The following is a 134841-nucleotide window of genomic DNA, read 5'->3' as shown; positions in this document are numbered from 1 at the left end:
ACACGCATTTATACCCCTGTGTAGTCTACTCCCACAAGGCATCAGAGGATAACCAATGCGTATGGCAGAGGGAATGCCATATGGCTTCTAAGGCAAGTTCATAAAAGGCCCTGGGGCTTCTGCCTTAGACTGTCAGGTTGTTCACTGGGGACTTGATGGGCAAAGCCAGCTGCATGGCACAGGAACGTTGGACAGTCCTATAGAAAGGTCCGCATAGTGAAGAGCCGAGGTCTTGAAAGTGGAGTCTCCATCTTGGGAATTCCTTCACGTGACTGCAGTCCTCACTGCCATAGGAGCAAAGTCTTAGGAGAGATCCCACCCCAGATTGGCCCATCCAAGCCTCTTCCTAATTCTTGACCCAAAGAAGCCATGAAAGACAGCAATGGTTATACTTGTTCTAAGCCTCTAAATTTCAGGATAATTTCTTATACCGCAATAGAAAACTAATGCAGCAAATAAGAAATTAAATAGTAACAATGAATATGCATTAAGTTCTTTCTGTCTGACACTCTGCTAAACACTATTTTAATTTAAACCAAGCATGATAATTCCAGTGCTCAGGAGGCAGAAAGATCTCAAGTTCAAGGCTAGCCTGGGCTACATAGCAAGACCGTATCTCAAAAACGAAAAACATGAAATCTGATTTAATCCTTACAAAATCGTATAAGTAATACTGTCCCCACTTACCAGAAGAGAAAACTGAAGTTTAAAAAGATGAAATGAATTGTCCAAAGTCACACAACTACACAGGCAGGGGATTGACCTATGATTCAAACCCAGACTGGCATCTGATGTCCCAAACACTTTCTTGTCCTCATGAATTTGCAAAATGCTTGGAGAGATAAGGTAAATGGAGAACCTAAGGCAAGGTGGAAGGCAAGGGTAGGAATCAAGTGTACCGAGACCTGTGGAATCTCTTTCAGGCTGGGGTAGAAGTTGCTCTTTTGAAGGGCCTCACTGAAAGACTGGAAATGATTTGTATCCAGAGAAGAGTTCTCCAGGCAAAGGGAATGATGTTAGCTGGGTCACTGGGCCTAGGTGCTGAGGAGAAGAGAATGCACAGTTTCTCCCCCTTTCTTCCCCCTAGAGCTCTTGCTCTAATGCAGGGGACAACTATGAACATGCAGACAGACTGGCAGGTTACTGTGGGTGGGTGTGTAGGAAAAAGGCCAGAACTCAGAGAAGAAACAGAGTAGGTGGTGGAAGGTAGAGACAGAAAGACAGAAAAAGAAAGGAAAGAGAGAAAATAGCCAGTACTGCTTCGGAGAACATATGGGAGGATCTTTTTATAACCCCAGGGGGAATTGCTGGAGTTGGCTGTCCTTCTGAGATAAGGAGAGGAAATTCAGGAAAATCTAGAAAAACCAACATCCAGTCCACATGGGATGGAAAACAGGGAACAGGCTAGGTTAAAATACCATAAGATATCTGCTTGGGTAAGGCCATAGTTGATGGAATGAAGAGACAACCTGTAGAAGGGGACAACAAAGGGCTAATGTCCAGCACATAAAATTCAAGAAGAAAAAAATTTGATAACAAAAAAAGCAGTTATACATGAGCAATAGACCTAGATGGACATTTCTTAAAAGATACAAGTGGCCAACAGGTATATGAAAAAATGCTCACCATCACTAACCATCAGAGAAACAGAAATAAAAAACACAGTGAGATACCCATCACCCCAGTAAGAAGGGCTATTATAAAAAAGCACTAAAGATAATAAGCCTTGGAGAAGATCGTGGAGAAAAGAGAGCCTTGTACACTGTTGCTGGGAATGCAAGTTACTGCAGTCATCATGGAAAATAGTATAGAGGCTCCTCAAAACATTAAAGCTATCATATGATCTACCAATCCTACTAAGGAGTATGTAGCCAAAGGAAAGTAGACTGTGGAGGAGACACCTGCACCCCCATGTTTATTGCAGAACTGTTCACAATAGCTAAGAAATAGAAACAACCTAAGACTCCATCAAATAATTCAAGAATAAAGAAGATATGGTTCATATACACAGTGGAATACTATTCAGCCATAAAAAGAATGAATTTCCACTATTTGTGACAACATAGGTGGAACTGGGATCAGTTCATAGGTTAAGTGAAATAAGCCAGGCACAGAAAGACAAGTGCTATGTGATCTTGCTCATATGAGGAATTTTTAAAAAGCTGACCTCATAGATGTTAAGAGTAGATTAGTGTTACCAAAGACTGGGGAACATAGGAGGAAGGAACAAGTAGGAATGGTTGAACAACAGGTAGTAATTTATAGTTAGACAGGAGCAAGAAGTTCTGTGTAGAACTGCACCACAGGTTGACTAGAGAAAATAATATACTATATAATTCAGAAAGCTATAGTAAAGGAATGTGCATGTTTTTGCCACAAAGAAATGATAAATATCTGAGGAGATAGATATTTAACTGATTTAAACATTGTACAATGTTTACATGTACCGAAACATCACACGGCATCCCGTAAACATATATGATTTTTTATGTGTCAGTTAAAAAACATTTAAAAATATCACCATATAAAGGTGAGGAGTTTCTTTGATTCTCGTGGTCTTCACCCATCCCTTTAAGTCTTTATTTGTGTACTGTAATGAGTGCCAGCATGAAGCTGAGATAAGAAATTTAAAAGAATAAAAGTTTCTGCACAAGTATGAGGGTAGCTTCACAAGCCATGAGTGATCACTTTTCCCCTGAACGTTTCCAAAGTTGACAGTTTGGGGGTTTTTTTTTTAGTGGAAATCAGGTAACAAATGGTCTATACAAGAAGACCCTGGGTGGTTTTCTCTGGTGCAGGTGACTTCTGTGATGCTGCTGGCAGCCATATTGGGCTTGAGAGCAGAGGTAGAGGAGTGAACTGGCAAAGGTGGGACTGCCCAGGTGTCTTCATTATGTCTGACATCTGGCCATAGTCCTGGAAGTGGTTTTTAAGCTGTGTGAATAAAAACAGGAATTTCTTAGAAGTGTAGGTATTCCATAGGATCCAGGATTCTCACTGGACCCAAAAGAAGCTTTCTCTCTCTCTCTCTCTCTCTCTCTCTCTCTCTCTCTCTCTCTCTCTCACACACACACACACACACACACACACACACACAATTGATTCTGTTTTTCTAGAGACCCTAATACATATACAAACATATAGACACAAATATACACACATAATATTCAATAATCAAATATGATAAACTCAAATGTACCAGTTAAGAGAAAGTCAGATAGAAAGTGGGAGATCTCCCATGCTCATGGATTGATAGAATCAAAATAGTAAAAATGGCTATATTCCCAAAAGCAATCTACACGTTTAATGCAATTCCCATCAAAATCCCAATGACATTCATCAAAGAGATTGAAAAAATCTACCATTAAATTCATTTGGAAATGCAAGAAACCACGAATAGCCAAGGCAATACTCAGCAAAAAGAGCAATGCTGGAGGTATCATGATACCCGACTTCAAACTACATTACAAAGCAATAACAATAAAAACAGCATGGTACTGGCACAAAAACAGACATGAAGACCAGTGGAACAGAATAGAGGATCCAGATATGAAGCCACACAACTATAACCAACTTGTCTTTGACAAAGGCCCTAAAAATATACGATGGAGAAAAGACAGCCTCTTCAACAAAATCTGCTGGGAAAACTGGTTAGTAGTCTGCAAAAAACTGAAACTAGACCCATGTTTATCACCCTACACCAGTATTAACTCAAAATGGATCAGGGACCTTAATATCAGACCCCAAACTCTAAAGTTGGTACAGGAAATTGTAGGAAATACCTTGGAACTAATAGGTATAGGCAAGGACTTTCTCAATGAAACCCCAGCAGCACAGCAACTAAGAGATAGCATAGATAAATGGGACCTCATAAGACTAAAAAGCTTCTGCTCAACAAAAGAAATGGTCTCTAAACTGAAGAGAACACCCACAGAGTGGGAGAAAATATTTGCCAGCTACACATCAGACAAAGGACTGATAACCAGAATATATAGGGAACTCAAAAAACTAAATTCTCCCAAAATTAATGAACCAATAAACAAATGGGCAACTGAACTAAACAGCACTGTCTCAAAAGAAGAAATTCACATGGCCAAAAAACACACACACAAAAAAATGCTCACCATCTCTAGCAATAAAGGAAATGCAAATTAAAACCACACTAAAATTCCACCTCACCCCTGTTAGAATAGCCATCATTAGAAACTAACAACAACAGGTGTTGGCAAGGATGTGGAGATAAGGAACCCTCTTACACTGTTGGTGGGAATGTAAACTAGTACAACCACTCTGGAAAAAAACTTGGAGGCTTCTTAAAAATCTAAACATAGATCTGCCATATGATCCAGCAATACCACTCCTGGGGATATACCCAAAGGAATGTGACACAGGTTACTCCAAAGGCACCTGCACACCCATGTTTATTTTAGCACTATTCCTAACAGCCAAGTTATGGAAACAGCCAAGATGCCCCACTACTGATGAATAGATTAAGAAAACGTGGTATTTATACACAACGGAATACTACTCAGCCATGAAGAAGAATGAAATCTTATCATTTGCAGGTAAATGGATGGAACTGGAGAACATCATCCTGAAAGAGGTCAGCCAGGCTCAGAAGACCAAAAATCTTATGTTCTCCCTCATATGTGGACATTAGATCAAGGGCAAACACTACAAGGGGATTAAACTTTGAGCACATGATGAGGCGAGAGCACATGAGGGAGGTATGAGGATAGGCAAGAAACCCCCCAAAAAACCAAGATAGCATTTGATGTCCTCAATGCAAAGGAACTAATGCAGATACTTTAAAGCGACAGAGGCCAATAGGAGAAGGGGACCAGGAACTAGAGAAAAGGTTAGTTCAAGAAGAATTAACCTAGAAGGTAATACACATGCAGAGGAAATCAATGTGAGTCAACTCCCTGTATAGCTATCCTTATCTCAACCAGCAAAAACCCTTGTTCCTTCCTATTATTGCTTATACTCTCTCTTCAACAAAATTAGAGATAAAGGCAAAATAGTTTCTGCCGGTGCAAGGGATAAGGGAGGGTAAGGGGGGGGAAGGGGGAGAAATGACCCAAACATTGTATGCACATATGAATAAAAGAAGTTAAAAAAAAAAAAAAAGAGAAAGTCAGGCACACCTGGGTCTAATTCCCAGCTTATCACCTCTCAACTGTGTGACCTCAGGTAAACGATGAATGTCAAAATACCTCAGTTTTCTTATCTGTAACTGAAGCTAATAGGGGTGGCTCACTCCCTGATTTGCTGGGAGAATTAAACCAATTAATGAATGTTCACCATTGTTCTTGCTTAGGTTAACACTGGCAAAAACCATCTTTGTGGTTTTGTTTCCTTTGTCTTTTGAAATAACATCATACACTAATGAGAGGCCCATTCAGTACAAAGAGCATTTTCTCCTGAGCTATTTGAAAGGAAGTTGCTGAACAGATACCTACCATAAGCTCCTGAAAATTTTAGTATGTAATTCTTAAGACAGAGACATGTTCCTGCATAACCAGGATGTTATCAGTAAGACCAAGAAAGTAGCATTCACACATTCCCTCCATCTGCTCTCAGACCTCATTTAAGTTGCACCAGTTGACTCAAAAGTGCCCTTTATAAGAAAAAGATCCAGACTAGCATCATGTGTGTTATCTAGTCACTGACTGAATTCTGCAGAGTCTCCTTGAATTTTGCTGCCTTGATTCTATTGAAGATGAGAATTACAGACTGTCCCTCACTTCGGGTTTCTGTAATTTCCTCGTAGTTAAGACTCCCGTCATGCATCTCTGGCATAAATGTCATAAATGGATGTTCTAGTCCTCTCATTCCAGCCCACTGGATGGCACACCATTTCAAATTGTCCTCTCCCCTCCACTTTTTTTTTTTTTTTTTTTTTTGCAGTACTGGGGCTTGAACTCAGAGTCTTCACCTTGAGCCACTTTGACAGCCCTTTTTGTTTCTTTGAGATAAGGTCTTATGGACTGTTTGCTGGCTGGCTTCGAACCACAATCCTCCTGATCTCTTCCTCCTGAGTAGCTGGGATTGTAGGCATGAGCCACTGGCGCCCAGTACAATTTGTCCCATTATTAATAACGCTTAGATCACTTGACCAAGGAAGTAGCTGCCAGATTTCTCCTCTGTAAGATTGCTTTCCCCCCGTAATAGTTTCCTGTAAACTGCTGTAACAATTTACCAGAAGCTGAGTCGCTTAGCGCAATGGAAATTTACTCCTGCAAAGTTCTGGAGACCGAGGTGTCCCTAGGGCTGCCCTTATCTAACACCTCTGGTGGCTATCAGGACTCAATGACTTGTGGCCACACCACTACAGCATTTGCCTCTAAGGTCACATTGCCTCTTCCTCTTCTGCCTCTCAAATATCTGTCAACCTCCCTCTTAAAAGAACACTTGGTATTGAATTTGGGGACCACTCACATAACCCAGAACAACCTCACCTAAGGATCCTTAACTAAATGACATTGCAAAGACCCTTTTTCCAAATAAGGTAAAATTCACAGGCCCCATGGATTAAGGCATAACATATTTTGGGGTTCACCATTCAGTCCCCTTAGTAATTAGAAGTGTTTGTCAGGTCTCTGCTCATACCTCCTGAACTTGGTCTTTGTTTGACTCAGAGTGAAAACTACAGCCCCTACAATAGTCCTTGTGGCCCTCCAGGCAGGCTCTGTCTCTTCTGTCTTCTAATGCCATCACCTCCCATCCTACTGCCCCTTTTCTGGAGCTGCTACAGGCTCACTGGCCCACTGGGTGGACCTTGACCTGATGGGCACACTCCTGCTCCTCCTCCTGTCTGAGTCACTCTTTCTGGACAGCTACATCCCCTCCCCGCTTCAGTATCATCTTCTCAGGGAGGCCTGCCCTGACCATCCTCCCTGTGCTCCTTAACCTGCTTACTCTACTCTGGTTCTTCTGCCCGAAGCCTTTTTCAATCTCCAAACATATTCGGTCATTAACTTTTTATTTTTTTATTTTTTTTTTATTTTGAGACAGGGTCTCACTGTCCCTCAGCCTCCAAAGTGCTGGGATTGCAGGTATGTAACACCATGCCTAGCCTCCAATTTGATTATTTTTAACGCAGATGCTCCTTAACTTATATACAGTATGGTTACATCCTAAATTGAAAATATCATCCATCAAAACTTCATGTAAGTTTAGCATGGTAGTGCACACCTGGAAATCCAGCCCTCAGAAGGCTGAGACAGGATGATGGCAAGTTTGAGGCTAGCCTGGATACCCAGCGAGACTCTGTAGCAAAAAAAAAAAAAAGCATTTAATCACCTAACCCACTGTAATCACACCTAGCACAACAGTGCACTGCAAGCACCCATTGCTCCCCTCACAGTCACGTGCATCTTCTACTCCCCAGCACTATGGGGGAGTATTGCACCTGGGGGAAGATGAAAAAATGCAAACTTCCAGGGACAGTTTCAACTGAAGTCACTTCTGCTTGCTTCACCATGAAATTTAAAACTCATTACGTGGACCCACCATCAAGTCGGGACCATCAGTATGTCCTGGGATCTTTCCACTTTATTTTACAGATACGAACGAAAACCTTATTTTGCTTACTAGTTTAGAATAGAGATGGCATAATATTTAACTTGTCCTCTGTGAATAGCATCTGGCACTACCCAGTTTTTCTCTACTGTGAATGAAGTTGTTGGATAATTCAAACTTCAGTTACCTCTTCTATAAAATACAGACAGAGTGGGGGAGGGTGAATTTGATCAAAGTACATTACATGCATTTCTGGAAATACTTCTGTAATTAATACAAGCTAATTTAAAAAGACAGAAGACTGTAGATTAAAAAAGACCGGCAAGATTAAAAGTGTTGGCAAGTCTTTTGGATGTTAAGCAAGTCTTTTGGCATATTTTGGTGTTACTGTCATTGTCTGTGCTGTCCCTGCTACTCCCTGTCTCTCATTTCTTATGTACCACTGTTTCTCTAGGACACCAATTGCTGGACAGGTACATTTTCCATCAGTATTGCCAAATGATTTTTTTGACAACAAGTCTATCACCTTCCTAAAGTGTAGCAGTGGATACGTATTTGTGGAGTTGGTGATTTTTTTTTGTCATTTTGATGGATAAAAAAAAAATCAATATCTGTGTTGTTTTAATTTTTCATTTCCAACAATTTTTCCATTTTTTCCTCCATGTGTTTAGTTTCATCTTTGTTTACATTCCACGCCTTCAACACTATTGGGACAAAGAGAAGTCATGATGATTGAGTGTGGCTGTCTTTTGGGCTTTTGCAATTGCCTAATCACACATGGGATTGTTAGCATTCTCACCCCAGAAGAATGGAGCTGGTGGGGAAGGGTTGACCCTATTTCAGCAAATCCACAGGCTTGGGACAGAAAGTTCACTCAAGGGAATTCTCAGGCCTGACCAATTCCTGAGAGCCCATGCTTAGCCCTCTCTACCCATCGTCCTCATCAACTGGAGAGCAAACATCATATCTGTGCTAAACATGCATATACTTTTTTCCCTGTCATAGTTCCCTAGACAATACAGTGTGACAACAATATACAAAGCATTTACATTGTATTAAGTATAAGAAACCTAGAGACAGTATATAGGAAGGTACGAGGAGAAAGGCCAATACCATTCCATTTTATATAAGGGACTTACTTGAGTGTTCCTGGATTTTAGTATTCTTTGGAGAGCCTAAAAACAGTCTGTCCTAGACCCCAAAAGGTTACTAAATGCTCAGGAAATATTTGTTGACTTTAGTGACATTTTTTTCTTTCTTTTTTTTTTTTTTAAATGGTACTAAGGATTGAACCCATAGCTGCCTACGGTAGGCAAGTGCTCTACCACTGAGCTCTAACCCCCAGTCCTTGTATTATTTTTTTACTCTGCAACAGAATCTTGCTAGGTTGCCCAGGCTGGCTTTGAACTTGTGATCCTCCTGACTCAGCCTCCTGAGTATCTGGGCTTACATGTGTGCCTGACTTTCAGTGACATTTTAATGCAGTGAAGGAATTTAAGCAAATTTAATGTGACATCAGTAATTAGCCTAATCTAAGTGATGAACAGTCCATATTTACTGGATTTTGTGCCAGGAACTGGTCTGTAGCAGCAGGAGCAAACACAGCAGACAGGTTTCTTGTCCTGACAGCTCTTAGTCTGGTGGGACAGACAAACACAGAGGAAGCAGGTGATTAAGTACAAGCCAAGGAATCACAAATACGGTGTGTATATTGATAGACATAAACAGGATATGGCATGAAAGCAATGAGAGGAAGCTGCTCTGGATGGGAGATCATGGAAGGCCTCTGTGAAGAGGTGATATTGAGGTTGAGACCTGAAAATGAGCCATGTTGGAGAAGAAGTGGGGCGACAAAAGATGCAAAGGCTTCCAGTCAGAAAAGAGACTGGTGCGTTCATAGAAGCTGAAAGAGGGTTGGAGAGTGATGGGGAGGGGAGGGAGAGCAAGCAAAGGCAGGGTGTGTGAGGTCTTCTAAGCCATGCTGAGGAGTGTGACTTCCTCCCTTAAGAGAGGTGACAGCCAAAATAACATGTATCAATTGATGTTCATCACAACCACTGGGGTTTCTCGTCCAATCTTCCTTTCTGGACACTCCTCTTTTACTGATGCCTCAGACCTGGCATTTTCTCTAGTGTCCTAAAATTCACAATCAACAACACACCATTTCTAAAATTTACAGAGAGTTAGAATTACGTGGGGATCATGATAAAAGCGAGAGCACACAAGGGAGGGGTGAGGATAGGTAAGACACCTATAAATTAGCTAGCATTTGTTGCCCTTAACACAAAGAAACTAAAGCAGATACCTTAAAAGCAACTGAGGCCAATAGGAAAAGGGGACCAGGAACTAGAGAAAAGGTTAGATCAAAAAGAATTAACCCAGAAGGTAACACCCACGCACAGGAAATCAATGTGAGTCAACGCCCTGTATAGCTATCCTTATCTCAACCAGCAAAAACCCTTGTTCCTTCCTATTACTGCTTATACTCTCTCTACAACAAAATTAGAAATAAGGGCAAAATAGTTTCTGCTGGGTATTGAGGGGGTGGGGGGGAGAGAGAGGGGGTGGAGTGGGTGGTAAGGGAGGGGGTGGGGGCAGGGGGGAGAAATGACCCAAGCCTTGTATGCACATATGAATAATAAAACAATAAAAAAAAATTACGTGGGGAAGTTTGATACAATGGCACTCTGGCTCCTTCCACCAGATATCCGGAGGTATCAGGCCTGGGGTGGGAGTCAGACAGCTCCAGTGGCTCTCAAATGTGAACATGCATTAGAATTACCTGAAGAGCTGGTTAAACACACGTTATGGATTTGGGGGCTGTAGCTCAGTGGTGCTTGCATAGCATTTGCAAGGCTGTGGGTTCTAACACTAGCACTGTCAAAAGATTGATGAAGAAGGGGGAAGGAGGGAAGAGGAGGAGGAAGGAGAAGGGAGAAGAAGAAAGAGAAGGAAAAGGAGAAGGAAGAGAAGAAGAAAAACAAAACAAAACAAAAGAACAAACAGGTTATGGGGCTCCACACCCAAAGTTTCAGATTCAGTAAAGTTTACAGCAGGCCCAAGAATTTTCATTTCTACCACATTCCCAGTGATACTGATGCTGTCAATCCAGGAGCCACGCTTTAAGAACCATGATGCAGGATGGGTCTAATGAAGGTGACCCCTGGACTGCTTGGAGAAACCAAAGCTAATCTTAGCAGCATGTCACAAAAGGCTCTCCTCAGGATCTCCCCAGCCTTTCTTTCTGGCCTCGTCTTGTTCCACCCACTCTGCCCTGGCCACACTATGGCATTCTTTGCTCTTGGCACAGAAAACTTATCATTCCTGGAATTTGCCATGGCTGTGTATACTTCAGGGACTTGGCACTTGCTGTTCCTTTTCCTTGCAATGTGCTACTCACAGCACTGCTGCATGACTCTCTTCAGATGTGATATCCCTGCTGTGTCGATGTCCCCAACTCCCTGACAGTTGACTGTTGTACTTTTCATAGGACTGCCTATCATTTGGAATATATCTTTAACATAGAGGATTGAGAAAAAATTTCTTGACCAAAATCTATAGGAAAAACTTATTTTATATTGCAACCCAATAAATGTAACTTACACATTGAAATTAGCATATGATTTTATAAGATAATGTGCATATTGTTATGCCCTTCTGATTGTTATGCCCTACTTCAGTTTTTAAATGTTGGCTGCTACTTTTTAAATAGACTATGGTATGAAAAATAGTTCTAATATACTTTTCTTGAATTACATTATAATTATTTTTGCATTTATCTCCACAGTTTTTAGTACCTTCACAATTAAAATGTAATCTATTTGAAGATAGGATTGTATCTTATTCATCATGTCTGCCCAGAGTCTGCTAGGGACTTTAAGACTAATAGGTAGATACTCAGCAAATATTTATTGAATGAATGGGTATAATGACCTATTGCCTTTGATTTTCCTTATCCAGTATTAATCCAAACATTAATATCTAACAGTTAATCCCAAGTCAGCTATTTTTTTTTCCTGTTGTTGAATTAACAGGATACCTGTATGGAAATCACTGAACATAAAGCCCTACTTCTCAACATATGTAAACATCAATTCCCCCCTGTACAATGAATATATCCTAATAAAAAAATTTAAAACACAAACATTAATTCAAAATTGATGATGTAACGGTGTCAGTCAGCTGTCACTATAACAAATACCTGAGACAAAAGAGAAAAAGATTATTTTGACTCACAGTTTTGGAAATTTCAGTCCATGGTCAGTTGGCCCTGCAACTTTTAGGCCTGTGGCAGCACAGTACACCATGGCAGGAGTGCATGGTGAAGGAAAACTGAGAGAGAGAAGAGAGAGAGAGAGACAGACAGAAAGGGACGGGGTTTCAAGGGCACACCCCTATGACCTAAAGACCTCCCACTAGGCTACCCCTCCCCTCTATTAAAGTTTCCATCACCTCCCAATATCTTTACCACATGGGCCTTTGGGTGGAGGGGGGTGCATTACAGATCCAACAAACTGTACCAATGCCTAAATGTATATCCTAGTCAATGTGAGCAGCTACAACACAGTACGGTAAACTGGGTGTCTGAAATAACATCTGTTTCTCACAGTGCTGGAGGCTAGAAAGCCCAAGGTTAGGGCACCCAAGATCCAGTGTCTGGCGAGGGTCCCTCTCCCTAGTGTGCAGACCTTCTTTTTTTCATTAGATCCTCATGTGCCCAAGAGAGAAATCACCTCTCTTGGGTTTCTTCTATAAAGACACTAATCCCATTTTATGAATTTAGAGTGTGTGTGTGGGGGGGGTAAGACACAAACATTCAGTCCAGACCAGTAGAAAATCTAAAACTGAAATTTCTGGAAAAATACATGAGAAAATCTTTGCAACTTGAGATAGACAACCATTTCTTAGAACACAAAATATAAAATCAAAAGAAAATATTGATAAATCAGACTTTATCAACATTAAACCTTTTGCCCTTAAAAATATACCACCAAGCAAATGAGCAAATTACAGACTAAAAGAAAATATTGGTGAGCTGGGTGTGGCAGTTCACACCTATAATCCAGCATTTGGGCAGTGGAGGCAGGACGATGGTGAGGTGGAGGCCAGCCTGGGCTATATGATGAGTTCAAAGCCAGCCTTGAAATACTGTCTCAAAAAATTTGCAATGCATATATCCAGAAGATGCAAAGAGTCCCAGAACTCAGTAATAGGAGACAAACAACCTATTTTTTTAAAAATAGGCAAAAGATTTGAAGAGACCCATCACCAGTGAAACCATATCAGTATTAAATAAGCAAATGAAAGCATCCTCAAGATGACGAGGCACTAGGAAAAAACTTAAAACCCCATCTCATGAGATTGGCTGAAATGAAAAGGCTGCTGAGGAGGTGCAGTTACTGGACCTGCTAGATAAATGTAAATGGTCCCATAATTTTGAAAACAGTGTGGCAAGTTCTTGAAAAGGTAAATGTGCACTTCCTATACCATGACCCATTCCACTACTAATTCTTACCCAAGGGAAATGGAAATCCAGGTTCAGACAGACCCTTGCTCACAACTGTTCATAATGGTTTTATTTGTAATAGACCCAAATTGAAAATAAGCAAATGTCTATGAACAGGAGAATGAATAGATGAATTATAATTAAACCATGGAAACAAATATTATTCAATAAGAAAAAGAAATGAACTTTTAACACAAGCAACAGCATCGGTAAGTCTCAACATAAGTGTGTAGTGTGAAGGTCATAAAATACAAATAAAATGCTACAACATGCAGACTCAAGTGTAGAGGTAGAAAGCCAACCATGAGTTAGTTGGGGACCAGAAAGGAGGAAGGAATGAACAGAAAAGGGCAGGAAGAGCCTTTTGTGGGTGTCGGAAGTATTTATCTTGAATGTGGAGATGGTTTCAAAGGAGCATATGTAAGTCAAACCTGGTCAAATCAGACCTCTGAAATGTATTTTACTGTATTTCAATTATATCTTAATAAAGTTGTACAAAAATTAATGACTGCCAAATATGAGTCAGAAATTCAAAAATAGAAGAAAACAATCTAGATTAGAAGACAATGCATTTAAAATACATATCAAAAAAAGGAAGTAAGGAATAAGAAAACTCAAAGCATTCCAAGCTCTTTGGAGTTAAAAATAAATTACCCAACTATATTATTATTCAAGATATTATTTAAGTAGCAGCTGTGCTACAAACTGGAGGGTAAATATTATGAATCTTGAGCATTTAAAAATAACAATAGCTAATGAAATCTAGGGGTCAGAGAGAAAAGAATATGTAAGAATGGTACAAGATGAACATGGTTGACATACTTTCTATACAAGAATGAATATATAGAATTTTTAAACCTGTTGAAATCACAGTAAGAAGGACACTAAGGTAGAAAGAAAAATGGAGGGGATGAACAAATTTGGAATGTAATACATATATGCATGGAAATGTTATAATGAAACTCCCTGAATAGCTATCTTAAACAAAAATGTCATTTTTCAAAAATGGAGAACATGAAGGTAAAACAGGTCCTGTCTGGGGGTTGTTACCAGTGTAAGGGAGGATGTAAGGAAAGGATGTGGGAAGGTGAATATGGTGGAATATTATGCATTCATGTATGAAAATGGAAAAATGAGATCTGTTGAAACTGTTCTAAAATGGGGGGAGGGAGATAAAAGAGAAAGGTGGAGGGGGTGAATTCCATTATGATATATTGTAAGTACTTTTGTAAATGTCACAATGTACTCCAATACAACAATAATGTAATAAATACTAAAAGAGAATGCTAGATGCCAAATATTTTGTGCAGGGATTTAATTCAAACTCTCCAAATGAAAACAGAAATTCTAAAAAGTAAGGAGAACGAGTCCAAAGAAAGGAGAAGTTGAAGGAGGAGGAAAAAGAGTAGCAGGAGAATTGTTCTTGTAAACAGTAAAAACAAAATGTAGGTATTATTTAAATTCAATATTTTATTCACAAGAAAAGTTGCTGGTGATGAGAACGAGATTCAAACACAAGTGTTTTCCTTAGGGGGCAAATCCAAGGAAATGTCGGTAGAACAGTGGGGAGGTGAGATGGGGAAGGCAAGGAAACCAGTAAAGAATGGATTATTAAGGAAGTTACAGGGCCTGGTGGAGTGGCTCAAGTGGTAGAGCGCCTACCTGACAAATGAGAGGTCCTGAGTTCAAACCCCAGTACTGCCAAAAAAATAAATAAATAAATGTGGGATTCTGGGACAGAATTCTGTAGCACACAGCTCAGCTCTCTTACCTAACATGAGAGCAAGCCTGGGGTATTGACTCACCAACTCCTGTTCCAAGGGTGAAAATTTCCCAACGTTTTCAGCCTGCACACAGATAAGCAGAGAAGGCTGGAGTGGCAAAACAGTGCCTTCAGGCGTCACAGGGGCTGGGAATTATTAGCACTTGAACTGGCACATGTGCAAATAATATGTATTAAAGGAACAAGGCAGGACGTGCATCCTGGTCATTCATTATGTGCCAGAAGCTGTGGGGTCTAAACAGACAGATGGCAACCTTAAGAAGCTTAAATTCCAACATATAATAAGCCAACTATTTTTTAATTTATTTTTAACTTTGTATCAATTTCTTCTCATTTAAACCTATCTTCTTAGTTTTGCTAACAATCTCCTATATTACCACATATGCAAACAGCAGCAGAATATCAGGGGAACTTTATAAAATACTATCAACTTTAAACATTTAATACACCAAAGCTAGCATCAGGCTTTTCATTTTTTTCCTTTAACTCTGTATGCTTTGCAGTAATATCTCATAACAGTAATTTAAATGAGGAATCTAATGTCCTAATGACATTGACACTTGCTTTATCACTTGACCCAAAATAGCAATCCTGGAAAAAGAAATGGTATTGTTTTGATAAACCCTAAATGCTCAGTAAGGACACAGGCACGGGAATTCCCAGGAATTTCTTTATACATAATTCACACCCTTTATGAGTGCAGAAGATGCATTTACACTTGTGAATTTGACCCATTTTGTGGGGGTCTGTGACAACTGTGGAGTAAGAGATTGGTAGATCTACTTTTCCAAGAGATAAGAATTTATGACAATGTCCCCCCAATCATCCATTTATATTAGATTACTGAATTGTTTTCTGGTGATGGTTTTATTTGGCTGATGGTAGTTTTCTGCTAGAGGGAAAAGATGTAGTTGTTTTAAAACAAACACGAGGAGCATGATTTTCTTGATGTTTTGACCCAGGTTGGCCATGGCATTTTTCATCTGGATATGGACACAATGTATTCCTCCAGAGATAGAAGGATGCTACTGAAATAACATGAAAATTTTATGGCTGGCACCCTAGAAGGATGTGTTGCTTTCAATAAAATATTCATGAAAAAAGCATTGTTAAAATCATGGTGCTCTTTGGCACCACTGGAGCTTTTAATCCAGAGTTATTTTTGGACTTTTCACTTACTGGAGCCAACCATTGTCTCTTTCCTCCTTTTACTAATTGAGCTGTGTTTTCTGTCACTTACAATTTAAGGAGTTTAAACTACTACAGAAATTGGTACGAGAAGTAGGGTGCTTTCTAGGTGGTCCAAATGCCACAAGTACAGCCACAAAGCCATAACGAACAGATTGTGGAGACAGAGCATTTCAACCGGAAGGAACTTTTACAGGGCATGATCCAGTCTTGTCATGTTAGGGGTAAATAAATAAATCTTCAAGAAGTTAAGTGCTTCAATATATTTTCAATGAATGAGAATTCATAGGATCAGTTATTATAGCTCTATACCAACATTTACAGGAAAAGCAGTGTTTGAGGATAAAATCAGTATAATGTGTTGTGCAGCTTAACTTATAGGAACTGGTCCCAGTTCAGAATGGAGTTGATCCTTTTACTCATTTATTTAACGTTTTTTGAGCATGAGAAATGTGTTAGTCACAGAAGCCTAGAGAATAGGATTGGCAAGGACTGGACCCTTATAGAACTGTGGGTGTGCTGGGGAAGGTAGTCAATGAACTAAGACTTGTACACAAATAAGTGCTGTTACTGTTTCAACAGACAGTGCAAAGAGAAAGTACAGGGAATATACACAAGTGAACACAGGAGGGGGACCTTCCTTACATGGAGGGTGGCAGAAAGCTTCCACCGGATATGACATTTTACTGAGACCTGTAAGAAGTGGACACCAGCCAGGTGAAAGAGGGAGACAAGGTGCAGGTTTGCAGAGAAGCACGAAGCCTCTACAGTAGAGTGTGGCTTCTTAAAGGAGCAGAAGACAAACCAGAATAAATTCAACTACGACATATTGTAAGATCTTTTGTAAATGTCCCAATGTATCCCCAGAACAACAATAATAATAAAAGCTAGAAGTTAGTGAAGTGGGGAAGAGAAACTCAAGATGAAGCTGGGGGATGGAGAAGAGGCTGACCACACAGAGAATTTCTGAGCCATTTGGAAAGGAACCTGAATGTTATTTTAAGAGGAAATGGGAACCATGGAAGGGTTCTATACTGGCTGGAGATGGGTGGAGTTTGGGGGAATCTGAGTAAATGCTGAGAGATACGAAGAGCAACAATATGGACAGAGGTGACAAGAACTCAGGGAGCAATGCTTTGGGCAGAGGGATCAGGAAAGACAAAGGAAGATGGCTCAGGTACTATTCAGGAGGTAGACAGATCCATTCTCTTTCATTCTACACTAGTTTGAGTTGTATTTGTGGTCACCTGCAATTCAGAGATCTAACTACTCCACAAATTGATACCAGGAGTGGGGTGGTTTAGTGGTAAAGTAACAATTTAGTGACGTAGATGTAAAACCAGGAAGAGGGAAGAGACAAGGGTAATGCCCAGGTGTCTGGAATAAGGCAGAATGTACCCGTAGGTGACATTTCCTGAGTTGGCACAATGCAGGAGAAGGGAGAGGAATATAATAGGGTTATGATGGGGGCACTACAGGAAGCTGAGTGCAAGCTGAAGGACTTGATAAGGAAGCTCACAGAAATAGAATTGCTATAGGAATGTTGAAACTATGAAAGCTAGAGTTTCTCACTTTTCTATCCAAGTTCCTCTAAAAATAAAATTCAGAACTGCATGTAGACTCCCTGGTAAGCAAATGTGACACCAGAGTAGACTAGTAGACTGCCATTTCTTCAATCTTTTCTTTTTTGGCAGTACCGGGGTTTGAACTCAGGGCCCCGAGCTTGCTAGGCAGATGCTCTACCACTTGAGCCACTCTGCCAGCCCCAGTCTGGTATTAGTCATTTATTCAGTGGAAGCACGGGATATGCATAAGGAAGTTTTAGACATTTCGATATTCATGTTTTACTTAAAACCATCTAGAGCCTATTTCTATAATAATAGAAGCAATGGGGTGGGGGTGTATCTCAGCCAGTGGTATTTGCCTAGCGTGAGTGAGGCCCTGGACTTGATCCCCAGCTACATACAATAGTAAAATCAGCTATTGCTTTAAATCAGCATTATACTAAGAGCTCTATTGATCTCTTTCACAATAATCTTTGTACGGCAGAGATTTTTAATTTCTGTTAAGCCATACAGCGCTTAAGCTAATTCCACAGTCACACAATTAATAAACAGTAAAGCTGGGATGGAAACTCAAGTTTACCTGAATATCTTTTAACCATTATTGTTTATTCCCTTCCATCACTTAACACTGTATTTAATGTAAAAAAAAAAAATCTCCAAAATGAATAGCAGGAAGACATGCTAGGTTTATCTACGGTCCAGGCTCCCATCCCACCACCTTCAGAACTCTATAAAGTCATCAGGACCACTTCCCTTTTCTTGAAACACACAGACTTAAGAAAGCATCCATCCATGCAGTGGATATTAAGAACCACGTACATGTTACATCGACCTACCTGTTTGTAATCAAACTCCTTTACTTTTAACCTCTTAAGTCTCACTGGAGTGTTTGTAAATCTCTTAAACACTTGAGAGTGTGTAGAGAACTGAAACGGTTTTAGAAACTAATCAAATCTTGAAAAGATGAAAAAAGTGTGCACAGGCTGTCATTGGTTTTGGGCTTGAATTGCTCTAAATCAACAGGTGTTATTATATCACAACTTCCTGTTGTCGCACATGGGTCCCTGCTCCCAGTACTCGCTGACACACATTGAGCGTTTGCCATGAGCCAAGTACTTTCTGGCATTACACCATTTGATCCCCACAACAGTATCTGAAGAGGGTCATCCTCAGCCTTATTCTAGTGCTGCAAAGAGGACTGGTAAGTGTCTGGGTCACACATTGTTAGAGAATGGTGGAACTAGGATTTAAATTCAGTTTTATCTAAAGGTATGTACTGCCTCGATACATTTCAAATAATAATTTGATATGGTCTTATTCCATAAGACCATTTCTAGGATATTTAATTCAATACCCTAGAATTAAAAAAATTTGAGTATATAAGGAGAAAACGCACTGATGAATCAGTACTTTGTATTTATCTAATAGACTAGGGATTGTAAAGGAAAATACTCCTGTCAACTTGAACCCTTGGCAGTTCAGTTTGTTTTTGTTGTTGTTTTGGCAGTACTGGGGGGTTGAACTCAGGGCCTCGTGCTTCCTAGACAGGTAACGCCACCACTTGAGTCACTCTGTCAGCAACCCAGGTGGGTTTTTTATTTGTTTTGTTTTAGACACAGGATCTTGCTGTGTAGCCCAGGTTGGCCTTGAACTCACAATCCCCCTGCCTCAGTTTCTCAGGTGCTGGGATTATTATTTAACATTCTAAATTTTTAAGCTTGAAATATTATAAGGGAAAAGATACGCAATTCCAAAATAATAACAAAAGACATGCATTTAAAGCTTTTAATTTAAAAAAACAAGGCAAAACAGATGACATTTTAAAAAACAGGACAGAAATTAAATCACAATACTTGTGTCCTTTTTAACCATTGTAATAATTCATTTTCTTTGGGGGGGTCTTCTTTTCTGTACTCATTTTCCTGCAAACAAAAAAGGTATAAAAGAAGTTTTCAACATAAAAAAATGCATTCTGGGTCTCCTTGGGAGCTATGAACAGTGGGTACACCTTTTTCAGTGACAACACGAGCATGTAAACCTGAGGAAGCAGAAATTGCACCTGATTCTTACACAGTCGTGCATATGGTGGACACATACAGTGCTTTATCTTGAACACGCAAGGCAATAATTCCAGTTTTCACCTGTGAAAAACAAAAACTAGGACAAAGCTCTCTGTCACTTTGCCAAAGAAAATCAGCTTTAAATATCAGCAATACAATTGTGAAATGATTAGACCTAAGGTTTGACTATCTTATAATTCTTTAATTCACAGGTATGACAAATGTTGGTTCCTTTTAAAAGCCTGTGTGCATGCGTGTGTGTATGTGTGTGTGCATGCTGGGCTATTTTTTTAATAAACACTTCAAATAAGTGTTTTCTGAAATACTTATCATGAAAAGATTTGATCTAAGGATTAGAACTTGGCTGTGCCTGCACAGGGATCCCCATGTTCTGTCACTCAGTTACTGAAGGCCCAGCTTTCTGTACTGTTCAGGAGCTTACATCATAGACAGAAAGGGAAAGGCAGCAATGAAAAAGGAGAAAATACAGGAGAAAAAAAGGAGAGAAATAAAACATTGCCTAGCATTCTAGGAAGTAAGACCGGTATGTGTCATAGTGGAACTCAACGTATTTCTGGATTTGGTCATGAAATCATGATCTCTTTGGCTTATCAAACACACACCATTTATCTTTCATGATAAATACCAACCAACATTGACACATACGTCTAAATTTGTATGAATGTTCTCTTTGCTGGGTGGGGTGGAGAGATGAGTCAGTTCCTGGATCACTATTTTTTTTGATCAATCACTGTGAATTATAATATGAATCATTGTGCATGGTTTGGTTTGCTTGTTTATTTTTGCCTGTGAGCAATCAAACAAATATTCTTGAACCTCTGTAAGTCCGTATCACATCAAATTTATATCAAATTCAGTAAAAGTCGCACCTTACAATGGGATGCACTCAATATGGAATCGAGATTTTTCTGTAGAAAATCAAGCTTAGAGTACTATGCCAAAATGCTAAATTGTCATTTTTGAAGTTGAAGAAAAACTCAGATTGATTTTTTAAGCCAGTTATTTTTTAGATACTGGAATTTTCAAAGTAAGCCACAATTTTTCAGATTTATCTTGGGGGGAAAAAAAAACCTCAGGAAGAAAACTGTCATCAGCATTTCTAGTGGCCCTACTGTTGAAAGCTTTGATTTCAAAGCATACAAAAATATGGTCACATTTTACTATTAAAAATAGTGTTTGTTCTTCATTCTCTGATGGAGCTTCATAGTTACGTGCATGAAACAATGGGAAAGAGAGAAGAGGAGAGTAGAAAAGGGGAAAAGAGCAGGGAGAGCAAAGGAGAGAAGAAGGGAGGAGAGGGGAGTGGGAAGGGAGGAAAAGAGAGAGGGAGGGTGGGGAGAAAGAGAAGTCAGGGGGACAAAAGAGAACCAGCCATGTTCTTCCCAATATGGATTCAGTGTGGCATATGGGTTTCAACCCAACCTTTGTCAAGCTTCAGACCACAGATAACATGTTTTAGAAGACCACTGAATTAAAATTTGTGGCTCCCAGATTTTGAAGGTGTACTTGCTATGACTTACCAAAGGCAGAGAAAATACTGCCTTGTGGTAGCATCCTAGTATAGAGAGGACTTAGCACTTTAAAAAAGGTAGAAGGAATTAGGAGAGCAAAATTTCCCTACATTTTCCACCAGACTCACCTACAATCTAAGGCTATAGCACAGGAATTCAATGGTAGAAAGTCACACCAGGTTTCAAGGTGTCACATGCTAGTAAGTCATCATTCTAGAATGTTCTAGAATTCTACCATTGACCTTTACTGGCAACTGGGTCTGTGTGTTCAGTCAGGCACCAATAGCCAAGAATTGTGAGTAAACCTGCCTTTCATAAAAGAAAAGGCTTTGTTGTGTTTGCAGTCATCACAGCGGGTTCCAGAACTCTGGACTCCCTCCCAAAGGAGGGCAGGAAGTTCTTTAGGTCTGGGAACCACTAACAAGTCTTTATGGTATTTGTGGGTTCACTGGCCGTTCTGAACAGGTAGGAAGAAAACTGGAATGGAAACAGGTTGATATTACATCCGGGCTCTTTCACTAAAACCCTAATTATGGGTATACAGGATAACATTTTCCTCTAACAAAAAGACAATTAAAAGTTGCTGCATATCCTGTATTCCCATGGCGTGGGTGGAAGGCTTAACATAAGAGAGGCAAAATAATGACATCACCTCTGTGGTAAACAAAATTTAACAGCAAAAATAAAGAGTTTCACATCACAAAAATAACCAAATGCAGGCCACCCAACTGATAAAAAGCGGGACCTGTTACCTTAACACTTTAGGTTTACATCTGTGACTACCATGATGGTGCCATATACCGATTGACACCTGTATATTTCTTTGTAGTCTGAGATTTTCACGTGTATTTTCAGGGCAAGACATTTTCTGCTGATAAAGCACCTATGATATCCCACTGAACTCTGATACGTACGATACCATATTTGCATTAACAAAATAGTATTTTCCACTTTATACTTTCAGAGTGCTTTCCATATATGATGAAAGGTATTTAATATTTTTATTTCCTGTAAAATAGGATGTACCTTACACAGACTCATGCTTTCAAAAAAGCAATTATATTGGGTATGCCTGTTTCTTTGTGTTTCAGTTTCCTTCTTTACCTCATGGAGATGATACAGGCCCCTTCTCAGTTCACTAGGCTGTTGGAAACATCAAAGAGGTCATTTGTGCAAAAGTCATTTGGGATAAATAAAATAGTATGCAAAATGCCCCAACCATATGAGCAATTAAGGATTAAGTCAGAACCCTTTGGGGAACAGGATATAGAACTTCCTCTACTGTAGCTAGGTGATAAGGGCCTGCCAGGTTTCTAGGCTAACGGCTGGGTGACCCTAGAGAAAAAATTTTAAAAATTAAAGAGAACTTTCTAAGGCTGGTAGGAAGTTGAATCTTCTTGTCAATGGAATTATCTGAGCTATTTTAAACAAATTAAATCTGAAGTTGTTCTTTGATTTCCACCCACTGTGCAACAGTTCACAGAAAAGAGATGACCACACCTGGTGAGGACTTAAGAAATCCAGTGTTCTTGTCTGTGGAGAAACAAATCACGTTTCTTTGCTAAAGAAATTCCTTGGGCTCAACCCAATTACTGATTTTTGTTTCACAAGCTACTGTTGCATAGGAATTTCTTAGGAGTGAGTCCTCCACAAATCTAAGCAATATTTTTTTTAAAAGAAATACCTTCAGATATATCTTCTTCCTTTTACTCTGCCCAATTAGCTGATATCTGAATGCTTCTCCCAGATATTTTGTAAGTAAAGTGCTATAAACATAATTATCTTGTCTAACTTTTTTTGTAGTCTTCCACACAAAAATCTCAGCATATGGGCTGGCTTGTTCTGAGGTTACCTGTTTTAAGTAGGGGGGAAATGCTAAAAAGGAAAAGGGGGTACAGTCTGGAAAGAAACTGATTAAAATAATAACAATCCTTTGGTTGGTAGGATTATGTCTGATGTAATCTTGATTTTGGCCCACTGACCTTTTTTTCTCTACAAGTTCGTTTGTCTCACAATGAGTATTTATTACTTTGTGTGTGAAATTTGAACTCAGGGCTTCGTGCTTGCTGGGAAGGCGCTCTACTGCTCGAGCCACACCTCCAGCCCAGCTTTAGTAACAAGGGTGAGAGGGAGCCAACGGCATAGAAAGCGCTTATGAGAAATGCTAGATGAATGTAACAGCTGGACACCCCGACATGGTGTCAAACGCTTAACAGGGTTTGGAAGGCCAGAAAAACTTCCTTTTCTCAGCCCACTCCACCTGCTGGAGCAATGGTAAGTGCATAATAAGGAAGTGGATTTTTGTGTGTGAGGGGTGGTACTGGGGCTCTAACTCAGAGCTTACCGCTTGCTAGGCAAGCGCTCTACCACTTGAGCCGCTCTCCCAGTCCCTTTGCTTTTGGTTTTTCAGGTAGGGTCTTGTGCTTGTGCCTGGGTGGGCCTTAGACTGTAATCCTCCTACCGCCACCTCTCTAGTATCTAGGATTATAGGTGTGAACCCTGTTTTTCCTTTTATTATAGAGATAAATAAGATTTTAGAAAAAATAAAGAATGGCATGTTCCCTTTTAGTGGTAACTAATTTAGCAAAATTTAACAAGACTTTTTAAACTCAACAGTGGTAGAATACCATTGAAGGTGGACACAGAGAAGGATCCAGGCAGCATGGGGATCAGTATGTCCACCTAATTGACTTGCAACCTCATGAGCTACTCAGTGCACATGGTTGGGGCCAACATGGATGACCACGTGCTTCTCATAAGCCCTTCTCATGGTTTTCTCAATTTGTTTCAGAAACACTTGCGGGATTCGTCCACATAACGTGTGCACCGTCTCCAGAAACTTCAGCTGAAGTGGGTAGTACATGGATTGAAAGAGATTGTCTTGAAAGGGAAACTGAGAGGTGACAGGGAAAATAAAAGAAAGAGAGAAAAAGTTTATTTTAGTTGCTGAAATGCCATTTAAAACACAAATCACTTTGTCAACAAATGACACAGACACAGGTTTGTGTGTTCTTAAGACTTTGCAAAAGAATTCCCAAAGTCAAATTTTGGCTTGGCTGTGCAACTCCAATCATTTAACCTTTTGGGGCCTCAGTTTCTCAAACTTTTAGGAAAAATAAGATGATTACTTTGGGTCCTTCAGGGTCTTTAAATCTGAGAACGATGGGAATGTCTCAGGTGAGAACAGTTTGTAAAGAAGTCTCCACAGGTACTTGAACTCTATTACAACCAAACACTTCCTTTTTCTTTTTTTTTAACCTTGAAGAAACTTTAGGGTGTGTCTATGGTAATCTTACTACTGCTGTTTATTGGCAATGGACTTTAATATTTGTGGCACGAGGCTGAGAATGTGGCCTCATGGAAGAGCACTTGCCTAGTGTGCTCAAGACCTCAGTCTGAATCCCTGCACTACAAAAAAAGAAAAAAAAAAGAAAAGAAAAAATTAAGGTACTAAATATTAGTGGTTGATCCTTCCCCTAGACTTTAATATTCAACATTTGATGATTTTTTTTTCTTTTTTGGACAGTGCTGGGGGTTGAACTTAGGGCCTCCCACTTGCCAGGCAGGCGCTCTACCCCGTGAACCACACCACCAGCTCTCAGTGTCAGGTGACCTGGAACCTTGCCTCGCACCCTCTTCTCTCCCTTATCTATTCTGCTCATGTCCTTTGGGCCTGCCAAATTCATCCCCAGGGACTTCCCCCTGGTTATTGCTTCCACTCAGTAGGATCCTCCCTGGGTTTTCCCATGTTGCCTCTGTCTTAGCAAGTTCTAGGCTCCCAAGAGGCCTTCCTGATGACCTGGGCTAGGGGGGTGCTCCTCTATACCCAGGACTTCAGACTCACACCTTATAGACACCTTCCACCCTCGGATGGGATTTTTTGTTTGTTATTGTTTGTTTGTTGTTTTTATTAGACGGTATCACTATGTAGCTCAGGATGGCCTTGAACTCATGATCCTCCTACCTCGGCCTCTTGAGTGCTGGGATTATAGGTGTGAACCACCATACTGGGCTCTAATAGGGTTTTTATTTATTTATGAATGTCATCTGACTTCTTCCACCAGAATCTGTGCTTCATGAAGACCTGGGCTTTTCTGTCTTACTAACTCCCAAATTCCCAGCAGCTGGAGTTATTCCTGCATACACTAGGTGCTTTGCGAATGACTGTTAAAAGAATGTCATGTGGTATCTGACTTTGCTTGGGTCATGGTGGGAGTGGATTTTACTGGCCCTTCACACAGACACATACACTCCGGGTTAGGCTGTGAGTACACAGGAGAGAGAAACAAAATACTTCTAACAGGAAGAGAGGGAGAGAGAGAGACACACACACACACACAGAGACACACAGAGAGAATGAGTGTGAATAAGCTAGTAGAAGAGGTAAGTGTCAAATCCTGATCATCAAAACAACTTCTGCTACTTACTGAATATAATGGTTAAGTCAAGTGCTATACTAAAAGTTTAAAATTATTATTTTTTTGATGGGACTGGGGTTCACACTTACAAAGCAGGCACTCCACTGCTTGAGCCACACCTCCAGTCCTTTCTGTTCTGGTTATACTGAAGATGGGGTGGGGGGGATGTCTCTTGAACTCTTTGTCTGAGCCTCGATCTTCCTAATCTCAGCTTCCCGAGTTGCTAGGATTATAGGCGTGACTCACTGGTGCCCGGCTAAAAATCTTTTGTTTGTAACTTCTCACCTCTTTTGAGGTAGATGTTATCTACCTCATTTTAGATGAGGAAACTGAGGCCTAGTAAGGTAACGTGGTTAATGATCAATTATCAGAAAAGGACAGAACTGGGGTTTGAACCCAGGTCTGTCTAGGCCCAAAGCCCGGCTTTGAGCCTCTACACTATGATGCACAACCTGCAGAAGTTGGAAAACTCATCTTTTCTGATGGAGTCTGCAAAGACAGACTCACAAATCCATTGGGGGATTGGTGGTTTTGCTGATTGAAATGCCTGGATCAAAACTGTCTTTTCATGCCCCAGTGAGAAAAAGTGCTGAGAGAATGGGCAGGGATCACTTAAGAAACAGAGTTATTTGGCTCCTTTTCTGATCCCACAGAAAATCAGATGAGTTATAGCTCAAGAAACAACCAATTGAAGTTTCTCAATTCCAACCCAGGGCTGCCACCTCACAGAACAGTCAGAGCAGCCCAGCTGCACACGTGTTTAGTGTCCACTAGTGTTTCTGAACCACTTTTTCCCTCCAGCCAGAGTTTAAATAACCACATTGTGAGGCTACCACTGAGAACAGAATGGATTTTCTATGTCATTTAATCACCTGGCCTTTGAAAAACCAAACATTAAAAAAAGAAAGAGGTGTTAGCTTAGATACATGCTAAACTTGTCCCCTGCACTGAAGACAGCACCGGGATTTCCAGAGTTGGAATTCTTTAGCAAAGTGCATGTTTTCATAGACCCAAAAATGTGCTGCTATGTCACAGGATTCTCCCCTACCCACTCCCACCAAAGCCTCGTTGTGAAAACTGTGTGGTTCCTAATCATTAAGAAATAAATTCTCTAGGGCCAGACATGGTAACACATGCCTGTAATCACAGCTACTTGGAAGATGGAGATGGGTGGATTGTGGTTCAAGACCAGCTGGAACAAAAGTTAGTGAGAACGTGTCTCAACCAACAAGTCAAGCATGGTGGTGCACACCTGTAATCCCAGTTACGAGGGAGGCAGAGGTAGGAGGATCAGCTTGGGTAAAAAGTGTAAGAATCTATCTGAAAAATAACTAAAACAAATAGGACTGGGGGCATGGCTCAAGTGGTAGAGTGCCTTCCTAGCAAGTACAAGACCCTGAGTTAAAACTCCAGAATTGCCACCCCTCCCCCTGCAAAAAAAAGTATCTAATGAAATCTACATTTTAAAATGTCAGTCTCCTGACTTTATGTCAGGGGCTGGAAAACTTTTCCTGTAACAGGGATCAGCTAGCAAACATTTTTGACTTTGTGGACACCAACCACAGTCTCTGTTCGAAGCTAATCACCGCTGCTGTCCTAACAACAAAGCAGCCAGAGAACGGGTGTCACTGTGTCCTAATGGGACTTTATTTATAAATGCTGAAATCTGCATTTCAAATGCTTTTTCATGTTGCAAGATACTATTTTAATTTTCCCATGTATTTAGATTGGTTTTTGTTTTGTTTTGTTTTGTTTTTTGCAGTACTGGGATCGAACCCAGGGCCTTGTACATGCTAGGCAAACACTCAACCACTGAGCTACATCCCAGTCCATCCCATGTATTTAGATATATAGAAATCATTCTACCCTGAATGTCTTACAAACACAGACAACAGGGTAGATTTGGCCCCAGTGTGTTAACTTAACCCTGCTCCATGTCTTGGACTTACAGTTTCAACAGGGTAGCCTCGGAAAGTGCCTGCTTTTCCCTTAGCAATCTCAAGGTAAAAGATAATGGGGGAAATACAGCATTTCCCAAAATGTGGAAGACCAAGGGCTAGCAGGCAGCTCTTGACAAGACTTTAGGTAGTGAGCCACAGAGTAAGATTCTTTTTTTTTTTTTTTTGGGTGGGACTGGGGCTTGAACTCAGGGCTTCACACTTGCAAGGCAGGCCCTCCATGAGTAAGACTCTTTTAACCTTCCCATTTACTGCAAGAAGATAGTTCACATATGTCTTTAATTCCTTCTGAACACTTGCCAATCCATTTCTTCAAGGAAGTAAGAGCAGGTCTCAGGTGGTAAGGGGCACCACTCACTCAGTGCCCCAAACTTTATACAATATTCCCTGTTTTATCCTCCGAGTCCTAGTGGATGCCTGAAGCTGTGGATAGTATCCATCCCTATAGAACCGATACCGTTTGGCTACTAAATGACCAATGGGAGCGTAATGTATACAGAGGAGATACACCAGCAAAGTGATGATTCATACCCTGGGCAGGATAGAGTGGGAAAGAACGAAATTTCATCATGCTATTCAGAACACGTGGTTTTCAAAACTTCTGAACGGTTTATTTCTGGAATTTCCCACATATTATTTTTTTGGACCATGGGCAGGACCTGGTAAATGAAACCATAGAAAGCAAAACCACGGAGAAATGTGATCCCTCTGACCAATAACGGGCAATTATAGGCTTGCCTGACTGGCTTTTCGGGGAAGCTATTCTCCCCACGTCACATCTGGTGACCAGCTACTGCGCTTCAGTTTTCCTGAGGGCACCACAGGCAAGGACTTTGTCCTTCTGCCCTGGGCCAGGCATGCTCATCTACAAGTCTACATTCCTAGCCCAGGCGCCCAGCTTTGGAAGCCTCCTTGCTGGGGGCGCCTTGACCCAGGCACTTCACCCCCCTTGACTTAGTTCCTTTCCACTCCTACCCAGTCCTCCTCTTCCCCTTCCCCCATCTCTGGTCCATGGACCAGAGAGATGAGAAGCCTTTTGTCTGGGGTTCCCTGGCCATAAGAATTCTCACCATCTGTGCTGTATCCACATGCCCTGACCCCACACTTTTTGGTGTGGACAGTGGCGCACTGGGGAGAAAGTACCTTCTTTTACCTCTTGCTTGTCCTGTTTCAGTTAAGTCAGTAAGTGACTTCTTCTAATTGACCAACTTAAACCTGACTGCTCAAGGAGTTGGGGCTGGCAACCAGGCAACATATGGAACTTGAACTAAATAATGTCCCTTATTTTATCGTGTTTTCCTGGGGCAGTTTTTGGCCTTCGATGGGCCTGGTGACCACAATGCCCGCAGTGCTGTGTCTGCCGCTGGTGGTTTCCAGAGCACACTTACATCCCGTATTGCTTCGTACAGCGCTCTGAATGTTGGCTGCTTGCTGTCGTGGTACACGCCTCGGTTCCCATGCAGGACAGACACGCCTTCGCGCTCAGCCTCTCTGCAGTTACTCCCGTACATGCAGTGATCCGGGCGGTAGTTCCACTGGCAGGGGAACACGTAGAGACACTCTGGTGGACACAAGAGAAGGACATACGCCCACAGTCAGTGCCAGCTGTCATCTGCACGTCTGCGACTCAACCTGGTGTTTCATAAACTACATGCTGTGTGTAATTTCACTGCACGGGAGTGTGACAGACCAGATTTCACCACCAGTGTCAAGAGTCTGAAGTCAAGGATTGAAGGAGCACCTGTTGGTGACAGTGTAGGTAGCATCCTAAAAGAGGAAGATGTCTAAGGCAGGAAGATGAATGAGAATCTGATAGCCTGGGTCTGAATCCCAACTCACCCAAAAACCAAGTCTAAGTCCTTGTACTTCAGATTCCTCATTTGTGAAATGGGACTAACAGGACCTCCCTCTTACTCTGATGATGAAAATTTTAAAACACATGGAAAGTACTTAGAGTATCAAGCACACTGTAGTGCTAATAGTGTTAGCTATGACAGTCACCTCTTCGGAAAATGTATTTTTGGGGGGTAGGTTTGTACTAGGGGTTCAATGCAGGGTCTCGCATTTGCAAAGCGACACTCTACAGTTGAGCCATACCCCCAGCCTTTTGTGTGTTCATTATTTTTGAGATAGGGTCTTGCTTTATGCCTGGGCTGGCCTTGAACTGCAATCCTCCTGATCTCCAACTCCCAAGTAACTAGAATTACAGGCTTGAGCCACCATGCCCAGCCATGGAAAGGTTTTATGAAACACACAGACCCACAAAACAGGAGTCAAGATTGAAGGAAAGTTTCCTCTTCAGATTAAAATCAAACAAACAAAAAACCACCTATAAACTGAAGCAAAAGTTCCTCCCCTCAGCACCCCCCGAAAAAAATCCCTGTGCCAAAGTAACCTATAGACCAGGCTATGTGTGTGCACACATGCCCATCTGAGCATCCGTATTTCTTAACAGGTGGTTCTTAATCATGGGTAATTCTGCCTTCTCCCTCACACCCCTGTCACCCTGGGACCATCTGGAATATTTGGAGGGAGATATTATTGTTTGTGATACATGGGGAAACCTGCTGTTGCATCCAGTGGGTGTTCTAAACATCTGACAGTGAACAGGATGGGCCCCCAACAGTCTAGCTCTCATGCTGAGAAACAGCTCTAATCTTACTGGTCCCAGAAGGTCTCCTCTAGGACTGGGGATGTAGCTCAGTGGTGGAGTGTTTTCTAGCATGCACCAGGCTCTGGGTTCAATCCCCAGTACTGCCAAAAAAAAAAAAGTCCCCCCACTTGGGTGACTGGATTACACACTGAGCAGGAAATTCATTCCCTCCAGTTTCCTTGCTCTTCAGTTTGATGCCTTTCAGGGCTGGGGCTAAAGGAACATAGATCAAAGTTTTCTGCAAATGTCACTGATCACAAGAAGGGCTCCATAAGAGCACACACGAGGATTACAGCCAGTCAATCACCCTTATTGGAAAGGCAGTTTCAAGATCACACCATCTAGATTTGAACCCAATGGTTCTATTAGTTGTGCATTCCTTTTTTTTTTTTTTGAGCAGGGTCTTGCTATGTAGCTCAGGCTGTCTTAGAGCTTGGACTCTCTTCTGAGTGCTGGGATTATAGGCATGTACCACCACAATTGGTTTAGTTGTGCAATCTTTGTACACTTTAGCACAGAGGGTGAATGTGAGGATTAAAGGATTGAAAATATCTGAACGTGCTTTTGAATAGTCCCTGCTCAGTCCCTTTGTTTCCTTCCTGTAACCCAGTGGGTCATGTCGCTCATTCATGACACCCACCTGTCATTTATACGGCACCTGCTACAGTTCACAGCTGAACGAATTGTCCTAGAATCCATCTCTGTTTCTATAAACACACTGAGTGATTGAATTTACAAATACTGGTGCTGTGTCTGCTGTGGACAAAGCAAATAATGGGAGAGTCCAGTCCCCATCTAAATGGAGCTGAAGATTGGTGGGGAAGGTTTTTGCCTCTTCCCAAGTACTTCAGGTCCACTACAGAGGAAGCCTTTCTCTCTCTGCAGCCTCCCTGGAGGACTGAGCTGAGTAAAGGGGACTCAAGGGCAGAGAACAAAATAGGAATGGCCTGAGCTTAGACATCAAACAGATATAGGTTTGAATTCGGCTGCTACCACTACCTAGCTCTATGACCTGTGAGTTACAGAAGTGTTTGACCTCAGTGGAGAATCATTAAAGAGAAGACAAAGAATCCAGGCTTGAGTTCCATCTTAACCATGTGTTAGCTATGACTTAACAAAACAATAGATACTAAAATCAACCCTTTGGGGACTCTGCCACTGGTTGAATCAATTCAAACAAATGACACAACTTTTCTGTGCCTCAGGTTCCATCATCTGTAAAATGGGGGAAAAAATCATAAACACCACCTGCCCACAGGATTGGGAGGGTATTAAGTGAGTTCCTTTATATACATGTTTGTAACAGTACTCAGCACACAGAAATCACACAATGAAAGTTATGACGATCACTAGTCATAACTAGTGATAACTAGTACCTTAGTTACTGGTACAGCAGAACCACTGCAGTAGGCTACTGGAAAGATAAAACCAGAAAAACCGAACATGCCTAGCATAGTTCCCAACACACAGCATACCTGTGATAAATGCTGAATTGCTTCTAGATTTGCACGTGGCTAGTCATTTGGTTTTGTTTGTTTGTTTTATTTTTTTTCTTTTATTATTCTTATGTGCATACAAGGCTTGGGTCATTTCTCCCCCCTGCCCCCACCCCCTCCCTTACCACCCACTCCACCCCCTCCCTCTCCCCCCACCCCCTCAATACCCAGCAGAAACTATTTTGCCCTTATCTCTAATTTTGTTGCAGAGAGAGTATAAGCAATAATAGGAAGGAACAAGGGTTTTTGCTGGTTGAGATAAGGATAGCTATACAGGGAGTTGACTCTCATTAATTTCCTGTGCATGTGTGTTACCTTCTAGATTAATTCCTTTTGATCTAACCTTTTCTCTAGTTCCTGGTCCCCTTTTCCTATTGGCCTCAGTTGCATTTAAGGTATCTGCTTTAGTTTCTCTGCGTTAAGGGCAACAAATGCTAGCTAATTTTTTAGGTGTCTTACCTATCCTCACCCCTCCCTTGTGTGCTCTCGTTTTTATCATGTGCTCAAAGTCCAATCCCATTGTTGTGTTTGCCCTTGATCTAATGTCCACATATGAGGGAGAACATATGATTTTTGGTCTTTTGGGCCAGGCTAACCTCACTCAGAATGATGTTCTCCAATTCCATCCATTTACCAGCGAATGATAACATTTCATTCTTCTTCATGGCTGCATAAAATTCCATTGTGTATAGATACCACATTTTCTTAATCCATTCGTCAGTGGTGGGGCATCTTGGCTGTTTCCATAACTTGGCTATTGTGAATAGTGCCGCAATAAACATGGGCGTGCAGGTGCCTCTGGAGTAACCTGTGTCACAGTCTTTTGGGTATATCCCCAAGAGTGGTATTGCTGGATCAAATGGTAGATCAATGTCTGTGGCTAGTCATTTGTAATCTCTTGTGGGTCACAGATCTTAGCATCTAACGAACACTTTAGATCCTGACTGTGGAGAAGTACAACTGGGAACCTTAAAAATCTACAGAGAACATTTGCTTACAAGTTCAGGGATTTGTAGCTCTCACCGCCAGCTAAGCCCCTCAGCTGCTGAATCTCAAATATGAAATGGAATTCCAGGCGGAATTCAATTCACGTCTTTCTATCCCCCCTTCAGAATGACTTGGAGTAAGAAATGCGAGGTAGATTATGCATACAATCAAAACCACATCACTGCAAGACACTGGTGTCCAGGGTGACATGCTGCTCTTGCCCTTGGGGACCTTATGCTCTTATAAGGGCCTGATCATAGTAAAATGCTTGGAAATCATAATGCTTTTGAAAAGACAAAGGATCTTAGCTTTACTGAGGCAAAGGTGGTCTCTAAAGGGGAGAGAGAAGGGAAAATGTTACCACGTAAATACTTTGTCTTGGCCTAAAACGTTTAAGACATAGAATCTATTTAAGGCTGCAAGTAACTAACTTTGGTCCTACTTTGTGAAGCAAAAAAGAATAAGCTTTTTTCTTTTGAAAGGAGATGGGGTGATACTGAATTGGGGCAGGAAGTGGACTGCTCCAGAGATCTCAGAGTGGGCACTAAGTAACGTCACTTTTCAACATGCTGCCCGTGAACTAGCCTGGGCCACTTTCTTCTGCTCTAGGGCTTCCTAGACTTATTTTCCCAGGAGGTGGCAGGACTGGTTTAACAGGGAACCTCGGGAGGGCAATGCCTAAGCGTATGCCACGGGGAGGAGTAATTCCCCTCAAGAAATCCTGGCACTGTTTGAAAAGAAAGGGAAATGAACAGTGGGCAGCTAAAAATTCCATGTGTCTTTTTATTCAAAGGTCAGCTTTGCCCTGGGTTACACTTTGAAAGCCCCATTCCATGAATGGGGCAAGGAGCAGCAGAGGGGACTGACCCTGCATCCCTGGCACAGGCTGAAGAAGGAAACAGATGCAGACCAGCTACTGATCACCAGAGTGCATGAACGGGAGCTGTTTGACACATGATCAATAACCTGTTCCCAAATGGATCTATTTTAAGCATGACTATCAGGGCTGTCAAAGTCTCATGTTTAAAAAAGATAGCACAGTGAAATGTTCAGGCTGTCTTTCCCACTGCTGAGGAAATAGCATAATGAGCGGGTTTCAAATTCCAAATCCCCCAAACCTCAAACCACTGCAATTTATTTTTTTTAAATGTTTTTTTTTTTCTCCTAGCACCCGGGAGGTGAAGGTAGGATTTGAGTTTGAGGCCAGCCTAGGCTATACAGTGAGACCCTGTCTCAAAACAAAACAAAACAAAACATTCAAGCCAACTATCTTGAAGCCTGTGGTCTTTACTGTTTTGCTCTCAACTCTATACAAAGATCATTAATCGATTATCAAGGAGTCGGAAATCCCTGACCGACACCTTTAGGAGCCCACCAGGGTCTCCAGGGTCTCTTAGTGCCATGTGAATTGATTGCTTCCAACATTTCTGATCATTCCATACTCTTGGGGTCCTCAACATTATGAAATAGCTTATGTCTGACCATTTAAACTTGCTGGTAAAGCACACTTGCCACTCGCTTGCTGTCCTATACTGACATAGTGGCGGTTCTTTGATTGCACTGATAATAGATGTTTGTTTGGTATTTTTTCTTAATGTTCTATCCTGCAACTGAGCCTTCCCAGCGTTGTCTTCTTCTTCCTTCCAGAATACACCATGTTCCAGAATAGGGCAATTCATTCTTCTGGGAAGACCTTTCCAAGGAAACTCTTCATTCTTTTTATTTTGGCAGTACCTGGATTTGAACTCAGGGCCTTGTGCTTGCTAGGCAACACTCTACCACTTGAGCCATGCCCTCAGCCCTAAACTTGTTCTTAACAGTCTTCATAGTCTCTTTCTCAATCCCTCATTCATTCCCGTTGTTACCATTATTATAACTTGTGATTCTGAATGACTACTTATTATTCTTTGGGAGCCTACTTCTTTCAAAAAGGTGGGTTTCATAAAAACGAGAACTTTGTCCATCTTTTCTGATACTATACCCCAAGCATGTAGGCCTGTAGCATGTGGCACATAATAGGATCAGGGGCTCTCAAAAAAAAATATCTGCTCAGCTGGGTGTGGTGGTTCATGCATGTGATCCCAGTACTCAGGAGGCAGCGGCAGGAGGATCGAGAGTTTGAGGCCAATCTGAGCTATGTAGCAAGACCCTGCCTCAAAAGGGAAAACAATAACAAATATATATATATATATATATTTATTTATATTTATAATCTATATGCATCAAATATATAATATGAATATATATTATAAATATATTTATATTTGCTGAATAAATGAATGTTCTTTACCATGTGTATCTTTATTCTTTGTCTTTTATTTTTTCTTTCTGTCTTTTCTCTCATTTCCCTTGCTCTGGTCTCTTTCTCTTCCACTTACTTCACTCCATTTTCTTAATTCTATTCATTCAATCAACCAACACTTCCTTTTTTTTTTTTATTCAGTACTGGGGTTTGAACATGGGGCATTGTGCTTGCTAGGCAGGTGCTCTACCACTTGAGCCATGCCTCCAGCCCATCAACAAACAAGACTGCTGAAAGCCAGCTCCATTTAAGGCACTAAGCCTTGCACTGTGAAAGACATAAAGTAGACACCACCTTTTTACACACTCTTTTTTCTTGTGCTTGTTAGGGCTCATGAACTTCTCAGACACGCTCTACCATGATTTGCTACCAATTTCCCAGAATAGTCTTGATGTAAAGTAACTGGGTCTGCCACCCCACAACATGGTGCCCACAGCTGCTTGGTGCTGGGTGCTGCTGCTGTAGTGAGTGTACCAAGTGGCTGTACACTCAAAGCCAGGGTGCAAGGGATCCTGGGAATGATGAGAATAGGGGCCCCAAAGAAGGCTATTGGAGAGACTGTCCCATGTGACTATGGCACCTGCTGTCTGTGGCCTATTGTGAGCCCCTCCTGACTCCCTGGTATCATACACTCAACTCATAGACAATCTCTGCATGTTCCACAGGCATTTCAGGTCCTCTCTCTCCCATTAGGTAGAACTTGACCACTTCTTCTGTGGCTAGATGTTCTCTGCCTTGTCATCCACTCTTGGCTGGTTTAATGTTTTTCCTGTCCAGAGTCCATTTTTTTAGAAATTGCCCCCAAAGAGAACACAGACCATGACATGACTACATGGTCATGTTTGAGAGAGGAAAATGTCCCTCTGGTACTTTGTTAAGTGGAACAAGGGTGGTCTTCATAGCTCAGCTGGGCAAGAATTTGTCTATCTGCTTCTCTGTGTCAAGTATTTGAATCAGAAAAACATAAAAAAACCATCATTATTGGCTATGGACTCATATGGTCATATTAACTTGGGGTTGACCCAAGGTCCTAGGCCAACAGAACGCTGTCTGAAAGGTAGAATGGACTCTGATAGACATGGACAGAAGCAAGGATGTCAGAGCCCAGGAGGCCTCTGAGAGCTGAAGAAATCACTTTGGTCCTTAGCAGTTTTCCATGGCCAGTTCTCAGGCAGCCTGGTGTGACCCAATCCAAATGCTCACAGCCCTCACTTAGCTGGCCTGAGTGGGGTTTTGATCCCAGACCAAAGTGCATACATCCCAACACAACTTTCTAGAGCATATTCACTCTGAGCTCTTGTCAGATTTATCCCTTCTATACAACTCTGCTCTTGACTAGAACTCACCTGTCAACACAAGCTCAGTCTTGCACCCAGGAAGAAGCTGTCCTGCCTTACCTGTCCTACAGGACAATCTACCTGCCTAGTCCCATGGGCTTTGGCTGTCTCCTTCTAAGTCAGTCTGTCATCCAGCAAGGCAACCATAAAGCCACAGGCATTTACTGTCTAATTATAGCAAGAGCTTTACAACACTTTTTAGCTAATGACTTTTAGACACATTTTACAAAGTGGTGTTACTGGCTGCAGGAGACACCAAACAATCATAACATTCCAGACATGCGCTACGGATTTTATGTGCTTCCCTTCATCCATAGCAACCCAAGGACCATAACAATAAACACATTCTGCCAATGTTGTCTCCCTCTCCTGCCCAGGGGTAAAATCTTTCTTCCAATTTCTAGATTTTGAACCAGATTTCACTTCAAAAGATCCCGTGTTTAATAAAGTACCTGGGTAAAGTGTGAAATATGAAGATCAAACATGGCCACACAATCAGGAATTTAACTAACGTGGATCTCAAACCAGAAACCTTGGTCACTGACTTGACACTACTCAGAGCCAGGATTTCCAATAGATTCACGATCATTTCACAGTATCTTTGACTCCGTGGGTCGAAGACGGGGAGTGCAGAAGCCAAGGCTTGGTGTAACTGAAAAGTTGCTCATGACAGCTTGTCAATGTCATGGGCTCATCAATCACATCTTCAAACCATCTGCAAGAGGCTAAGAGGACTAGGGGAGACAGCTGTGTGACACTCCTAAATTTCTCAGCTTCGGAATAGGGATGGAGAGGCTGAGATCAGATCGTTTCAGTCACACAACTGAGAGGAAAATGCAATAATTAAAAGAAAGAAATAACAGCAGAAAGACGCATTAGGGGATACCTGCCTGCCACTCTAGGATTCCTCACCCCGTCTCTTAAGAAGCTTTCTGCTCCCCCATTTGTACTGGAGTTCAGATGGATAACCTGGATGCACAACGTACCTCCTACACTCATCAGCTGTGCTGTGAATTACTAACTCTCTTTTCCTTGGTTTCTCTGTCTGTAAATTGGTCGGAGTTGTTGCGAGGATGAAATATGATAATTATGAGAATAACACCTGCCACTTAGTAAGTAATAAACGTCAGCCACTGTTCCTCAGCGCCGGGCTCCCAGCTAGCTGATCCCTGCTGGAACCCTGTGATTTCTCCCTGGGAAAATGGAGATGAAGTTAGTCTTTCTGCATGGCTGAATCTGCAGCATGGAATTTTGGTACATTATTTTGAGGCATGAGGAGCAGAAAGAGACAGTCTTCAGAGAGAGGATAAACAGCTTCAGTGGGAGGAGGTGAATCTCAGCTGGGTTCCCTGTCATTTTCTCTCTCCTGTGCAGATGCTGGACTGAACCTGCCTGACTTCCCTGGCTTCTGGGAACACCTGTTGGCTTACTTAAAAGAATCCTTAGTACTTAGACGAAATCCAGGGGCCATTTTTTTGTTTAGCCAAGAAGTCTAACCAATATACCCACACCCAAAAAAAGGACAAAATGTGCTTAAGAAGAATAAGAAGGATGGGCAGACTAAATTTACTGGTACTGTCAGAGCCATGAAGAAGAGTGAAATGTACCATTTGCTGGTAAATGGATGGAATTGGAGAACATCATTCTGAGTGAGGTTAGCCTGGCCCAAAAGACCAAAAATCATATGTTCTCCCTCATATGTGGACATTAGATCAAGGGCAAACACAACAAGGGGATTGGACTTTGAGCACATGATAAAAGCAACAGCCCACAAGAAAGACATGAGGATAGGTAAGACACCTAAAAAATTAGCTAGCAGTTGTTGCCCTTAACGCAGAGAAACTAAAGCAGATACCTTAAAAGCAACTGAGGCCAATAGGAGAAGGGGACCAGGAACTAGAGAAAAGGTTAGATCAAAAAGAATTAACCTAGAAGGTAACACACACGCACAGGAAATCAATGTGAGTCAACTCCCTGTATAGCTATCCTTACCTCAACCAGCAAAAACCCTTGTTCCTTCCTATTATTGCTTATACTCTCTCTTCAACAAAATTAGAAGTAAGGGCAAAATAGTTTCTGCCGGGTATTGAGGGGGTGGGGGAAAAAGGGAGGGGGTGGGGTGGGTGGTAAGGGAGGGGGTGGGGGCAGGGGGGAGAAATGACCCAAGCCTTGTATGCACTTATGAATAATAAAACAATAAATAAAAAAAAAGAATAAGAAGGAGGGGCAGACTAAATTTCCTGGTACTGTCAGAGGCAAATGGGTGAAAATGTGTCACAAATGAACCTCTACGATGTTCTGTTTGTCTACTGAATTCGTATCAGCAGTCCTTCCCAAAAAAACTTCGATTAGTATCAACCTGCTTCTTTTCTTTTCCAGGATTTGATCCTTTTTGATTCAAAGACATATGGAATTAGGCTTTATAGCAGAATATTGTTGTTATTTGTTTTTAAAGGTACATGGTGCTTAAGGGTGACATGTAATCACAGACAGAAATCTTTATTAACATGACTCTCCACTTCAGGACTTTTAGAGACAAAGGAAAGTTCTGAATAGGGTGCAAGTAAGATTTTTTTTTTTTCCTCTAAAGAGTTTTCTCGTCCGGTGCTGGTGGCTCATGCCTGTAATCCTAGTTACTCAGGAGGATGGCGGTTTGAAGTCAGCCCAGGCAAATAGCCTGTGAGACTCTATCTCAAAAAAAAAAAAAAAAAAAAACCCATCACAAAAAGGGCTGATGGAGTGGCTCAAGATGTAGACCCTGAGTTCAAGCCCCAGTACCACAAAAAAAAAAAAAAAGATATTTTTCTCAAGGAGAAATATGATTTTTATTGTAATGACTTTAAGCAAGGTTTTAGCAGAAAAAGAAAATTTTATTAGTTTTCCTAAAGCTAATTCATATTAATAATATGAAAGCATACTGGAAATATTCATCTCTCTCCCTCTTCCTCCCCCACTAAGTCACTGAATTTACAACATCTAAGAGTTTTTCTTGCTCTAGATGAAAAGAAAGAGGGACTTGGGGATCTGAGTTCTTATTCTAGACTCTTTTAGTCCTGAAAAAGTGACTTGCCTCTAAGGACCCCGAGAACAAATTCCCTTCAATTTAGGCCTAGATTATACTATTTTTCATTTAGTTTTGTGCCTCATACACGTTTCGACTACAGTTCTTGGGAGAATGGTGTGGCAAAATCAAAAAGATACTCTCTAAAAATGGAGGGCAGTGTTGGAGGCTTCAACATATGGCCTTTTGTGTCAGTGGCCAAGGACCGGCCTCCGTCAGTCAGATAGCCAGAGGAGGCAGATGAAAAGCAGAGGCAGGGGAACACAGGCCCCTCTGTGCTCCATTCAGGCCCTGTCAATAGCAACCCAGGCCTGGAATGTGTGCCATGGAAAAAGGTGGGCGTGATCCCACCCACAAGGCATTCTCAGAAGAGGACCTACCTGGGTTGAAATAAAAAATGATGTTTAACAAATCCTGGTCACCCCATGTGATGGTATTCTTGTACTTCTGGTACAGAGGGAACAACATGTCCTCCCAAGCCAGGCCTGTGGGGATCAGGCTGTTCTGGAAGAGAGAAACCATCGAGCAGCTGAAGCAAAGCAAATGCACCTTGTCCATGGAGAGACAGAGAGGGGGACTGGTTTCCTTTTCCTCCTAGAAAAGAAGCAGGGGAGTAGTTCTGCAATCCTCAGGACACAGAGCCAAGCAAACTTAGGGATGCAGGGTGTGAAGATTTTCTCAATGGATGCTGGATGGACCAGGAACTAGGAGGTGGCCTATAGTTTCATGCCTGAAATTGAGATTTTCTTAGGCTTACTTCTTATCTGGAAAGAAGCAAATACAGATCACAGAATTAAGGTATCTTAAGGAAAAATACCATCCCCTGTATTTATTTATTTATAAAGGGTCTTGCTGCGCAGCCCAACCTGGCCTTGCCATCCTCCTGCCTCTGCCTCCCGAGTGCTAGGATTACAGGTATGCACCTGGATATAAATAATTATTTTAAAACAAGGAAAGAAGCTGGGCGTAGTGGCTCGTGCTTGTAATCCCAGCACACAGGAGGCAGAGGCAGGAAGATCAAAGGTTTGAGGCCAGCTTGGGCTGTACAAGACCTTATCTCAACTAAAACCAGCCAACAAAATTATTTACCTTTAAAATAAAAGTGACACATTCACAAAGTCAATATTCAGTCAGTCCATAATGACAAAAAATAAAAAAGTAAAACTAATTCTTCCTCCCTCCTCCTCTGAATCTCATCCCCAGTTCCCCTCAATGAATCTACAATGAATGATTAATAGTTTCTTAGGTATTCTGGAATTTCTAAGGCATGAGTGAGCACTGTGAGTACCACGACACTCTGGCTGTAAGTAAATTTTTCTCACTTAATATTTTCTAGAGCTTTAAAAAGATCTTACTTAGAGATGAACCTATTCATTTTGATTTTTAATTTTTGTGTGGCTGGGGATTGAAACCAGGGCCTTATACATCCTAGGTAAGTGCTGCACTACTAAGCTACACCTCAGCCATGATTAACCTATTCCCTTTATCTAATCTATTTTTTAATTTATTCTTACAGTACTGGGGTTTGAACTCAGAGTTCTGCACCTGCTAGACAGCCTCTCTACCACTTGAGCCAGGCCTTGAACCATTTTCACTATGTTATTCTGGAGATAGGATCTTGCTTTTTGCTGAGGACAACGTGGACTGTGATTCTCCTAGTTTAGGCTTTCTGCTGTCACTAGGATGACAGGTGTGTACCACCATTTCCAACTTTTTTCTGTTGAGATAGGGTCTCATAAACTTTTTTTTGCCTGATCTGGCCTGGAATCTTGACCCTCCCAATCTCGGCCTCCTGCATAGCTTGGGGTGACAAGCACGTAGCACTGCACCCAGCTGTGATTTAAAATGGAGTCCCATGACCTTTTGCTGGGCTGACCTTGAACCATGATCTTCCTGATCTTAGCCTCTCAAGTAGCTACGATTATAAGCATGGGCCACTGGTGCCTGCCTTAATCTAGTCTTTCTTTTTTTTAATTTCCTTTATTCACATGTGCATACAATTTCCTCCCACCCTCCCCCTCTCTCCCCCACCCCCTCGCTTCCAAGCAGATACTGTTTTGCCCTTATCTCTAATTTTGTTGAAGAGAGAGTTTAAACATTAATAAGGAGGACCAGGGCTTTTGCTAGTTGAGGTAAGGATAGCTATATAGGGAGATTCCTAGTTTTGCTTCCATGTACATTTGTGTTACTTTCTAAATTGATTCTTCTCGAACTAACCTTTTCTCTAGTTCCTGGTCCCCTTCTCCTATTAGCCTCTGTTGCTTTAAAGTTTCTGCATTAGTTCCTTTGCTTTGAAGACATCAAATGCTATTTTTTTTTTGGGGGGTTACCTACCTATCCTCATACCTCCCTTGTGTGCTCTCGCTTTATCATGTGATCAAAGTCCAATCCCCTTGGTGTGTTTGCCCTTGATCTAAAGTCCGAATATGAGGGAGAACATATGATTTTTGGTCTTTTGGGCCTGGCTAACAACCTATTCTTTCTTAATACGAGGATAATTTTTTTGTGTGAGGAATCTGGGTCTGTATAACGTTCATTTAGGTTCTTTCCAGTTCTTTGCTAGGATAAAAGACAAGACCCAAGAGCATCCTTGCAGAAATGTCACTATGTACTTATTATGTAAATATATCCCTAGAGTAAGTCCAAGAAATTTTTCAGGGTCTTTGAAGCCTTGGATATGCACAGAGTTCGAACAATATGGAATTCAGAAATAACACATGATATCCCTGTACAGTAACTCTGGAAGCCATCTGGGCTTTTCCTGAACAAACAAATATTCCAAGCAACTCTCCAAGTAGTTTTCTTTGGGTTCTTCCATCCTTATGTACAGCTACCTACTATATTCCCCAAATCAGCACAGCCACACACCAGGCATGTCCCTGTTGACAAGACCAACTCCAAGTCTTTAAAGAAGGAATTTTAAAGTGCTTCCTTACCTTGAACTGGGTACTTCTTATTCGAGTTAAATTCATCAACATGACCCCAGAATTCACTCCTGCAGTGCCGTAGAAGGGGTGCCGAGCAAAGCGACTGTACCAGCCAATCTTCGGGATTTCATGCTCAGGGGCCATGGCTGCAAGCTGGGTGGAGTTAAACCGCCTCAGAAGCTTCCAGATGTCGTCAACAGGCCTCAGAAAGAGAACATCAGTGTCCACGTAGAGTAGGGAGTCCACATCCTTTAAAATCACCTTTGTGTGTAGGGAGGGGTAGGGTGGGAGGTATAAAACAAAACCAGGTTAGAAACAAAGCAAGTGGCCTGACAGGAAAATAATGTCACCAATGTTCACTGATTATTGGTGAAGTTTAGAATGGGTATCACTGTCACCTCCCATTCCTCCCTTCTTCTTTGACCTGAGGGTGGTGTGTCAATCAAGGAGCAGACTTCAAAGATAAGCCATCTAGATCGGCCAAACTCCAGGACCTTGGACTATGTTTGATCTGGGACAAAATTTTCCAAGGGATGAAAACGTCAACTAATTTCTGTGGTTCTATTTTGTCGTCCATCCCCCCACCCCAAAAAGCCACCTGTCTTTCTCTCTTGGTTCTTTCTTGGAACAGCCAGGCACTGGTTGGACAACCGCTAAACCAGTTGGTGCCAGTTGTCAGGGGTGAGCACTGTGTGTCTGGATCTGCTTCTCCTAGCATTGATGGATATGGCTCTGCACCTTTCTAAAAGGATATTTTTAGCTAAGATTTGGACTTGGAAATACGCAAAGCAAGTCACTGGCCAGGTATGTATGCACATCAGAGCTTGGCAAACTTTTCCTACAAAGGGTCAGATAGTAAATATTTTAGGTTCTGTGTCAGCTACTCAGCCCTAATATTGCTGGCAGGCAGCAGCACTGACAACACGGAAATGAATGACAGTGACTATGTTCCAGCAAAACTTCATGTAGGGACACTGAAATGTGAATTTTATGTCATTTTCAGATGTCATGGGTTATTGTTCTTTTGATTTTTTTTTAAAAACTATTTGAAATGTAAAAGCCATTCTCTGAGTGCAAGCTTTAGCTTACAGAGCAGGCCTGGTACACATCAATACAAGCAGGCTCCCCTGGAAAAGGAGCTCTCCTGTGCGAACTGCCAGACTTCCAGAGCTCTGCCCAGAGGGGAGAGGTAAAGCCTGAGTAAGCAGCAATGCCGTCGGCTTTGTTTTGCCTTTGTTTGTCAAATTGAGAAACACTTGAACCAGTAGAAGATTTGAATCACAGGTCCCTGGCCTCATGTATCCTAACACCCTAACAACACGTTATGCACTAAACGTGGGTATGTCCTCCAAATTCAAGTTGAAGCTCTGACCCCAAACATAACAGCATTTGGAGCTGGGACCTTCAGAAGACATTTAGGCGTAGGTCACAAGGGTGGGGACATCATGATGGGGTTTGAGTCCTTTATCAGAAGAGGCACCAGTCAACTTCCGCTCCTTCTTGCAACGTAAGGAAACAGCAAGAAGGCAGCCATATGAAAGCCAGGAAGAGAGCCCTTACCCCAACTGAACCCTGCTGGCACCCTGATCTCAGAACTGTAGGAAAATCTATTTCTGTTGTTTAAGCCAGCAAGTCTATTGTGTTGTATTATGGCAAGCTGCTGGGATCTCTGATGTTGAGAATTGGTGAACACAAGTACTGTATGACACAGGTGCCAAAGAACTTCAGGCTGGAGTTCATTCCAGAGCTTACTTGATTAGCCACAGGGTTAATCTTTTCTTTCCTCCTCTACAAGAGGAATGAATTTTACAAATCAATGAAATGAAATAAAAATAACAACCATCCGCTATTTCCTAAAAGATTATCTTGATATCCATCATAACAAATTGAAAAACCTTATTTCAGAATTAGAATAAATTCTGCAAATTGATAACAAACATTGAAAAAAAAATCTATCACATGTCCTTATTTTTTCTTATTTTGTTTTGGAAAGTTAAAAACTTTGCCACAGATGGACATTATTTTGCTGACATTAAAAAAAAATCACAACTGCACAGTACTATGGAGAAAGGGTAAACTCTGTAAAAATATTAATAAATATGTGAGGGTAGAAATTACATATCATATAGAAATACAGTTTTAATGTTTTGCATGGCCAAGGGCCCAATGTCCTGCCCATCTTATTTTGCAATAAAGGAAACCATAATACACCTTCTCAAACCATGAAGTCTGGCTGAGCTAAAGACAACCACAATACAGGGAACTCTCTGCCTTCCCTCTCCATTTGCCCAGGACCAGGACAGGGATTGACAAAAACAAAGGTCTCTCCATTCTTCTCCCCACCTTTTCCCACCTAAACAGAAGAGACAAAATTCCCTTCACAACTGTATCAGTAGCTCCAGGACCAGAGGGATCTGCCATCTAACTTCACTCCACTGGTGTTTTCCCACACGTAGTCCTTCCCACAGTTCCCTGCCTCTGGGATCCAGCATATGCTCTCCACCATTTTGTAGCTTCTCTAGAATGCATTGTTCCTTGTTGGGTGGACCAGATAAGCCAGTGCCTTAAGCTACTGTTCCCCCATGTGGTGTTTTCTGCTTGGTAAAAACCTTGCTTCTTTTTCTTTTTCTTTTGGGAACCTGTCTTTTGTTGCAGGTTTCTGTTCCAACCATGAACTTATGAGGATTGAGGGGAAAATTAAATTTTCTCCTTTGCACTGCCAAGGAAAACTTAGGCACAGAAAAGTGTTCTGTCCGTGTTTGTGTGACAAATAGTGTTAATGATTGCTGGATTTTGGCAAACAAGGTTAGAGCAAAATAAAGTCATTGTCATAATATGTTTAAGGGAATAAGATATTATATAATGCTAAAAAAACCACCCCAATTTAGAATTATAAAATTAGAGAGGAAGCGAGAGCATTTCTTTCTCTCATAAGATTTTCTTTATGGCAGATTCTTTAGTGAGGTCCGAATAAAAAGCATATAATATTAATGTTGTAATTAATTAAGGATCATGAAGACATATACCCACTAACTTTACATTCACCGACTTGATTACTTTGATTTATTTTCTTAAAAGACCTTAAATCATTATTATGGTAATACTTTCTTTAATAAGATAAAAATGATTACTACCCTTCATCGAAACAAAGAGGAAAAAACCCAGAAAGACTTGAAGGAGGTCCAGAAAAGAAAATCACAGAAAATCTGAAAGGTGGAGGGGGTTACAGTGTGAAGCAACACTACGGGAAGATCTTCAATCAGGAGAGAGAAAGCAAACAACTCAATCAGCAAGCCTTTTCTCTTCTTTTTTTTTCTTTTTTTATTTTTTGTGGCACTGGGGTTTGAACTCACGCTTGCTAGGCAGGTGCTCTTACCACTTGAGCCACTCTACCAGCCCCACCTTTTTTGAGACAGGGTCTCATTATATAGCCTAAGCTGGCCTGGCACTCCAGGTCCTCCTGCCTCAGCCTCCTAAATGCTGGGATTACAGAAATGTACCACCACACTCAGCTGCTTTCAAGCTTTTGTTATGACAAACAATATCACAACGGTAAACTTCCCTAATTCATTGCAAATACACCTAATAGCAAAAAAAAAAAAATGTATACTAAAAATATACTGGGCCAGATATAATTACTAAAAATATAATTAGTTAGTCCCAAATATATGTATTTGTAACTTTGACAGATGATGTCAAACTCCCTCCCTACCAGAGAACCCAGGTGGGTTTCCCTGGGCAGTGTAAGGGAGTACCTCTTACCCATCATCCCCAACTGACGGTGAATAGTCAGACTCCAGCATCTCTTCTAACAAGCAGGCATACCTGAGACGATCCTAGCCTAACAGCTCATTTTACTTAATTTCCTGTCAGTCTTGCTGTGAGCTGGCCTAGGCTCCAGTACCGTGGCCAGAGGTGGCACAAGGCTGGCAGACAAGCAATTCTAGGCAGGTGCTCTACCACTTGAGCCACACTCCAGCCCGGCAATTCTGGAGGGGACCATGAATAACAGCTCCCACTAGAGGGCAACCACACGGCCCCTGGAATCCAACCCTTATGGGTGGAAGCCCTCCAGTGTCTGTCTAGAACCATAGGAATCCCTCTTCTGATAAGGTTTGATTCTGAAAACATACTTTCTAGGCTAGAACTATGGGACAAGGAAGAAAAACAACAAATGCAAGGCCACGGCTTTTAGAAAGCCTGTAAGTCTCCAGCTAAGGTGCCATTATGGTTTGGTTGTGGTTTGTCCCTCCAAAAGTCATGTTGAAATTTGGTCCTAACATAACAGTGTTGACAAGTGGTGGGGCTTGATTAGGTCAGTAGGACAGATGACTGACTTTCTTTAAAGGCGGGTGATAAATAAGCGAGCTCGTCCCTCACACTTTGCCTCTTTGGTCTGCTTTCGGGCTCTTTTGCCTTTCTATCATGTTATCATGCAATACGAGGCCCTCACCAGAAGCTGAGCAGACACACTGCCATGCTTCCAGATCTGTGAGCCAAATAAACCTCTCTTCCTTATAAATCACCTAGTCTGCGGTATCCTGCTATAGCAACAGAAAATAAACAAAGACAGGTGGCAAAGTCAGTTCAACTTAGTCCAAAAGTGGCAGATCAGGGGCCTGTGGGTCAAATTCAACCCCCAGATGTTATTTGTTAATTTTTAACTTCTTTGGTATACATAGCCTATTTTTAAACTTTTGAATTAGTTAATAACATCTTCTATAAACTGGAGAGTAAACAAAATTGTAGCCTGCGTCCTGAGAGGAAAAGCTGCTTAGCAACAGACACCTGCTACATTCTGTTTGCTCTAAGTGACAACCATTAAATGAAGGGTCAGTTAGGTGCCAGGTGTGACCAGCAGTGACTTGGTTAGTCAAATATCCCTGCCCTTAGGAGGCAGTCAGAGAATAAGCCAGATAAACCAGTGGTTATATAATATATAAGCAGGTGGACAAACAGAGCAGGAGTTCTGTGGGGGGGGAGGGGAGCTTGCAGTTCTTCATGGCGTGCTTGGGGAAGGGCTCACATGAGAACAGGGCAGAAGCATATCTGGCATCTCAGAACGGCAGCAGACTGTGTGACTGGGCTGCAGTGAGCAACAGCAAGAATAGGCAGAGACGAGGACAGTGAGGTGAGGTGGGCAGGTAGTCACTTAGGGCTGTGGGCATCCTTGCAAGAACTTGACTCTAAGGTGGGAGTCATTAGAGGGTCTTTGACTGAGGACTGCCTCACTCTGTTGGATCACTCTGTGGAGAACAGGCTGTTGGGAGCACAGAAAAAGTGGGAGACCAGGGAGGATATGCTTTGAATAATTCAGGTGAGATAGTGATATAGCTGGCCCTGGCAGTAACAATCCAGGGAGTGAGAAGTACCAGAATCCTAACTGTCATCTGAATATAGAACTCACAGTGGTCATAACAGCTTGGGTATGGAATGTAAGAGAAGGAGAAAAGCCAAGGGCAACAAAAAAGCAATGGCACTGCCATTAACCAAGACTGTGCCTGTTCTGTCACGTCTGGGTTCTCTGTCTGGCCCTTGGAGGAACTTGTAATGATAGAATTTGCAAGAGGTTTCCTCTTTCTTCCTCAGTGTTCTCCCTGAAATAAAAAGAAGCTCCCAGGAAGGGACACAGGAAACTCACAGGTGAGCTTCCAGAGCTATGGTCATGAGGCAGGATAGATCAGGGCAACTGAGGCATGAGAAATAGCAGCCAGAAATGTACAAATAAGCATTGTACGAATGAATAATAGCTTAATTAAAAACATATACTGGTTTCTTTGCTTAAAGCCTTACATTTAGTAAAAAAGAGGGGAAAAGAACACCCCTCTCTCTCTTACCTTGCCCGCTTACCCAAATAAAAGAAAGCCACTCATCCTGAGAAAAACCACCTGGGTACCGACACTTCTAGGCCCAAAAAGTATTTACAAAGGAAAATACTTATCACAAAGATGGACTCCTGTCTTGATGGGAGCATCTGGCAGGACGCATCTTTTGTTTAAGGGGATTTTCAAACACGTATGCCACAATCTTTGGACCCAGTTGGTAACAGTGTAATACCATGAGTGATTAATACCAGATGTCAGAACAAAGGGGTACGTTTTTCCTAGGGTAAATTCAAGCCAAACCTCCAAACTACTTATTTCACCATAAATACCCTGATGTTAGAGCACTCTTTGTACCTGTTATTAGATGAGCCCACACCCATGTCTGGACTGTATTATGTTTCTGTCTTTCCTTTGCTTTGCTGTACTAATAAACTTTCTTGATCTCTACCTCAGTGTGTCCGCACTGTGTCATGAACTCAGTACCCAAAGGCAGGCGGAGGCCACCTCCCTTTTGGAGATTTCCTCTCTGGAGCACGTCTGGTTCCGGTAAAGTAATACAGCTTAGCTCTTGGCCGCAGTGATATGCAGGTGTGAGCCTGCTAAACTGAGCACATAAACTTTTGGCATGTTCTTTTTGATAAATAGATTGTATTTCAACAGCACACAAAAGCAGCCCTCTCAGAGCCTCGAGAGAGGACCCTACTGAAGAGTCTTGAGTCCAGTATCCCGAGTTCATGTCTCAGCAGCATGAGGCACGTGCTGTGTGACTTTGGACAAGTTGCTTACCCTTTGGAGGCCTTAGTTCCCCAACTGTAAACAGTGGGTGTGAGTGACAATGATGCAGTGAGCACCTGAACACACAAGGCGCTCAACTCAGCACAGTGGCCGAGTAAGTACTCAGTAAACAGCAGTTTTGTTTTTTTTTTTTTTTCATTTTTCTTTTATTATTCATATGTGCATACAAGGCTTGGTTCATTTCTCCCCCCTGCCCCCACCCCCTCCCTTACTCCACCCCCTCCCGCTCCCCCCCTCAATACCCAGCAGAAACTATTTTGCCCTTATCTCTAATTTTGTTGTAGAGAGAGTATAAGCAATAATAGGAAGGAACAAGGGGTTTTGCTGGTTGAGATAAGGATAGCTATACAGGGCATTGACTCACATTGATTTCCTGTGCGTGGGTGTTACCTTCTAGGTTAATTCTTTTTGATCTAACCTTTTCTCTAGTTCCTGGTCCCCTTTTCCTATTGGCCTCAGTTGCTTTAAGGTATCTGCTTTAGTTTCTCTGCATTAAGGGCAACAAATGCTAGCTAGTTTTTTAGGTGTCTTACCTATCCTCACCCCTCCCTTGTGTGCTCTTGCTTTTATCATGTCCTCATAGTCCAATCCCCTTGTTGTGTTTGCCCTTGATCTAATGTCCACATATGAGGGAGAACATACGATTTTTGGTCTTTTGGGCCAGGCTAACCTCACTCAGAATGATGTTCTCCAGTTCCATCCATTTACCAGCGAATGATAACATTTCGTTCTTCTTCATGGCTGCATAGAATTCCATTGTGTATAGATACCACATTTTCTTAATCCATTCGTCTGTGCTGGGGCATCTTGGCTGTTTCCATAACTTGGCTATTGTGAATAGTGCCGCAATAAACATGGATGTGCAGGTGCCTCTGGAGTAACAGTCTTTTGGGTATATCCCCAAGAGTGGTATTGCTGGATCAAATGGTAGATCGATGTCCAGCTTTTTAAGTAGCCTCCAGATTTTTTTCCAGAGTGGTTGTACTAGTCTCCATTCCCACCAACAGTGTAAGAGGGTTCCTTTTTCCCCGCATCCTCGCCAACACCTGTTGTTGGTGGTGTTGCTGATGATGGCTATTCTAACAGGGGTGAGGTGGAATCTTAGTGTGGTTTTAATTTGCATTTCCTTTATTGCTAGAGATGGTGAGCATTTTTTCATGTGTTTTCTGGCCATTTGAATTTCTTCTTTTGAGAAAGTTCTGTTTAGTTCACGTGCCCATTTCTTTATTGGTTCATTAGTTTTGGGAGAATTTAGTTTTTTAAGTTCCCTGTATATTCTGGTTATCAGTCCTTTGTCTGATGTATAATTGGCAAATATTTTCTCCCACTCTGTGGGTGTTCTCTTCAGTTTAGAGACCATTTCTTTTGATGAACAGAAGCTTTTTAGTTTTATGAGGTCCCATTTATCTATGCTATCTCTTAGTTGCTGTGCTGCTGGGGTTTCATTGAGAAAGTTCTTACCTATACCTACTAACTCCAGAGTATTTCCTACTCTTTCTTGTATCAACTTAAGAGTTTGGGGTCTGATATTAAGATCCTTGATCCATTTTGAGTTAATCTTGGTATAGGGTGATATACATGGATCTAGTTTCAGTTTTTTGCAGACTGCTAACCAGTTTTCCCAGCAGTTTTTGTTGAAGAGGCTGCTATTTCTCCATCGTATATTTTTAGCTCCTTTGTCAAAGATAAGTTGCTCATAGTTGTGTGGCTTCATATCTGGATCCTCTATTCTGTTCCACTGGTCTTCATGTCTGTTTTTGTGCCAGTGCCATGCTGTTTTTATTGTTATTGCTTTGTAATATAGTTTGAAGTCAGGTATTGTGATACCTCCTGCATTGTTCTTTTGACTGAGTATTGCCTTGGCTATTCGTGGCCTCTTGTGTTTCCATATAAATTTAACAGTAGATTTTTCAATCTCTTTAATGAATGTCATTGGAATTTTGATGGGAATTGCATTAAACATGTAGATTACTTTGGGGAGTATCGACATTTTTACTATGTTGATTCTACCAATCCATGAGCATGGGAGATCTCTCCACTTTCTATAGTCTTCCTCAATCTCTTTCTTCAGAAGTGTATAGTTTTCCTTGTAGAGGTCTTTCACATCTTTTGTTAAGTTTACACCTAGGTATTTGATTTTGTTTGAGGCTATTGTAAATGGAATTGTTTTCATACATTCTTTTTCCGTTTGCTCATTGTTAGTGTATAGAAATGCTAATGATTTTTCTATGTTGATTTTATATCCTGCTACCTTGCTATAGCTATTGATGATGTCTAGAAGCTTCTGAGTAGAGTTTTTTGGGTCTTTAAGGTATAGGATCATGTCATCTGCAAATAGGGATATTTTGACAGTTTCTTTACCTATTTGTATTCCTTTTATTCCTTCTTCTTGCCTAATTGCTCTGGCTAGGAATTCCAGTACTATGTTGAATAGGAGTGGAGATAGTGGGCATCCTTGTCTGGTTCCTGATTTTAGAGGGAATGGTTTTAATTTTTCTCCGTTAAGTATAATGCTGGCTGTAGGTTTGTCATATATAGCTTTTATAATGTTGAGGAACTTTCCTTCTATTCCTAGTTTTCTTAGAGCTTTTATCATGAAATGATGTTGGATCTTATCAAAGGCTTTTTCTGCATCTATTGAGATGATCAAGTGGTTTTTGTCTTTGTTTCTGTTAATGTGGTTTATTACATTTATTGATTTTCGTATGTTGAACCACCCCTGCATCCCTGGGATGAAGCCTACCTGGTCGTGGTGAATAATCTTTTTGATGTGTTGCTGAATTCGATTTGCCATTATTTTGTTGAGGATTTTTGCATCAATGTTCATTAAGGAGATTGGCCTATAGTTCTCCTTTTTGGAGGTGTCTTTGCCTGGTTTGGGGATAAGTGTAATACTGGCTTCATAAAATGTGTTTGGCAGTTTTCCTTCCCTTTCTATTTCATGGAACAGTTTAAGGAGGGTTGGTATCAGTTCTTCTTTAAATAAACAGCAGTTTTGTAAGCAAGCAGACTCTGGATTCCCTACCCCAAAGGTCAAGTGTAATTAGTTACCACTTGCATCAATGCCCTTCTCTTCAAAACATGTGCGGACTGCAAAAAGTCTGTTATGTAGTCAGAGTCATGCAGGGAAGCAATGAAGTTTTAAACCTCTCTGGTATCATAACCTTCTTATTACCTAGAAACAAGTGTATAGGGCCTTTCTACTTTATCCAAAAAAACAAAAGGAAAAACCACTCTGTGTATCCCATTGCCTCTCAGAGGCTGATTCTGTCGCAATTATGGCTGATATTAATTTGAAGAGAATCAAATTAAATTTGATTAATTTGTAATCAATTAATTTGATTACATTATAATGGGAAGAATATTTACCAAAAGCACATAAAGTAGCCATTCTAATTCCTTTGTGGAAGTTCCTCAGCATTGGAAATGAGGTCTTTGTTTTCTTAGAGGAAGGTGGCTGCCAGAGGTGGCACACAATGGCTTTCTGCACACAACGCTGGTGGCTGTCCTGGATCTTCTTGCTCCCCTCCATCCACTGCCCCAATCAGGGCAGCCACCTCTAGGGAACCCACTCAGGAATGTGTGCAGATTGTGGACGAGAGCCCTGTCACAGGCAGCAAGATTCTCGAGGACTCACTGGCTCACCTTCAAGTTCATTTTGCTCCAATTGTGGCCTGACGTGCACAGTACAACTTGAAGGATAAAAGTTTGGGGTTTGAAATTTGACAACGTGGGTTCAAATTCTTCCTGCACTACTAGCTGTGTGACATGGGTTCCCTGCTGCAACCTTCCAGGTTTCAGCATCCAAATCACGTCAAGGAGATAGCTCACCCATCTCACAGAGCTGCTGGGACAATTGAATGAGATCATGAGTGGGAGGCCTGTGGCACACGCACAGCAAGGGCTCGGTAAATGCAGTGCGGTACTATTTTTTCCCTCTCATGAAGACTAGGTTCCCTGACCCACAGCCCAGATAACCAGTACCTGGCTACAGTAGTAGTGAAAGAATAAGGGACATTCTCTTCACAGGTGCTTGAATTAGGAGACAAAGAGGCAAAGTGGGGTGCAGGTGATAAGTTGGTGGCACAGAAGCACACATCAGGGTCCCTAAACCAGGCCAAAGTGAAAGCAAGGGAGACTTTCCAGAAGAGGTGACATTTAAGCAAAGAGGTAAGAGAAAAGCAGGGCAGGTAAACAGATGGCACAGCCTGTGCAAAGGCACTGCAATCAAGAGAGAACATGGCGCAGGGGTAGGGCTGGTGTTCATAGCCGGAGATCACAGAGTGGTGACTCACTGTCAAGGTGGGCAAATTGATCCTGAGAGCAATGTGAACAACTTCAAGGTCATCCTTGCTTCTACCTGCCTCGCCCACACCCAGCAAGTCACTAGACTCCTCTACCTCCAAAACAATAGTCTGTCCATTTAGCTCCCTCTCCAAGTCCTCACCCTGATGCCAAAGCACTACGACAGTCCCCTCCAGAATTCTGGGAAGTCCTGTTCAATGGTGTCTCTGACCCTTTCCTCACAGTGCAGCTAGAAGGATTTTTTTTTTTTAACTTGCAGTGTGGTTTCTTGCTTGAGCCCTTGGTTATTTCCAAGTGTCTTGTTTAATTACTAAATGTTTGGGAGTTTCCAGGAATCCTTTTGCTACCCTTTCCTCACCTAATACCCTTGCGGTCGGGGAGCATACGCTGCGTGATTTTGATTTACTGAGTCTGGTTTCATGACTCAGCGTGTGGTCCGTCTTCGTAAATGTTCTCTGCACTTGTGAGACAAATGTTTTCTTCTGCAGTTGTTGGGTAGCAAGTTCTGCAAATTCTATAGCTGTCTACTAAGCCACTTGGTTGGTAGTGTTGTCAAGGTCTTCTCTATCCACAATGGTGTCTGTTTGTCTGTCTATTATCAACACTCAGGGTCCCTGAAGTGTGGTCTCCAGACACAACAGGGGGAGCGGTGTCCACCTGCAACAGGTACGAGTCACTGTTGGCTTTCCCATTTCTCCCCCTTCTCCTGGAGCTGAAGCTCCTCAGAGCTTCCATAGTTTCATTAAGCACCAGAGCTGTAATGAAGAGCCACCAGAGTCCCTGAGGCAAGGCAGAGCTGCTTGCTCCTGTTCTCACATGCCAGCTCTGATTCCTCAGGAAAGCCTTCCAGAAGCCCCTCTTCATCACGCCATGTGACTTCCTTCCTCCAGTCACTTCTCATAGTCGCTGGACTTTCATTAAATTACTTTCTCATTTATTGTTCTGTTCAATTAGAAAAGAAGCTTGTTGGGAGCAGGGACATGCAGAGGCAGGCTGGGTTGTCTGGGGTAATGGCTGGTATACACACCAAGCATCCAACAAACAGGAAATGAACGGAAGAATTCAACTGTTGAAATGTCCCAGACCGCTGGAATCTGAAATGTGCTTCAAGGTCAATCACAGAAAAGAAAGACAGCATGTGAGAGATGAGAACACTTGTGAATGTCAGAAACACACACACCCAAGGTCCCGAGGGAGAGCCAGGTGCACGCTGCCACACAGAGTATTCTGGTTTTGCGTGTGGGTGTCACTTCCTGGCCTCTGTTAACAGATGGCTGGTGTCTAAGAACACCATTCCTTTCTTTGCCTCGTGCTATGGTTCGGATAAGTCTCTCCCAAAGATCCAGGCATTCAAGGTTTGGTCTCCAGAGTGGCTCTACCTGGGAGGCAGTAGACCTTTGGGGGGGTGCCTGGTGGGAGGTCCTCAGGTCACTGAGGGTGTGAGCTTGAAGGGATGGTGGGACCCCAGTCTCTTTTTTTCCCCTTTTGCTTCTTGGCCATGGGGGGAGCAGTTTGCTGTACCACTACTCCTGCTGAAAGCAATGGGCTCACTTGATCCTGGAGCAGAATCTCCCAAACCATGAACCAAAACAACCTTTGCACAAGTGCTCCATGTACTCTCCACCCAGCTTCCCCTGTGGTACATCAGACTTAACCACAGAGTGTTGATCCAAACAGGAAATGAACCCTGCTACAAGACTAAGCCATAGAACTTTAATATGGCTGATGTACTTTCTATACAAGAATGAATATAGAATTTTCAAACCTATTGAAATCACCACAAGAAAGGGACTAAAGTAGCAAGGAGAAAAATAGAAGAGATGAACCAATTTGAGTTATAATACATATATACATGGAAATGTCACAATGACACTTCCTGTATAACTATCTTAAACAAAAATGTCTTTTTTCCAAAATGGAGAACAGGAAGGTAAAACAGGTCCTGTCTGGGGGGTTGGTACCAGTGGGAGGGAGAGGATGCAAGGAAAGGGTGAAGGAGGAGAATATGGTGAAACTACTATGTACTCATGTATGAAAACGGAAAAATGAGACCTGTCGAAACTGTTCTAAGAATGGGGGTGAGGGGATAAAGAAGAATGGTGGAGGGGGTGAATTTAACTAGGATACATTGTAAACACTTTTGTAAATGTCACAATGCACCCCAGTACAATACTATGATAATAAAAAAAGAAAAAAAGGTGTTGCCACTTTCTTCATTAGTCTTGTTTTTATTTGAGGATCCCGCAGGGCATCTAGCTGTCGCTGTCCTCCTTCTCCTTCACTCTGTGACAGTTCCTTGTCTTCTGAGTGACGCTGACACCCATGAGGAGCACTGCTCAGCCATTTTGAAGCAAGGCCTTCCACGTGGGTGCCTGGCGTTTTCTCCTGATGAGCCGAGGCTCTGTATGGAGGAGAAGAAGGCCACCCAGGTGAGGCGCCCTTGCCAATGAGGGTGACAAGTGTTGTTAGTGAGGACAGTCTCGCTCACCTGGAGGAGTGACATCTGCCAATCTTCTTCACAGTAAACTTATTACTTTCCCCTTTTGTAATTACTAGGTATTTTGGGGGCGATACTTTGAAGCATCCTGCTTCTGGTTAAACTTAATCACCCTAGCTTTAGCGTTCACAGGTAGCTCTTACCTGCAGTAATTTTAGTGAGCGAGTTGTAAGGGTGATCTCCCCTTTCCACCTTTCTTCCTCCAGGCACTAACTGGAGTTCTTCTTTGGGAAGAGTTGTTGTTATCCATTCTGCTAGTTATTTTATTAGTATGGACATATGGAGAATTATTTGATTGGGAGGCGTTAACCCAATACAGACAGTCCCTGACTTAACAAGTTTGGTTTTATGTGTGTGTGGATGTGGTACACAGTCAGTAGAAACCATACCTCCAGTTTTGAACTTGGACCTTTCAGAGATGCAGTTCAATTCTCCCTGGTGATGCTGGGTGGCAACACTGAGCACAGCTCCCAGTGAGGGAAGGGCAGCGTTTCCGAGAGAGCTAGGACATCCTGTAGGTCAGGTATAGTGGATGCACTTGCAACCTCCAATATGGAGCAGAGTCGGTGCGTGCACACACTGTGGGGAGACAGAGGCAGACCTGCCTGACGGAGCAGGAAACTTAGAGTTTACAAGAATATGGATTGTTCACAGGTGAGCTTGGTTAGGATGCCAAGAGCCCTGAACACCAGACTGAGAGGACTGGACTTGATCCCACAAGGGACAGGAGCTCCAGGGAGATGCTGAGCCTGAATCCATCTGATGGGATGGCATTCAAAACTCAAAAGCCCAGGAGTAGCATGAAGGAGGGGAGGGACAGAGGTGGCAGAGAGATGGGCAAACAGGCCAGCACAGTGACTCTGTTTTTCTGTTATTAATGCATGTTTAGTTTTTGTAAGTGTAAATGTAACAGACATCCATCCAGACCTTTGATATCAGACCTGAGGACAGTCTAGAACTTCATGATTCATCGTTCTGGTGCATCTCAATGTCCTTGCAAATACGAACAGATAGCGTGCATATGTTATGAAAAGAAAAACTGTCTAAATTCCATAATATACAAATTCATGTTTTGTGTCACAAAAATGCACAAACAACTCAACAGTCAACAGAATAAGAAGCTCAAGTTAACCCAGGCACATGGATGCACACTTACAATCCCAACACTTGGGAGGCAGAAGCAGGGGAGAGTTACGAGTGCAAGACCAGCCTGGGCTAACTAGCAATATGCTGTCTCAAAAAACAAAACAAGGACTGGGGGTATATCACAGAGGTAAAGTGCTTGCCTAGGTATGCAATGCCCTTGGTTCAATCCAGCACTGCAAAAAAAAAAAAAAAAAAAAGCTGAAGTTGTTCTTTATCAGCCACCATTCCTGCCACATAACAACTGCACAACGCTCTCTCCTGTCCCCAATGATTAGCCAGTGCACTTCAATGCACACCACCCCTGACTGTTTCCCTGCATTTATTTGTATGCAGTGTGGCATGATGTCAGATCACAGCTCAAACAACTCCTCTTCAGAGATCACCACGCAGTGCTTTTTTGAAATGCTTACAACTCCCTAAATTTAATAGTTTACTTCTTTTTTGTCATTCTTCCCTGACTTAGATGACAATAGAAAATCTGGACTCTTATTCACGGTGACATTTCTAGGGTCCAGGGCTCTGGAGGCATGGGCTCAACTGGCAGAGTACCAGTCTAGCAGGTGTGAAGCCCTGAGCTCAAAATCCCCAGTACTGCAATCGAGGTTCTAACACACAGCTGAGGTTCAGTAACTATTGTTAAGTGAATGTGTGTATAAAGATAGAGATACACACACGTATATTCCTGTATGCAGACATGGACACTGATACTTACGAGTATTTTTAAATACCAATGGACTCATACCATGTACACTTCCTAATCATCTACATTCAGCTAGCTCTCCTTCATTTTGTATGTGCAGAAACAAAGAGTTTTCTATATCCTGTATATGCTTAAACATCCTTTTTGATAGGATGTTTAAATAGTTTAAGTGGAAGAAATAATGGAAACTTAGAAAGTATTGTTTCTATATAAAACACTTTCAGCTTTTTAAAATATTTACCTGTATGTATAGGAAATTTACACAAAAATAAATATGCACTCTTGATTAAACAGTGTCCATCATTTTAACTGTTTGAGATTTCATGTTCATTTCATTAAATAATTAGCTTCACATAGGGTGGTAGAGAAGAATCAAAGCAGATCAGTTTTTATTTTCGCCTCTACTGTGCCCCCTTGTGGAATCATACATGACACACATACTCATTTTTGTGGCCTTTCACAAGGGCAGGGGGTTTAGATGTCATGGCGACATGAACACAAGCCGGCAGCAGTGAAGTAGACTCTTGTGACCAGCTGTCTTCGCAAACAAGGTTCAGACTGCCTCTGAGTTGGGCGAATCTATGACGGCTTTGTTCAAGACAGTTTCCCTGAAATTCTGGCTCATCAAATTGGTGTTTGCTCTTTGATTTCATGGTCTCAGCTGTGTGGCCAACGGTTGGCTCTGCATGGGGACATTTTCCACACGCCTTGCGTCAGGAAGGTATTTGGTTTCTCAGACCTTCCATCTGCTGCTGTGCTCCCCTTTGGCTTGCTTCCCCCTCGTCAGGTGTTGTGATCCCTGCCGGCACATGCATGCTATCTCTCCTTGGGGCCGTAGATGTCCCACTAGCCGTGGCAACTGTCATTTAAAGCAGTCCAGTGTCCTAGTCAGATGGTGCCTCCCCGAGAGAATGTGCTCTCTGCTACAGACTTGCTAAAAGCCAAATCACTGGGTCACCAGCAGCTGTAGCTCTTCACTCCAATAGGACTGATTCTCAAAGGTTTTCCCCCTCTTTCTATTTGAGAATCCAAACCAACTAGCATTTACTGAATGGACTCTGGGTTCAAGGCTGGGCACTCCTGTAAGTGCTATGTCTTTAAATCCTCTCTGTCACCATTGGAAACAGTTGTCAATCCATTATTTTTGAGACAGGATCTCACTGTGTAGGCCAGGCTGGTCAGACTTGTGATCCTCCTGTCTCAGGCTCGTAAGTGCTGATTATAGGAGCACACCACGATGCCTGGCTCCTGAAGCCCTTTTTCCTATCCATCTATCTGTCTATCATCCATCCATCCATCCATCCATCTATCCATCTGTCTGCATGCCCATCTATCCTTCTATCCATCCTTCCTTTTAGCCCTCCAATCCCCCAAACAGTTTTATGGAGTGCCTTCTGTTAATATATGCAGTTATTACTCTAGGTGAAGGAAATCAAAGATCTTTGCCCCGATAGGGCTTTTTTATGCCACAAAACCTAAGTAAACTATGTACAGTTTGACTTTGTAGATGGTAGGATTGGGGAAACACAAGGTGGGGGAGGAGTGGCTCAAGTGGTAGAGCACTTGCCCAGCAAGAGTGAGACCCTGAGTTCAAACCTCAATACCACCAAAAACATTCAAGGCAGAGAGGGGAGCAATTAGAACTAAAACAGCCTCACTAACCAGCGAGCCTGAGCAAAGACACGTGGCTGTTTTTAAGCCCACTTAAAGAGGTGGGGAGTGGGAGGCGCAGGAGAAACTCCCAAAGGAGGTATTTTGGGACACCTCAGGAATGCCGTCTACAGGCACAGGAGAAAATGCTGGAACAGGTAAACTGCAAGAAGCAGGGCACAATGGCTGTCACAGAGGCCGAACTTGGCCTCCATTCTAGGCTCCCTGACTTGCCCCAGGAAAATGGTTTAATCTCCCCCAAACGTCAGTTTCCTCATCTGTAAAGAGGAGGCCAGTGCCTTTTTGAAGACTCGTGAGGAGTTAATGAAATCAGACCTGCAGATGTGAGCCCAGGAGGCAAGGGCAGCAAAGACAGTGGTCTTTGGCCATCTTGCTTTCCTCCCTTGTCAGTGGTACGTTCTGAAGATGCATTTCTCAAGCAGCATTTCTCAAACTATTTTAACTATAGCTCACAGTAAGAAAAGCACTCACATCACAATTCCAGTGCATGCATATATAAATAGAGAAAATGGAAACAAAATTAGTATATCCATTATTTCCTTCCTATTACACTTTATTTCATTTTAAGTTTTTAAATTAAATTTAATTGGGGCTGGGGTGGGGCTGGGAATTAAACACAGAGCCTCACATGTTAGGTAAGTGTTCTGCCATTGAACTGCATCCAAAATCCTCATATTAAAAAAAAAAAAAGCTGAGGGTAATATCAAGAGTCACTGTGGGTTATTCCCTGCAATTTGAGAAGACCGAGTAGTCAGTCAGTTAACAAACTTGTGGTAAATAAATATACAAAGGTAGAAAGGCAGACATGGAAAAGTAAGCAAAAACAGTCTATGTCCCCACCATATTTCCCAGTCTCAGAGGAAGCTACCTGTTCCAATTCTCTTTTAAAATTATTATTACCTTTTGGAGGACTGGGGGGTGAACTCAGGGCTTCACACTTGCTAGGCAGGTGCTTTCCCACTTAAGCCACCCCTCTAGTCTTTTCACTCTGGTTATTTTGGAAATAGTATCTCACTTTTTGCCCAGGCTGACCTGGCAGTGACTCTCCTATTTTATATTTCCCACCTTAGCTGCAATAGCAGGCAAGGGACACCAATGTTTTCTGTTGAGATAGGGTCTTGTGAACTTTTTGCTCAGGCTGGCCTGGAACTTCAGTCCTCCCAATCTCTGCCTCCGGAGTAGCTAGAATTACAGGCGTGAGCTCCCAATGCTCAGAATTATTATTATTATCATCAAGACAGGGTCTTGTTCTGTGGTCCAGGATGCCCTTGAACTCACAGTCCTCCTGCCCCCACCTCCTGAGTGCTGGGATTCTAGGTATATGCCAGTATAGCCAGCATTAATTTAGATTATTTTAACTGTTATATGAAAACTTAAAAGTATACGTATTGATGGGATAACATGTGATGTTTCAATACATGTGCACATTGTGTATTATTTAAACCAGGATAAACATATCTATATACCATTTCTTTATGATGAAAACTTTCAAAATCCTTTCTCCCAGCATTTGAAGTATACACTACTTAATTGCTATTTAGTGACCTTACTGTGCAGTGGCATGCCAAGGCTACTTGTCACCTATCCAACTGTAACTTAGTACCCTTCTGCACCCCATCCTCCCCTCTCCTCCCCAGCTTGTGGCAACCACCGTTCTACCGTCAGCTTCCACGAGACCAATGTTTTTAGATCCCACACATGAGCGAGATCATGGGGTACTTGTCTTTCCATGACTGTCATATTTCACCTAACATAATTCTCTCCAGGTCCATCCATATTGTTGCAAATGACAAGATTCCATTTCTCAAAAATACTTCTTATTCCTAAAAAATATTCCATTGTGTACACATACCACTCCTTTATTAATCAATTTCAATTCTGAAGGTATGTGTCTCCATGTCTCTAAATAATATACCTTGTCTGTTGACTTCCTACCTTGGAAGACTAAAATTTAGCTCTGTTCCATAGAACTCTCAATCTTGCTGTTCACGTGTACACACTTTCCATCCCTCGATACACTTACATCAAAATATTGTTTAGGTCAATATACAATGTCATGATGCCCATGTAAACACAATTTCCACTTGAGCCATAAAAAGAATCATGACACTCTCCTTTTAGCACAGCTATTTTCCCTGGAATTAAGAATTCCCTCTTTGCTATTGTTGAGCCAAATCAAAGCTTCCTCTACAGCTTCCTGATTGGCCCCAGCCACAATTCTGTATAGCAATTACCTCCCTTCTCAGCAACCCCTTTCCTGTCTCCTTTGTGTGATGCTCCCTGCCTCCTGGACCTCACCTCTTCGTCTTCCTGATGTATTCCACCTTGGTGAAGTACATTATCCAGTAGCCCCTCAACACAAGACTCCTAGGAGGTAAATATTTTGAAACCATACACTTCTGAAAGTGTGTTGATCTACCCATACACTTGATTTATAGTTGGGCTGGACATAAAATTCTAGGTTGGAAATAATGTTGCCTATAAATTTAGTATTTTAACACTTCCACCATTGCTATTGAGGAGTCTGAAGCCCTGCTGATTTCTGGTCCTTTAGATGTGACTTTTTTTCCCCTTTCTGACAGTCAGTATAATCTTTTTCTTATTGTTCTGAAAGTTCAAGTCAATCTACCTAATGCTATATGGCTTGAACTCAGGGCTTCAAGCTTGCAAAACAGGTAAAATTCTACCCCTGAGTCACACCTCCAGTCCATTTTGCTCTGCTTATTTTGGAGATGGTGTCTCTAGAACTATTCACTGGGACTGGCCTTGAACCATGAATCTTCTGATCTCAGCTTCCTAAGTAGCTAAGATAGGCATGAACCACCCGTACCTGGCCATGGCTTTTTTTTTTTTTAATGTAACAGAAGAGTCTTTTGGTGGAGTCCCTCAATATGGGAACTTAAGTTGGTTTTGTTCTGAGAAATTTTCTTGAATTAATTTCACTGCTGATTTCCTATCTTTTGGAGTCTCTGTTTTCTTTCTGAAACTCCTATTGTTCAGCCCTCTTACTTCTGATCGTTCTATTGCTATTCCCCATCTGCTGGTATTTGTTAGGCTTTTGTTTTGTTGCTGTTTTGGGTTTTTTTTCACTGTCTTTAGAAAGCTGTCTTCAATTCTTCTGTCTTCTATGGAGTTGTTTATTTCTGTTCTCATTTTATGGGTTTAGGACTGAGTTTTTTATCCTCTGAATGTCTCATTATGTAATCTCATGCTTCTTTCATATATGTAATATTTTCTTTCATTTCTCAGAGGATACTGATGATAATTGCTTTGGAAGTTTTATCCACCCTGCATATATTATTTCTCTTGTTGATGTTCTTTGTTTGCTTGCCGCCCTGCCTTCCCCAGTGGAGAATTTCTTCAAATGTCTAGCGATTGCCACATCTTTCTTCATGTTTAAGGATGGCTTGGAAGCATATGGCCAGTTTGTTTGGAAAGCTGTGCCTCTCAGGGTAAGAAGCTCTGGTGTGACCCTAATGGAGAATCTCCTGGTGTCAGTGTCCTTGAATTCCACGGATGTTTTTTTCAAATCTCTATCTGCATGGCAAAATTTTCTTTGCAAGGTTATGGGGTCTGTGTGGAAAAAAAAGGCCTAGGGTGTTAACATCCATATTTAAGTTTTGTTTTGTTTTGGCAGTACTGGAGTTTGAACTCAGGGCTTTGCATTTGCTGAATGCTCTACCACTCGAGTCACATTTATAACCTCCAAATATAAGTTTTTGATTGAATCTTATGTTTTCAACATGGTGTCCTCAACTGGGTTCTCTTGGTCCAGAGACAGACAAACCTCCAATATTTTGCCTAAGAAGGGGAGAGGCGTTTTCCCAGTCAAACGGTATGAAACAGGCAAGTTGGGGGGTCTAACTGCCTCTCTCACCTCCTGATTTTGGGCTCATATTCACTGATCCTTGCAGGAATAGCTAACACCACCAATTCAATGGCTTTGGGGGATTACACTGTGTATGCTATTTGCCACTGAGCTTTCTCCGCAGCTGGTTAATGACATTAATTATCAACTCTAGTGTAGGTTTAGGAAAGAATGATTATAAATGCAGCTGATTTGCTTGCCATCTTTACTCAGACACAGGCCTAGTTGGCTGGCCTTCTCTTTTCATTTGGAGAGCCCCCAATGTACTTTCAATTAAGTCCTCTTCCGATTAATGCAACTTGAGTCACTTATGATTACAACTAGCCAAAGAATTATGTCACAGCAGGTAATCAACAAGTATTAGCTGTGTTTCTTATACTTTGTTTCATAAGGAACATGATGACTCTTCAGTTCATAATTAGTAGGTTGGGGTCAAAAAGATGATGTAACTGATACACTAGGACAAGTGACAATTGCACTGTGTTGGTTATGGCTTGTTGTTATTAACCAAGATAAAGTATTTTTTGGGAAAAGAGTCAACAGTTTCATGCCATACATCAGTTCTAACAAAAACAGGAATAATAATAAAAATAGCAGTTAACACTATGTGCCAGGCACTGTTTCTAAGGGTGCTAAATGTATTAACTAATTTAAAATTTCAAAACACTACAAGATAGGAAATACTTTAAAACCCCATGTTAAAGATGAGTAAATTAAAGCAAAGGAAGATTAAATTATTTTCCCAGGCTACAACGGGGTAAGCAGTAGAAGATGTGAACACATGGGCTGCTTCCAGAGCCTTTCATACTGCCTCTAGACATCTCTTATTTTTGTCTCTATTAAATGTTTCCTACTAATGTGGTTATTAAAATTCCCACAGGCCTTGCGTTACCTCTCCTTAATAATGTAAATGGGCCTTTTTAAAGGCCTGAGAAGAGATGCCTCAAACTGTTCACTGTTCAGTCTATTGCTTGCCCTCCCAAGAACATCTTCCCCCACCTCTTGACAAAAGCAACTCTCTTTCCTGTTGTAAAATCCAATCCATGTGTTTTGGGTGGCCCCTGTTGCCCTTAGAAGAGAATCAACCAGAGTGTCTTGACTGGACCTAATTATGGGTGCAGGGATGAACCATGACTTTGCGTTATACAATGGTTTCTCAGACACAACACCAAAAACTCAACGACAAAAGAAAAAGATAACTGGGACTTCATCAAAATTAAAAAACTTCTATGCCTCAGAAGATACCATCAAGAAAATTGAAAAGACAATCCACAGAATTCAAATTTGTCCACTTCATCAAAGTTACCTAACTTAGTGGCATGCAGTCACTCTTCATATTGCTTTAGAAGTCTTTTATTTTGGTAATCATGGTGGTCATGTCCCCCTTTCCTTCCTGATTTTAGCAATTTCAGTCTTCTCCCTTTTTTCTTGCTCAGTCTTCCTAACAGTTTGTCAGTTGCACTGATCATTTCAAAGACAACTTTTGGTTCTTATTTTCTTGTTCTCCAGTTCCTTAATTTTCTCTCTAATCATTATTATCTCCATCCTCTGCTTACTTGGATTTAGTTTGTTCTTTTTTTATGTGTCATTAGGTGGAAGTCTAGTTTATTGATTCAAGATTGTTCCTTATTCATATCATACCAGTTGACAAGTATGCATTTTTCTTCAAACACTGTTTTAGCTGTGTCCTGTAAGTATTGGTATGTGTGTCTTCATTTTCATTTTATCCTTTTTAATTTCTTCTTTGAGTCATTGGTCATTTAGGAGTATATTGTTTAATTTCCACATATTTGTGAACTTCTCAAATTTCTTTATTGTTGACTTTTAATTTCATTCCATGGTAGTAGTATATTTTATATAACTTTAATCCTTTTAAGTTTATTGCAGCTTCTTTTATGGACTAATGTACAAACTATTTTGTAGAATGTTCTGTGTGCAACAGAAATATTTGGCTGGTGTGGGGCAGATTGTTCTTATACGCATGTTTGTTCAGTTGGGTTAGAGCATTCTGTACCCCGTTTCCTGGTTCATGTTCTCCCGAGTTCAATCCATTATTGAAAGTGAAGGAAGGGGTCTTTCACTCTTAAAAGATTTGTTATTTCTCCCAATTCTCTCAGTTTCTGTTTGATACATTTTGTAGTTCTGCTGTCATGTGTATGTTTATAATTTTTTATGTTTTGATGGATCAATACTTCTATCATTACAAAATGTCCCTGTTTATCTTCAGTGGTTTCTTTTCTTAACATTTTCTTTTGCTTCATATTAGTAAGACCATACCAGCTTTTTTGTGGTTATGTGGTTATGGTTTATGTGGCATATATTTTTCCGTTCTTTTACTTGTTTGTTTCTTTGAACCTAAAGTGTGCCTTCTGTAGACAGCATATTTAGGCCATTTTCTTTTCCTTTTTTTTTTTTTTTTTTTTTGGTAGCACCAGAGTTTGGACTCAGAGCTTTGTGCTGGTCAGGCAAATGTTCTACCAACTGAGCCATGCTCAGCCCAGACCATATCTTTATTAATTATTCTGACAATTCCTGCTTCTGATTGTACTTTTTTAGTCACTTACATCTAATGCTATTATTTATATAGTGGAATTTATGCCTTCCATTTTGCTTTTATTTTCAAAGTGTTTCATATCTTACTCCTATTTTGCATTAAGTAAATATTTTCTAATATAGAATTTAATCTAATGACTTTCACCATTTTTTAGATCTATTTCCATGAGTTGATCCATTTAAATTAAGTTCCATTTGATCATCTGAAGACAAGGCTGTTATGTCTATTGTGAAACTGACAGGGCATTTTGGCCTTTCATTTTTCCTGGTTCTCTTTGCAAACGAACTGGCTTTTTTTTTTTTCCCCTTCAGTTGTTGTTGTTGGAGACAGAATCTCACTATGTCACCCAGACTGCCTTGAGTTCTCCATGCTCCTACGCAGCTCCCTGGATTCATGTATCACCATTCGTGACTTCACTTGTTCTCATGAAGTTAAATGCCTCCCCTTACTTAAGGAAGCCCCTGAATTCTTGGCCACACTTGCCTGGAATTTACCTCTGCAACACATAGCTGGCAAAAATGAGAAATGCCAATGGCCTGCCTCTCCTGAAGAGATGCTATGTGCCTCAACAGGGCAGTTCTGGGTTCTTGACTAAACTGCCTGGAATTGAGTTTCCACCACCCTGAGCTGGAAAGAGAGGGGAGCAAGTGGGTCATGGTTCAAATGCCACAGACTCTCATTCTTCTTACCAAGACTTAGTCAATTCTCTTTTGGGAAAGGGGCAGTACTAGGGCTTGAACTCAGGACCTTGGGCGGCTAAGCCGGCACTGTACCACTCAAGCCACACCCCCAGGCTTTTTTGCTTGAGGTATTTTTCAAATAGCATCTTGCATTTATCCCCCAGGCTGGCCTGGACCATAGTTGTCGCATTTGTCTCCCACATAGCTGGAATGATGACAGGCATGCACCACAACACTCAGCTTTTATTAGCTGAGATGGGGAGGGGGGGGTCTCAAGAACTTCTTCCCTAGGCTGGCCTCGAACCATGATCCTCCTCATTTGTACTTCCCACACAATTAGGATTTCAGATGTTGGCTACCATGCCCAGCTAGTAGATTTTCTTGAATAAATGTTTCTTTATTTGCCTTGGTCCCTAGGGCAAGTTCCAACGAATTTACAGTTTTTTAACAATAATTTTCACCAGTTATGATTGTTTCACTGTGGGCAGTTCCACAGGGTTCCTCATGCCACCATGTTGGAAGTCACACCCTGCCATGTTCTTTTCCTGCTGCAGTTGCCAAGCGTCTAGCAATGATTATGTTCATGCAAGGGACTGAGAGACAGACAGACAGAGCCCTGATGATATTACATGAGCCCATAGCTCTAGCCATACCTGGGATCAGCACTATCAGCTGGACTTTTCAGTTTGATGAGGCAATAAACTGATGTCCTTCTTTAGAATCAAGTTTTTCTCACATGTAACCAAGAGTTATAACTAATATTCCAAACGTCAAGCCTCTGATGATACTGTGGAAAGTTTGCTCAACAAAATTGGTATGCATAGTCATTCCACGTAATCATTTTGATAGCTAATCTCAGCCTAATACTCTAGGACCTCTTGGTGTTTGATGAAAACACAGATATCATTAAAGTTGATTCTAACCGATGCTCCTCTTTTTCCTTTCTTTTTTTTTTTCAGTGGTATTGGGGTTTGAACTCAGGGCCTCATGCTTGCAAGGCAGGTGCTTTACCACTTGAACCACTCCATTAGCCCCAATGCTTCTCATAAGAAGGGTTCTAATACATTCTTATGCACATGTCAATATTTGTTGATATCAAAGTATTGGTTCCAAGGATGCCTGAATGCTAATTGCTAATGCTGAGGTATAATAGTAGCAATAATACAGAGGTTTGACATTAATTATAAGACGTTCTAAAAAAAAAAAAAAGGTTGATAAGCCTCCCTTTTCCATTAGCCTGTAGCTAACTCACTAGATCACCCCTAGGAAGCACACAGATTTCTAAACACTAGAACTGTTCACAGGACCTTTCAGCAAACCATAAATGGGAAGGGAAGGGAAAAATTGCATGTTGTTGCCTTTGATGTGATCTATAAAATAAGGTTTTTATTTGGCATGGTACTGCTTTGAAATACTAAAAAATGAGACAAGTTGCTCAGAAATATGGAGTCAGAAAACTCTCAGGATAAGTATGTTGGAAAGGTAAGCAATTTCATCCAGTCTCTCTTGATAATTTTCTTCTCTACTTCCTTCCATGAGTGTGAGTGCTTGTGGCAAGTATTGGTGGCAAGAAAGACATCAGGCATTATTGTGATCCTTGGGCTTATTAAAACTCGATGGAAAAACCCTTCTGCCTGGATTAAGTCTACATAGCTCCTCACGTAGCCACACTGAACACCACTTACCAATAAAAAAAGTCTCTGAAGATTCTGCCATTCAGTGAACTCTGTGATATCTGAAATACCGCTAAGATCCCCAGAGGACCCCAGTTACCCTTGAGAGAAATCTTTGTATTCAAACAGGCACAGGGTGTGGCAAAATGCAGAGCTCTATTACAGAATCTCACTACTTCCAATTAATTGGGGGAAAGGTGAGAGGAATTTATGATACTCAAGTGTTCCTACAGGAGAAAAGGTTTCCTGGGTTTTACTAAGGGAAAAGTCTTCCCAAATCAATTTTAATGAACATTTTGATTTACTTGTAGTTGACTTATTATTTTTAAATACCTCGAGCTTCTGGATTACCTGAAAGAAATACGTACCTCAGAGAGCTTAATCGAGCCACCTGCCGTGTAGTCTGCACTACTAACAACGGGCCTATTCCTAAGACCACCATCCCCAGAAGCAGAAAAATTCCACTGACTTCCAGGACTTCATAAAGCTTGCATTGGTGGAATCTGAATTTCCCTAATTAATTGTACTTGAGAATTTCACAGGCTCAAGATGCAAAGACGTCTGCTCTGATACTATTCTGATGGTAAATATCAGTTGAAAATGGTCTCCCCTACATATTTGGGGTAGATACCAGTCCCACAGAAAATGGGTAAGAACTATGGATCTCAGGCAAGTGGACACCTACTAGATGTTCGTGCTGCACGATCTCCATTTTTTCTGTGCTGCCTCAGCAACACATCTGATTTGGTTTTATAGAGATGAATTTCAGGGAAAATATGACCTAGACTTTAATTCTAAGACTTTATTTCAAATTGCCCCAAAGATCAACACATCTCAGCAGTGCCCCCAAATGCCAAGCTCAAAGTCTGCTCTTATAATAGAGGACGAGGAGAAGGTAAATGCCTATTGAGCACAATCTCTATTAATTATAGAGGGCTAGTTTCCATTATCAGAAGCACATGAGGAACAGTCCACTGGTCATGCAAATGCACAGCTAACTTAGTCTGGGAATGGATAAAAACAATTATGTGGTGAGTTTGGTTTTTTTAATAGTGGTAGTAGAGTCACAATTCAAGGTCAGGGAAATGTCAAATTTCCTTGGTTTGCTAATAGTTTGGATAAGGCAAGGAGACAATTTCCCAACTCTGGTTTTCCAATACTTTTTTGCCTAAAATAGAGACAAGAAGCAGAAACCAAACATTTTATCATCTTCTCAGATGGTAATTAGTATTGATATCACCAACCTACAGATTTTAGTTTCATTTTGAGGTAGTCATTTCTTACCCCTATTTTTATGCAATTAACCCCACCCCAAAACAGCAAGGCCTGTAGCGGGTGAAGCAGCCCAGGCAGTAGGTAAGCACCAATGCATTCAGACTTGGCTCTTCTTCCTGCTTTCTATGGTGGAAATGCCGAAAGCACCACCATTCAGGGATTCCAGATCAATAGATGGAAAGAATCCCCCTACTTGACTGTCTCCAGGAACCTCAAAATCAAATATGATCCAAGTTAAACTCATCTTCTCCTTTATCTAAACTGTTCCTCCTCTAGTCTTTCCCATTGTAAATACCACCATGCATTTCTTAGGTTGACCCATATAAGAAATCTCCTTTTTGGTACCTGCCCACCCATGTTTATTGCAGCATTATTCATAATAGCTAAGAGATGGAAACAGCCAAGATGGCCTAATACTTACGAATGGATTCAGAAAATGTGGTATTTATATACAATGGAATTTTATTCAGCCATAAAGAATGAAATTTTGCAGGTAAATGGATGGAACTGGAAAACATCATCTTAAGGGAAGTTAGTCAGGTCCAGAAGCCAAAGGTCACATGTTTTCTCTCATATGTGGATACAGACCTAATGCAAAGCAACATTATAAAAAACAGGTCACACTAAGGGGAGGTCACATATGAGAGAAAGAGGGTAAACAAAGGGAAGTAAGAAGGTGAATATGGCTGATGTACTTCCTATACAAGAATGAATATGAATAGGTAAGAACTTTCTCAATGAAACCCCAGCAGCACAGCAACTAAGAGATAGCATAGATAAATGGGACCTCATAAAACTAAAAAGCTTCTGTTCATCAAAAGAAATGGTCTCTAAACTGAAGAGAACACCCACAGAGTGGGAGAAAATATTTGCCAATTATACATCAGACAAAGGACTGATAACCAGAATATATAGGGAACTTAAAAAACTAAATTCTCCCAAAACTAATGAACCAATAAAGAAATGGGCATGTGAACTAAACAGAACTTTCTCAAAAGAAGAAATTCAAATGGCCAGAAAACACATGAAAAAATGCTCACCATCTCTAGCAATAAAGGAAATGCAAATTAAAACCACACTAAGATTCCACCTCACCCCTGTTAGAATAGCCATCATCAGCAACACCACCAACAACAGGTGTTGGTGAGGATGCGGGCAAAAAGGAACCCTCTTACACTGTTGGTGGGAATGGAGACTAGTACAACCACTCTGGAAAAAAATCTGGAGGCTACTTAAAAAGCTGGACATCGATCTACCATTTGATCCAGCAATACCACTCTTGGGGATATACCCAAAAGACTGTTACTCCAGAGGCACTTGCACATCCATGTTTATTGCAGCACTATTCACAATAGCCAAGTTATGGAAACAGCCAAGATGCCCCAGCACAGACGAATGGATTAAGAAAATGTGGTATCTATACACAATGGAATTTTATGCAGCCATGAAGAAGAACGAAATGTTATCATTCGCTGGTAAATGGATGGAATTGGAGAACATCATTCTGAGTGAGGTTAGCCTGGCTCAAAAGACCAAAAATCGTATGTTCTCCCTCATATGTGGACATTAGATCAAGGGCAAACACAACAAGGGGATTGGACTATGAGCACATGATAAAAGCGAGAGCACACAAGGGAGGGGTGAGGATAGGTAAGACACCTAAAAAATTAGCTAGCATTTGTTGCCCTTAACGCAGAGAAACTAAAGCAGATACCTTAAAGCAACTGAGGCCAATAGGAAAAGGGGACCAGGAACTAGAGAAAAGGTTAGATCAAAAAGAATTAACCTAGAAGGTAACACCCACGCACAGGAAATCAATGTGAGTCAATGACCTGTATAGCTATCCTTATCTCAACCAGCAAAACCCCTTGTTCCTTCCTATTATTGCTTATACTCTCTCTACAACAAAATTAGAGATAAGAGCAAAATAGTTTCTGCTGGGTATTGAGGGGGGGAGCGGGAGGGGGTGGAGTGGGTGGTAAGGGAGGGGGTGGGGGCAGGGGGGAGAAATGAACCAAGCCTTGTATGCACATATGAATAATAAAAGAAAAATGAAAAAAAAAAAAAGAATGAATATGAAATTTTTAAACCTGCTGAAATCATCATAAGAAAGGGACAAAGGTAGAAAGAAGAAAAATAGGATAAACCAACTCAGGTTACAATGAAACACCCTGTATAGCTATTTTAAACAAACAAAAATGTCTTTTTTTTTTTACAAAAACAGAGAACAGGAAGGTAAAACAGGTCCTGTCTGGGGGGTTCGTATTGTTGCAGGATTCCCAGACAGAGAGATGGGACATCAAGGCAGTTCCACAGGAAGAAATGTTTTATTGTGTACTCGTGTCCAGAGACTGAACCCCGAGAGCAGAGGGGCTTTGCCTTATATACCCTTTCAAGCAGAGTACAGAGGCAAGACACAAAGCTTAACCCATACGTGGTTGTCTGCAATTTTTATTGGCTACTTGATCTTCAGTGCTATGTTATCCTTTTCAGGTCCAATTTCCTTAAATTTCAGTTTCCTGCCATGCCATCTCCTCCTCCCCACTACATTATTCCTCCCTCTGATGCTCGGACCCACCTAGGGTCAAAGAGCATCATCTTGATTTAGGGGGTTTTATTTCCATAGCATCACTGCATGGGCAGCTGTTTTCCTCTCTGTAGTGGACTCCGCATGTATCTTGGCCTATGGCTGCACATACATCAAAGAACACTGACACTGGCTTATCAGGGTTGACACCTGGGTATGGCTAATGAGGTCCCAGAACTGTGAAAGTTTCGGGCTTCTAGCCATTGCTCCCGAGGGCTGTAGGTGGGGTTGAAGCAGATATGTTAATTACCACAGGAGCACACCGAATAGGTGGTATGTACCCAGTGACAGTGCCTGCTGAAAAGTCCTAGTGACAATACTTCCTCCTGGGTAGTATATATACATAAGTCACAATTTGAGGTTTGGGAATTCCCGAGCAGGAAACTAATTAGGTTTAACAAGAAGAAAACATGGAAAAGACTCATCCTTAGGGAGAGGCAGGCAATCCTTCAAGCTTCCACTGTGTGTAGATTATTTAGCTTCCACAGTGACTAGAGCATGGCTGTTGTCTTGCTGCCTGGAGGTAGCCGGAGATTCTGGAAGGTTCTGCCAAGGAAGGGCATGGGCATTTTGGAGGGTGATCTTGCAGGTGAGGTTGGGTCTGGGATGCATTTCCACTTGAGAGAAGCTGGCTTTATCTGGGTGTGGTGGACCCAGGGAGCAATCTCTGCCACTTCAACTGTGGTGGGCAAGACAAAATAACAACAAAAGGGCCCCTCCAATGGGGTTTTAATTGTTGGACACTCCATTCCTTTACCCAGATATCATTCCCTGGTTTGTAAGGGTGCAGTGCATGGGAGTTGTCAGGCTAATGGAAAGTCTCTCCTGGACCTAGTCATTGATTTTTGAAAGTCACTCCAAGGGCCTGCATCTGTTTTCTCAAGGTGAGGTCACCTATTTCTTTGAGGTCCCCCTGTATACCTTTGATTAAGGGGAGGTGGATGTCCATAAAGGACTTCAAAGGGTGAGAGTCCTGTCTAGCTTTGTGGGGCTATACCCAATCCTTAGTAATGCTATGGGTAGTAACTGATCCCACTGCAGATGGGTCTCCTGACATAGTTTCCCCAACTGTAATTTTAGGGTCCTATTCATTCGTTCCACTATTCCTGAACTTTGGGGGAAGTAAACCATATACAACTTCCAGGTGATTCCTAAGCCCTTAGCCATAAGTTGTACCACCTTGGCCATGAAGGCTTGCCCATTGTCCAACCCAATAGACACAGGTATTCTGAACCAAGTGACAATCTCCTTTAGCAGACATCTGGCCACCTTCTGGGCTTTTTCAGTATGAGTGGGGAAGGCTTCCATCCATCCTGAGAAGGTGCAGATGAACACCAAGAGATACTTGCATCTGCAGACTCATAGCATTTCAGTGGAGTCCATGATCAGGTTTTCAAGAGGAGTTCCACCAATGCTCTGCACCTGAGGTGGCACTCTTGGTCCCTGCCAGGGATTATTTTTGGCATATATGCCACATCTTTTGCATACCACATTACTTATGCTGGAGAGACTGGGGACATAAAAGTGCTGGGCCAAGGTGGTCTCAAGGGTTGTCCATTCTGAATGGGTTCCTTTGTGGAACTGCTTAACAAATGTGGGAGCCAGAGACTCCAGGATGGCAATGTGACCATCAGCAAACTTCTACCATCCACCTGGTAGAAAACTTCCCTTCTCAGTCTTGAACCAAGCTTGTTCTTGTGGGGTGTATCATGGTCCCATTCAGTTGAGACATGAAAACAAGGCAGCGGTCAGGGCAGTTGGGGTCAGTCCTCTCATGAGGGCTAGTTGCTTGGCCTCTCTATCAGCTCTCCTGTTTCCCCGAGCAATTGTTACATCTCCCTTTTGGTGTCCCTAGCAGTGTTTAACTGCCAACCATGTAGGGGCCCATACAATGTCTAGCAGTTCAAGGATTTCCTGTACATACTTGATACTTTTTCCTCCTCAGCAATGAGGCCCCTCTCTTTATATAGGAACCCATGGACATGAATGATTGTGAAGGCATATTTAGAGTCAGTATAGATGTTTACCTGCACTCCTGCAATAAGCTGGAGTGCCTGGGTAAGGGCAATGAGTTCAGCCTTTTGTGCAGAACTTCCAACTGACAGCAGGCAGGCTCCAATGCCTGAGTCCACAGTTACTACCGCAAACCCAGCCAAGTGTGTGCTTTCCCAGACAAAGCTGCTGCCATCTGTAAAGTATCCAATGTCCAGATGGCTGATAGTCTGATCCATTAGATCTGGCTGGCTTGAGAAAACCTCATCCATAACATCTAGGCAGTCATGCTTCAGGGGGCCCAAATCAACCAGCAACAGGGTGGCTAGGTTTAGAGTCTTAATAACTTCCAGCCAGATGTGTGGGTTTTCACATAGCATACTCTGACTATCTGAGAGTTGGTCAGCCAATAATTTCCCTTATACTCCATGAGAGTCAGGATGGAGTGGGGAACCTAGACAGTGAGTTCTTGCCCTAGGGAAAGCTTGTCTGCATCTGTCACCAAGACAGCATTGGCTGCTAGGGCACGCAGGCAAGGCAGCCAGCCTCAAGAAATGGAGTCGTTTTGACAAGTAAGCCACCAGATGGTGCCAGGAGCCTAGTAGCTGAGTCAGGACCCCAACAGCTGTCCCATTTCATACTAAGGGTTCCTGTTTTGCCCCCTTTGTGGCTTCATAGAGGGGTTTGGTCTAGACAGAGTAGTTAGGGATCCAGATTCGGCAGAAACCTTTGGGCTCCAAAAACTCTCTGATTTGCTGGCAGGTCTTGGGGCTGGAATGGAACAGATGGCTTGTTCCCTCAGGGGGCCAAGCCTGCATTGCCCTTGGGACAGGTGAAAGCTGAGGTATTTGACAGTGTCTTGGCAAATCTGGTCCTTTTTCCAAGAAACTTTGCATCCTACCTTCCATAGAAGAGAGAGAAGGAGGCGAGTCCCTTCCATACAATCCTCCCAGGTTGGTCCAGCATCCGTGTATTGGAGGAGTGTGTAGCCATGCTAGTCAGCTGAGAAAGCACTGAGGTCAGATGCTAAGGCAGTTCTGAAGATAGTGGGCGAGTTTTTGAACCTGGTGGCAACCAAGTCCAGGTGAATTGTCCCTTTTCTCCAGTATTGGGATTTTCCCATTGGAAGGCAAAGATAGGCTGGCTTTGTGGGGCCAGGCAGATGCAGAAAAATGTATCCCTAAGATCCAGACAGGTAAAAAACTTTGCCTCAGCAGGGACAAGGCCTGATAGTGTGTAGGGATTCGGGACTACAGGGTGCAGGGTAGCAGTTACTGAATTTACTGCCCAGAGGTTCTGAACTGGCCTAAAATCCCCAATCCCTGATTTTTGATGGGTAGTAAGGGGGTATTTCAGGATGACTGCCAAGGTTGGAGGATCCTATATTTTAGGAGTCTGTCAAGGTGTTTTTGAATTCTGACCTGGGCCTTTCAGGGAATGAAGTACTGTTTTTGGCTGACAGGGAGCCACCCGACTTTAGTTCCATCACTAGTACGGGCACATTTTGGGCCAGTCCTGGAGGGTTATCTTCTGCCCACATACCTGGAATCTTGAAGGAAAGATCCTTCAAGCAGAAGGCCTCATAAAACTGGCTGGGACTCTCACCTGGTCCTTGGATCAAACTGTCCATTGGTGACTAGCGGATAACTTCTCCTGGTGGTCCAGAGGATGCACCCTGGCGACAAGGGAAGTGAAAAAAACACCAACTCCAAATCCCAGACAAGAACCCCCAGAAATATTGCGGGATTCTTGAACACAGAGACAGGACACTGAGGCAGTTCCGCAGGAAGCAACAGTTTATTGTGCCAGCACAGACTCTGTGGACTCATATCCAAAGGCTGAGCCCCGAGAAAAGGGGCTTTGTCTTATATACCCTTTCAAGCAGAGTACAGAACTGAGAAACAAAGCTTAACCCATGTATGGTTGTCTGCAATTTTTATTGGCTACTTTATCCTCAGTGCTATGTGACCGTTTTCATGTCCAGCCTCCTTAAGTTTCAGTTTCCTGCCATGCCATCCCCTCCTCCTCACTACAGTGTCAGTGTGGGGGAGGATATAAGGAAAGGGTTTAGGACGGTGAATACTATGTACTATGTCCTCATGTTTGGAAATGGAAAAATGAGACCTCTTGAAACTATTCTTGGAATGGGGTGGGGGGGATAAAGGAGAATGATGGAGGGGGTGAATTCAACTATGACATGTTGTAACAACTTTTGTAAATGTCACATTGTACCCCCAGTACAAAATAATAAAATTTTTTTTTTAAAAAGAAAGTGCCTTTTTTGTATGTCATGAACAGGTAGGTACTGGCAATTTCAATCAGATCAACCTTAATAGTTGCTCAAGTCAGAAACCTGGGTGACAGCGTTTCCAGCTCAACCCCTCTCTTACAAGGAGCCAAGCATGAGTACTGATCAATTCTATCTCTCAGGCAGGCCTTGAATCCACTGCTAAAGCAATCTCCACAGCCCAATCTGAATTGTCTACACCACAACGAGCCAGCATGTCCTCTTTAAAACACAAGTCGAGTTGCCCCATGTTAGAAATCTCCCACTGCCCTGAAGACAAAGAACAGACACCCAACATGGCAGCCACAGCCTATAGACTCCAGTCCCCACTGAACTCTTCAGTCCCATCTCATTCTGTTTTTTAGTCACTAGGGCCTTCTTTTATTTCTTCAACCTGCCTCTTCCCAGCTTGGGGCCTTTGTATGTACTGGTCCATCTCCCTGGGCCTCTCCTCTCTCTCATGTCCCCAGGCCTTGTCACCCAGTGACCTCATTTCATTCACGTCTCAACATAAATGCCACTGCTTTAAGAGAACCGTCTATGACCTCTCCCAGACCACAATGGAACCCCATGTTCCATACAGCCATGACACTTATTCCCGACTTCAGCCACGACCATACTTCTAATTACTTGTTCAGACATAAGGGCCAAGGAATCAGCACCATGTCATCTTACTGACCACCATGTCACCATTGCAAAGCCAGTGCCTGGCAACTGTGAGACACTCAACAAATTCTTATTGAAGGTATGGATCCCTCAGAAACATTAAGGTTGTAATTCATAGTTTAAATTTGCCCTCCCTGCTCAATGAATTTTCAGTTTTGAAAGACCTTAACTGATTTTTCTATTTAGAATTTTTTTTAAAAAAGGAAACAAAAACATAAGATTTGAAAGTCAAAGCTGAAAAGCTGAATCAGAACTCTGGACCCTTGCTGACTTAGCATGTACCTTAGCATGACTACATCTAGGAGCAGTTATAAGTGAAATAACAGTAATAGAGGCTAAAATTTATTGGCAACTAACTACCTGCCAAGCCTATAGAGGAAACTGAGGCTTGGGCATTTATTTGAGTTCACACAGCCATGGGAAGCCATGGTCAAAAATGTCCTTTCATCCAAGATATGCTTTGGATGCTCTCAGATTCTCAGTCTTGACAGAATGAACTTCTAGAACAGAGATACCCTCTCTCTGCACACTGCAGAGTGATAGCATCAACTACAAATCCAAGAAAGATACACTGTTAAGCTCAAGTAAAAGATTTCTAAACACATCTCAGTTAATTCACCATGTTTCCAAGAGCAAATTTTCTTTTATTTTTGTTTTTCCCAAGCTGAATCTTATTAAAAAACAGGTGCTCCTACCGGAAGAAAGAGTCTCTGGGCAGCACAGGGTTTGAATAATTTCTTCCACTCCTGAGGGTTTCCAACAGAAAATGTGATGGGGTAGATTCTGTGCTCAAATTTCTTTGTATATGAGTCAGGCCACTGTCGTAACTGAAAGACATGGAAGACGGGGTGATTAGACATCAGGAAATATAGAAAACACCTGGGAGGCTTCCATTGGAAGAGCCAATGGAAAATTGTCTAGGCAATTTACATAGAAAGTCTAACTTCATCACCATCACTACCTATGTTCACTAAAGGAAAGACCATTTTCTCCTCTGAAAATTGCTACAATTTAAAGCAAATAACATTCACAATTGGCAAGGGAGTCAGGCAACTGACACATAAACACTGCCAGGAAGTATGAATGTGAATAAACTGCCAACTGGGCAATTTAGAAACTAGTCCCAAGAGACAGAGGTGCAAGGGTTTTCAGTAACAAAACTTGGGAATGGTCTAAATGTTCAATTATAAGGAATTGGGAAAATATCATATGACACATTTATACAATGGAATAATTTGTACTGTGAATATCATCAGTACATACAGAAGATTATGATACATAGTTAGGTTTTAGGAAATGCAAAGTACAGAAATATTTATAATAAGCTCTGTCTGATAGGGAAAATATGTGCACTTGTATTTTGCAAGTAGAGAAAAATCTTGACAGATTTGTATGAAACTGTTCAAAATGGGTACATCTATAAGTAGTGGTGCTGGTTTCATTTCCTAAGCTTGTATTTCTGTATTCTTCAGAAGTCTTATATAGAATATATTATTTTCTTTGCATATATTAATTTTAAAACAAAATTGAAATGGACAGGCAGAAAAAGTTTCACCTCCCTAAAATTCCTCTGTTCTACTTATTCACCTTTTCCTTTCTCCCTCCTGCTGACCTCCTATCACTGAGTTTTTAGTATTTCTTAGATTTACCTTTTCCAGAATGTTATATGGTTAGAATCACAGAGTATAGTTTTTTCATACTGGCTTAGCAATATGCACTTGAGGTTTTACATGTCTTTTTGTGACTTGACAGCTCATTTATTTTTTGTCACTTATTAATATCCCATTGTATGGATATACCACAGTTTGTTTCTCCATTCACCTACTGAAGAACAGGTGGTTGCTTCCAGTTTAGGGAAAGTATGGATAAAGCTACTATAAACATCTCTGTGCATGTTTTTGTAAATGTAAGTTTTCAGATCATTTGCATAAATACTTAGGATTCAATTGCTGGATCAAATGCTAAGCCTATATCCAACTTTCTAAGGCACTGCTGAATGGTTTTCCCACATGGCTGTACCCTTTGCATCCTCATGAGCGGGTTATGGGAGTCCCCGGTGCTCCATGTCCTCACCAGCATTTGATGGTGTTCAGTGCTCTGGATTTCAGCCATCCCAACAGATGTGTAGTGACATATTATAAGTTGTAATTTCCTGTTGGCATATGATATCGAGCATCTTTTTATAATCTTATTCAACATCTATGCATCTTCTTAATTTTCTGAATAAATGCCTTCCCACTGCCCCAATAATTCTACTTTTAAGAGTTTATAATAGGAAAAAAATGCCAGAAGTATACACTTCCTTATTACAAGGTTGTTTATTACAGTGCTGTGTGTAGCAGTGAAAAACTGAAAACAGTCTAAATAGGAGAATGATTGGATAAGATGTGGAGTTTATCTCCAAAATGACACGATGCGGTCACTTGTGATGACATCACAGAACTGAGGTCAGCACCCCACAACAGTGCAAGAGCCACATCCAGCCCACCACAAATAGCACACAAGTGAAGAATGACTTGACATTTTAAAATAGTTTTAAAAAATCAAAACAGAGTAATGTTTTGAGATAGATTAAAGTTATATGTAACTTGAATTTGTGTCAATAAATACAATTCTAATGCCACATAGCCACGCCTATTCGCGTGCACGTTGTTTGTGGCTGCCTTTGCACTAAATGGATGTGCTGAGTAGTTGTGACACAGACCACACATGTGAAACCCTAAATAGCTGCTGTCTGGTGTTTTACAGGAAAAAAAAGTCAATCCCTATTTCAGAAGAAATTCAGTAATATCTAGGGGGCTGGTGCCAGTGGGAGTGGGAGGATATAAGGAAAGGATGTAGGAGGGTGAATGTGGTAGAAATAATCATGTACTCATGAATATAAATGGAAAAATGAAACTATTCTAGGAATGGGAGAGCAGGGATAAAAGAGAATGATGGGGGAGTGAATTTGACTATGCTGTATTGTAAGAACTTCTGTAAATGTCACAGTGTACCCCAGTACAACAATAATATAAAGAAAGAAAGAAACAATAAAAAAGAAGAAATTCAGTAATATAAGCATCAGTGATATAAAACACAATCTAAGGGTATGAACTCACTTCTGACATTGATATGGAAATAAATGGAATGGAAAAACACCACACCAAACTCATTCTCCTGGGCTTTAGTGTGATGGTTGATTTTTTTAAATTATGATTCATGAATTTATTGTTTATTTTGTTTACAATGTACAGATATTGTTTATATAAGAACATAATTTTTAGAAACATATTATTGGGGACATGTTAAAACCTCTGAGTGACTAAGAGAGGTATCATAGTTCAAAGTAGTTGACATGTGATTTATGAAGGGCACTGACCAATCTGAATCTGTACTAGGCATAAACACCTGCTATCACTGTACTGATCCATTAGAACTGGCACAGAGGATAAACACTCAGTCCAACAGTACTGACCACTCAGCACAGATGCAGGCAAAAATCTGGGCACAAATACTCATTATAATTGAACCACTGCACAACAGACCAAAACAGCCCTGCCAGCAGGCTGCTGTGTGGTTTCCATGACTCTGATCTACAGCATCTGATCTTCTAGAAAGGTTTATGCATCTTTCCCAATCTGTGTCTTTTAACTGGAGTGTCTGGTCCATTGACACTGGTAGTGATGTCTATATTTGAATCTATTGCTACTCTATTTAATGCTACACTTCCAAATTTTTCTCTTTCCCCCTCTTCTTTCTCACTTCTTTTAAATTAAGATTATTTTCTTTCCTGCCTTCACATTCTTTTTTCCTGCTGATTTGAAAGATAAACACTCTCTATTTTTTAAGTGTTTATCTTAGAAATTTTAATATTTATATGAAGTCAAATGTTAATTAACAATGTAACCATACTCTTGAATTACACATGATCCACAAGACATTTAACTAGGATACAATCGCTAACACTCTCATCTGCTTTTTAAACACTAGCCCTACAACTTAGATATTCTTATTTCATAAATTAAATTTTTTTTACTGTTGTGCTGGGGGTGCATTGTGGCATTTACAAAAGTTCTTACAATATATCAAATATGTCATGCTTGAGTACACCTCTTCATCATTCTCCTTTGTTCCCCTCTCCCCCATTGCTGGGGTAGGGTAGCTCCACCAGTTCTCATTGTTTCATTTACATAAATGTGTACACAGCATTTGCACTAATTCACCTCCCTACACCCTATTCCCACATACTCCCCTCCCACTGGTACCAACCCGCCAGCAAGACTTGTTCTGCCCTCCTGGTCTCTGATTTTGTAAAAGAAAAAAAAATGACATTTTTGTTTGTTTAAGATAGATACAAGGGAAATGCCTGTGACATTTCCATGTATATATGTATTATAACCCAAATTGGTTCATCTCCTCTATTTTTCTTTTTTCTACCTTAGTCCCCTTCTTATGGTGATTTCAACAGGTTTGAAAATTCTGTATCATCAATCTTTATTTCACTTTACACACACATACTTCTTTCCTCTCTGTTCCATCTTGTTACTTGTACCTTCCTTTTAGAATCTTTATTTCATCCTGAAGTACCTCCTTTAAATCTCCTTTAATGGAGAACTCTGGGTGGCAACTCTCTCAGGTTTTGCTTTCATTCTCAAAACCCAGTTTCACAAGGGATACAGTATCTGGATTGGCAGTTATTTTCTCTCTGCATTTTGAAGATATTTCATCATTTTCTGGTTTCTAGTATTTCTGTTGAGAAGTCAGCTGTCATTATAATTATTGCTTCTGTTTTTAAAAAAAAATGAATTGAGAGGCCACTCAGCCAAGGTAGCTCTAGCAACCTAGGCTCCTATGTAAGGAAACTGAGACCCAACTCATCCTGGGCCCACTGGAAACTGCCAACTGACTCCTGACTAGGGAGTTCCCACTGGAATGACCCAAATAAGGCTACTGCTCCTAGCTGACCAAACATCTCTGCTGTGCTTCCACCTTCACCTTATGAAAGCCTTCCCTTTGCACCCCTTCTCATGGCCAGGACCATGAAGCAATGGATGTGCAAATAAATCCTTAAATATTCTAACGCGCCTCAGGTCAGCACTTCTTTGAGAGTAATCTTTTGACCCTGGCTGCTTTTAAGATTTTCTTTTTGTCTTTAGTGTTCTGCTTTTTCTGCACAATGTGTCTAGTTGCAAACAGCTTTCTAGTTATCCACCCTTAGGACTCACCAGGCTTCCTGAATCTGAAGACTGGTGTTTCCCACCATCTCTGGATTATTCTCAGGCATCATGACTTTAAATGTGTCTTCTCTCCTTCTAGAACTCTTATTAATGCATTGCTTTGTTCACTCTGCCCTTCATAGCTCTGAATCCTTATGCTCTATTTCTTTACTCTGTCCATCCACCATTCTGTGGTATCTGCCCAATCACTACTTCCTTCTTCAGCTCTGCTTTTTGTTTTCAAGTAAGTCTTATATCTTGTCTCATAGGCTGTTATCTCATAGCCTGCCCACCAGAAATGCCTGGGATGACTGACCCTTACTCTAACTTCACTATACAGCTGTCAGTTCAACAAAGTACTTAGATCTCAGCCTGGGGAGGCTGACGGTGATAAATGCCTGTTGATATTGTTTCCTGTACACTCTCTCTGTGTACTGGATGGTGTGCCACTGAAGTCATATTGTATATTGTGAACCATGGAGACCACTGAGATGCCCCTTGTCTCACAGGAGGCGTTCTTTGGCACAATTCAGTGTAGCCAGCATGCAATTCTGCATATGATATTGGGCCTGAAGGGAGCTGTTGGGGTTCCAGAAAGTATGATGTGACTCTCATTCAGACTTACCATCTGTAACTACTTCTCCACCCACCTGTGAGGCCCTTTGGAAACATAAAACATACACCTATGTCTATTGGGGCTGGGACTAGGGGAGAAAGGAGGTACCTTGGGGGCAAAATTTAACCAGGCAGTTGCCCTCAGGTTTTTGTAAGTGCTGACCATAGGCACCTTATCTGCCTTCCCCTGGCTCCATCCTCACACTGTTTTTTGGATAACACCACTGACTTTTCAGCTGATTGTGCTGACTTTACATTTTTCCAATGAGTGAACTTTGACTCATGTAGGTAGTATCTGTGTTTGGTCCCACTGAAGGAAATCAGTCAATTTAGTCAAATTGGTGGCTTAACACTGTTCTAGGACATTTTTAAATGTTATTAATTTCATTTCATTTTTAAAGGGTTTCTTTGTTCTTCTTCTTCTTTTTATCTTCTAAATTTGCCTACTTCTGAAAGAGTATCTTTTATTCCTATCAGCACACTGCACTTGTACACAATAAGCACAACAATGGAGCTCCCCATCATTTCCCGACAGTCCTGGGTGTTTCCTGTGTGTCTGGTGACCTTGATGATGACCTTGACTATGAATCTAGTAGAGTAGCTCCACCTCTAAGAAACTGTGCTGCCAGGGTTCAGAGTAAGTCCTTCCAAGGATGATTTGTTTTGTTTGGGGTGGGGGATTCCAAGAGCCCAGGAAATACCAGGGTCTATTTTAAATGACAGTTCTCAGCTTGTAGGGTACTTTTTTGTGGAACTGGGATTTGTACTCAGGGCTTCACACTTGCAAAGCAGGCACTCTATCACTTGAGCTACACCTCCAGTTCATTTTGTTCTGACTATTTTGGAGATGGGGGTCTCACAAACTATTTGCCCAGGCTGCCCTTGAACCACAATCCTCCTGATCTCAGCCTCCCTCCCGAGTAACTAGAATTACAGGCATGAGCTACTAGTGTGTGGCTCTCAGTTTATGTTTTTATAAAAGGATTCCACAGATAATTTGACTTTCAAGCTTTGAATCCACCTGAGGAATGACAATGGTCACAGGTTCTAAAAGGAGAAAAAGACTTTCAAAAAAATCCACTCAGAGCCAAGAAACTTTTCCTTGTTCTTTGTCCATGTGGAAAGCTCTTTTGTATCTGGTACATCTTTTCCCTGAAAGTGAGACCCTTCTTGGGTCCCAGATTCCCAGATCTTTTTGGGGGGTGGGTGATGATGAAGATGGAACCCAGGGCTACATGCATGCTAAGTACATACTGCACCACTGAGCTCCCCCCACCAGCCCCAGGTCTCAGCTTTACACTAACGTCCTCCACCATGACTGCTGGAGGCTTTAAGTCACTCCCAGGACCCACTTAGCAGTCAGAGCAGGCCCCCTGCACACCAAGGGCTCCAGTGCTCACTCATCTCCTGGCCTTGCACTTTCTCCTCATTCTTTACCTCAATAGATCAGTTTATTTTACATATTTTAATTCAGTTTTGCACATCTACAAATATTCTAGACAAGGAAACTCTTAGGATCTGAAATTTACCACATTTCCCTCACAAGGCCATAGCTAGTTGACCCGTAATGAACTAGATGCAAAGAAGCCATCAAAACTAAGCTGTATCAGTTAGGATAAGTTGGGTCAGGTGCAATAACAAATAACCCCCTGAATTGCAGGCATATAGTTGAGAGTTGACTTCAGTTTAAAAGCAAAGGCTCTTTCTTGCAACTCTACACATTCTGACCTTTAGGGGGTCCTGGTCCATTCTCACTTGGACATTGAGCTGATGGCAGGTTCCATCTCCACTCTCGGGTCAGTGAAGCCAGTGATGCACATCACTGCTACTCATGTATCACTGGCCAGGGCAAGTCACGAGGTTGCACTCAACTTCAGAGAGTGAGGCAGGCATCAAGTGACCAGCTGCCTCACAGGAGGGAACTGCTAATGAGGACCACAATGTTCACGAGAGAACAAGCAGCACACCTGCAGATGCAAAGCCAGCCCTTGTGTTACCCAAGTCCTTGACACACTTTCCCGAAAGTGGCTTGGCCAGCATCACCTTGCCTCCCCAGGGGTGAGGAGTCACACACCTTCAAGGTGGAATTTAAAGCAGCTTCCCCTTCCCAAGCTGTTTTCAATTCCCCACACACTGGCCCTGGATTTGCCCTACAGAGCAACACAGGAGAAGTCTAACTCCATTCTGGCATGCCCTTGAACTATGGGAGAGCACTTTACCATAGATCCTCAAGCAAAGAAAAGCAATGCCAAGAGACAAGAGCCTAGGCCTCTACAAGCACCAAGCACCAAGTACCAAGCCCTGGTCCTCTTTAAAAGCAGCTCTTTGGTGCTGGTTTTTTTTTTTTTTAAGGAAACAATTAAACACACATACACACCCTTTTTCTGGGTGGTGGGTGTTACTTTGTGTTACTCTCAGGACTCTAGGTTGCAAGCAGCAAAACCAATGGAGGCTCTGTAAGCTAAGAAAGACCATGATGAAAGGACAGTGGGCAGCCAGAAGATGGAGGGCTGGAGGACCACACGCAGCAGCTACACCTGAGCAAGTGTGGGCCTGTGCCACATGGTGTCTGCGTATTATTGCTCATCACTTACTAAAAATCTGTCTGGTGAGGAAACCAGCTCTGTCATACAAACACCCGAGCCTGACCCACGGACACCAGGACCTAGAAGCCCCTGCTGGCACCTCCCCCCATCCTAGCTTCGACACACACACAGATACACAGATAGGCACAGACATACACAGACACAGACACACACAAAGAGACACACAAAGAGACACATATACAGGTGCACTCATAAACATACAGACACACAGAGGCACAGCTGGACACACAGACACACAGAGACATGCATGGACATGCACTCACTCACTCACTGTAGCCCTTGCTGTCCCCAGGCTCATTCTCAGGACAGATGACATTGTGCACTGCAAGTTCCTGAGACTGGGACAGAAGGTCGGATCAGCAGAACCTACATCTCACGCCTGATCCAGAGCTTCAGAAAAGGCTAGGAAATCAACCAGCAGCCATTTTCCTCTTCTCTGTTGGGAGATGACAATGGTACACAGAAACCTTAAAATACTAAGCATCCATCACGTAGGTAGTAGATATCACTGTCTATATCAGGTTCATACAGCTTTAAAAATTATACAAATGCAGAAAAATTTGCAAAATCAAATTCTCCAGAGGAACCACGATAGCAATATTTTGTTTTCACCCTGAGGTAAAAACATGTGGGCTTGAGCATTCCAGGAAGTGATCACAGGATGTTCTGAATATGTTCACAATGTGTGGTGATGGCTGACACCTCTGGAAAGGGTGACATCAACTGACCCCACACCAGCCTCTACCTGTAGCTTGCCCAACAGATAGGAGGTTTCCAAAGAATTTTTGTAGAGTGAAAGAAGAAATATGTTCTCTGATTGAGCCTCACAAATACACTGAAATAGCAGAGGAAGAATTGTGTGCCCCATGAAACAGATGACAAAACTGAGTCTGAGTGAAGTTTTATGATTTATGTTGAGGGCCCAGGTGTGACATCTAAACTGACCCCATAATCCCTGCTTAGAAAAGAAATGCCCTACCTAGCCTTTCATACCTGTGTTAGTCAGCTTTGCTTTACTGTAACAAAATTCCTGAGTTAATCAACTTGAAAGAGGAAAGGGTTTTTTGCTCAAGGTTTCAGTTCCTGGCTGCTTGGCCCTATTGCTTTAGGGCTTATAGTGAGGAAGCCCATTTCACCTCATGGCCAGGAAGCAAGAGGAAGAAGGAGTGGCTAGGGTCCTAATATCTCTTGAAGGAGGCAGGCCCACAAAGACCAGAAACCCACTCTCAAGGCTCAAACCCCGAAAGGTTCCACCACCTCCCAACATATAGCATGTGGGCCTTTAGGGAACATTCCAGATCCATATCAACACCCTATACATTTTCTTTCCCTGATCTAACAAGACTTGAAGAAATGACAATGAACCAACAGAAGGGACAGACTCATCAGGGCAACTCACAACACAGCACGGCCTCACAAGTATCTACCATAGCTTCCCACACAACCCACCTCTTCATTTATAACGTTCCAGTGATAGTGGACAATAAAACAGATTCCATAGATCAGGAATTCAGACAGTAGGGACAGGGTGACTGTCCCTGCCTGGGGTCTGAGCTGGAACCTTATAGGTGGGGTCTTGAGTCATCTGAAGGCTTGTTCATTCACACGCCAGGCAGCGTGTGATAGGCCTCACTCCTCCCTACACGGGCCTCTCTATGTGGCCAGTTTGGGCATCCCTGAGCATGGTGACAGCTCCAAGGCAACAAAGGGCCAGACAGACGCTACATCCCTTTCATGACCTTGCCTCAGAGGTCACACAGCAGTAAATTTGGTAGTCTCTTTTTTACACAGACACATGTGAATGTACACATGTTTAAGCGTGCACACAAGCATGTGTGAAGTGTTTACTGCCTTATAACAAAATACCTCAAAACGTAGTAAAACCAGACATTTATCTCAAATTGCTTGTTAGGGTCAGGAATCTGTGAATTGGTGGTTCAGGTTCGAGGCCTCTCCTGAGGGGTGAGGGGGGTTTATGGTCATCTGAAGACTTGGAGGGGGTAGAGGATCTGCCTCCAAGTTCACGTGCATGAGTGCTGGCAAGAGGCCTTCGCTTCTCAACACTTGAAACTCTCCAAAGGACCAGTTGGCTTTGTCAGAGTGGGTGACACAGGGAAGTGAAGTGCCTTTTATAACCTGACCTCAGGAGTGACCCACCATGAGTTCTGCCCAATGCTACTGGTCACCCAGACCAACCCTGGGGCAGTAGAGGAGAGGAAGCCTACAGTATGTAAGCAACAGGAGGTGGAAAGACGCTGGGAAATCAACCAATCACAGAGCTTCTTTGGAAGTCACAATAAGCAACACAGGTACAGTCACACACATCTTCCTTCCTTATCTGGTTTAAGTCCATGTCTAGATTTTGTTTTGCTCCATCCCAGATCCCAACTTCTAGCATGCAGGAGGGACCAAATGTACACTTGGTGGATGAATGCAGCGTGGGGCTGTACTGTGTGCATCCATGGCCAGTTTTCTTCAGGTCTTGTGTGTGAGCAGTTCTCTTCCTCCTGCAGTTGGATGGGCCTGGGACTGCTTCTGCACAGTTGAACGTGTGTGGAAGAAGCCAGGCATCATGGTTCATGCCTGTAATCCCAGCAACCAAGGAGGCAGAGGTAGAGGAGAATCATGGCACAAGGTCAATGCTGGGCAAAAGCATGAAACCTCATCTGAAAAATAAACTAAAGCCTAAGGAGCTAGAGGCACGTCTCAAGTAATTGAGCACCTGCTTAGTAAACATGACACCCTAAGTTCAAGCCCCACTGCTGGAAAAAAAAACTGTGTGTGGAAGAGACCTGTGTGACCATCGCACTGCATGCTCCTGCAGTGATATCCCAGGCACCCTGGATGCCAAATGTCCCAGAAGGTGTGGCTGTCTGTGTGAAGAGCCTCTGTGAACTTCCATCCCAGCCAAAGAGACCACATGGAGCAGAGACCTTATGCAGGGGTGGGGAGGGGGAGGGCAGCAGGCATGCAGACAGCCTCCAGGCTTGGTGGGAGCTCTTACTTTACTGCCCCACCCAGTCCTGAGCTGTCATCTCTTCTATCAGTCCTGAGCATTCCAAGTTGCAGAAGGGGAAACTGAGGCATTAAAGAGCCAAAAGTGGAACTAAGTTTTGAATCTGAGTCTTCTGTCCACTAGTTCAGGAGGTAGTGTGGTGTGGTGGTTAATTCCGTGGAGGTTTGAGCCAGTAAACTTGACTTGACACCTGGTGAGCAAAGTGCTCAGTTATCTTGGTCTGTGAATGGGGATGCTGAAGTTTGGATATGGTTGGGGTTTGCTGTGTGGGGATGTTTAGAGGTGGAGCTCAGAGAGGGTTCCTTAGGCTTCTGGGGGTGTGCCCTCAGAGGGATTCAGGTGGCCCTAGTGGGACTCCTGAGTTGGTCTTCCAAGAGGCTTGTTGTAAGAGAGAGAGCTCGCTCACACCATGGTCTCTTTGGCTTCCTGTATGGCAATATGATCTCTTCCTTGCACACACATGCACCATCTGCCCCACCTCATCTGCTATGAAATCCTCACCAGAGCCAAGCTGATGCTGGCACCATGCCCTTGAGCCTCCAGAGCTCTGTGTGTGTGTGTGTGTGTGTGTGTGTGTGTACTGGGATTTGAACTCAGGGCCTTGAGCTTGTTAGGCAGGCACTCTACCATTTGAGCCACATTCCCAGCCCTAAACTTTTCTTTATAAAGCTACCTAGCCTCAAGTATTTCATTATAGTAATGAAAAACTGACTTGGACAGGAGACATGGTGGTTACCTTCTTGCAAAGGGGTGTTGTGAAGTTTAAACGAGATAAAGTGGTCAGTAATAAGCCCTTGGCTTATGATACATATTACCACTATTGTTTTCCTTATCCTGCAGTTTTGGAGCAGCTATGAGTGTTTCTCCCACCTTGGCCTTCCCCATTCCGACGCAGACCTTTTACAAAGCAGCCTCCAATCAGTTCCAAAGCCCTGGGACTACCGGTTCCCTTGCTTCTCTTAGCAGGGATGTCAAGGTGACTTTTCCCTTAGGAAAACATGACATGCTTCCTAGCTCTCTGTTACGAGCCTTCCCCTGCCAACACATCGTTTTTGGCATTTCTCAGTGCAGCTAGCCTGGTGACAGGACATAGCACTGCTGACCCAAGTTGGTGGAAACAAAGCAAGCAGGTTCTTCCACTGCCAGTATTCAAGAATTTCCTCCAAGAGAAAATTTCCAAGGACTATGAATAAATGGTCTGCCAAGGTCACACATGAACCTCCACTGGAGGAAGAGGCCTTTGTAAAACTCTTTTTGTGTCCTGGTGGTGAAAACTCAAGATGGGAATGGCCAGGTAAATGGTGACTCTGCAACAAAGCAAAATACTATGTAGCCATGAAAAAGGACAAGGTCGGGATGTGGCAGTACTGACTGGGAACCCTGTGATGACATGGTTTCAAGTGTGGAAATGTGAGTTCCGCAGGGGCACCTAGCGTCTAATCCTGACTTTGTAAAATAAATTCCTTTTAATCTGAATAAGCAAATGTGTGTATGGGTATGTAAATGTGTGAAAAATTGCCACATGGAAACATACAGACACGTACTCACCTCTAGATTAAAAATCATGGGAAAATCCACTCAAAATGAGTAACTCTAACCATTTCTTATGTGAGACTGGAAGGCAGCGAGAACGTCTACCTTTTCATGTACCATCTGAACTGTTTGAATTTATTTTGATGACCATGTACCTTATTATTTAAATATTTCTAAAAGTACCTACAAGTAAGCTCTCTGCCCTCCAAATGAGAGCAATGCTAGTGACCCAAGAAGGATGGAGCCCAGTGTCAAGTGCGTTAAGCCTGTCACGTCATTCAATCATCAGGATATCTTTAGGAGAGTGTGACACAAGGAAATGAGACTCAGAGTCACACAATCAAGCATGCAGCAAAATACATCTGTGAACGAACAGGATACTCGTCGTCTACACCGCAGCCTGTCTGCCCTCAGTACACACTGCACCACCTCTGCCAGTTCACCTGCTTATCAAACTCGGGCTTCAGCGTGTCTTCCGTGAAGATGTGAAAGTACATCTGCCTGTGGCTGAACAGCACGGCCGACTTGAGCATGACCAGGGTCTCCTCCAGCCGATCGCCACAGGCCACCACGGCCAGGTGCATCCACAGCTGGGGCGGCAGCACGGCCTGGAAACTCCTGGCCTCTTCAGATCTCCTAGAAAGAGGAAAAGCAGGCTAACCATAACTAAACTCAACAAAAGAAGAAAAGAAAAAACAAAATCCAGTGAGTGAATGGTTGGAACATTTCAAAACATGAACAGGCACAATCTGTTATATTTTACAAAGTGATAAGCATTTTGACAATTCCTCCTGCTTAGAGAGAAATACCATTTCTTCCCATATTTACCCTGGCAATAGCAGGCTGAGTCACTGACTGGATGGCTGTAGGTATCTGGGGCTCTCCCTGCCAGCGCTCAGCTGTCTAGTGCCTGCTGGCTCCTACTGGGCCATGTTTGCAAACAGCATTGCTAAACTCCGACAGCTGACACAGGGCGATGGGCTCCCTCGTGCACAGGCCATGGAAATCAGATTTGATGCAACTTGAACAAGAGGATGGCAGGCTGTGGCTTTCCCATGTGAACCGAGCAACATGATCGCCCTATCATCTGGAAGCTTTTAGGTTGCGGTGGAATGCGTGACCACTGGGGCAGAAGGAACCCGTGTGCATGCAGGAGGTGAATCAAGACAACATCTGTGCCCTACCCCCACCTCGGTAAACCTCAGGAGAGTCAAAGACACAGGTGTTGATCCCAACTGCCTCACCAGAGATTGGTGAGGTGGTAGGTGTGAAATTCAGCTTCCAGAATAAAACTCTGATTAATGAGAAGCAGGCAGAAGATGGTGCAGGTTAACCTGTAAACGCCCAAGGTATCAAATACTCAGTCAAACAGCTGGCAGGGGAACAGGATCCAAGAGTCCAGAATCATGGCCCAGCTATTTCCTAGTAATAAAAGATTTGTTCCAGACAAGAAGACACAGCCAAACCTCAAACACCCCACTGAGGAACATTTGCAAGCAAGCTGCAAGAAGTTGGCCTGGAAAAGGTGCCTTGAGACAAATCAAACCAATTTACTTGCACAAAAGATTTGGAGACCAGGAGAATTTGGATGTCAAATTACTACCTGCTTTCCAAAACCTTCGCATCCAATCTGCACAGAGCCTGTGATTCACTGCTCTGTTGAACACAGGCCCTCTGGCTCCAGGTTTCTTTCCCCAGAAGGGAAGTTGAGGATGAGGGTGGAGCTCTTTGGATTGCTTCCCAACGCGATTACTTAAGAGCGTGCTTAGTGCAAGCACAGCCTCTGCGCTCAGCCAAGTCCAGATGCGGCCATTTACTTGGGCTCCACTGACTTTGGGGATCCCGGGAAAGATGACATCTTTGGGAAGTCATTCCTCTGCCATTACCTGATGTGGTCTGTCTTTTCTCACCTCACTTGCTGTGGTGGCCCTCTTGGTGCTATCCCTCCAATGTTATTCCTAACCCCCACCTGTGTGTTCTCCTTATTGGTGCCAATGGTGCTGTTCCAAACTGCAAATTGAGTTATTCATTTGATACAATCATACCAGGGTTCAGTATGGCCTTCAAGATCAAATCCAAACTGCTGATTATGGCTCCTAACTACATCTCTTGCAACTGCCCCCATCTCAATGGACGGCCAGTCAGGGTTACAGTCACAGTGAGTCACACTGCTATTCCTGTTTCACCTCCAGGCTATGCTGTGCTAGTTCCAGGACTACATGCGTGCTTATTCATTCATTTATTCATTTGTTCTCATTTCCCTGTCTCTCTCTCAAATGCTCTCTCCCTTGCTAATTACAGCTCATTTGTTAATCAACAGATCATTACTAAAATCCTATTATGTGTGAGATACTATATAGAAGGTCAACAGTGAACAAAATAGACAAAGATGCCTACCCCTGAAGAAGCTCAGTCTACAAAGTAGACTGAAGCTAAATAACAGTAGCAGGGGCTAGAAGATGTAGCACAGCAGGATGGGGGCCCCGGGAGGGGCTGGTGGGGTCTCACTGCGGAATGATATAGGCCATCCTGAAAGGGGCGAGCTGCCAATGACTTCAGGGAGAAGAGCAAGTGGGTCATGAGTGTCTCTGGGGGAGGAGCCTGGCCGAGGGGAGAGCCAGAGCAAAGGCACTAAATCAGGGCTGAGCCTGGAAACCATGAGGACCCTGCCTACAGGGTCCATGAGCTGATTTCTTCCTAAGCTGCACGGCTGGGCTATCATGCCCACTTAAGCCAATTCCCTTTAACTTTTACGAAGGGGAGGGTATGCTAATATAATGCTAAAAGAACACCCAACTGAGAAGTCATGGTGAAGACACCAGCCAAAGTTGCCTCAAAAGAAATTCAGTATAAACATTTGCTTAAAATTTTGCCCAACATTTAGGAACACGAGTGTGTTTCAGAGGTACTAACAACTGGGGCTGGGATGTAGCTCAATGGTAGAGCACTTGTCTACCATGTCAGGGGCCCTGGGTTCCATCCATTCTCTGTACCACAGAAAACCAAGGTGTTTACAATAAATTGGATTGCTTAGCTTTCTGAAACAGGAACATCTTCTCCTGTCCCAAACAGAACAAGTCTGCCTCTTTTAATTTTACACACCGAGTTTCTGCATAAATAACAAATTTGAACCCAGGAAATACAAATTCAGATAATAAAGAGATTCACTTTTATTTTCAGACTAGCAAAAATGACAAAGTAAAATAAAAGTCTGACTGTGGCAAGCTTCTGCATGGATATGGGGCAGGAGACAGCTCAGGCCCTGCTGAGGTCAGTGGAAGTTGGTCCAACACTTTGAAGAGCCATTTGGCAATAGTGAGTAGGCCTGAAGATGGATACACACATTCCCTCCCTCCAGATCTACTCCTACATGAATAATCCAAAGAAACTTGCACTTTTGCCCAAATTCCATGCAAGAACACTCACAGCAGCCTTGTTTATGATAATGAAAGACCTGGAACCAAACTTCACTGCCCATCGAAAGAAAATCACGGACATACTTGAACATGTTTAAAGAGTGGGACACTACACAGCAGTTGAAAAGGAACAAATCGGAATGGTGCATACTAACCAAGAACAAAACCAGTTTGTACTAAGTTTTTAACTGGTTTGTAAGCTAGCAATAGGATAAGAGCTTTTAGATAAAGTTTAAAAAACAAGCCAAGAAGCACTGAATCTTTTGCAGATATCCGCAGCAAAATACACAAGAGCATGAAAACCAACCAGTGCAGATGTAGCTCTTGCTGGTGACTTAAACCTGTATTTCTTAAGCTGAGTGCTGGGCACATGGAAATTCATTTTGTTATTATCTGGGTTTGTGTGTGTGTGTGTGTGTGTGTGTGTGTGTGTGTGTGTGCGTGCTGAGAATGCAGCACGGTGCTGGAGCTATGCTGGATGTGTGAGGCCCTGGGTTCCATCCCCAGCACGAGAGATAGAGAGAGATAGAGAGAGAGAGAGAGAGAGAGAGAGAGAGAGAGAGAGAGAGAAAGAGAGAGAGAGAATGAGAGAAAAGGCAAAACATAGCACAGCCGGCCACCCTTTCTCTTCCTTGCAGGCTCCAGTAGTTTGGGCCAGCACAGAACTGAAAGTGGGGGCCAGGCAAAGTGATGTTTCCTGGTGTCTGGTGACAGGTACTGAAAGGGAAAAGAAAAGCCTCTCCTGGGGCAGGGTCAGGTGTCAGTGGTTGGGATTTAGTGAGACCTCTGGCCAGCCCAGTGTGCTTCCTCTCATGTTACATTAGAAACCTCAGGCTCCAGGTTTTGAACATGGTGTTGTGTGGTCAAATGAAAAAGGCTTAAGGGTGCTGAAATGGCATGCTTTCATCAGCTCCTACCTCTCAAATGTCACCTGAGACTGGGAGTGCAGTGTAGGCTCCTGGGACTTCTTAACCCCCTGAGTTCCTGGGTTTAGCCAGGGAATGGGTGAGAACTATGGTCTTATTTGTCCTTTATAAGAAGGTACTGGGGACATTTGCCATCTGCAGTTTTTTTGAAGGAAGGAGCTAAGGACAACCATCTTGGCTAGCACGTTGGCTTGTGTGGGAATCCACTGAGCACAGCGGGAAGCAGAGCCAAAGGACAGCAAGTCAATCTGGTCACATCGTGTGGATGCAGCCGCACCTGACCCTAACCTTGGGCCAGGCAGTTATTAAGTCAACAAATTCTCTTTAATTTGAGCCTGTTTAGAGCAAACTTCCAACCTAGCAACCAAAAAGGAGTCCTAAGAAGTTCCAGCTCTAAAAGTGTGTTTCTTGGCAACTTTGACTATTCCTCTCTCAGTCACCTGGGTCATCCTTTGAAATGCCCCTGGAGTCCACTCCTCACGTTTTTCTTTTTTTGTGGGACTGGGATTTGAACCCAGGGTTTCAGGCTGGCAAAGCAGGCACTCTTCTGCTTGAGCCATACCTCCAGTCCATTTTGCTCTGGCTATTTTGGAAATGGAATCTCAGGAGCTATTTTCCAGGGCTGGCCTTGATACGTGATCCGTCTCATGTAAGCCTCCCAAGTAGTCAGGATTACAGGTGTGAGCCACTGGCACCTGGCCACTCCTCTCTTCTTGCTCACTGCCACCCTGACCCAGATCATCATCACTCTTCCAGCCATGTGGCCGGAAGTCATGGCAGTCAACATGGAGGGCAGGGGACTGTTTGCCTGACCATGCATCAGCTGCATTTGCAGAGGTGCTGATGCCTGAGGCCTTGGGGAGGCCCTGGAGACTGCTTCTTAACTCACTTGTACTGTGTACCCCTCAGTCCAGCCAAGGCAGGCTTCTCTGACCCCTCGGGACACCCAGCCAACGCTCAGCCTTTGCTCAGTGCACCCTTCACCTCCTCCCTTGCTAAATCTTGGCTGCCTCAGGAAGACACCTCACCCCCAATCAGGTCTCCCCTGCCCAAGGGCTTCCAGGTAAGAGACCATGTAGGTGTCCTGGTTCCTCATTGCCACACCCAGGACGCAGCACATCCTGAGTGAGGTCCCCCTGGGGAAGCTCTCCCACCTCAGCCTCTCCTTGGTGATATCCGTCAGCTTCAGGATTGCTGCTCATCATCCAGGGAAGAAATTAGCTCCTGTCATGGCATTCCTCCCCACCCTATGCCTGTCATCACTCTCAGGGACCTCAAGTGCCACTCACTGCAATCTTCCAGCCCCTCCTCCCTTTCAGTTCTGTGACCTCCACACCACTGCCATTTCTCTTTCTCCCTGAGAAACTCAAACTGTGTTTGGGTCCTGAACTTTTATACAAATGGTGTCCTCTGCCTGGAGTTCTCTTTTCTCTGCATGACTGTCCCCTTGTCCACGGGAGACAGAGGTGAAGCGGCCTTCCCTGACCGCTCAATGGAGGGCCCTCACTTTTGTTCCTGTCACTGCTCTTGCTTATCTCCTTCCTAAAGCTGCCTGGGCTCATGGCTATGTACTCTTTTGTTGTAATTTCTCTCCAGCGTACAATGTTACATGCAATATCAACTGAAATTTCTATCTTTAGAGAAAAGACTGAAGTAAACAATGTAAATTCCAAATTGACAACCATAGGGCATTATATACTGAAATATTAATGTTGATAAATGAAAAAGACTCTTGGCCCATAGAACCTTTTATTTTTTGAATGTTGCAGTCTGGTCTTTATTCAATTGAATGCATATTTTTTATTGTTGTACTAATAGCTTATGTGTATAATCTTAAATCCCGCTTTTTAATTTCTTTTTTCTTGTTCCTTTTAAAGACTGTATAATCATCATTTTATTAGCTATCTACTATTCCATCTAACACTAAAACACTATCACTTATAATCCCTTCCCTTTTTATTGGTTCTTTCCAATTATTCAGTTATTAAAAAAAAAAAAAGTCTTGCACTAAAAATCTAGGGGGCGACAGATTTTTTTTCTTCATTTGCCTGATTTCCTAAGACTATATTCCTAGAAGTGGAATTCCTGGGTTAATATCTATCATCCTATGAAGAAAGTAGCGATTTTCACAGTTCCTCAAGTTTACTCAAGAGTTTTCAAGGCAGACATCAGGCCATGAGAGAAAAATAAACAGCATAACGGACACCGCACCCACCTCAGAGTTACATTTGCATTGGAATCACAGAGCTGGCCGCCAAACAAGATGAAATAGGCTTGCGTAATGCACACGCCTCCCAATCCCACATGCTCCACGGGAGTGGTGGAAAGCTAGCTACTGCAGCAACAACCCCGAGTCACAGTGAGAAAGTTCTTTCATTTTCTGTTCTTTTCTGACAATGTCAATGAGAAAGTCTCAAATGGTGCTAACCTGTCTGGAACACCTTTCTAATACTGCCCAATCTGCCCTTTTAGTTGAAGAGACAGCAAACTTCAAGCACAGAACCTCCGCAGGCAAGAGTACCGAGCTAGAAAGGAACAATGTTATTCAGTTTTTTTCAGTGCTTTATTTGACGAATACCTTCCATTTGTGTTATGAATGGCCATTTCTGGCACTGACATAGTTTCTCTAAAAAAACCACAGGCAGGCTGGGCATCGCGGTGCATGTCTATAATCCTAGCTACAGGGAGGTGGAGACAGGAGGACTGTGGTTCGAGGCCAAACTAAGCAAAAGTGTAAGACCCTATTTGGGGGTGTGGCTCGTGTGGTAGAGTGCTTGCCTAGTCAGCATGAGACCCTAGTTCCATCCCCAGTCATGCAAAAATAAACAAATAATACATACACATACATACACACAAATAAATAAATGCAGCACTTGGAAGGTGGAGGTAGGAGGATCACAAGTTCAGGGCCAGCCTGAGCTACGTACAGAGACCCTGTCATGAAGATCCAAGGGCTAGGGATGTAACTCAGTGGTAGAGCACATCCTAACATGCACGAAGCCTTAGGGTCGATTCCCAGCACTGCAGAAATAAGTAACAAAGAAATAAATATTCCTAGGGTGTAGAGAAACCAGACCCCTCAAGCACTGCTGGTGGGATTATAAACTGGTACAGTCACTTTGGAAAACTATTTAGCAGTTCCTAAAAAATTTTATTTTTGCAGTTTTATTGAGAGTTTGTTTAAGCACAGGTGATACATGTATGTATCATTTTCTTCACTGTGTGGCCTGGCATTGGGATGGTGACTCTGATGGCCAGATGGGCTGCTCTTTCCACGATGGCTTTGAGGATCTTGGAGGAAACACTGCGAGCCATCTCGGCACAGGAAGATCTGCTGCACATCAGGAGCACTTCCAGCTCCTTGACGTTGTGGACCAGGAACTTCCGGAAGCCACTGGGCAGCATGTGCTTTGTTTCCTTGTTGCTCCCATAACCGACGTTGGGCATCAGGATCTGCCTTGAGTCACTTCCACAGTCTGTTGTCAACACCCCTGGGTTTCTGCCAGTTACAATTAATTCTGATGTATTGGTCTGACTGGTGCTGGATGGGCTTCTTAGTCCTCCTTTTGACGATCTGGGGCTTCACCAGAGGTCTGAGGTGGCCATGATGCCAAGGAGGAAATGACAGACACCTTGGCAGGTAGTGCGGAAGAGGGAGGGAAGGTGGCATACCAGTATGACCTAGCAATTTCACTCCTAGTTACATGGGAGAATCGAAAACATACATCCAGACAAAATCTTGTACACAGACATTCAGACCAACATTGTGCAGCATCACCAAATAGCAGAAAAAAAAATCCTTCAACTAATGAAATGAATAAGTAAAATGTAGTCTGCGATACAATGGAACATTATTTGGCAATAAAAAGGAATGAAGAACCTATGCATGCCACAACATGTATGATCCTGGACAACGGTAAACTTGTGAACCGTATGTTTTATCCACCAGTGTGAAAAGTCCAGAACAGGCAAAGCCACGGACATAGGAGGATTAGTAGTTACCAGGAATTTGGAGAAGGGGCAAATTGGGAGAGAGTGCTTAGTGGTTACAGGGTTCCGAACATTTGATGGAAATGTTCGGAAATTAAGACAGTGGTAAGCATTGCACAATTCTCTGAGTAAATTAAAAACCATGGAACTGTACACTCTGGAATGAGAGCGTAACATTGCTGTTACGAAGCAAATAAATAAATACACTTAGGTTTATAACACAGACTTTATTTTTTAAAAAAGTTAAAAGTAGACAGTGGTAGTGCCACAAGGTTCCAAGAATGGTGGCACCATGTGGGAATGAATGAGACTGGAAGTCACTGCTCTAGTCGTCCTGGCTCAAGTCCTCCCCACCTCAAGTAAGAAACAGCCCTGAGCCGAGGGAGGCAGCTCAGGGAGAAGAGGCTCCCACGCTTCCCTCCACACTGAGAAAGTGACTCCTAATCACTTAAAAGTCTCAAGCGTGTGATTTAATTAAACTTCAATTTCTGGAGTGTATAAATAATGAAATATGGCATTTATGTGTAGTGCTATTTACTTTGTAGCCTATTACTGGGAAGCACACTGAATTATTAAAGTGAGTAATTGGTTCTTCCCCGAGCCTGTCTTCTGCTGCCTCCTGCCACCTGTCTTGTCAGCTTCCCCTTCTCTGACAAGCTGAATGAACTCAGGTCTACCTGCTACAGGGACACAGCCAGTAGTGTAGGCTGGACAGAAGATTGCACTGGAAGATACATCCCCAATTGGTTCTGCAGGCAACTAGTTTTACTTAAAGAAGGAAATGCAGAAATATCGGGGAGAAAATGTAGATCAATTTTAACAAATGGCAAGCGAGGGCTAATTAGTAGAGCCAGCCTCTCTGTGAAATGGTTTGCAAGATGAAACCATTTAGCTGTTTCACTGTGGAGGAGGACAGGAAGACACCTTTGGTACAGCCACAAGCAGGACAGCCTGGTGATGGGTAATTACAGCCACATCCAGTATGGGCAGCAAGTCACTCTCTGAGTTTTAGAAGGCATGAATCAATTGACAAAAACATTCCCATTGGAGCTGGGACTAGACCCTTCACTTGGAACCCAGACATGACGTGAAGGACTTTGCTAACACTTAAATCACTTTTAATGACCCGTGGTTTGGACTTGAATCATGTGCCATTAATCTTTCAAGACAGAAAAGCTGGCATTTGCCTTGAAGTCATGGTGTAGTGTGAATAATGTGAACCACAAGCCAAAAACCTGCCATGGAGGTCTTCATTAAGTTTTGATAAATGCATTTTAATTATTAATAGTACGTATTTAATTTGGTTCATGACATCTGAAACACGGCTGAGTTCCTAAACAAAGTCTGGGTCCATGGCACAGTAGGAATGTGAAATCCAAGGTTGGTTACTGGTCAACGCATATGTGTGTGCCTCTGTATTCAGGCTTCATTGCACATGCGCCCTGTGAGCAAGACGTGTGCCAGCAGGGAGTCAAACCCAGGCAACTGCACCTAAGAGGCTGAGCTTCCCTCCATCCATTCCCTCTACTGCTTTAACCCAACAGATCCATCCTCTCCTTGTGCTAGGGGCTAAAATCCAGGCCTGGGGAGTGCCATGCCTCCTCCAAAGTGTTTAAGAATTCATCCTTTCCTCTCCCCAGCTGTGGCTCCTGGCAGTCTTTGAAGTTTCTTGGCTTATAGCTGTGTCACTCCAATCTTTGCCTCCCTCCTCACATGGCTTCTTTTCCATGTGTTTGTTTGGTTTTAAATTTTCTTTTTTTTTTTTTTTTTAGACAGTGTCTCACTTGGTAGCCCGGGCTGTCCTTGAACTCAGAATCTTCCTGCCTCAGCCTCTCAAGTGCTGGAATTACAGACATGTACCACCATGCCCAGCCTATGTGTCTCTTTTGTCCTCTCCTCTTCTTATAAGAACCCCAATCATCAAATTTAGGGATTGCCCTAAATCTAGAGTAATTTCACCTTGAGATCTCTAACTAATCATACCTGCAAAGACCTTTCCAAATCTCAATCATCATGCTTTATTTGGAGTCAGTTAGGAAAACAGAAGTCAGTTAGGAAAAGATTCCTCTCTGGGCAGATGAAGCTTCTACCCAGGACTGTGACCCAGGCTCACAGCCTTCCTGCGTACACTCATGCCAGGCACACTGCTCACCACATACCTTCACCATTTGCTTTTGTGTTACTTCAAATTCTGTGACGGCACCTGGACTAATTCCCATTTCATTTTCCCCTTGGCTGTTCTCCACACACAGGAGATTCTATTTCTCCATCTCTCTTCCTTTCAAATTAAGATGTTATTGAGATTTGAAAATATGACCCAGCAGTACTAGTTTGAAATAAATAAATGACTGTTAACGTATGAAAGAGAAGAAGTAGATGAGAATTACACATTCTGCAAATGGGCATGTCTACCTCATTTGCTGAAAAGGAGGATGAAGGAGTTACTGACTTCAAGGGAGGAAAAGAAAGGGAAAATGGTCTTGCCCAACTAGCTCCCATCCTCCTAAGCCCTCAGGCTGACCAGAGTTTCCACTTTTATGATAATTTATATGTTTTTAGTTCTTTTGCAAACTATACAAGCAACACATATATTTACTAGGACATGACCAAATGGCTCTGATTTTGTGATTTGTCCCAAGTGCAGCACGGTGGTCAGCAATTTTGCCCTTCAAAGCACATGGATGGACTTGGTTTCAAATTCTAGGTCTAACATTTGGCTGTCCCACCTTGGGAAATTGCTTTAACCATCTCTCACCCTCAGTTTCCTCAGCAGCACAGTGGGCATACTAATTGGATTGGATGTCTGCTGGTCTTAGCCTTTCTCACCAGTGTCTATTTCCAGGACTTTCTGGGAAGCACAGCTCAGTTTTCTTTTGAGGAAACCACTTTTCCTGTGCTCTCTGTCCATGAGGTTTGGAGGCTCTGAAAATCCCTTGCCTTTCACCCCCCCTAGCTGCAGTACAGGTTCCAGGTGTGGCCATCAGGAAGTGCAGATGCCTGTGATCCAGGACAGGCCAACAGAGGCAGCTCTGGGACTTTTGCTGGATGAAATTGCCCTCTTCCCCCTGGGATTACTAAAGGTGAAGAGTCAAGCCAGTTTCTCTGGGAACCATTCCATGGAGAACGCAGGAGGCAGAGCTCAGAGATGGATGCAAGGTAGCTAGATACCCTGGACACACCGCTGACTGAGCTTCCATCTGCTTTGCATGCTTCAGAGCTATGAGCCAGTACTTCCTCTTTTGTGATTAAGTGAGATTACCAATGAGCTGGGGTTCCATCGCTTGCAACTGAAAAAGTTATGAGCTGTCCAATAATAGTATCTACCTGTTAGGTTGCTACTGAGATTAAATGAAATAATGCAGCAAAGTGCTTAACACAGTACCTGGCATAGTTTAAGTCATCATTAACTATTAGTTACCATAATTAATAACTATTTATTTATTGTGTCATGCTAGAGATTGAACCCAGGGCCTCAGCTTTACCACTGAGTCTTCCTCCTCATTATTATTAAATATGAACTTGAAATTCACCCTTAGCCTTCCTTTTTCTCAAAATATGTTATACCCATGCCCAAACCAGGCGAGTGCAGCAAAAAGCATGCTATTTCAAATATCCACCCTCTCTAACTTGTTGTCAACCAGATAAAAGTGTCTGTACCCTTTAAAATTTCTCAGTCTTTAACACCAATTTCCATTCACCCATTCTTCCTGGGGTATAAAATCTGCTAGCTGAACTCTAAGGCTTGTGACTTTGGGTACAGTGGTCAGACAACTGGGCTGTTTGAAATTCTCCCCAAACTGGAGAGTAAACGCTCAAGATGACCCAGACACTCGGGTTCTCAAGGAGCAGTGTCAAGGACAAAGCCTTGTGTGCTGGTTCCAGTCCTCAGAGCGTTCACCATTCTCTGCTCTTTTAGGATGGATGCTCTTTTCACACCTGTGCTCTTGAGTAGACATCAGAGGTCCAGCTGGCCAGGATGGCCAAGTCTGGAATGCTCCAAGAGGCAATGCCAAGGGTCCTATCTCCTCCACTCCATCAACCTATACCAAGGACTAGGAGACAGAGATCAGCACCCATTCACTGTACCTGGAAGTGGAGTCACAGTACCCTCAAGTTCAAACACATCCCCCCTCCTAAAAGAGCCTGCTTAGCCCTTCCTCATGTTTGCGGAGTTTCTTGTGGCATGCACAGTGCCTGCATTCTGCCTGCCCTACCTCGTTTCACCACCAAGCTTAGGAGAAAGCCAAGCTCTGCTGAGGACTGACTTATTCAAAGTCACACAGTCAGTTACCCAGGTGTAGTTGTAGCTCAATTCTGACTAATAACGCAGTGATAGACAATAACAGTGTCCATAATAGCAACGTGTCTGGTGGGTGACACCCCATGGGCTCCCCCGTGACAGGTGGTTTGTGTACAGTATTATTTGACCTCTTCAGGCTCAGTTTTCCCGGCCTTAGAACTGAATCATATTGTGGATGATGTTCTCTGTCATCTTTTGCTTAAGTGTGGATTCTGAGCTCCCACTGTGCGTTGCTACTAGAAAGTTTTCTTGCTGCTAAAGAGATGGGGTCGTCTAAACTGCACCTGTAGATATATCAAAGTCACTCATGGCTGGTACAAAGTCTGGGGCTCCCAATACAGATACAAAGTCAATACTGAGGTGTGTGTGAAGAGGATCAAAGTATGTATATACGTATGAGTGTGTGTGTGTGTGTGTGTATGTGTGTGTACACATGAAGATGTGTTACAGATGTTTTATATGCATGAAGATAGCATAATGAAATCCACCAAAAACTGTTTGAAAGGGGAGGAGGTGGAGTTAAGGGGATGAACTTGTATTCATACAGTATATTGTATGAATCTGTGAAATTATTACAATGAACCCCCCTTATAATAATGTATACTAATAAAAATAATAATAAAAGATACGAAGTCATTAAATTTCATTTTCCAGAAGCAGTTTTCAGAATTTCATAATCTGAAATAAATCAAATGCTGGGGAATATTTAGGAATATAAAATGAAGTCTTCGAAAGAATTTTTGTCCTTCCTTCCTTGCTCCCTCCCTTCCTCTCTCCTCCCTTTCTTCCTTCCTTTTTAGGACAGGATCTTCCTATGTAGTTTAGGCTGGCCTAGAGTTCCCTACCCTCCTGCCATAGCCTCCAGCTGATGTCATTTTTTTTTGTAGTTTTTTTTGTTTTGTTTTTGTTTTTGTTCTTTGGTGGGACTGTGGTTTGAACTCAGGGCTCTGCAGTTGCAAAGCAGGTACTCCACTACTTAAGCCACACCTCCAGACCAGTTGTTATTTTTTAAGTTGTGGTGAAATGTAAGTACAAAATATTTTGCCTCTTTATTTTCTCACAGTGAATTACAGTATGAAGAGAATTATTCCCAAGGAAAAGAAATCTGTTGTTAAATTTCCTTCCAAAGAGTATCTCTTGGGAGTGTGGATACAGAAAAGGGTCACTCTGGCCAGTGTTCACTGGGCTCAGTAAAGGTGTTAAAAGCAAATGCTACAAATCTAAGTTCGTATGGATTCTTTGATGGCAAGTGACAGCAATGCAAGTCAAGAAAGACTAAGACTAGAACTCATCAGATCCTGCAATCTAGAAAAGGCTGAGACCACACAGCCAAAAGGCAGAGCAGGCCTTGGGACCATAGGCAGGACCTGCCCCCGCCCTGCCTGGAATAGCATAACTATAGCCAGAGACATGAACGGATGGATGCACTTAGCCCTAGATTCACAAAGCTTACATGATCATGGGCGAGGCTCTCCCTTGAGACTGTGGTCCACACAACTGGGGGTGGGGGTGGACAATGAGCCAACCACAATGCCTACCACATGGTCCCCCAGGAGGTTTGGGTGGTCTTGGCCTCACCCCTAACTCAGTGGATGGGCTTTGCTTCATTTAAGTTAATTAGCTGATCTGACTCCAACCCTCTACTCCTTCGTACTTCCTCCCCAAATCACAGACATTGAAAGCAACAGAAGCCAATGTGATGGGGGAACCTTCTGTTGGGCTCCGGGAAATAAGAGCATCCCTCTCCCAGACAAGCGACAAAGGAAGCCAGAACATCCATGTGGGGACGGACTGGAGCTGGAGACATCAGTATGAACCCGTGTTTAGCTTAATGTATACAGAGATGGTTACATGCAAAAAGATTCCTAGATATGCATTAGTACACACATACACTAAGCCTGCCTTATTGTCACATTTCTTACACATAGCTTTGATTAAGTAAGGTCAAAAAATAAATAAATAACAAAAGAAATGTCAAAAACAAGGATCTAAAATTCCCACACAAATATTACACAGCTCAGTGGACGCAGAGAAACTTAGTCAATCCCGCATTAAATCTTTGAGTGACCTGTTAAAAGTTTCCCTGCCCTTAACTTTGTGAAAATCTGCCTCCCAATGCAAATGTCTAAAAATCAAGGTGAAAGTGAGTGCACTTAATTGAAGGGATAAAGTGAAAAGCTGAGATTGGCTGAAAGGCAACTTCTTTATCAGAAGTTGGCTGGCATTGTGAGAAAAACGAATCAAGCATCCACAAAACAGCACTGAACTCTGTGTGTCCTGAGCATCAGGGGTGCTCTTTGAAACCACAGACCTGCAGACACACACGGTCTACTGTAGTTAGTTTTGAACAACTTTTTTTTTTTTTTTAGAGGGATGATGGGACTGAAACAAGGTATAGGCTTGTTTTTAAAAGATATTTCCAGTGTGTTTTCTTGGCTTCATCATATGTAGACAGAGATTCCCAGGAAGGATTATGTTTTGTTCTGTCAGCTTTGGGGGTCTAAAAGTAAGGACACCCCAACCCCAATCAGTATGCCCAGTGCCCAGACATTAGCTGTCAATCCCATCCTCGAAGGGAAGCATCAGGGATCCTTAAAAAAAGGAGGATGGTAGGGCTGGGATGGGAAATATCCAACATGATCCTGGGACATCTTGTAGTACCAGAAGGTAAGGAAGTGCCCCCAAAATGAAAATATCAAAAAAACTCAAAACATATACGAGAGCATGGCAAAGTGCACAAGGCCTATGAGAGAGCTCAGCATGGCCAGACAGAAACAATTTTAGCAACACAAGGGTCAGACTGAGTCATACCCCAAAGGACAAAATAAATAGCCACCAATTCACACTGATTATTACTAAATAAATCAACAAATGGGGAGAAGACACAAACCTCCCACGCAGAAGAATCTCAACTAACCCACGTAACCACTTGGCCCTTTCGGAGGTAGACCTTAACCTCCCCCTCCTTAGGTATGGCTGTGCGTAGTGACGACCGACCGTCCACAGTCCACAGTGTATGGTAATGAAGGGGGAAGGAAGTTACCTTCCAGGGCAGAAACCTGACTGGCACCATCTCAGCCACATGACCAAGGCCCACGTTAGCCGTTATGAATCATGTTGACACTTGGAATGGTCTGATGAAAATGGCACTTTACTTCTGTGGCTTTCCTTCTAGAACCCGTTACCCAGTGTTACCATGAGCAAAACATCAGAGCTCCAACGTAGCTAGCTGGTGATCTTAAAACTGCCAAGATCTTTACATACATATAAATTAAAAGAAAAAGAAAACCTGCCAAGGTCATCAGAAGCAGAAGTCTGAGAAACCACCATAGCCAAGAGGAGGCTAAAAAGACAGTGACAACGAGCTGTCATGTGGTCTCCTGAATGAGATCCTGGAAGAGAAACAGGACGCATGGTAAAACTATGCAATCTAAAGAAATACTAGTAACAATGCAGCCATAGTTCACTGATTGTAACAGGATCACAGCAGTGAAACACTTTTAATTACAGCAGAAGTTAGGTATTAGCTGTACGGAAACTGTACTTTCTCGATTTTTCTATAAAAGTAAAATCATTCTAAACCATAAAATCTATTAAAAAGGGAAAAATTCCTCTCTTTTATTGCTGTTACTACTAAAGATCTTCACGGTTGGAAGAGGTATGGGACTGTTTGGGACGTTAATAAATGCTATGTGACTGAATAATAACCTAAGTTTAGTCTTAGCACAGTGCCGAGACAGGGTGGGTGTGGCATGTACCGAGTACTTCATTGACAAATACTTGCTCAGTGCTATGATCAGATCCGCTCCAGTTGTCAGTGATACAGCGGTTAATGAGACATGAGGTGCACAGAATAGGGAAGAGTAAATAAAATGCAAATTCATAAACAAGGATAAATGCCATAAAAAAAAACCCAAAAAACCACTCACTGGGGCAAGGGAGTAGGGAATGATGAGAAGGGCAGCTAGGAAGACTTGAAAGAGGCAAGGGAGCCCAGGTCAAGAGGATGTGTCTGAGGGCTGAAGCCCAGTGGCTGAATGGGGACTGGTAGGAGGTAAGGTCAGAGGCCTGCATGGGGTTGGGATGAGGCAAATGTCTCAAAGACCACAAGAAGAAATTGAATTTTACTCTTGGTGTGATGGAGAGCTTTAAATGGCAAAGTGACCTTCTCTGGTCACTGTTAAAAGATTATTTCAGTGGCTGTATAGAAAGTAGAACATAGAGGCTTAGGAGAGTAGGCTATTGCAGTGGTCAAAGCAGTTCAGTAGTGACCATGAACGTGATAGAAATCATGGAATTGGGGGCATAATTTGAGACAGAACTAACAGGCTTCACTGAGTTGGAGTGTGTGAGAGAGGACAGCAGGGACTCATAGACCAACCAACAAAAACAGGCTGGAAGTAGAATCAGAAGTCAAAGCTGTGTAACATTGTACATGGCACTCAAGACCTTGGTCCAGGTGTGGTAGCTCATACTTGTAATCCTAACGACACAGGAGGCAGAGATAGAAGGACCACATTTAGAAGCCAGATCAGGCAAAAAGTTAGTGAGACCCTACATCAACAAATACGGCTAGGCGTGGTGGTACATGACTATGATCGCAGCTACTCAGGAGGTGGAGGTGGGAGGACTGCAGGCAAGAGTGCAAGACTCTAGCTAAAAACAAACTAAAGCAAAAAGGGCTGGGGGCATAGATCAAGTGGTAGAGTGCTAAGCACAGGCCCTGAGTTCAAACTTTAGTACAGCCAAAAAAATGACCTACAGACCTTGACTGTCCTCAGAGGCAATCAGTTAGAGGATGACCAAAGACTGAGCATTTTGCCATACAACATCATCCTTTTGTTCAGGCTTGAGAGCAAAGGGAACTGCAGGAAATGGTGTCTCTTGAAGAGTGAGGATCCTTGCTTCCTCTCCCTGGTAGCTGGGAGGCTGCCAAGTGCAACGGGTTTCTGTATTGTCTCCCTCCCCTCTCCCCATTCTGGGAGGGCAGCAGCTCCACTCACTGTTGTACAGTGAGTACCTGACATTTGCAGAGCAACTGTGGCACACAACGATAGAGGGACACTACAGAGCCTTGAGGTGTCCTGAGCTACTGCAAAAAGAAAACAGCCACATGCAGTGCAAGCCAGAAGAAAAAGAATACAGTTCAGGAGAGGGCGGAGGGTTGAGCAATCACCAAGAGCCCCGGATGGAGCCAGTGATTTTGCAAGCCACAGCCCAAAGAGCTAGAATAGTCACTGCTGGGATCCTGATCTCATCATGGGATCATCAAATGTCAGAGCTGGAAGAGATCCGAGAACACTTTTGGGTTGATCTGCTCATTTCACAGATGGAGAAAGCAAGGTGAAATGACTGGCAACCAGAACCCGATGCTGAATTCCATATAATGTGTTCTTTCTTATGCTGTACAGATTTACAGTTACAGTAGGTGTCCTTTCCCATAGGAAGGCTCAAGGAGGAGTTTTCAGAAGTAAGATGGAAAGATAATCTTCTAAAGTCTAACATCTATCCACAAATAAAATTCCTATTTTGGAATTCAGTTCCATCAAAAAAATATCTTGGTAAACTTTTCCTCTTATCGTTCAATGAAAATGAGACGGCCCATCAGGGTTCCCTTTTTGACACGGCTGCTAGGAAGCTTACAGCTAAATTTAACACTTAGTCCTCCTAATAACAGTGGCCTCAGTTTTTGACAAACAGTACTTATTTCTCCCTCCTCTTTATGACTTTTTATATGTAGCTATTTCAAAGGCCTTATTGTATATGTGTCTTTTACTATGTGTCATCTCAAATTTTTGTTGGAAGTCAGCCAGGTATAAATCACCAATAAGCCCAGAGAGAAGGAGGATTTCATTTCTCTTGTGCCACTAGGGTTGCCACTCCCAGTATGGTGTCCATTTTCAGATCTTACCCTTGACCTAAAACCTCAGTCCTTACCTCCCAGCTCTGTATTTATAGAGAAAGGAGGCCATCACAGGACAGATTGAATACAAATGACTAGTTCTAAAATTGTAGGATCTGCATCTAACTAAGCAAGCCTTTGGAAACTTCTCTGAAATGAAAACAAGCTGTGTTTCAGGGCAGAACTGTGTTTTCCGCATTGATGGGGCAGAACGTCACTTACAGCAGGACCCTGGGGAGGTGAGGCAGCCTAGGTTGTGCAAGGTCAGCAGGTTGGTGGGCTGTGTCACATCTTTGGGCTACAAATCTGACCCTCCCCAGGCCAGAAAAATAAGATCACATTGACTTCCATCTCTTCTGGATTCTGACCACATAAAGAGATTAAAGCACTGGTTTTTCTGAAGCCATGAGTCTTTCTCTTCTCTCCCTAAATGAAATTCCTCCTAAGCCACAAAAATTTAAGCCAGGCAGAATTAAGAAAGCAATAAAGGAGTCCATGCAGAGATCTTTCTCCTGCTCCCCGTCTGTTCCAGAATCTTCTGTTACCATTTCTGTTGAGGTAGCAAAAGAAATAAAAAATAAGTCCCAGCAGATGTCAACTGTTTATGCATTTGAGCCTGAGACTTCCTGTAGCTCTTTGTTTTTTATTCTTTCCCGAGTTTGTAAGTTTTATTCTTTATTCCTTTGGTGTTGGCATGATTTCCATGATCATCTAAGAGATATGTTCAAAAGAAAAATGACTTGGAGTACTGCTGCTTGTGGAAATAGACCTCGCTTGTCTAAAGCATGCATTTGGATTCTGTTCATGATCGCCTCCTTCTCAGAGACAATTTGTTCAGATACAGACAAGGAGATGCTGCTCCCAAGGTTTCCAACACCTTGAAGAATGAGACACTTCCAAAATTTTGCTGCTTTGTTAGAAAAACCTCGGTACCATTATGAATCACAGGCCAGACCGTGGTATGACATCATCCTAGCAGGCCAGGGCCACCCTGATCCCATGCTGTTGGGTCTTCATCCTCACGTACCCCACTATCTGTGAACCTTGGACAAACTGTAATCCCATGCAACAGTTTCCTCCCCTGGAAAGTGGAGGTGAGACAGCTGCTTCCTTCACAGAGCAGGCTCTTCATCTTTGGTGTGTATCAAAAGGAATGGTAGAAGTGAAAAAGCAGATTACTGACCCCACTCCCATGGTTTCTGATTTTGTGGGGCTAGGCCCAGATATAAACTATTTTAAGAAACCTCAGTATACAGGAGCAGAAACTCTATTAAGTTCCTAATAGAAATATTCTTATTTTAAATAGCTCATACATTCAGAACTTGTAAAGTGTTGGAAATATTTAAAAGTGAGTCTGAGATTGTTGGGGCTTTTTTCTCCCTAAAACTTGCCAGCACCCATCTGTGCATTTATTACAGGCAGAAGAGAACACAAAGCCAACACAGCTACTTCTCGAGGTTTTGTGTCTTTTCTCTTAGCTACAGTAAAAGCGCCAAAACACTTAGTCATTATGGTGAAAAAGAATTCTTCAACTCGTTTCAAGTTAATTAAGGAGCCCAGCAAACCCAGACTTTGCAAAGGCAGTTAGAAAGAACAGCTTGGAACGAGCAGAGGAAACACACCCACTACAAGACCAGAGAGATCGTTTAAAAAAAAAAAAAAAAAAGCTCTCCACAACAAAGGAAATGAACGCAAATCCCCAACCTGCCTATGGTCCAGCGACCCTAAGGCCAAAGAGAAAACGCTCAGATGAAAAGGCTTCGTGTTAGACTTTGTGTAGAGAAAGGGAATCTCAAACAGAAAGACGGAGGTTAAGATGTTTTCCTTGTAGGACCCTTGGACCTTGCTGGAGCCCGAAACAGACGAGGAACGGGACCCCCCCCCCAACAACGCCCCCAGTCTGTCCTTCCCTGCCACGCATCACTCCTTCCAAGGGGAAGACTTTTCCAAAACCGTGGGGCCAGTGCGTCCTGCTCTAAGCGCGGGGCTGGGTACTCGAGGTTGAACGAATCTTGGAAAACATCTAACTTTTCCAACTCAATCAGATCGAAGTTTTCGGTATGAATTCTCCAGTGAAACACAAGAGTGAGATAAAGCATTCTTGCTTCGTGATGGCTTTTGAAACAAAGGGCACATGTGTGCGAGAATGCAAAGAGTCACCCTGAGTGACAGTTAAACCAGACGCACACACAGCCACTTTCCCTGACACTCCTGCACAAAGGTACGTGGTGACTCGCCCGGTGCCATCAGGGGGATTTCCCAAGGTGGAGGAAACCGAAGTGCGCAGCCCGTGAGGAAACTTGAGCCTGGCCCTAAGCCACCCTTGAACTTGGCACGGGTGGAGGGAGAGGAACACGGGTCCCCAGATGGGATTCTGGGGCTGCCACGACTCACCTCGCCAACTTCTCCAGGCTCGCCGCGCCCCGGCGACCGGCTCGTGGGCGCGGACGCGGGGGCCGTCGCCTCCGAGCCCCGGGAGGGACGCCCGGCCCGGGCAGGAACGCAGGGACTGGCGCGGGGCGGCGCTGCGGGGCAGACGCGGCGCGCGCGGGCGGCGCGGGGACCCCGGGGGGCTCGGCGCGGCCGGCGCGCAGGGACAGCAGCGCGAGCAGCAGCGCGGCCAGCGCGAGCAGGAGCAGCGCCGCCGCCTTGCTGCGGAGCTTCATGATGCAGCGCGGTCCCTCTGCGCATCGCGGCGCGCCGAGCGACGGCGGACGAGCGCACAGCGCAGTGGCCGTCTCTTGCGCTGCCCGCCCGGGGACTGGGGTCGTGGCGACTGGCAGCCGCGGAGGAGGAGAGGAGGGCGGGGAGCAGGCGCGAGCGCGGCTCCGGGAGGGACGGCCCTCCCTACCGTACTGTGTGGAGTAGCCGCCCGCCACCCACCCGCCCGCGGCCCTGCGCGGGGCTTGAGTAGCGCGCGATCAGACCCCTGCACCCACCCACCCACTCATTCAGTCTCTCACCCATCCCGTCCATCCACTCCTCCATCTGATTCTCTCATGCCATGCACTTTCCTGCGGTTTATTTTGTCCATCTGTCCACGCACTCAGGCATATATCCACACATCCACTCAGGCAGGGACATCTCTGTCCCGTTTGCACAGGGCAGGGCTCTGCACATCGTGTTGGACAATAATTATCCGTTGAATAAAATTTAGATCCATGTAGTCTAAAGAAATTACAGAATGGATTTCAAAGTCTAGATTTCAAATCTGACACTGTCACTGGTTTGGAGACACCCCCCCCCAACCCCCGGCAAGCTGTAGAACTTTCTTAAGCCTTCTTTTCCCTACCTTCATTCCTAAAATGGAAAGATTAAGCAACTCACCCCAAAATGCAGGCATTTTGTGGGCATCAAATCAAGTAATGCATATAGAGGAACTGCATGGTGCCTGGCTCACAATAAGTGCCCAGGAAAAGTTTTGTGATAAATAGTACAATAAAACATAGTTTATCATATATACATAAGTGCACATTTTATTTTCTGTCAGAGATTAGAGTACTAACTTCACAGCCCAACATAAGAATGGATTCTTCAGAGACTTTCACAGCTACCATCAGCAGATCAAGGTCAGAATTTCCTACCTGTTCTCCCGGGGTGTCCCAGTCATGGGACATATCCTCCTATTAACTCCATGAGCTGCCAGCCAACCTTCTATTACCTCTCTGTGGTACAGCTGCAGAACAAAGAACACTAGTTTACAAAAAAAAAAAAAAAAAAGTTCCTGAGTTTCTACAGGGCTCCATGTTGCCTATAAATCATCCAAAATCCAATTATATTCCAAATTGCTCTTAATTCTTTGGGAGCCCATTGTACTTTGGGTTCCAGAAGTGAGAATATTAACCAGCCTGGAACCTCTTGCCAAGCAGACATCTAGGAAATGGCTGAAATGTGGGTGGCAGATGCAGCTGGAGCGCCAACACACACATTCCAGGGGTTCTCCATGGGGCAGGAGAGCAAAGCACCTGGAATTGTGGGATGGATGCTTTAGCTTGTCACAATAGCTGGCCAGTTCTACTGGCATATTGCTAACTGTACTACAGGACACTGAGCATAATAATAAAAATAATAACAATAATAATTGCCTTAGGACAAAGGCCAACATGGAGACCCTGTTGAGAAATACTGGGTCAGGCAAAAGCCCAGTGTTTAGGCCTTTAGAGTTAGAAATGCTAGAATTATTTTAGTGTTTGCTCTGCCTTGCCACCTCCCCCTCCTCACAAAGGACACATACAACAAGGACAGCATAAAGCCTTGACAGTAGCCAGGATTCTGGCTTCAAACACCAAAGCAGAACTTGGAACAGCTAGACTGAACCAAACAGAGGACTCAGTCTCCTTAAACTCTGTGGAAGTGAAAGATAATGTATGCTTTACTTTCTTCCTATAAGTCCAAATCCACATTTTGGATTTCACTGCTCTGATTGGTAGAAAACACCAATCTCTAATGTCATGGAAAAGCAATTCCAGATTCTGGCAACCATGGCTTACCCAGTATCTCACTTGGATATTTAAGAGACAAAATGCTTCCTTAGTCCCCTCCAGTCCCTCACCCCCAAAATCTGTTTCTTCCTCTGGAATCTGGACATCTCTAGCTCAAATCAGAAGTTAGGTGAGAACCATTTGGTGTCCCTTGCCTCCAACATTATTTGCCACTTCATAACAAACTACTCCAAAAATTTAGTGGCTTTGGACAATATACATACAGTCTCACAGTTTCTGTGGGGCAGGAATTGGGCACAGTTTAGCTGAGTCCTCTTCTGTACAGATTCTCATGAGGCTACCCTCAGGTGTTCACCCAAGTTTGTGTCTCATCTGAAAGGTCAAGCAGGAAAGGATCTTCTGCCAATCTCATTCCTGTAACTCCTGAAAGATCTTGTTTCTTTGAGGTTACTGTGGGACTGAGGGACTCAGTTCTTAGCTGGCTGTTGGCCAGAGTTCATCCTCAGGTTGTTGCTAGGACACTCCCTCTCTCCCCACTTCCCCTCAATCATGGCAAGCACACAAGAAGAGCCAGACAGGCAATGCCAGCAAGATGGAAGTCACAGTCTTTTACAACTTAATATTGAAAGTGACACCCCATCACTTTATTGTATTCTACTTGTGAAATCCAGGCCACCCTCAGGAAAGGGTGCTTAAATACCAGGAGGTGGGGACTGCTAGCAGCCATGTTAGAAGACTGCCTCCCTCACCTTGCATGGCCAAGAAAACAGTAGGCTCTGTTAGATCTACCTCCAAAACCTAACTGGAATCTATGCAGAAACCTCTGTAGGAATGGGTACCAAAGAAGAAAAACCAAACCCTAATTGACAAATTGCTGGATGCTCAGTGTGGGCAGGACTAGCCACTCCAGGGGTGGCTAGTCTTAGGAGCCCTACACGTTTGTGAGGTTCACTCCAATGGCTTGATCAACCAGGTGCTCACATTGATTGCTGGAGGAAGTTCCTCTCCTGCTTCCAGCATGGAGACAGGAAAGCACATCAGGCCTTCCTAACAAGGTCTGCTACCAAGACAAATTCTGTCAGAGCCTAATTTATTAGGGGTGTATCAGAGCCCAACCAGCCTGGAAACGGGAGAATACTCAGGTTCAGCCCATTTTAGTCATTTTGTCTCCCCTAAGGTTGGGGTTAGGGGGCTGAGAAGCCTTGTGAAGTTCACAGCTGAGGGGCACAGCTCATTAAAAGACTGAGACCTGATTACATGACTATGCAGTCCACATGACTGATCCACATGGTCTGAGCACATGACTGATCACATGACTATGCTGTAGTGGTGACCATGCCTCACCACTACATCCCTAAAGGCCTGTTTGCCAGAGTTCCTTTATCTAGTACACTATGTTTGACATTTGGCAAAAAATTACAAGGCATACTAAAAGGCAGACAATGCAGTTTAAAGAGAGAACATCAGCACTGGAACAAGACTCAGATAAAGTGCTGATGCTGGAGTTATCAGTTGGAAATGAAAACAACTGTGTTTCGTATGCTAAGGGTGCTAATGACAAAAGCAAGACAACATGTAAGAACAGATGGGTGATACAAGCAAAAAGATGGAAATTCTAAGAATCAAAAAGAAACACTAGAGATTTAAAAAAAAAAAACTGGAATACACAGGAAGAATGTCCTTAGTGTGCTTGTTTGTAGACTGACCACCACTGAGGAAAGACTCACTAAGCTTGAGGATATGCCAACAGAAACTTCCAAAACTGCAAAGCAGAGAGAAAGAAGACTGAAAAACTGGAACAGAATATCCAATAGGGGCAGGACCACTACAAAAGATAAACACATATATATAATGGCAACATCAGAACAAAGAAGAGAGAAATAAACAGGAGAAGTGTTTGAAGCAACAATAACTAAGAATTTCCCCTAAATTAATGGCAGATACTAAACCACGGATCCAAGAAACTGAAAATACCAAGTGGAGTAAATGTAAAAACAAACAAACAACAAAAAAACAAAACCAAAGTATACCTGCAAATTCCATCTACAGAAAATCAAAGGTAAAGAAAAATATTGAAAGAAGACAGAGGATAAAAACACCTTGACTAAAAAAAAGCAAAGATGAGGATTACATCTGACTTCTTGGAAACTATGCAAATGAGAAAAGAGTAAGCAAAATATTTAACGTGATAACCTAGCTTAAAGTCTAACAGACTCCATCTTGTCTCTCTATCATTTTGAAAGGTGAATTGGCTGAGTGTGTGTGTGATTAAGTGGACTCCCTGGTTTTACAGAGTCACCTGATCAATAGATAGTCTGCTGTTAGCCACAGAACAACCCTCCCTGCAGCCTTCTTCCCTGCAGCCCCCTCCCAGCCAATCCAAAGATTTCAAAACAAGTGGTACAAGATTGGGCTGCATCTCTGACTCCTTAATGACCTCCTTCCCGTCCCTGTGGGAACACCCCTTTGGTCTGCCCTTCACTTACTTTGTGCCCAAATGATGACTTCTTGTCCAGAAAAAAACACTTCCCTTATTTATATGATAGCTTCTTTTCCAGTTGACAAAATGTTGAGATTAAAAAAAAAAAAACACACCAGCCTAGAATTCTGTATCCTGTTAAACTGTCCTTTAGACTTTCTTAGATAAACGAAAGTTGAGGTGACTTGTTGGTAATAGACCTCTCCACAAGAGGAGTTTGAGAAAGTTCTTCAGGAGAAGGAAAATGATGATAGGTTGGAACCTTAGTTATACATGAAGAAAGGAAGAGCATCAGAGAATAAGTGAAGATGAGAAACAAATTTTATTTTTCTTATTCTTGATCTGACAGAAACAATTCAACATAATGATAGTACTTTCACTACCTGTGAAGTGGTACCGTGTTAATTGAAAGTGGAGTTGGACTGGCTGTAAATGCATATTGTAAATTCTAGGGCAACCACTAAAAGTGTTTTAAAATGAGTATAATTAATATGCTAAGAAAGGAGTGAAAATGGAGTAATTTAAAATGCGTAAAATAACCCAAGTGGGATGCATTGGCATGCACCCGTGGTCCCAGTTATGCAAGAAGCCATAGGCAGGAGGACTGCAGTCTGAGGCTGGCCCCAGGAAAAAAATGTGAGACCTCACCTGAAAAATAACTAAAAGCAAAAAGGGACCGAGGGAGTGGCTGAAGTGGTAGAGCATCTGCCTAGCAAGTGACAGGTCCTAAGCTCAGACTCCAGTACCACACAGATAATGGTAATAATAATAATAATAATAATAATAATAATCACCTTCCAGAACAGGATGCATCAACCCTGATTGGTTCACTGGTGAATTTTACAAAACTTTTAAGGGAGAATTTTTATCAATTCTCTACAACTAGGAACAGAGGGAACATCCTAAATTTGACACAGGACAGCCACATTAACATATGGTCAGCATGATCCTTACTAGTGAGAAACCAGAAGCTTTGTTGCTAAGATGGGGAACAAGGCAAGGATAGCCTATCTCAATACTTCAGATGAAGTTTTAGCTAAAGCAATAAAACAAGAAAAGGAAATAAAAGGTATACAGTTTGAGAAGGAAGAAATAAAACTGCCTTTCTTTGTAGATAGCATCATGATTATTTGTATAGAAAATCCCAAAGAATACACACACATACACACTCACACACACAATGCTAGAGCTAATAAACAATTTTAGCAAGGTACAAAGTTAACACACACAAGTCAATCCCTTTTCTATTCTAGCAATAAGCAAGTGAACTATGAGATTAAAAACACAATATCATTTATGTTAACATCTCAAAAAATGAAATGCTTAGGTATAAACCTAACAAAATATGTATAAGACCTACATAAGAAAAACTATAAAACTTTGATAAAAAGATAGCAAAGAATAGCTAAATAGAGAGATATTTCATATTCATGGACAGAAGGACTTAATATCGTCAAGGTGCCAGTCCTTCCCAACTTGATGTGTAGGTTCACACAATTGCAATAAAAATCCCAGGATGTAAACAAGGCCTTGTTGTACATGCTTTTAATCCTAGCACTCAGAAGGCAGAGGCAAAAGGATTAAAAACTCAAGGCCAGTCAGCAATAAGTAGAGTTTCAGGCCAGCCTGGGCCTTGCATGTGGGATCCTCTTTACATGTGGATAAACTGATTTAAAGTTTATATGGAGAGCCAAAAGACCCAATGTAGCCAACTTAGTATTGAAGTTGAAGAACAAAGTTGGAGCAGTGACTCTACCCAAATTTAAGACTTTAGTTCAATAATCAAGATAATGTGCTATTGGTTTAGAACAGACAAATCAATGGAACAAAATAGAGAGCTCAGAAACGGACCCACATAAGACTGTTGTAATGCCTTTGCAAAAATGTCTTTCAACAAATGGGGTTGGAACAACTGGACATCCCCATACAAAAAAAATGAATTTAGTCACAGACCTTATACCCTTCATAAAAATGAATCCAAAATGGATCACAGACCTAAATGTACACTACAAAATACACTACAAAACTCCTAGAAGATAATCTTAAAGAAAATTCAGAGGACCTTAGATATGGTGATCATTTTTTTAAGATCCAACACCAAAAACACAATCCATAAAAGAAAGTGATTTCATTAAAATGAAAAACTTCAGCTCTGGGAAAGACAATGTCAAGAGAATGAGAAGGTAGGCTACAAATGGGAGAAAGCAATTGCAAAAGACTTATCTAAAAAAAAAAACTCTAAATATTCAACAATAAAACCCCATCTCAAAGGACAAACTGATGTTCAACATCATATGCTATTCGGAAATTTCATATTAAAACAACAATGAGATGAGATGCTATGCACCTAATAGCATGGTTGTAACTCATAATGTCACCCAGCAAATGTTGGCGAGGCTGTGGAGCAACAGGAGGTCTCTCAGATAGCTACTTTGGAGGACAGTTTGACCATTTCTTAGCAAGTCGAATGTATCCAACAATTCAACCCTTAAGTATTTACCCAAGTGAGTTGAAAAGCTATGCTTACACAAAAACCTGCACATTGAAATTTATTGCAACTTCATTCACCATTTTCCCAACCTGGAAGCAACCAAGACTTCCTCCAGTAGGTGATACATGCAGACAATGGAATGTATGATTTTGAGAATATATCATTGACAAAAAGTAAATGAATTATCAACACACACATACACAAAACCCATGTAGGAACCTTAAGTGAATATTACTAAGTGAATAAAACCAATCTGAAAAGCTGTCTGGGGGGAGTGGGGGTATAGCTCAGATGGTATAATATCAAGTATATGACATTATGGAAAAGGTTAAAAAAAAAACCATGGAAAGATCAGTGGTAACCAGAGGTCAGAGAGGAGGGAGGGGAGAGATGATTAGGCTGACAATGGAGGAGTTTTAGGAAAGTGAATCTGTTCTACGTAAAATGGCAGATACACCCCATCATGCATTTGTCCAAAGTTACAGATGTGCAACACCAAGAGTGAATCCTGATGTAAACTATGGGTTTTGGGTGGTAATGACTTGCCAGTGTAGATTCACTGATTGCAACAAATGTGCCAGCTCTGGTGTGGAGTGTTGACAGCAGGGAAAGCTGTGCGTGGGGGTGGAGGACGGGCAGAGAGTGTATGGGAACTCTATTTCCCACTTAATTTTGCTATGAACCTAAAATAGCTCTAAAAAATAAATACTGTTTTTAAAAAGTGAAGCAGTTATGGGATTTTCACCCAGGTACCCTGGCTCAATGGCTGTGTTCTACTTATGTTCCTCAGGGTGTGTGTGTAAGTTTGCTTGAGCAGAGAGTAGGCTGTGAACTGACTATACAAGGTAATAGCCAGTGCACACCCAAGGGGCTGGGAGCAGAGGTTTGGGTGAGGTCTGCATTAGGATGTTTTCAGCTGTTCAGTAGAGAAACCTAACTACATTTTCCCTTCCAAGTACTAACCAGGCCCAACCTTGCTTAGCTTCTGAAAAGAGACGAGATCCGGCGCATTCACGGTAGTATGGCTATAGACCCCAAGTACATTTTAAACTAGGGTTTTCTAACTTTAACGTGTGTATAGGATTGTCTGGGGTATCTGATTAAAGCAGAGACATTGATGTAGTACATATGTCATGGCCTGAGAGTATGTATTTCTAAACTGCTCTTAGATGCTGCTATGGCTACTGGTGTAAGGCAGTAAGGATTTAAACAATAAAGATTTTTCAAAAAGTTTTTTGGGGTATGTGTGTGGGTTCTTGCTGTGTAGCCCAGGATGGCCTCTAACTTGAAATCCTCCTGCCTCAGCCGCCTGAGTGTTGGGATTACAATCATGTGCCACCACACCTGCAACCTCTTCTCCTTATAAATTAATAATCTCAGACATCGCATTGAAATTATGGAAAGCTGACTGTCATGGTTGCTCAGTTGTCTCCGCATTAATACTGCACAGTCCATCTTTCTCACATCAATTTGAGAGGCCACCTTTGTCGCATAATATACTCCCTCATGTATTCTGGAATATTTCCAGGCTTGTTATTCCATTCTATTTGCTGGTTTCCTGTAAGGGGGTGAAATTTTGTTTTCTTAGCATTTATGATGTGCTTAAATATCTAATAGGGGACTAGGGGTGCAGTTCAAACTTGTCTAGCATATGTGAGGCCCTGGATTCATCCCCAGTTTAAAAAAAAAAAGGATTCCTAGAAAAAAAAATTAGGTAGAACTAGTTCTCATCATTTTGGAGACTTCCAGGCTACTTTTTTCCCATATGAGCTCTGAATCAGTTTGTCTCATTCCAAAACTTTAAAAATCATATTGGTATGGAGGCTAATTTGTAGATTAACTTATGAAAAGCTAACATTTTCATGATGCTGAAGTTTTCCATCCAACATGATGACATGTCTCTTTATTGTTCAAATTTCATTTGGTGTCCTTCAGTGGTGCATAAACTCCTTTAGATATGCATGACTGAGCTGGTGGGAAAGTGAAGGAACTCTCTCTGGCCAAGAAACCAAGAAAGTTGGAAGCCAGGAAGGTTACTCAGGATTAAAACCAAACATGTCTTTGGGTAGGAAACAACCTAGACCCCAGGCAAGGTATGAGATTAGAGTCAGGACACTTAAGTACAACAGAGTCCCCTCAGGCACTTGGGCTAGGAATATAGCAAACACTCCACCTCACAGAAGATGGGAGAGATCTGTGTCAACTGTGTTCCTCAGAGGAAGGAGAAGAAAATTAAAAAAAAAAAGGATTTGAAAATTCTGGGGCTGGCAGAGTGGCTCAAGTGGTAGAGCACCTGCTTAGCAAGTGTGAGGACCTGAGTTCAAAATGCAGTACTGCCAAAAAAAAATTTGAAAATTTCTGATAACTCTTACATGAGTTTGTCCTCTGTAGGGGAAAAAATTTCAAGGAGAAACTTTAGATTAAAACACTCCTAAGCTGGTAGGTTTTTAAAAACTTATTTAAAATATTTATTCCCTCAAAGGGATGCTCTCTTAACCTCCTGTATGCCTAACAAGACTGAAGTCACATAAACATGAGTTTCATGCTCTGGAATACCACACTTCCCTTTGTGCTCCTCAAAAAATGTTCTTAGCTCCTCAATCCAGGTCTGATACAGCTCTTTAATCTGCTCCAGGTCTGACCAACAGGGATTTGTGGCCCCAAAACAGTGTGGATGGGTTTCCCATGGGGCATTAGGCCAAAATCTACTAGAAAATTCCTCTGGCATGAAACAGTGGCAAAGAAAAGCCCTATGATCTTCTGCAGTCTCCCCTGAGCAGTTCAAAGCCAAGAGCCTTCAGGGTTGTTCATTTGTTTAAATAGTTCATTTTTCCCCAAAGAAAATACTGTAACCAAATGGGCACCAAATCCCTCCTGCTGGTGGATGAACAGAATGACTTTCCCCAGATGGGCATCCATGGATCTTCTGCATACCAAGGATGATGACTGAAAGGTTCCCACCTTCCTCCTTGCTCAACACATAGGACATACTTTTCTTAGAAACTGAACCTGGCCCACACTTCATCAGATATTCTTGAAAGGAAAAGGCCACTAGAACCAACATGGGTGCACATGGAGACAGGGAGTAAAGCCTGGAAACAGTTCATTGAAGTTCAAGTAATTTGTACAAAAATTTCCAAAGGCTCCAGCCACAAATAATCCATGGGGGTGAAGCCCAAATACATACTTGTGACTTGGATCCAAATCCCAGGTTTTGATGAGATGAATTGGAAAATGGTTGCCAAAGTACCTACAAACAATCTAGCTTCTAACCTAATTGGATCTTCTGCCTCCTTGCTCTGGGGTGTGCCAGTCAACGTAAAACCATGTAAAATAAGGGATGTGAAGGAACGAGTAGTATCATGATTCCAGCATACACCTGTGCTTTTCATAAGCCCTCAATGCACAGTAGAGTCACTGAAAGAGTTCTTGTAAGAAGTCCTGATGCAAGGACTCCATCTGAGCAGCAGGAAGGATAGGACACACTGCAGCATTGCTGCTGGTGCTGCCTCTTCCCTCTGGGAGTTGAGTGAGTGGCGCAAACTTGATCTTCATGGTCCCATTCTGGCAAGAACAGCAATAACCATGGCCACCTGCATCTTTCATTGACCCTGCGGGAAATCCCAAAAATAAATTTTAATTGGCCAACATAATTTAATTTTAGGTGAATGGGTTGAATCATGTCTCCTTAAAAGTCACAATCCTGTTTACCCAGAACCTCAAAGAGTGACCTAATTTGGAAATTGTTTTGTTTTGTTTTTTGGAGATGTAATTAATTAGGGATCTTAAGATCAAACCATTCTGCACAGAGTGGGCCCTAATCCAATGACTGGTGTCACATCTATATAAGAAGGGAGGACACAGAAAGACACACAATAGGAAAGAAGGCCATATTAACATGGAAACAGGTGGGAGTCATGCTGCCACAAGCCAAAGAATGCCACTGCCACCAGAAGCTGGAAGGGATAAGGAGGGTCCTCTCCACCTATTGGCATTATAACTTCAGGCTTTTGACTTCCTGAACTATGAAAGGATAAATTCTGCTGATTAAGCCATGCACTTGTGGTCATTTTCTATGACAGCCCTAGAAAACCAATATGCTAGATTTCTAGGAATTCACACAGATAAGATTCCAAGGAACTTGAGTTTATAACTCCAAACTACACAACACATGAGGAAATAGCCATGATAAATGAGAATTGGGACGAATAACGGGCTGTAGAGAGCAACATGCAAAGATCACAGGCCATGGGACAGCTAGTTGGGAATATAAAAAAGGAATGTTCAAAAGTTCTAAAGAGTGAGAGGGTTCTGGGGTATGATGTAGATACAAGAGGCTATCGAGAAGCACCAGAAGATCTGGGAAAATTAGAAATGTGTAATGGTTAAAACTAGAAACCCAATTTAGAGATTAGTTAGCATGTAAAATCTAGCTGAGAACAAAAGATGGAGTTGAGGAAGTTACTAAAAATGTAGACCTAAGGATAAAGAAATGTAAAAAATTAAGATATTAAGGGTGCAACTCAGGTAAAGTGCTTAATGCAAGGCCCTGGGTTTGATCTCCAGCACCACAAGCAAACAAAATTAAGAGGTTAAAGACAAGGAGGACACAGTGAGAAATTTAATATATTTTCAGTCATTGTTGCAGAAGGACAGACTGATGGCTTGGAGAGGCAATGTTAGACATGAATGTGGCTGAGCATTCTATAAAAATGAAAAAGATAAAAATGATTAGATTGAAAAACATAATGAATATCAAATGGACAAATTAAAAGAAATCTGTGCCTACATGTATTTCAACAAAAAATAGAATTTAAAGAAAAATTTATAGAAATGTAATTTAGAGAAATTATATATAAATAGATTTTAGAGAAATTTAAAGAAAACTTTATGTGGAGAAAAGACCTACAAGTGCATAAAACCCAGATTTCTCAGCAGCCAGAGTGTAGAAGAAGGCAATGGAGAAATACCTCAATATGCCAAAAAACTAGACTTCTGTCACCTACACCTCTATATTCTGACAAGTTGTTATTCAACTGGGAGGGTACAAAGGTAGCAAATACCTAAACATGTGGAAGTGGTTTTAGAATTGGAAAATGGATTGAGGCAGGAAGAATTTTGAAGTATGTGATAGAAAAAGCCTAGTTTTCCCCACACAGACTATTGTTAGAAATACAGATGTTAAAGGTCTGCTAAGAAGGAGTCTGAGGAGAAAGTGTGCATCATCTTAGAGAAATACCTACACAATCATAAACAGAATATTGACAGAATGCAAAGCCACCACCAAGGTTATTAAAGAGAGAGGCAAGAAGTTCAAAGGAGAAGAAGGAGAAAAGCAAATGAGTGATTTGAGGTAGAGGTTTAGAGCTAGAAAATGTACGGAGCCTCCTACAGCTAGAAAAGCAAGGAAGTAGATCCTCCCATAGACACTCCTGAAGGAATCAGCCATGAAAGCACCTTGCCTTTGGGCCACTGAAATTCATACTTCTGGCCTCTGGAACTGTAAGAGAACAAACTTATGTTGTTTTAAGCTAATAGCTTTGTGAACAGTTGTTACAGCAGCCATAGGAAACTTATAAAGAGGGTAAATTACACATTTGAAGATACATAGTCTAACATTGTCTGCTCAGACTGTCTCTGAATGAATAACAAAAATATACTACAACAAGAAACAAACTGAACTCAAGAAGGCATGGGATGTAAGAAGCAGTGCTGAGTGAAGAAATAGGTAAAATGCACTGACACATCCACAAACAACAACAAAGAATTGTGCTGGAGGAGGCTCAGAATCAAAGGGTGAATCATATTCATTACCAGAAATATGGGTGGAAAGTGTTCAGGTGTAGATAAAAATATTGGCTATATTTTTGCTACAAATCTAAAGTTACAGCCTTTTATTTTCTTTTTAAACAAAATCTAAAGCTGATGTTATATGGGAATATTAAAAATTTGACAGGAGGCAGAGAAAAAGAGGATTGAAGTTTGATTCCAGCCCAGCGTAGTGAGACCTTATCTCAAAAACAAGCCAGCCATGGTGGTACTTGCCTGTAATCCCATCTACTAAGGAGGCAGAGGTAGGAGAATTATAATTGAGATGGGCCCAGGCAAAAGTATGAGACTCCATTTGAAAAACAAACTAAAATGATAAGGACTGCGAGCATTTAAGTGGTAGAATGATTGCTTAACAAGCACAAACACAGGCCCTGACTTCAAGTCCCAATTACACACACACACACACACACAAATATATGCAAAAGGAAGCTCATAGCAGCTTCACTCCTAATAGCTAAAAATGCCCAACACATGTAGAATGGACACACATGTAGAATGGACACACTGTAGTGTGTTCAAGGGATGAAATGTAACATGTCAATAAAGTTAAATAAATTACTGCTACTTGTGACTATGAAGGAATCTCGTTAACCACATACTGAGGGAAAGTATACAACACAAAAGAATACATACTGTCTTATTTTATTTGTATTGCCTATTAGAAATCAGGATGCTGGTTTCTGCTGGGGAGGTGGGAGAGGCAGAAATGAGAAGGGCGATTGAGGGGGTGGCCATGTTCTATATCTTCTGGGTGTTTAGTTTGTGATAATTATTTTTCAAATTTTTTCTCTTGGTTTTTATTTTTTTCTATCTTTATGATAATTCATCAAACTTTAAACTTGATATGCTTTCCCCCATATCTAAAAAAGATTATTGCTTTAAAAAGTAAAGACAATTATTGAGTCAATTACTCATGGCAATTTCAAGAGACACTAGGATTAATCCCCACCATGGGGTGAAAGATCTTCCAGCTATTTGGAAGTGACTGAGATAAGGGGACACTTGAATCTGCTCTACTGCTTGGAGCCCTGGGAGGTGACTCTGTCACAGGTGTTTCCTGGGCTCTAAAGCAAGAAAAGTAAAGGGAGTAGCCAGCTAAGATCTTCAGAGTTGAAATTCCCTGAGGTAGCACCCCAGGCCCCTCAAGTGGGTCACAGCAAAGCCATAGTTTCTATGTCCTAGAGAGGGTACTGAGTTTGTAAAGAGAGTCCTATCAGACCTCTCCCCAGTGCTCTTGGATATGGGACAAGAGTTCAAATAGAGGCCTATACCCCATACGTTTATATATCTAGAAGTTATTAGTCAAACCAAACACCGTTAAATAATGTAGGTTCTATGCTCTCTTACTTGACAAATATGCTTTCACAATGACCTCAAAGGCCAGGATGAACTTTATGAGTTTCACACTTGTACTTGGAGGCTGTAGATAGTCAGTCCCCAGTCCCAAGAATTGGCCCCTCCTCTTTTCCCTATATCCCTGCTCCTAGGTCCAAATTTCACCCATGCTCTGTAAACACTTGCCCCTTGGCCACCCTTCAGGCCTAAGGTTATGGATACCAGAGGCACAATTTGCCTATAGGAGGCCCACTTGGCAAAGAGGCCTGTGCCAACTGTGGAAATAGATTCAGAGTCCTTTAGATACAAGATCATGGAGTCCTAGCTATTGAGAGTGTGTTCTTGAAGGGGAAGAGACAGGCTCTAGAGGGCATTGCCTGAGGAGGGTGAGAGCAGGGGTTCGATGAAGTATGGAGTCCAGTAGGGCCCCAGGTGTAAGGAAAGCACGGGCCCTTGTATTGGTGAGGGACTGTCTCAGTAGACACTGAAGCAGACTGTATAGCTGTGAGCCAGAACTGAGGATGCCTCAGTAAACATAAATATGGAGAGATGACCGTGCTCGAGGACCACGTGAGATTGGACATTCCTGCTCATGCCTAGCTAAGAGAAGACTTTGAGATCCACTGTCCCCACAGCCCCATCCCACTCTACTCAGTGATATAATTCTTTGGAAACTTCCTAGAGATAAAATGACACCTTGGGGAAAAAAATAAAGAGGAAGAGAATAATATCTTGAATTTACCCCAAGGAGACTGAGGAAAAACTCTGAAGTGAGTGAGTTTACCATGAATTCACTGGCAAATTACAGTGAGAGAGAGAATTTCAGATAAGGAAAATCAAAGCTACTTTTTTTTGTTCACCTAGTTTTGTGCATTGAAAGCTGATACCCGTTTTAGTCAGCTTTCTGTTACTGTGACAAATAAGTGAGACAATCTGCTTATAAATAGAAAAGGTAACTGGCTCACAGTTTGAGAGGTTTCATTCCATGGTCAGTTGGTCTCTTGCTTTGGGCATGTGGTGAGGCAGTACATCATGGTAGGATCACATGGTGGAGGGAGCTGCTCATGTCATGGAGGCCAGGAAGCAAGGAGAGAGACATGAAGTGCCCAGGGTGCCACAAGCCCCTTTAAGGGCATGTCCCCACTGGCCTAATTTCCTCCTGGTAGGCCTCACCTCTCAAAGACTGCACCACCTGCCAGTAGCATCACAGGCTGAGGACCAAGCCTTTAACATGTAGGCCTTTGGTGGACTTTTATAATCCAAACTGTAGCAATAACCAATGCATATTTTAATAGTACTTTTGAGAAACACTATGGTTTTGAGATCCCACTACTTTTTTAGAGCACCCTGTCTCATAGTTTATGTCCACTCAATCACAGGATGGGGATGAAATTCAGCAGTCTTGTCTGAATGGAATGTGGTGGTCAGGTATGGGGTTAGAAGATGATGGAGAAAGAGGAGCCTGATTCTGTGGATTACAGATAGGCCAGGAGGATAAGGGGGATAAGGAAGTGTAATAGGGTGAATTTGATCAAAGTACATTACATGCACTTATGGAAATACCACAATGCAATCCCTTTGTATACTTTAACATATGCTAATTGAAAAGAAAGAGCTGAACTGGAAATAAAAACCCTTCAACCAAGAGTTCTCTTGATGAACTCAGAACATAACTCTGCTATTAAAATGTATGACTTCTATCAATAGTTTCCAGGACATATATGTAACTAAAATTAGACATCTTAGGATGTCTTGGGAACTGGACAATCTGAAACAAGGTAACGTTGAAGGAGACATGCTAGTCATCAAAAATGACTACCGGATGGTATTGGTGCACTGGAGTAGCTGAATGAGACAAAGCATCTGAACTAGGAAGAGATTCTGGCCATTGTTAATCTGTGCTATGCAGTGAAGAAATGCCTCTCAGGTCAGCAATAAGGAGAGCTTTGGGATTAAAAAAAAACCAAAATACATTCAGAACTGAGTTGGAGTTGTAGCTCAGTGGGAGAATGTTGGCCTGGAAGGTGTGAGGCCTTGGATTTGATCCCCAGCCCTGCAGAAAACAAAAACAGAAACAAACAAAAAATCAAAACCAGAAAATTCCACTCAGGATGAAATAAAAAGTTGAATATAATTAAAAGTCATATGAGAGCCTAAAGAAAATGATTTTATGATTTTTAGCTTGTGAATGTAGTTTTAGTCAATGTTACTTTGATAATAGCACTCAAACTGAATATAACTCAATTATCTAATAATTAGGATTAGATATACTATAGTATATAAACTCAATAAAATTTTCTGGCATACATGGGTTTTTCATGACAACATTAATTTAAAAGTAAACTATTAAAAAGTATATACAATTCAGTCTTGTAAAAAGCATAGATAGATGCTTAGAAATGCAGCATAGAATGTTAACATTGTAGACATCAGAATGGGAAATTAATTTTCTTCTTCATGTTTGTCTGTATTTTCTTCTTTCAGTAAAGAATCTTTTCAGAAAATGCAAAATTTCTTTAAGTGACTTCTCCTTTTTAGCAATTCTTACTGCTTTTAAAACTTAATGGAAGCAGGGCTAGTGGAGTAGCTCAAGTGGTAGAGTGCCTGCCTAGCAAGCATGAAAGCCCTGAATTCAAACCCCAGTACTGACAAAAAAACAAACCAAAGCAAAAATTAATGGAAGCAGCCTTATTCATAAGAGCCAAAAAGTGGAAAGGAGCTAAATATTAAGTATGGCATATCCATACAATGAAATGCTGCTCATCAATAAACCAGAACCAACTACTGATGCAACGTGGATGAACTCAAAACAATGAGCTATGTGAAAGAAGCCAGATACAAAATACCATGTATCATGTGGTTACATTTATATGAAAATCCAGAAGAAAAATCTGAAAAGACAGAAAGTTAGATTAGTAGCCTGCAGCTTGGGGTGGGAACAAGGATCAAGTGCAAATTTGCAAAAGGTTTTATTGGGGTCACGGAACCATTCTGGAGTCTGTTGATGATTGCATAACTCACTACTAAAAATCACTGAAATCCACTTAAAACAAAGTAAATATTATGAAATGTAAATTATACCTCCATAAAGTTGTTTTTTAAAACTTAATGGAGAATTTGGTGAAAATTCAGGGACTAAAAGGTTCAGAGGGTTGTGTGTGTGTGTGTGTGTGTGTGTGTGTGTGTGTGTGTATGCTCTATTTTTAATATGAAGGGCAAGGGTGAGGAGAGGTTGCTAAGAGCCTGTACAACCACAAAATTAGAGAATTTGCCTTTAGCCACTATGGCGTCTGTATAGATATGCAGGCTGGATATGCCATTGTATTTCTGATTGCCAGGGCAGAGAGCTAACCTTGATTTAGACACAGAACAGTGGCCCTGTTTCCCTAGGCAGTGGTGGGTTTCTGGAGGGGTTAGCCTTGAGGATTCTGGTCTCCCACTAACCAGCTGTGCAACCCTGCTGAGTCACTTCATTTATCTAGGTTTCACTTTACTTATCTGTGGGGGAAAATGTGGGTTGTGCTGGATTGGTTTATAGTCCTGTCCAGCTGTAGAATTATTTTCCTTGGCACTCTCCACCCTCAACAGTTTGCAGTAGACTCCTTGCCAGTCCTCAGCTTAGTTCCTGTACGTCAGATGAGGTGACTTGAGTCATCTCCATTTTGCCATACTTTTCTCCCCAAAACTTTTGTTCAGGCCCCAGACTTTCCTGTCAGAAATGAGACTTTTCTAATTGTTTTAACCCATGAGCATTTCTCTATCCCTGGATCTGTCTGACATTAAATTGTACATTCTTTGCTGCTGTTGGTTGGCTTTTTTAAAGTTTCACTTATCAATTTCATTATTATCTTCCCCCAAACCTGACTTAAAGCAGTAACCATTTTGATATGCTCACAGTTTTGTAAATTAGGAATTAGAGCAGACATAGCCTTTCATAATGAGGGCTTCAGAAGTCACGTGGTATTCCTTTGGCTGCATTCCACTGGCTGCACAGGCCAACCCAGATGCACTATGGGAAGGTAGTAAGCCAGGGTGTGATCATTGGTCATACTGGTTTGTGGTGGTCGAGAGTATCTTTGGAAATAGTAGTTATCTCTCACAACTATTTATCCATCTGCATTTTATTTTCATAACTAATACCTAAATTATTTGAAGGTAGGAATCATTTCTTTCATCTTTTATTATATTTTTTTTCCTCCTTCCTTCTCTCTTCACAGAGCATCAAGAACAGAAACACAAGTTTTACAGACATGGGCTGGAAGCAGGCTAAGCTCAAGGGATCCCCATCCTGGCTCTGTTACTTTGTAGCCACGTGGCCTCAGGCAATCTCTCCATTCCCCTGAGTCCCAGCCTACTCATCCAGGTAACAGTGGCAGTGAGTGACACAGGAACACTCTCTGTGTAGAACTGGTATATGAATGAAACAATGGGATTGCTTGCCAATCACTGAGAAAAACGGCTTGCATACAATAAGCAACCCACAAACACTAGCCATTATTGTTGATTTAATTTACACTGCAATTTATCATTAGTTGGCAGCAGTGTTGCCCACAGGAAAAGGAAAGAACTCAAGCATTGTTTTCTGAAATAGAAAAAAATACTCATTCCATAAACTATGGTGGAGGAGGCAAATGGCTTTATAGTGTCCATCTGGGCACTGCCTGTTGACTAGAGACTTTGAAGGCAGGAAAACATAAATTTACATTTTCTTTTTTTTCATGTCTTATCTAAGGAGAGAATATACCTTATAGACTATGATTTATAACTGAAAACAATCACAACCAAATGCTATCAAGTACTGAAATGACCATGAAAAACAAGTGTAAATAAACAAAACTCATGTAGAAAAAAATAAGTAAATAATTCATTGTAGGAAAAGAAGGATAAGCAAATAGAAAATGAATGAATATTCATTCTTGTATAGAATATGCAAAAACTAGAGTGGAGAATGGAGCAAAGAGCAAAAAGAGAAGATTGTAAAAAGGATCCAAAGCTGTGTTGTGATTATGTACAACTGAGTACCATAATCGCTACCTGCATTTTATACACTAGAACATCTTGTTGAAAGGGTTTCCTTATTTAGAAAAAAAAAGTGAGTAATGTGAACTCTTCTGGGAAAACAATATAAAACGAGCCAGTTATGCTGTTTTAACTGTATAGAGAAGTGCCTGTAATGAGTTTACAATACTTGTAATCAACAGAAATAGTTTCCAGTTGCAGAAGAACCTATTTTTCTTCTACTTAAGAGTTCATAGTTTTGTTCCTTTTGTTTTCGACATGATTGGTTTTCTTTTGGGCAGCTGCAGTAATCAAAATGCATTCAGGAAGACAGTGAGCACTGGCAACAGATTTTTTGGTTTTTGTTTTTTTGAGACAGGGTCTCACTGTGGGCTGGAACCTGTGATCCTCCTGCCTGAGCCTCCAAGTGCGGGATTACAGGCATGCACCACCATTCCCAACTGACAATGGACTTCTAAAATTCAACCAAACTCATGGCTTTACTACCACTCAGTGAAAAAAATGCCAGAACGTGATACTGCAGGAAAAAATCAAGGAGGGGGCTGTCCAGTTGATTTGGGGAATTTCACTACCTAGAGGAAGGTCAGCATTGTACTCCATTTGGAAGGATACATTTGTAGCACAGTCGTTGTTGTTGTTTGGTGGTGCTGGGGATCAAACACCAGGTCTTGTGCATGCTGAGCACATGCTCTATCACCGAGCTACCCTCCCCCACCAGCCCACAGAGGGTGATTTAAGTAGGACTCCTGGAAGCAAAGTCTAAGGAGAGGTGGCTGCAGAGGGTACTGGTAGGATGCTCTTGGAGAAATTCTGACAGAACAGGAAGGTGGGAGTGGACGTTACAATTGCAATCAGGCCTTAACCAATTCTAAGGGGAGTTCTGGAGATGGGATGGCTTCATTTCCTTTTCAGTATTTAACTGCCTTTTCAGAGTTGCCTCATTTGAGAATAAGAGTTAGGCCTTTGTATGGTGGCAGACCTCTGGAGCAGGGTGACATTGGACAAGGCAGTTCCTGCTGCCGAGGGCAGTGCTCTGTGAGGAACACAGCTGAGAGTCAGCAGCCACCTATCTTCCCAGACTCCTGTTTGTTGTCCAGATAACCACGGATTCTCTTTCTTTTTTTTTTTTTTTACTGAGGTATTGCATACAAAAAAGGGCACAAATCTTAAATACGTGGCTTTATGAGTTTTACATATATATACACACCCAAGTAATCCCTACCCAAGTCAAGATCTAGGCCAAATTCTCAGCAGCCCAGCAGGTTGCCTTCTGTCCCTTCCAAGTCAAAAACTATCCCCACAAAGCTAACCAGTAGTTCCACATCTATGACCACACAATAGCTTTGCCTGTTTTTGAATTTCATATAAAGGGAAACATCTAGTTTATATTCTTTTGGGTCTGTGCTTTTTGACTTAATGTACCCATACAATTCATGTATGTTATTGTGTACTGAAATCATGAGATTGGTTCCAGCACCCTCAACTAACGAATACCAAAATCTGTGGATGTTAAAATCCCTTATGTAACATGGAATAGTATTCACATATTACCTATAAAATCCTTCTGTATATTAAAACCATTTCTAGATTACTTATATTACTTAATACAATGTAAATGCCACATAAATAGTTATTACAGTGCATTATTTATGGAATAATGACAAGGAAAAAAACCCACGCATATGTAGTACAGATGCAATTTTACCCCCAAATATTGTTGACTTGAGGTTGGTTGAATCTGTGGATACAGAAACTGTGGATATGGAGGGACAAAGATGGCTCATTCTAATTGCTGGGTAGCAACACTGAGTGACTACACCACCATTTGCCCATTCTATTTTTGATGGACACTCAGATTGCTTCCAGTTTTGGCTATTCTAAACAACGCATCTGCTGAACATTCTTGTACTTGTCTCTTGATGCGCCATTACCACTCATGGTCATTTATCAGAGAGAAAATCTGCAGGGTGTTAGAATGCATGCACGCTCAGCTTTAGCAGATCCTGCCAAATAAGTTTTCAAAGTATTTGTACCAATTTTCAACACCACCACCGTCTTTGAATCCAAGAGATGTATTTAAATCATTTCTGTAGGAGGGACTAAAAACATGTTCACTCTGAATCAAGGAAAACATTGTCTAGGTTAAGGATAGCTAAGCTGTAAGAACTTTTTACAAGTAAGGTAAAACCTGAGGCCAGCATTCTCTGTGGACACTGTCAATTCTTTCTCCAGTTGTTTTCCTGGAATGTGGACGATGCTCAGGTTGGGTTCTCTAGAAAGCAGAACCTGAGGCAGGGATTTATTGAGGAAAGGTTCTTTGGAGAAACCCATAGGGAGGAAGTGAAGGAAGATAGGGAAAAGGTAAAAGAATCAAGCAAAGAAGTGAGTGCCGGTAGTTCATGCCTGTAATCCAAGCTACTTAGAAGGCATATATCAGAAGGATCACGGTTCGAAGCCAGTCCAGATAAATAGTTCGTGAGACCCTATCTTGAAAAAACCCATCAGAAAAAGGGGCGGTGGGGTGGCTTAAGGTATAGGCCCTGAGTTCAAACCCCAGTACCACAAAAAAAAAAAAAAAGTGGGCTCAGGAAAAATCTAGCCTTGACTTGATCATCAAGCCTCGACCTAATCCCATCAGGAGCTCTATACATGACACAGTCACCTTCCCTTTGAGGTGGTCTGCTGTACCCCATCTTGGTCCTCATGGTTTTGGGTCTCAGGTGCTGGTGATTCCTTCCTGGAGGCTTCCATCAACTTTGAGCAGTTGTCTTTGACCATGGCAATTTTGTTCCCTAGGGGACATTTGGCAAGGTCTGGAGATATTTCTGGTTGTTACACAGAGTTACTGGTACTGAGAGATTAAAGGCACAGATACAGCTAATCATCCTACAATCACAGGACAACCTCCAACAACAAAGAATCATTCTGCTCCAAATACCCAAGTGGAAAAACCCCATGGAAATTCCTTAAAGAAGGGACCAGTGAGCAAGTCATTAACAACATTCGTTGTTAGTGACAGATGGGCTCCTGGTGCATAGGCCTACATATGAGTAGGGCAAGCAAAGAGCACTTTCTGCAGATGTCTTTTTGTTGTTGTTGTTTGTGCAAGAACTCAGGTCTTGCACTTGTTAGGGCAGTGTTTTACTACTTGAGTCATGCTCCCAGCCCTTTTATTGCTTTTAGTTTATTTTTCAGACAGTGTCTCAAGCTTTTGCACAGCCTGGACTCCTACCTTTGCCTTTTGGGTAGCTGGGATTACAGGAATGTGCCACCAATGCCTGGAGGCTCTACAGATATCTTTTAGAAACATGATGTTAAATAATGAAGGAAGCTCTCAGTGGTCTGGTCAGCATTCCTACACAATCCTGTATTTCATCTACTGGGATGGGATTAACCACTTAAAATGTATGTTGCTAAGCCTGTAGGTGCACTGCTCAGAAGCATTGTCACTGGGTGTACTGGTGTGAGTTTGAGCCATTTTTGATTTTCTTCACAGCTTCATTGAGCTTGAGTGAAGTTGGAATTGTACTAAATCCTACCTGAAACACCCACTAGCAACACTGCACTAAACAAGCTTAGTGCTGACAACTCAGACTTGAATGGGCTGAAGGAGTTGGGGCAAGGAACAAACAGTAGCTTAAATAAAAAGCGTTTTGAAGCCATTGGAGATCCAACCAGCGTCGTCTGCGTTGTCTATAGCCTGCTGTCTATGTCCTTAAACCTCTTTTACAGTCGTACTTTTACCCATTGGCCATGCATGAATTCACTTAAGCCCTCTTAAAAGCAGTTTTATAGCTTGGAATTGTAAAACTGGGGATATCTAATCTCATTGTATCTACTACTGTTACATAAAAGGACTTTTATTTTTCAAACTTCAGAATGTGTAATCTAGAGCTGGGGGAGGTGGTAAATGCCTGTACAGAATCCCAGCACTCCAGAGGCTAAGGCAGGAGGACGATGAGTTCAAGGACAGCCTGGGCTACATAGTGAGACCCTGTCTTTAAAAAAGTGCAATTTAGTTTTTATTCTAACTTTTGCATTCTTGTTCTAGTTTTTGGATCTATGCTTATGATTCTAGCATTAGTTTCACTTTTTTTCTTCTATCAAAATGAATCATCACTTGTTCAGCTCTGTTTCTGAATGACAATATTAATATTAATAAATGGTTAAACATATTCTTAACAAAAATGTAGGCAAGTGGGAAAAAGATGTACGGGAAGATTTTTAAACAAAGTGGGAATAATAGTCTATTCAGCGTCTGAGTCTGAAAAGTTGTCTTTCAAAGTAATAACAAGGTTAAGGCATAGTTTGAAAGTAAAGCTGTGTGTAAGAGTCCACTATCTCCCAAAAATGGCTCAGAGAATGAACTAGGGCTATAAACAGCTTACACAGGAAACTATTTTCCAGGCTACAACCCACAGGTTAAAACCCTGTTCTTTGAGATAGCATTGTGTTAATTGCTCAGACACATGCCACCTTCTGGAAGCAAGGGGTATTTCACCACTAAAAGAATGCCTAACATAGAATTTGATAATAAAGCTGAAATTAGGATAGTTTATAAAAGCTGTATTTTAAATTTGACATTTAGTTTTGAAACTTTTGGATTACAATCATGTTATACCAGAAGAGGGACCAATTTAATGTAATCAAAGATAACAGGCTAGCTATTTGCCCTCAATAGGAAAAAAAATCTTAAAGTAGTGAAAGGCCACCCAAAAGTAAGACTTACATAAATGGAAAACTAACAAATTAACACTGAGCCCTTTGAATGGTTCAAGACGATGAAAATTTTCATTTGTTTCCCCTTCTAAACCAGAGTTAACATGAAATGTTGAGACAATGTCTTTATTCTTAAACATTGTCCAGAAATACAAACTCAATTTGATTTATGAACTAATATAGCTATTCCTCAAAATGCATCGA

At 42.2% G+C, this 134841-nt stretch overlaps 1 protein-coding gene and 2 pseudogenes across 2 annotated transcripts; all 3 read right to left on the bottom strand.

Moving 5' to 3' along the window:
• Positions 1-19337: 19337 nt before the first annotated feature.
• Gxylt2 (glucoside xylosyltransferase 2) lies at positions 19338-111080 on the bottom strand. Of its 2 annotated transcripts, XM_020168310.2 has the most exons (7): positions 110715-111080; positions 90230-90422; positions 77514-77645; positions 42307-42558; positions 39751-39874; positions 28923-29095; positions 19338-24051 (listed from the first exon to the last, which is right to left on the bottom strand). In XM_020168310.2, the coding sequence occupies exons 1-7, from the start codon at positions 110984-110986 to the stop codon at positions 23869-23871; spliced, it is 1329 nt and encodes a 442-aa protein (XP_020023899.1). In that variant the 5' UTR covers positions 110987-111080; the 3' UTR covers positions 19338-23868. The 2 variants fall into 2 exon arrangements, with proteins under 2 accessions (XP_020023899.1, XP_073900348.1); XM_074044247.1 differs by lacking the exons at positions 90230-90422; positions 110715-111080 and adding an exon at positions 78892-79278 and having other exon boundaries at positions 39751-39964.
• On the bottom strand, positions 97280-100627 carry LOC109689463 (large ribosomal subunit protein eL32-like; annotated as a pseudogene).
• A 9128-nt stretch (positions 111081-120208) lies between the features above and the next one.
• LOC109689464 (2-acylglycerol O-acyltransferase 1 pseudogene) lies at positions 120209-121092 on the bottom strand (annotated as a pseudogene).
• Positions 121093-134841: the final 13749 nt, after the last annotated feature.

This window comes from Castor canadensis, chromosome 10 (genome assembly GCF_047511655.1).
Source record: "Castor canadensis chromosome 10, mCasCan1.hap1v2, whole genome shotgun sequence".
In the NCBI taxonomy this organism is placed as follows: Eukaryota; Metazoa; Chordata; class Mammalia; order Rodentia; family Castoridae; genus Castor; species Castor canadensis.
The sequence above is the reverse complement of the archived record's forward strand: the minus strand, read 5'-3'. Positions and strand labels throughout refer to the sequence as shown.

Excerpts from the sequence above, each read along its gene's own strand:
- Gxylt2 (XM_020168310.2), bottom strand. The coding sequence starts at position 110,986 with ATGAAGCTCCGCAGCAAGGCGGCGGCGCTGCTCCTGCTCGCGCTGGCC. Across the intron at positions 39,875-42,306 it reads TAAGAAGTACCCAGTTCAAG|AACAGCCTGATCCCCACAGG; the intron begins GTAAGGAAGCAC and ends TCTCTCTTCCAG. Across the intron at positions 29,096-39,750 it reads CATTTTTTATTTCAACCCAG|AGTGTCTCTACGTGTTCCCC; the intron begins GTAGGTCCTCTT and ends TGTGTCCACCAG.